Source organism: Schistocerca americana, chromosome 3 (genome assembly GCF_021461395.2).
Source record: "Schistocerca americana isolate TAMUIC-IGC-003095 chromosome 3, iqSchAmer2.1, whole genome shotgun sequence".
In the NCBI taxonomy this organism is placed as follows: Eukaryota; Metazoa; Arthropoda; class Insecta; order Orthoptera; family Acrididae; genus Schistocerca; species Schistocerca americana.
In genome coordinates, this window is record NC_060121.1 from 962,173,154 (window position 1) to 962,317,332 (window position 144,179).

Consider the following 144,179-nt stretch of genomic DNA (forward strand, 5'->3'; position numbering starts at 1 on the left):
CCGCGCGATCGCTACGGTCGCAGTTTCGAATCCTGCCTCGGGCATGGATGTGTGTGATGTCCTTAGGTTAGTTAGATTTAACTAGTTCTAAGTTCTAGGGGACTGATGACCTCAGAAGTTAATTCCCATAGTGCTCAGAGCCATTTGAACCGTTGTGCAGTACCTATAATCTCGGAGAAATTCAAGGTGATAAAGTGTCCATTTGTAACCTCCCCCCGTTAGTTATCGACCTTAATGACAGTGAAAAATTAAACCGCGTGTACCTAATGGAAATTTGGGAAAAACAATCGTCACCGAAGTTAATCTGTCGGTAAAGAGAGAGGAACGGTTACATCTAAATGAAAGAAAAAATGTCAATTAAATTGGTGGAAATTAATTGTGAAAAAGGGTAACGTTAAGACAGAAAGTAAATGTGCGGTCGTTACGTTAACAATCAGCTGGCGTTTAATTAGATATTTGAGATTTGGGGAAAATTACGGTCGCCAGTCCTATAGACAAATACTATAATAACTGAAAAAGAAAGGTTAATGCACCTATAATTAGCACTAAAAGCGTGGCAACTCTAGGTTGACAGGTGTTGTGTGAAAACCGAATGTTTGTCAGAAGTAATAAATTTCGCTACGCTCTGTCTTGACTTAGCAAAAGAATTAATAAAACCGGAAAATTGAAAGTTAATTTAGTGACTGAAATTAATTGTGAACTTTGTTTCTGAAGCACTACGAAATTAAATAAAATAAGGTTAGTCTTGTGTTACCTCAACAATCGTCAAAAGCAACTTGAGTCTACGTAATTTAGAAATAAGAGATTTAACTTTGAACTTAAGTTAAATGATTTTAAACAATTAACAATAGTAGAATTTAGTACGTACCAAGCTGAGCTGCAGTCACAGGTAAGCTAAAATATCGTAACAAAACTCGCACTATTAATTTGTGCTTGTGTATTCTAAATATAGTTCTGTTTGGTTATTGTAGCTAGCTATGAATACTTTAACTGAACTTTGAAATTAAAGCAGTGAAATGGAATGATATTACTTTAACGCTGGCGTTTGAATTTCAATGACACTCGGGTTCATTCTGAAAAGGAAGGGACCCTCCTTGGTAATGCAATTGGGACAATGAGCAACAAAGGTTCATGCTAAGTTGCCATATTTTAGTGACGCAAATGGAACAGTTTCAAAAGCTGAGGTCTGCCACATAGTTCAAAAACTTTCCGTGCTACCAGTCTTCTTTGTTGGTTGATTGGAGGTTTGAAGTCGTCGATCGAGGAGGTGGCGACAATCACTCATTGTCGACCGTCGCTGTTGCAGAAGCTGGATGTTGGCGCGCCTACTTCTCGACACGGTCACCTGGCGAAATGGGCTCTTGATTTGTGCCAGCTAATGTTTCCCGTCCGCAACACCGTGCCAGAAACTATCATAGCAAGTCGAGCGCAATTACATGCTGCCAAACCCCGAAAGCGCGGCAATTCGCAGGAGCCTTACTCAACGCACCTGCTCCACAGCCCTACTCCCGCCAGATTATGCTCTGCCCGCGCTCCACGCGGCAGATATAACACTATCCAAGATCCTAAACACTTTGGTTCTCCACACGACCTATCGATGTAATCGTTCGATAGCATAGCTTTCCCTAGGCAAGACCCAGCGTAAAAGTACAAATAATATTTACAAAACAAACCAATTATACATCGACATAAATGCATATATATATATATATATATATATATATATATATATATATATACAAATTGTAAAACAATTATACAATATATAAAGACACAGAAACATCTCATCTTTAGGTAACAAAATAAGGAAAAAATTTATAGTACAATAGATGGAAATAGGAGGATATGCATTTCTGGCGTTACACATTCACCTTCTGAATGGGTTTTCGCAGCTGAAAGAACATTGAGTCAGTTATGTGATTGCATTGCAGTCTTCATAGAACTCTTTACATCCGTCTGAATAGTGAGAATTCATCAGATGTGAAAGTAACTTCGTGGGTACCCCAAGGATGTGTTATATGGCTTAGTGTTCACGGTATACTCTATATATGCGGAAGTTCCACGAAACTGTTCGCTTGCTATGAAGTTGCACTTTTTGATTCCAAAAACGAGAAAACTTTATCGAAATAGGAAGGCATGAAGAAAAGCGTTGCTCTGGTCAAGAGTCGGCATTTGGTCCTAACGTAATCAGCACATAAATAGGCGGAAAGGCTGAATACTGTTTAATTTCACCGCTGACGTTGATATGTTCGAGAAGTATTCCACATCCAATTTAAACTGCTTGGTAATTTTTATTAATTTATTTAGCATTGCTTACACTCTTCACCCTCATCACATATAACCCAGTGCTTGGAAGTATTCCTTCATAAACAAAAGAAGTTGTAAGTAGCAGTAATTTGACAATAATTTTGTGTTGTATTGAACTGGGGACCTAGAAACGACGGAGAGGCTTCGTCCCCGCCGTAGCCCGCAGTGGTACACAACACACACCGAACCCAGGGTTACCAGGGTTACTGTGCGGTTCGTCCCCCCCCCCCCCCCCCCCTGGGGATGTCTTACACTAGACAAGTGTAACCCCAATGTTTGCGTGGTAGATTTAATGATGACGTACGCGTATGTGGAGAAATTGTTTGTGCAGCAGTCACCGGCATCAACCAACAAGCAAGACTGGAAGCACGTAAAGTTCTCGAACTGTATGGCAGGCCTCAGCTTTCCAAACTGTTCCATTTTCATCACTAAAATACGGCAACTTAGCATGAACCTTTGTTGCTCATTGTCCCAATTCCATTACCAAGGAGGGTCCCTTCCTTTTCAGAATGAACCCGAGTGTCGTTGAAATTCAAACGCCAGCATTAAAGTAATATCATTCCATTTCATTGCTTTAATTTCAGAGTTCAGTTAAAGTATTCATAGTTAGCTACAATAACCAAACAGAACTATATTTAGATTACACAAGCACAAATTAAGAGTGCGAGTTTTGTTACCATATTTTAGCTTACCTGTGACTGCAGCTCAGCTTGGTACGTACTAAATTCTACTATTGTTAATTGTTCAAAATCATTTAATTCAAGTTCAAAGTTAAATCTCTTATTTCTAAATTACGTAGACTCAAGTTGCTTTTGAGACGATTGTTGAGGTAACACAAGACTAACCTTATTTTATTTAATTTCGTAGTGCTTCAGAAACAAAGTTCACAATTAATTTCAGTCACTAAATTAACTTTCAATTTTCCGGTTTTATCAATTCTTTTGCTAAGTCAAGACAGAGCGTAGCGAAATTTATTACTTCTGACAAACATTCGGTTTTCACACAACACCTGTCAACCTACAGTTGCCACGCTTTTAGTGCTAATTATAGGTGCATTAACCTTTCTTTTTCAGTTATTATAGTATTTGTCCATAGGACTGGCGACCGTAATTTTCCCCAAATCTCAAATATCAAATTAAACGCCAGCTGATTGTTAACGTAACGACCGCACATTTACTTTCTGTATTAACGTTACCCTTTTTCACAATTAATTTCCACCAATTTAATTGACATTTTTTCTTTCATTGTTTGTGCAGCAGTCACCGGCATAGTGTAACTCAGGCGGAATAAGGGGAACCAGCCCGCATTCGCCGAGGCAGATGGAAAACCGGGTTAAAAACCATCCACAGACTGGCCAGCACACCAGACCTCGACACTAATCCACCGGGCGGATTCGTGCCGGGGACTGGCACACCTTCCCACCCGGAAAGCAATGCGTTAGACCGCACGGCTAACCGGGCGGGCTGACAGTAACTTACTAGCAATTTTATTTGTAGTACCTACGCTGGCGTTCCAAGACATTATGACCACCTGCTTAACTGTATGCACCTCTGCAACACAATAAAGCAGTGATTCTGCATGGTATGGATTCGACGAGTTCAAATGGTTCAAGTGGCTCTGAGCACTATGGGACTTAACATCTTAGGTCATCAGTCCCCTAGAACTTAGAACTACTTAAACCTAACTAACCTAAGGACATGACACACATCCGAGGCATGATTCGAACCTGCGTCCGTAGCAGTCCCGCGGTTCCGGACTGAAGCGCCTGAACCGCACGGCCACCGCGGCCGGCGGTTCGACGAGTCCTTGGAAGTTTTCAGGAGGTCTGCGGTATCAGATGTCTATGCACAGCTCATGCACCTCCCATAAGTTGGAGTCTGGTTGTTTTTGGGCATGAAGCTGGCGCTTGATAGCACCATACACATCTTCCCTGGAGTTCAGATCAGGAGAATTTGGGCCACGCTTTCAACGTGCGTTCGCTATCATCCTTCTCAAATTACTGCAGCACGATTCTGACCTTGATGCACTGATGATTATCCTGCTGGAAGATGCCATCGCCGCTGAGGAAGACATCAAGCACAATGGGATGCTGGTGGTCTGCAATAATGTTCACGAAGTTCACATGCTGCTTTCGATAACACACACAGATCCTTTGGAAGCTCAGGCAGATGTCCTCTATAGCATACCGCCGTCCTCACCAGCCGGTATGCATAGAGAGAGGAACAACTCCACCCATCATTACTGCCGAAAACGTTATGATGTGAGCAGGATGTAAGAGTCAGATATTTCACACAGTTGTTGGATGTGGATGCATACACTTCAGGCACACGTCATGAATGTTCTTTCATCGTGTGTCTTCTATAGTTGTGTCCCATACAAAAAGATATCACATGGTCGTGGTTCCGTTGATATCATTCTGCTTGACTGCAATGAGTTTGCTACGCAAAGGCTGCTTAGCTATTGGCAACGTGTATAAAAACGATTGTTAGGAATGCTATGATACTTTATACTCGACATATGAACTAACCTTGCAGAGCGTGTACCGCTAGTAATCACAAATTCCAAAATAATAAGACACTACTGAAACAGAATAAAACACACTCCCACGTTCTCCCCTTCTGTTTCCACCGGCCTGTATCCGATGGAGTGATGCATGTTTCGAGAAGCTGTTCGCCTGGCTGGCAGTGTTTCAGGACATGACGATCGACCTCGTGTAACGAGAAACGTCATTCATCCGAGCGGGCGAGATGTTTCCACTGACTCACAGTACAATCTCGGTGATCCCAAGTTCGCTGCAAATTGTAACTGACGATGTGGTTGAGTCAATGTTCATCGCCATGTTCAACAATGTGCGCTGAACGGGTTGCTCCCAAACACTCGTGCCTGCACCAGCATTGTAACATCTCGTCAAATCTGCCTCAAAACGACGCCTACCATGCGTGCTTTAAAGACATGGCAGGTCTCTGGCCTTCACGACAACAGGACGCAAGCAGCTTACCACCTTCCTCGTCTTCGAGATGCTTGTTCCCATACGCCTGGCCATAATAATCTACCTTTGTGAAAGTTAGTATATTTCCTATTTTCGGTCCGTATTTTCGTCTGAATGAGTCCCCATTCGCCTGTGTTCCGCTTACATACTCTCCCTACGACAGTACTGCGTCAGCTGTGCGGGGTAGCTGAGCGGTCTTAGGCGCCTTGCCACGGTTTGCTCGACTGCCCCCGTCGGAGGGTCGAGCCCTCCCTCGGGCATGGATGTGTGTGTTGTCCTTAGTGTAAAAAAATGGCTCTGAGCACTATGGGACTCAACATCTTAGGTCATAAGTCCCCTAGAACTTAGAACTACTTAAACCTAACTAACCTAAGGACATCACACACACCCATGCCCGAGGCAGGATTCGAACCTGCGACGTCCTTAGTGTAAGTTAGTTTAAGTTAGATTAAGTAGTGTGTAAACCTCAGCACCGATGACCATAGCAGTTTAGTCCTATAGGGACTTACCACAAATTTTCATTTCCAACACTGCGTCACGTGCCCAAAATGCCATGGGGTTGCATTCATTGTAGCAATGAGCAGTAGTCACGATATTTGTTTCATCAGTGTGTAATAAGTAGCGAAATACAATTAACCCACTCTATAAATAACCGAAATATAGGACCCCAACCAAAACCTTCAGTTTGTAGTCGTATGCACACTCATATTCTCCACAGTAGCAGCATATGGTTTACCACCAATTCCAGATTTTAGCCACTGGAGAACCCCTGGGTTAACCGACGTCAGTTCATCCTCGAGCCTCATTAGCGGAATTGGTACAACTATGAATGATACTAAAATTGCTTATGTCAGCCCGAATGAATCTCACAATGGCAGGTATGGCAAGCAAATTCTCTACAGCTGGAGGGTCAGAAAAGTTAACTTTTTTTTTCAGCAGTGTTTGCTGCATATTAACGGTGATACACAGCAGTAAGAATATGTTTACTGATGAAAAGTTCGCTGGTACGCACCACGTATATCGGTTCACTGAATGCAATGGAAGAACGGCACAGAGACCCTATTCCCAGCTATTCCCGCAGCTACGATAAACACATCGCAGTACTTCACCACCTGCGCTTCTGTGTTTCTTCTAGAGAGCACATGCTCACTATAAATGTTAAAGCTGTCCCTGCCGGCAAATTTGACCACGGACAGGACCCCATTATTGCTGCATCATCACTAACGACGACATAAAGCACCTACAGACCACATTTGGCTTGTTATGCTGTAGAGATGGGCAAACTGAAACACGTAACTGTTTCGAAACAAATGAAACAGTACAATGTAATGTTTCGATACGCTGTTTCGAAACAGTGAAACAGTTTGTTTTTTGTAATCTAATAACCCTACACATTTTATCATCTTGAATGTCTACTGTATAAGTATGTCCATATAAACACAAATAAGGTGCGAGAGCGCTAATCATATCGCAGAAAGTATGAAACTATCACTTAGGTGTCTTGGCAGTTTCGTATTTCCTGCAGCAAATGCCCTGCTTTCGTGTCGTGTGACTTTCATACTTTTCAATTGGCTGAGGACAGCCGTAGCTGAAGATAGAAGAACCATCACGAACGGCACTGGAGGTGGAAGCAAACTGCAGAAACAACGAATGTGCTACTGGGATTCCCACATTCCGTTAGTATGGGTAATATACCCATCCTGCTAATTTCCATGCACACAAAGGGAATCATTGTGGATAATAGGCACAGTGACTATAGACTCACAAATAACGCCAAATAATTCGAATAAATAACAAAATATAACAGAAAAAAATTTTGTCTCTCAAGGTGTTTCGAACCGTTACTATACATTCACCATGCTTCCCAGCCCTTCCCGTTCACCATTACACTATCAGTGATATGTGAAACAGAATGCTTCCAATTATACCTACATCAAATTTATGTATATGTCTAATAACTCACTCTACGCCTTTTTTTATTCAAAATGTAGTAGGATTACTTGCGCTTCTTAATATGATTATTGCACATGAACAGAGAAGCATATGTTATAAAAAAGTGTAATTTAACTAAATGATTTTCACATATTTATTATTTTGAATGTGAATAGTATGCGTCGCTTTATTGTTTTGTTAGTGTTTACAAAGCAGATGTTACGCCATTTCGGAATAGAACAATCAGCTAGAAACGGAGCTTTATTTTCGGATATCTTAAGCTTCATGCTATTTCTTGTCAAAAAGATTTCGACACTCTTGAAAGTGTTTCATGAAGTGGTATGTTGTGTTTCAGTACCTGTGCCGAGCCAGAATCTCGTCCGACACAGAGCGGAATGAAACATCCCTGTTTCGATACAATTAGTCCGTTCCCCAAGCACAGGTGGACTGAAACAGCCTCATTTTGAAACAACGATACAGTTTCTGTGTCTGGCTCGAGATCGAATCTGGTCTAGTTATCCGAGACAGGGGAGGAATGAAACACCACTGTTTCGAAACAGTGAACCACAGCCGTTCCGAAACACTGAAACAGTTCCACGTATCGATACACTGTATCGAAACATAGAAATAGTGGCCAAGTCTATTATGCAGATATTTTCAGTGCAATACAGATATAAAAATTAACTGAAGTTGCAACACCAAGAAGGAGTTCTGTGACATAAACTAAAGTCCGTAGGCATGTTTATACATCCGAAAGATAATATCTCTTCAAATTTCGCGCCAGTCGCGTGACATTGGCGTTAGTAGGGTCAGTGTTTGAATGTAAATTAGATTTGCCTTAAATACACACTGTCACGGTCGAGGGTGTTACTTACCTTTGAGATTGGACATGGTGTGTTGATGTCAGCTAGGAAAGCCTTCAAGGCGACAAAGACGCCATTGTGAACGTAAAAGCTGCTATTCCCGTATTGGTGCATTTCCTGACGTGAGCGTGAATTATAAACGACAGCTGTCAAATCACGTAGGGACTGTTTACCCAGTAATAAAAGTTTTTGATATTGTATTGCTACGAGTCGTAGTATTAAGAGACACTGGTTATACTCAAAAGTGGGTAGATGTACGGTGAACCCCTCCGCCAGTGTTCATGCAATTATTAACAGTATTGTGTGTGATTCACGAAATTTTGTCACTTTTTCTAATTCCTTTCAGATATTGTCTTAGATGTTCAAAAAATGGCTCTGAGCACTATGGGACTTAATATCTGAGGTCATCAGTCCCCTAGAACTTAGAACTACTTAAACCTAACTAACCTAAGGACATCACAGGATTCGAACCTGCGACCGTATCGGTCGCACGGCTCCAGACTGAAGCGCCTAGAACCGCTCGGCCACACTGGCCGGCTGTCTTAGATGTCTTTGAAGTTTCAGAGAATCTATACACGAGTTTAAATTAATGTCAGCAGAACTTTCGCGCACACTGGATGCAAAAGTAGACGCGAAATTATACCAACACAACAGTCAAATTGACGAACGTTTTAATCACCACCTACAAAACAGTGAAACGCGTTACCGTAAATTCATACAGGAACAAAATAAAATAAAACGACGAGTCATAGAAACAATTACTGCACAGAGACAGGAAGATAAACGTAAATTGTTTACGAAAGCAAAAACATACGTAGACAACAATATTGCTACAGTATCAGACGAAATTAATACAATCAAACAGTTGAACACCGAATTGCGTGATGAAATTTCCGATCTTAAATCAAAAACAGATACACACACAGCAGACTTTCAGGCAGTGACCGACAGACTTGAACAATTAGAATTAATACAGGATCCCGATGCCATCAAAGCAGACGTTAGAAAATTGAACGAAACCACACGTAAAATACAAAAACATATTAATGCTTGTGACACTAAAAACGATGATCAGGTAAAAATACTGACTGAAAAATATGATGAATTGGCCAGTTGTATTGAAGTTATTGAATGTAATAATGACAGCAAATCAGACGATACTTCACCGATTTCGTTTAATCAAACACCTGAATTCCAAAATTTACAGCAGACGATCAGTGAGATAGATTCGTCCAATAATACACTCCTGGAAATTGAAATAAGAACACCGTGAATTCATTGTCCCAGGAAGGGGAAACTTCATTGACACATTCCTGGGGTCTGATACATCACATGATCACACTGACAGAACCACAGGCACATAGACACAGGCAACAGAGCATGCACAATGTCGGCACTAGTGCAGTGTATATCCACCTTTCGCAGCAATGCAGGCTGCTATTCTCCCATGGAGACGATCGTAGAGATGCTGGATGTAGTCCTGTGGATCGGCTTGCCATGCCATTTCCACCTGGCGCCTCAGTTGGACCAGCGTTCGTACTGGACGTGCAGACCGCGTGAGACGACGCTTCATCCAGTCCCAAACATGCTCAATGGGGGACAGATCCAGAGATCTTGCTGGCCAGGGTAGTTGACTTACACCCTCTAGAGCACGTTGGGTGGCACGGGATACATGCGGACGTGCATTGTCCTGTTGGAACAGCAAGTTCCCTTGCCGGTCTAGGAATGGTAGAACGATGGGTTCGATGACGGTTTGGATGTACCGTGCACTATTCAGTGTCCCCCCGACGATCACCAGTGGTGTACGGCCAGTGTAGGAGATCGCTCCCCACACCATGATGCCGGGTGTTGGCCCTGTGTGCCTCGGTCGTATGCAGTCCTGATTGTGGCGCTCACCTGCACGGCGCCAAACACGCATACGACCATCATTGGCACCAAGGCAGAAGCGACTCTCATCGCTGAAGACGACACGTCTCCATTCGTCCCTCCATTCACGCCTGTCGCGACACCACTGGAGGCGGGCTGCACGGTGTTGGGGCGTGAGCGGAAGACGGCCTAACGGTGTGCGGGACCGTAGCCCAGCTTCATGGAGACGGTTGCGAATGGTCCTCGCCGATACCCCAGGAGCAACAGTGTCCCTAATTTGCTGGGAAGTGGCGGTGCGGTCCCCTACGGCACTGCGTAGGATCGTACGATCTTGGCGTGCATCCGTGCGTCGCTGCGGTCCGGTCCCAGGTCGACGGGCACGTGCACCTTCCGCCGACCACTGGCGACAACATCGATGTACTGTGGAGACCTCACGCCCCACGTGTTGAGCAATTCGGCGGTACGTCCACCCGGCCTCCCGCATGCCCACTATACGCCCTCGCTCAAAGTCCGTCAACTGCACATACGGTTCACGTCCACGCTGTCGCGGCATGCTACCAGTGTTAAAGACTGCGATGGAGCTCCGTATGCCACGGCAAACTGGCTGACACTGACGGCGGCGGTGCACAAATGCTGCGCAGCTAGCGCCATTCGACGGCCAACACCGCGGTTCCTGGTGTGTCCGCTGTGCCGTGCGTGTGATTATTGCTTGTACAGCCCTCTCGCAGTGTCCGGAGCAAGTATGGTGGGTCTGACACACCGGTGTCAATGTGTTCTTTTTTCCATTTCCAGGAGTGTATATTCACATGAATACTTACTGATGATTATCGTATTTTTTCTTGGCAAGTGCCCGGCAAGGTAAGGTTAGCAGGTCGCTTTTCTTGTCGTTACACATCAGACTGTGCACATTTTCCATTTTTCACGTATGTATGATTTTTTTCCTGTTTTGTTTGTATGCACTATGAAATATTTAAGATTTAACAAACACCAGTTGACTTTAACATTTTGCCTTATGATATCTCAACATCGTGACTACTTTTCTTTTTTTTTTTTTTTGCTGCTACATTGTGATACTCTGTGTACATTTTTGCCTCTGAACACTGTCTATGTTTTTGATATATTACGTTTTCTGTCATGCTATGCTGTATGCTCAATTATGTTACTATAGACCAGTTTTTATTTAATGGGTATATGATTTAAATGCAAGACATCATTTTCAGAGAGAAATAACGTGTAAAAGAAATAAATTAAACAGAAATGGGAATTTCAGCTTCAGAATGAATGAAAGAAGGTGCAATACCTCGTCACGAAGAGTAAATGGATCAGAATTAACAAGCATTAACAAGAATATACTATACACATCGTATGATAGCAGTCTTAACTAATTTTTTCTTTCAGAATACGAGGCGATTGATGCAGGCTGTCAGACAGAACTACACATCTTAGTTTTAATGATGAAATATGCTAGAAATAAGGAATAGTTGTATAATGAATAATGAAGTGACGTTTTTGCAGATGATAATGAATGATGATGAATAGTGATGAAGAGTATGCTACTATGGATAACGAAGTTTTTCTTTGCAGGTGATGATGGCAATGATAATGAAGTTTTTCTTTGCAGATGAAAATAAGATGAAGTTTATATATTTACTGTTAGTTAAGAAATGCTATGTAGTTATTTAAGTATTTGTTGCAGTTCGTTTTGACAGTATGTCTTATGTCGCATGGTATGATGACTGAAGGTTTTGGAAAGGACAGCTAGAGAACATATATATTTTATACACATTTCATTACCTGTTAATTCGAAGTTCACTACTTTTCAGCATAATATGCGTTTCTTCTTTCAGTTTAATAATCCATTTTGTATTTTTTGCAGGAGAAATTATTCACGAAATTAATATGCTATAAGCAGTTAACCATTAAACCTGTTCTAGTACTTGCATTTTTTCTTACCCATTTGTGTGTGTCATTCATGAATGTGATCACATATACTCTATTTGTTTCATAACCTTGCTACAGCTGACTCATGACGAATGACGTTACACATCTTAATTTGCAGCAATAACTCAAAAGCAAATATTGTTCTGCCCCAGTAATTAATTATTGATCTCAACGCAATGCATTACTAGCACAAAAAATGTATTACCAGTACCAAATAATGCTACCAGTTTAATGCTATCTTACCCCTAATGAGATAACCCTCTACATCCTTACATTTGTCCTCTAGCCATCCCTGCTTACCCATTTTGCACTTCCTGTCGATCTTGTTTTTGGGACGTTTGTATTCCTTTTTGCCTGCTTCATTTACTGCATTTTTATATTTTCTCCTTTCATTAATTAAATTCAGTATTTCTTCTGTTACACAAAGATTTCTACTAGCCCTCGACTTTTTACCTACTGTGTCCTCTGCTGCCTTCACTACTTCATCTCTCAAAGCTACCCATTCTTCTTCTACTGTATTTCTTTCCCCCATTCCTGTCAATTGTTCCCTTATGCTCTCCCTGAAACTCTGTACAACCTCTGGTTCTTTCAGTTTATCCAGGTCCCATGTCCTTAAATTCCCGCCTTTTTGCAGTTTCTTAAGTTTTAATCTACAGTTCATAACCAATAGATTGTGATCGGAGTCCACATCTGCTCCTGGAAATGTCTTACAATTTAGAACCTGGTTCCTAAATCTCTGTCTTACCATTATGTAATCTATCTGAAACCTGTCAGTATCTCCAGGCTTCTTCCATGTATACAACCTTCTTTTATGATTCTTGAACCAAGTGTTAGCTATGATTAAGTTGTGCTCTGTGCAAAATTCTACCAGGCGGCTTCCTGTTTCATTTCTTAGCCCCAATCCATATTCACCTACTACGTTTCCTTCTCTCCCTTTTCCTACTACCGAATTCCAGTCACCCATGACTATTAAATTTTCGTCTTCACTATCTGAATAATTTCTTTTATTTCATCATACATTTCTTCAATTACTTCGTTATCTGCAGAGCTAGTTGGCATATAAACTTGTACTACTGTAGTAGGCCTGGGCTTCGTGTCTATCTTGGCCACAATAATGCGTTCACTATGCTGTTTGTAGTAGCTTACCCGCACTCCTATTATTTTATTCATTATTAAACCGACTCCTGCATTACCCCTATTTGATTTTGTATTTATAATCCTGTATGCACCTGACCAGAAGTCTTGTTCCTGCTGCTCTAGATTACTGTCTCTTTTTACAGACGATACCCTCTTTCCCTTCAGTAACAATCGGCAACTACACACATCAAAAACAGTTTTGCATCACCTCGGTTCCTAGAGTTCCGGAAGCTGTACAGAATATTGGAATAGAGATCAACATAAACATCATTTCCGCCATTTTTATTGCTAATGAAAACAACAAATTGCATATTGTACCACTATACAGCGAAACCTTCAGAGGTGGTGGTCCAGATTGCCGTACATACCGGTATCTCTAGTACCCAGTAACACCATCTTGCACTGATGTTTGCCGGTATTCGTCGTGGCATACTATCCACAAGTTCATCAAGGCACTGTCGGTCCAGATTGTCCCACTCCTCAACTGCGATTAGGCGTAGATCCCTCAAAGCGGTTGGTGGGCCACGTCGTTCATAAACAGCCCTATTCAATCCAACCCAGGCGTGTTCATACGGTTCATGTCTGGAGAACATGCTGGCCACCCTAGTCGAGTGATGTCGTTATCCTGAAGTAAGTCATTCACAAGATGTGCACGATGGGGGCGTGAATTGTCGTCCATGAAGACGAATGCCTCGCCTATATGCTGCCGATATGGTTGTACTATCGGTAGGAGGATGGCATTCACGTATCGTACAGCCGTTACGGCGCCTTCCATGACCACCAGCGGCGAACGTCGGCCCCACATAATGCCACCCCAAAACTTTGTAAGTAGGCTGTTTACGTTTTCTTATTGGCAACGTTACATAGCGCTCTGTATGAAAATCACTGGCTGTGCTGTGTGCAGTCTGTGGCTAGTTTGCATTGTTGTCTGCCATTGTAGTGTTGGGCAGCGGCAGCTGAATGTGAACAGCGCGTAGCGTTGCACAGTTGGAGGTGAGCCGCCAGCAGTGGTGGATGTGGGGAGAGAAATGGCGAAGATTTGAAATTTGTAAGACTGGATGGCATGAACTGCCATATATATTACGATTATTAAGGTAAATACATTGTTTGTTCTCTATTAAAATCTTTCATTTGCTAACTATGCCTATCAGTAGTTAGTGCCTTCAGTAGTTTGAATCTTTTATTTAGCTGGCAGTAGTGGCGCTCGCTGTATTGCAGTAGTTCGAGTAACGAAGATTTTTGGTGAGGTAAGTGATTTGTGAAAGGTATAGGTTAATGTTAGTCAGGACCATTCTTTTGTAGGGATTTCTGAAAGTCAGATTGCATTGCGCTAAAAATATTGTGTGTCAGTTTAAGCATAGTCTTGTATAATTGTTCAAAGGGGACGTTTCATATGTCGACCCTTAGCCAAGAATACCTCACTGGAATCTTCTGATTTTTTTTCTTGTAGTTTGTGTAATTAGTGTAGCTATTGTTTATTGCTAGCGCGTAATTGTAGAGAGAATCTCCTTTGTAGTTGCAGTCTTTCATTGTTGTACTGTAAAACAGTTGTGGCATGTATGTAGATTTGCACCAAGTATTTCGCAGCTGCGCTTGCAATTAACTACATATTATTTTCAGTGCTATGTTAATGTGTTCTCTTATTTTTGCTCTTCAAATTGTGCTTTTCTGTGTTATCGTGTGAAATATTGTGACAATAATGGCGTGTGAAAAACGTAACACCAGGCTTCAAAGTAAACTGAGAAATAATAGTGACGACGAGCGTAGCTTATCAGCACCACTGTGTAATGAATTAACAGACGTTCAAAGTAGTAATTTGGTAATTGTGCATAGGGAAATGGAGCGGGCGGCAGATAATGGTGTAGAAAGTGAAACAGGTAGTGAACAGGGAAGCATTATCGATCGATCGGTCGGCAACAGCTCGCCTCAGGAATCCGAAATGACAGGACACAATTTCGCAAATACTGTAGATTCAGGTTTTGGGTCCTCACCGTTTTCTCAAATAAGTCAAGACACATTTTCTGCTTGTCAAAATGTGAATGATGCCGGTGCAAATTCACTGCCGAAAAGCACTGAGGAACATGTTTCAGACACCAGTGCACTGTTATTACAGTTAATGCAACAAATGGGACAAAGGCTTCAAAGGTTAGACACAATGGAGCAACACCAGAGACGAACACAGCAACAGTTAGACACAATGGAACAAAAGCTTCAAAAGTTAGACACAGTGGAACAAAATCTTAAAAAGTTAGACACAGTGGAACAAAATCTTAAAAAGTTAGACACAATGGAACAAAATCTTCAAAAGTTAGACACCACACTTGAACAAACACGTGAAGATTTAACTACTGAGTTACATAACATCGAATCGAAATGTCAAAAAGTCTGTAATGACGTAAAAACACAAATTTGTGAGCATTTCCAACCTATTTTTTCGCGTCATGAAAATGCATTACAGAATCACGAAGCAGCCATAAAAGAACTGCAAACTATTGTTCATGAAAATCACGACACCTTGCAAGCTAAAATTGACTCAGTTGCATCTACCGATTCGGTTACGCAATTTGCAAAAACTCAAGAAAACTTAAAGGACACAGTAGATACGATTTCAACACAAATGGACACTCTGAAACTTGGTTCAGAAAAACACACTGAGGAAATAAGTACACTATCGGAGAAAGTTGCCGAACTTTCGGATCAGTTCACTAACTTATCTGCAAAGGTAGATGATGATCTGAATGACACAAGACCTGTAGCCATCACTGACACAGAAGAATACGAACAAATTAAGAAATTCAAACAAAATCAGAATCAAATTAATACGCAATACAAAAGAGAAATCCGGGAAGTACAAGATCAGTTGGCACAAGTAATACAAAAATTTCATATTTCAGAGGACACTCGCGCTCCAACACGGGAAGAGGAACTTAGAAATACGGAAAAGCCACAAAATAATAACACAGGGCATTTCGGAAATTATGAAAGAAATTGGCAAGGTGCACCGAATTTTGAGATGGAACCGCCGACACGACGTAACAATGACCGATATGCGACTCGCCGACATGATGATTTTGACTATAAGCTGTTCGTTACTACACGTAAATTTAAAGCATTTAAGAATTCTGGCAACGACATTCATCCACAAGCGTGGCTCCATCAATTCTCTCATTGTTTTCCTCCCGACTGGTCATTGGACCACAGGTTAGAATTTATGTGTGGCTACTTGGAGAATGAACCAGCTGTAAGAATGCAATCGGTCATTCACGATTGTCACAGTGAAGGAGATTTTTATCATGCCTTCCTCTCAGCATATTGGTCTCTAGCTACACAAGACCGAGTAAAACATAGCATCATGATGATGAAACACTTTGAACAATCTGAATTTTCCAGTCTTGTCAAATATTTTGAAGACATGTTGAATAAGAATCAATATCTTTCAAACCCATAGAGCCATTCAGAACTCATCCGCATTTGCTTAATGAAATTGCCTGAACATTTAAGAAATATTATTTTGGCAGGGCGTTGCAAAGACGACATTGAAGCTTTTCAGGGACTGATACAAGAATTAGAAATTGACACACAGTCGCAGGATGCGAAAACAGGAAAACAATCACTACAGGTCACATCCGTCACAATTCCGCGACGAAAGAAATAATAACTGGACACGACAAGGCTATTCTCACAACACAAATTGTGACCAAAACAGACACCACCTGTATGACAACCGTTGGCAGAATAATAGTTACAGAGAAAGATCGCGTTTCCATAGTAATGAATGTGTCAGAGACAACCATAGAAACAGACAATATGGGAACCAAAATAATTATTATCAAGGGAGACAGAAGAACTTCAGACGCAACGGTCCACCACGCAGTTACGATTCCGGGAGAAATTCTCCACCACATGACCGACAAACAAGAAACTATGTCAACTACTGACATAACGACAGACCTGAATTTCATCAGAACAGGCAGGATTTAAACAGGGCTGGGCCCTCTGGGCAAGGAGAATTTGTAGAAGTTAGGTCTCCTAATCCCAGTAACGACGCGCGCCAACAAAGAAACAGACAATGACTCGCACCGCAGGCAGCCACGTGCGCCCGTTGGCTCAGGGAAAAATAACATAGACGCTAACCTTGAGAAAAATTCCAGTATCCTTTACCGACGTATACCACATGATAATTGCGTTAAAGTTGAAACTCTGCGTACTAGGAAGAGCAAAGGGTTACACCACATTTCACATGTAAAACCGTTTATTGAAAGATAATCTGCTTTTTAACTTTGTCTTTGCCATATATCTTTTCACTTTACATTGCTAGTAGGCTTTGTCAGACTTAGAATCTGTTAATATGCAACAATGTTTGAAGTTAAATATCCAGTCAAGAACCAAGAGAACTTATTTCAACAGAAATTATGAATGCATTGTTATAGTGAACAGACGCACAATGTTGTTATTTGTACATTCTTGCTTGTTAGTTGCACGATTACGTAACGACTATAAGGCTCACATACTTAGAACATTTACCAGTACTGCTAATGAGATTTTGATGCAACATTTTGGTTTACTTGAAAATACATTCTGGATTTAAAGTACTTTCTGTGAAATACCAGATGACACAGTGGTTAGTTTATGTGACAGCTACACGATTTTATCACGACACTACTAATGAGTGACAATTTACAATGTTGCTTTTGCGGTGTATCTGTTTTATATCTGCACAGTTTTTCTGAATTCTTCTGTAAAGTAAAACATGTTTTAGTAGTAACTTTTGTGCTATACCTACAAGGAGACAGCCTTTTCCGTAGGACAACAATACGTTACAGCACAGTACTTTCCGCATCACGGCAATAAGCGTAATAACTAAGATATCTATACGCAAAGCATTTCACTTTTGTGTATCATGAGGTAAGTACATTGACTTCTGCAGAACTTAGCTTTCGGAGGACGATACCTACAACACTTCCACAGAGATTATCTTACAACAAGATGCACAGTTTACCGCTACAGTACACGTATTTGAGTGATTAATTTTGTACTTAAAACATTTATTTTTAAAGATATTTGAAGTACAATGCTACAAAGGTTTTCCGTGATACATTTCATTCAATTGCTGTAATCTGTAACACCTGAGGGTATAATTACATTAATCCTCAGGGGGGTACACGCTTACTTTGTGTATCATGTGTTTGACAAGCACAAGGAGCCCCAGCTAATATGGTATTTGCTTACACAACTTTACACATCGGTACCATATTTCTCTAACACATAAAATTCACAGCTATCTGATCATTTAACTGAGAGACACAAACATTTTTTACTATGTCAGTGACACATGTTTACACAATTACACAGTTGGATAACTTCACCCTTACGAAATTGTATTTTGTCTGTACTTTGTGAACTGTTCATATTTTTTCGGAACCATTCTGATACTATGAGAGCTTTGAATGATGTATTTGGTATGGGATCATGATTTTTAAAGTACGTTTGAGGTAGATGACACTTTTGAAATGAGCAGAGAATTTTTTGTAGGTTTTAAAATATTCAGAAAGCAACGACGATTTTGAGATGTGATTGATCTGTTATAAAGTTATTATTATGATGACGATGTGTATTATGCTGTTGAGGTATGTTTATGATCAATGAGATGATGCTATATGAGGAATTTGATTATGCTACGTATTTATTATGATGAAATATTGAAGAATGTCTATGAATATGTATATGTGTAATAAGGTAAGGAATAATGAATAGTGGTTAGGGACTCTGACTTGTGAAGAAGTATGTTGGAAACCAAGAATCAAACTTTAAAGAGTTATGAAATGTGTGTAAATGCGTGAATGTATCACAATGCCAGCGAAAATTTTTTGGACACTGTTATATTCATAAGATTTTGTTTCTACACATTTGCAACGCAAATTCTCAACCCGTGAAATTTTGTATATGAGACTGCCACTGTAGTGCAAACTGGTGTTGTAAAAAATTCGGTAAGAAAGTTAAGTGACCCCCTTCACATAATGCGTCATGGGCACCCAGCTGTGCGACAGACACCTGGGAAAAAAAAGCCATTAGTGTGTGCCTTTCAGAGGCTCAGGTGGAGAAAAAAAGGAAGCCATTATCCTCGCTATTGACATTTCTTTGTAGAAAGCATCCTAAATACAACACGCTCAAACTTGAAAATATATGATTACACTGTGGAGCTATTAATTTATGATATTTACTAAAATGCCTAATGAAGTGATGGGAAACATTTTACATCTATTGTCTTTCTAGTTGAGAGATTGCTCATTTTGTTTAATATCTAGTTTCTAGCTGCACTGCAGCATTGTTTGAAATAAAATTTCATAGATGTACTAATATAGATATTTTATGCCTACATATCCAGTTAATAATCACTTTATGATGTACTTTCTTAGAAAAGAGAGCACAAATAGACATTCCCCTTCATAGGAACTGCATAAATAATTTTTTAAACGATTTGGTAACTTGTCTGCTACAGTAACTTATTGTGATGCATCATTCTAGTATTAAGATGTGACATAGGTATTAGACATGGCCATTTTTAGTGTAATATTTTTTTCTGCTTGAGCTTTGTCATGTTTAGGTATAAGTTATTTCATTTGCTGCTGCTGTTTGCCAGGCATAGTGCTACTAAATTTCACTTTGTATTACTCTGTTAAGCTAGTTTTACTACTGATTTATTTTTCTTGTTGCTGCACATTGGCTCATATTAGTTGTAATATTGCATTGCTTGGTAATTTAGATTTACTGTAGCGTGCTTTGCAATTTTCCATTTTTTTTGTCATTGCTGTTTGTGTTAATTGTTTTGTGCTGCTGCATTGCCTCGTCCCTTAGTATATATATCTGAGCTCAGTAGATTTAAGTTAGCTTAAGAGGGGGTAGACTATATAAGGAACTGACTATGGAGAATAGGGAAAGAATGCATTGAGAAGTTATATAAAAAAGATTTGGGCAAAAATGAGTATTGTACAATGAGAAATAATCATTTTGAAAGAAATATGAATAGAATACAGAAAGGAGGTATAGATTGGACTTTTTGGGAATAATGATGAATGAAGGGAGATCTCCAAGAAGTAAAGAAAGTTTTGTTTGCAAAATACTGCAGTAAAACAAACCCTGTCCTTTCCTTTTGTATCATTCCGCTATATGTTTGTGTACCCTTGTGTATTTGCGTTCTTCCTGTCTTTATGTGTTTATCTGATGAGAGTTATGTTGTAGAATTTTTCTGATAATATGTTATTTACTTTGTAAAGATGTTTAGACATTATTTATTCTGTTTTGTTTTAATGCTCATGTGTGAAGTTGATGTTTCAAAAGATATTCTGATCTTTTATGTATGTACTCGTGTCATAATTCCTGTAACACTGATGTATATGTTATTTTGATTCTTTTGTAAAGCCTGCATTACTGCAAATATTATCTGTATTGTAATTTTCTTTAATGATGTATTTTGTACCTTTGTTATTGTATTCTTATGTTATAAAATTATAATTGACACCAGTTCATCAAATTAAGTAACTTGTAAGTTACATTTCATTGCATATGCTTCTGTTGGTCATAGTATATGGACAATATGTGAGACGTAGGGACTGTTAGTGTTTGCACGTGTGTTAATAATTCAGCAAGGGACTGGACAACAGCATTGCTGGTTCTAAGGACAATTCCAGAAACTTTGTGAGTGCACAAGTGGTGGTTATGGACTTGCTATATTATCCGCAAGACTCTTCAATGGTGATTGTGCAACTGCACAGTCACAACAGATGGCTGCTGGCCATCTTTACAAGGACTACAGTGGGTCTGCATCTTTGATGACCCACCAGTGCCATTATTTCTACAAGGACTACAGTGGGTCTACACCTTTGCTGACTCACTAGTACCATTATTTCTACAAGGACTGCAGTGGGTCTGCACCTCTGGTGGCCCACCAATACCGTAATCTCTACCAGGACTACAGTGCGTCTGCTCTGTGTTGACCTACCTACCAATATTCTTCAAAACTTCGACTGACTCTGCTGTGGGTTTGCTCTGTTGTGGCCCATTACCTGTCTGCATGTCAAGAGTCAGCACTGTCTTTCCATTGGAAGGACAACACTACTTCTTCAAGACTGCATGGAAATCCACTACTTCCGTGTGCATTGTCTTTTACTGCTCATACTTTGAGAAAAGAAACGGCAGTTTTACTGTGATGAATGATCAGGACTGTCTTTATGGACTGTGAAAAAATTTTAGCTTTTGACCAACATTGTATTAATAAGTGTGTGCATTTGATATCTTTCTTACTGTAATTATGAAAAATTTTTCAAATCTGTATTGGCCACTGCCCAAAACAATTTGTAAAATTTTTTGTGGGGAGCATGGGGGCTATGTAAGTAGGCTGTTTATGTTTTCTTATTGGCAACGTTACGTAGCGCTCTGTATGAAAATCACTGGCTGTGCTGTGTGCAGTCTGTGGCTAGTTTGCATTGTTGTCTGCCATTGTAGTGTTGGGCAGCGGCAGCTGGATGTTAACAGCGCGTAGCGTTGCACAGTTGGGGGTGAGCCGTCAGCAGTGGTGGATGTGGGAAGAGAAATGGCGGAGATTTGAAATTTGTAAGACTGGATGGCATGAACTGCCATATATATTACGATTATTAAGGTAAATACATTGTTCGTTCTCTATTAATATCTTTCATTTGCTAACTATGCCTATCAGTAGTTAGTGCCCTCAGTAGTTTGAATCTTTTATTTAGCTGGCGGTAGTGGGGCTCGCTGTATTACAGTAGTTCGAGTAACGAAGATTTTTGGTGCGGTAAGTGATTTGTGAAAGGTATAGGTTAATGTTAGTCAGGGCCATACTTTTGTAGGGATTTCTGAAAGTCAGATCGCGTTGCGCTAAAAATATTGTGTGTCAGTAGGACAGTCATGTATAATTTTTCTAAGGGGACGTTTCAGCTTTAGGGAACCTCCACCTTTCTGCACTCGCTGGACAGTGTGTCGAAGGAGTTCAGCTTGACCGGGGTGCCTCCAAACATGTCTCCGACGAATGACTGGTTGAAGGCATATGCGACGCTCATCGGCGAAGAGAACGTGATACCAATCCTGAGCAGTCCATTCGGCATGTTGTTGGGCCCATCTGCACCGCGCTTCATAGTGTCATGGTTACAAAGATGGACCTCGCCATGGACGTCAGGAGTGAAGTTGTGCATCATGCAGCCTGTTGTGCACAGTTTGAGTCGTAACACGACGTCCTGTGGCTGCACGAAAAGCGTTATTCAACATGCTGGCGTTGCTGTCAGAGTTCCTCCGAGCCATAATCCGTACGTAGCGGTCATCCACTGCAGTAGTAGCCGTTGGGCGCCTGAACGAGGCCTGTCATCGACAGTTCCTGTCTCTCTGTATCTCCTCCATGTCCGAACTTTGCATTGCTTTGGTTCATTCCGAGACGCCTGGACACTTCCCTTGTTGAGAGCCCTTCCTGGTACAAAGTAACAATGCGGACGCAATCGAACCGCGATATTGACCGTCTAGGCATGGTATAAATACAGACAACACGAGCCATGTACTTCCTTCCTCGTGGAATGACTGGAACTGATCGGCTCTCGGACCCCCTCCATCTAATAGGCACTGCTCATGCATGGTTTTTTACATCTTTGGGCGGGTTTAGGGACATCTCTGTACAGTTAAAGGGACTGCGTCTGTAATACAATATCCACAGTCAACGTGTAACTTCAGGAGTTCTGGGAACCGAAGTGATGCAAAACTTTTTTTGATGTGTGTAATAACATTGTTCACCAGTATGAAGAACAGCTTTCTATCCTTTTGTGCTATCAGATAGCCAGACGTACCAAAAGATGTTCATTCATATTGTGTCCCATAGCAAACTTCCGCCCTTCATTATAATCTGAAAACTCCATTTTGCCGAAAATTGACACTATGAGACTCTGTCTCTGTAAAAATACAGGCTACTCGCACGATAAAGTAAGAACAGCAACAGGCCAGTGTTAGCAATACTAGGTATTTTGAACAAATAGTGCCGCTACCATTATTCATCAGACGGCTGTTTCGCTGAATGGCAGGCAAGATTTAATACTTTCCTGACCTTTGAAGACACAGTGTAGAGCACCACATACACACCTAAATATTTCGGCCACATGGAGATATACTAAGACGACGATGTACAAAGACAAAAATGTGCAAAAGACTTTATCTGCCAAGAGTTACAGTATGTACATAGATTGAAACGCATCGGTCAAGTGGTGGACTAATACATCTCAGATATCATTGCTTTCGATTCAGTTTATCGAAATCCGTGTCATATTTCCGCCGACTGATGTATATCTGGTGCTAACAACATGGGTAATATCGGTGATTGCAGTAACCTAGCCGATAACACATGTCTTAATTTCCCTCTACCTCTACAGTTTACTGCATGGCCTGCATCTGTTGTACTGTATGAATCTGACGATCTTGGGTAGGGCCTCAAGGGAGGAGGGGGCACAGACCGCTGGCGGCCATTCTGTGGAAATCCCCAGGGAGAACAGGCGGCTTCTAAAGCTGTCGGCACGCGGACCGTGCTTTCGAAGGCCAAGGTTGAGCGCGCTGAATTCAACTTGCCGCTGAACGCTCAGAAACGGTGTAACTGTGCCTCGGTACGTGTGTCTCAAAGCGGTATGCGCGATCGCACCGCACTCCAGCGGCAGTTGTCGGCAGTATCTGGCTCGCAAATCACACTGTCATGAAATGGACGGACATAAAATTCCAACGTTGGCTCAATTAAAATGCAAATTTCCTCCCCTGTCCATATGTTACTTGTTGTGTCTAGACAAGACAGCCTAGACACAAGCCGAAAGGCACGCGCCTAAACTCACGCAGGCTGTCGTGAGGTCTGAAACAGGATACGTAATGAATGCTATAAAGAAAAGTACGTAGCTTCTGGAATACTTAACTTTAATCCATAATTGTATAACATCGCTCTTCTACAGATAAAATCTACATTTCAATATACTTCGTGATGGCGCCTTGCTAGGTCGTAGCAAATGACTTAGCTGAAGGCTATGCTAACTATCGTCTCGGCAAATGAGAGCGTGATTGTCAGTGAACCATGGCTAGCAACGTCGGCTGTACAACTGGGGCGAGTGCCAGTATGTCTCTCTAGACCTGCCGTGTGGTGGCGCTCGCTCTGCTATCACTGACAGTGGCGACACGCGGGTCCGGCGTATACTAATGGACCGCGGCCGATTTAAAGGCTACCACCTAGCAAGTGTGGTGTCTGGCGGTACACCACATTACCCATGTTGTTCGGTGTGTAATTCACATAAATAAAAACTTCAATATCCACGAACATGTTGTAAGGCAAAAAGGAAAGTACCACGTCCAGCCAATAAGGACATCAGCTTATAAAAGTGCCGTTAGCAATAGTGCGATACAAATTTACAGTAGTTGTCCTCATTAGATAAACGTAATTTCGTCACTATCACTTTTCAGTAAAACTTTAAGGTCATTTCTACTTAATCACTGTTCCTGTTCACTTTAAAACAAGAGAGAGCAAAATTACTGTAATTCGTGCAAGCCGTCTTGTAGATTATTCGATCGAACAAACTCACTGCTCAGAAAGAGCGCATTTATATGTACTTAACAACGAGTGTTATAGAATATACTTTCTTCAACTAATAGGAAAGTAGGAGAACCGGGTAGATAACACGAAGGTTAGTGAAAACAGTTTTTGGATCCACTGAGACACAAACAAGGAGCACATAGCCTGCTACCTTATACTTCTGCGATTGTACTCACTGTGCTACGCCGACAGTGAAAGATTTGAGATCATCCTTTGAATCCAACATTTCCTGAAAGCTTTAATTGTGGCTACGTTATTAACTATCATTTAGCTGTAACAAATTATACCAAGAACAATGCGTTTGTGATGGATCCTCAGTGTCATTTCCGTGAAATGTCATTATTTCTACATCTACATCCATACTCCGCAAGCCACCTGACGGTGTGTGGCGGAGGGAACCTTGAGTACGTCTATCGGTTCTCCCTTCTATTCCAGTCTCGTATTGTTCGTGGAAAGAAAGATTGTCAGTATGCCTCTGTGTGGGTCTAATCTCTCTGATTTTATCCTCATGGTCTCTTCGCGAGATATACGTAGGAGGGAGCAATATACTGCTTGACTCCTCGGTGAAGGTATGTTGTCAAAACGTCAACAAAAGCCCGTACCGAGCTACTAAGCGTCTCTCTTGCAGAGCCTTCCACTGGACTAACTCAGTAACGCTTTCGCGATTAGTAAATGATCCTGTAACGAAGCGCGCTGCTCTCCGTTGGATCTTCTCTATCTCTTCCATCACCCCATCTGGTACGGATCCCACACTGGTGAGCAATATTCCAGCAGTGGGCGAACAAGTGTACTGTAACTTACTTTATTTGTGTTTGGCCTGCATTTTCTTAGGTTTCTTCCAATTTATATCAGTCTGGCATCTGCTTTACCGACGATTAATTTTATATGGACGTTCCGTTTTAAACCACTCCTAATGCCTACTCACAGATTATGTATGGAATTAAATGCTTCCAGTTGCTGACCTGCTAATTGTAGCTAAATGATAAAGGATCTTTCTATCTATGTATTCGCAGCACCTTACACTTGTCTACATTGAGATTCAATTGACATTCCCTGCACCATGCGTCAATTCCTTGCAGATCCTCCTGCATTTCAGTACAATTTTCCATTGTTACAACCTCGCGATATACTACAGCATCATCCGTAAAAAGCCTCAGTGAACGTCCGATGTTATCTCCAAGGTTCATAGTGCATAAGTTATAATGATTCTTTAAACACCAATATGAAGTTCCCTGTCAATGTATTCCAACAAATCATACAATTAACAACGGGATTTTGGGAGATCCTCGTTTTGGCTGGTGCTTAGAAACGTGATACATACATATGGGGCCGGCCGAAGTGGCCGAGCGGTTCTAGGCGCTACAGTCTGGTGCTACAGTCTGGCGCTACAGTCTGGCGCTACAGTCATGCCTCTGGCATGGGTGTGTGTGATGTCGTTAGGTTAGTTAGGTTTAAGTAGTTCTAATTCTAGGGGACTGATGACCTCATAAGTTAAGTCCCATAGTGCTCAGAGCCACTTGTTCATGTGACCTGGGTGGTGCTCTTCCATCTCACTGTTCTACGTTCAAACGCACGTTCAAATTATCTGACATTTGACATATTGCTCTGCAGGTTCGGAAAGACTCCTCAAAGTGCCTTTTCGACGCTATGACGTCAGATACTCGGCACCCTCAACGCTCAACGTTCGAACGCACGGTCCGTGTGCCGAGGGCTCTAGAACCAGGCCGTCAGGTTGTAGGCTCCCTGTAAAATATTGTCTCTATGAGAGAAGACGGGATACATAGATTCCGAAAACTTTCTCCTCATGAAACATGTAAGGTACTCAGCTGCTGAGCAAATCTGTTAGTTGGCCCTCTGTTGCGCGTGCGAACCGTGTCGTGAAATAAAACTTCAAACTGCATGAAGTGCAAAATTTGAAGTAAAGAAAATGAATCCAATTAAATGTCAAAGGAAGACGCGGCGAGGTAGGAGTACGCTAAATGCAACAGGGAATAACAATATTAATCTGCTAATAGTAAACTGCAGGAGCGTCTATAGAAAGATCCCAGAACTGCTCTCATTAATAAACGGTCACAATGCCACATTGTACTAGGGACAGAAAGTTGGCTGAAACCAGATGTAAACAGTAATGAAATTCTAAACTTAGATTGGAATGTATACCGCAGAGACAGGCTTGACAGTGAAGGGCGAGGCGTGTTTATAGCGATAAGAAGTTCAATAATATCGAAGGAAATTGACGGAGATCCGAAATGTGAAATGATTTGGGTGAAGGTCACGGTTAAAGCAGGCTCAGATATGGTAATTGGATGTCTCTATAGGCCCCCTGGCTCAGCAGCTGTTGTCGCTCAGCACCTAGATTATAATTTGGAAAATATTTCGGGTAGATTTCCCCACCATGTTATAGTTCTGGGTGGAGATTTTAATTTGCCGGATATAGATTGGGAGACTCAAACGTTCATAACGGGTGGCAGGGACAAGGAATCCAGTGAAATTTTTTAAGTGCTTTATCTGAAAACTACCTTGAGCAGTTAAACAGAGAACCGACTCGTGGCGATGACATATTAGACCTTCTGGTGACAAACAGACCCGAACTATTTGAAACAGTTACCGCAGAACAGGGAATCAGCGATCATAAAGTGGTTACTGCATCGACGATTTCAGCTGTAAATAGAAATATTAAAAAAGTTAGGAAGATTTTTCTGTTTAGCAAAAGTGACAAAAAGCAGATTTCAGAGTACCTGACGGCTCAACACAAAAGTTTTGTCTCAAGTACAGATAGTGTTGAGGATCAGTGGACAACGTTCAAAACCATCGTACAATATGTGTTAGATGAGCATGTGCCAAGCAAGATCGTAAGAGATGGAAAAGAGCCACCGTGGTACAACAACTGAGTTAGAAAACAGTTGCGAAAGCAAAGGGAATTTCACAGCAAACATAAACATAGCCAAAGCCTTGCAGACAAACAAAAATTACGCGAAGCGAAATGTAATGTGAGGAGGGCTATGCGAGAGGCGTTCAATGAATTCGAAAGTAAAGTTCTTTGTACTGAGTTGGCAGAAAATCCTAATAAATTCTGGTCTTATGTCAAAGCGGTAGGTGACAAAATGGTAGATATCGAAATAGACGACAGAGGGATAGAGAAACAATTAAAATCGCTCAAAATAGGAAAGGCCGCTGGACCTGATGGGATACCAGTTCGATTTCACACAGAGTACGCGAAAGAACTTGCCCCCCTTCTTGCAGCGGTGTACCGTAGGTCTCTAGAAGAGCGTAGCGTTCCAAAGGATTGAAAAAGGGCACACGTCATCCCCATTTTCAAGAAAGGACGTCGAACAGACGTGCAGAACTATAGACCTATATCTCTAACGTCGATCAGTTGTAGAATTTTGGAACACGTATTATGTTCGAGCATAATGACTTTTCTGGAGACTACAAATCTACTCTGTAGGAATCAACATGGGTTTTGAAAAAGACGATCGTGTGAAACCCATCTCGCGCTATTCGTCTACGAGACTCAGAGGGTTTAGTGGTTAATAAAAAAGAAAAGGAGAAGAAAAGAAAAGGTTGAAAATGTGGGAAGAAATCGTGAATAAAAAGGGGTTTTTTAAAATCGTTAATGACCGTGAAAAAGGGAAAGAATGAAATTCAAGTCGGACTTCGTATTACAGAAAAGTTATCGGACTTCGTGATTCGGAAAATCTATTGTTGGGATGGTCCTTGTGGCGTTTCTGAGCAATAGTCAAACCAATTTTCACTACAAAAATTATTTGAAAGAGAACAGAGAATAACAACATGTGATTAACAGGGGGAAATGGCGTAGATAAGAGTTCATTCTCTACCATGTTAACATGTCTTCTCTCGTGCGGCGTCCAGGTCTTGTTCTCCAAACATTTCCTGTTTCATTTCTGCGCGAAAAGTCGTAGCTGCTCCGAAATTTTGCAGTCGTCCAGGAATCACTAATTTATACAAATCAGAACCATCTTGGTATTGAATGCAATTTATTTCACGTTGCTACTTCCATCCTTAGAATTTCATACCAACTTCCACAATACGTCTGCACATCAATGAGTTTTTTCGTCTTAATCCGACCACGACTAGCTAATAAGTAAGTTAAGCTTCCGCTCTCAAAGACAAAAGTGAGTAGTAAAACAGAAAGAGTTACAATTTTAGTACCTTCATTTTCTTATATATTTTCTCTGTCGTCGAGCGCTCGTACAGCTGTGACGGTATAATTTATATCTGAGGGAACGAGTGTAGCGCGGCGAAATTCAAAGTCCCGCTACATCGTCCCCTCGACTGTCACGCTAAAACTTTTAGCGTGGCAGCCTAGCAAACAATATAATAGATATACCTAAATGTCAATATATACATATTTTCATAGGAAGGGCCACGCGCATTCGTAGGGGATAATCTTTGTCAATGCTTACTTTCTAAACCTATATACTAAATACAATTGTTACTGTTTTGATCCTTTTTACAAAATTAATATACATATACTTACATAGAGTTAGTTTGAGCAAGCTGCTCGCCAGCGCAGTTAATGTTGTGTGCTTCCAGTGTTGGTTTCCCAATGCATCTCTGGCAGCACGTAGTCTTTGCGTATGCGCAATAGCATCACTGAATTTCGCGTGTGGCAGTTTCAAAATCGCTGTGTTATGACAGTCTCGCACAGTATTCACTTTCTCATAGTGTTCATTACAAGTTATTATTCCAGCATAAATGGCATGTTAAGTCCGGTGACACCATAAGATTGAGCGTGTGCGTGATCTGAAGCAATGTCCATGTCTTCTGTTACGACACAACGCTCCAGTTCCTTGTGCGTTTTCATGACTATTGTTCTCGAGGCATATGTGGTCGATGTAGTTTTAGGCTCCACATCGCCTACGACAGGTGCTGAGTTTTTTGTCTCCAAAGCATCTGAAGTCCGGCCAGGAACAACGGCGTTGAAGTTCGCAAAAGGTAGGTGTTTCATCACGTTGTTTACACTCGTCAACAAACGTTCATTTGCAGTGTGAGAATCCTCATTATCGTCGAAGTAAATTGCACTTTATATCGGTTTACAAACAATTATCTGGTTTATGCACCGTAAGTTTCGCTAATAACAGAAATTTCGTCTTTATAACGTTCACAGTTTAACACAGTTTGCAACACTTTTTGCCATATTTACATTTTAACAAAGTTCACTGTGTTCCAGCATGTTTACATCGTTAATTATGAAAGCTTACTCTTCGTGATCACATTTCAAAATATGTTAACAATATGCAAAGTTTTAACACATGTACAAATACATATAAATTTACAAGAATATGCATGTGAAATATTTACACTAAAAATTATACTAAGTCCCATTGGCTTTCTTTTATTGGGGTTTATGGTCGTTTTGAGTTTCTTTATTCAGGTTTGGGCGTGCCAAGGGATATCAGACTTAATATTTAAAGCACGGGCTTTCCTTCATTTATAATTCATTTCTTTCTTTTGATTCCATATCTGGCTAGTGGTTGACCAGGCTTGCAATGCCATCAATAATCCCTTTTCAAAATATTTAATTTTCTTCATGTCTTTTTATTCATACCTGAAAATTTACTGTCACACAACACACTCTTACATTCCATAAACGAATAGTACCCAGCTGCAGGGGGTGGTAGGTTCAAATGGTTCAAATTGCTCTGAGCACTATGGGACTCAACTGCTGTGGTCATAAGTCCGCTAGAACGTAGAACTACTGAAACCTAACTAACCTAAGGACATCACACACATCCATGCCCGAGGCAGGATTCGAACCTGCGACCGTAGTGGTCGTGCGGTTCCAGACTGTAGCGCCTTTAACCGCTCGGCCACTCCGGCCGGCAGGGGGTGGTAGGATAATGGAGAAAGAAAGAAAGATAGAATGGAAGAAACTGTTCACTACCTATAAACTACCAAATCCTACAGCTACTACATAAAAAGAGTACATAATACATTATAACATTTGCATCACCTTCAAGGAGTGTGTGAAAGGACGTGCCTATAATTTACCAAATCATGAGTAAATGTAAGTGTCCTTACGTCAAGTCTGTGTAGTGTAACACTATGACAGATTCTCAGTTTGTGTTCTGACTGTTCATATGACTAAGCGTATTATACCTTAACAAATCCTTGCATGAGTAAATCACATATCTGCTCAGTACTTCCTCGGTATCTCCGCTTCTTGTGGATATCGTCTACACAAAAGGAAAATGTATCTCACAGAGATTGTCTCTCTCATAATGTGTATTATACAATAACGTACCAAATTTCCTCTCACGAGTTCAACCATGAACTTCCTTCTACTTTAGTGAATGTTAAACATGTATGTGTGTGTATATATATAATTTCCTTCCATAAAACGTAAATAAAGAACATAGTATTATAATTGACAATAAAATATCTCTTTCTCAGCGTCCGTTGCTCGACGTTGGTTGCACAGGTGGTCACTGCTCGTTTGCACTTACCTTGCATTACCTGAAAAGTCAAATGTTGTCTTCAAAGTAGGTGTAATTTTGTCATCTGTTCGCTTAAGTGAGGGTGTTGTACGGGTCGCAAAACGGCCTTAATAACTCTCCTATCTTTTGCTTCCTCAGTGTTATCTGTCATGTGTAAGTATAATAAAGGTTAACATGGCACTATTTCACTTGCGTAAAAAATTTTTTTTATACAAATGTATTCACATGAGGGCTGTGTAAAAACTATATTTCAACTTAAGTTCCCTAAAATATCATTCTCCTGTCTGAACACGCACTATAAGTGTTTTCTTCCACACAGTGGCTTAACAAAACTTAACGAAATGTTACTAAGTTACAATTCTGAAATAAATTAAAGCTAATGTGTTTCCAAGTTACATTCTTATTACACTTCTTTCAACAGCTGTAATCATCATTATGTTCACTCTGCTTTTCTTGCATTCGTTCATTTTCAAGGGCACTGAAAATAGATACACATTTAACGCCTTGTACTCACGTGTTCTAACTCATCACAAATGTTTTCTTTCAAACTGAAATTCTTATGTAATCTTAAAGATGTAGACTGTTTACTCACTTCTCTATGTAGCACAATATTACCAAAACATTCTCACTCATTCCCTACTCACATATTTCTCTTATTCATCATAATATATATGTATATATATATGTAGACCTATTTATATCCTTATACACTAAACATATTCCTCATCAAACATTAATGTATCATATACGTGAAACCATCTGGAGCTTTCATTTTTATAAAACTCCATTAATATCTTCCTCAAATAATCTCTTGTCTCCATCAACTACTTCACAGTAACTTACCCTCTTATATTAACCTAAATATTAACTCATTCTTATATCCTCATTCATTCTGCTACATACCTATGTCATTACTGATCTCAATAGCTATTATCTCCTGTCATTAGAGTGCCTTGAAATAACTAACTAGTTGTTGATTCCCCTTATAATTTACAATTAACAAGAAATGTAACCTGCGTAGACCTCATTCCTATATGAATATCTTTTCTTATTCAGTAAGTGTACTTACCTGGGTTTACATTCTCTTCATAATTATGTGTACGAGTGTAAGTGCAGTATATATTTTCCATAAATTAACGTTTGTGTTCTTAGGCTGTATAACTTAATGTTTGTGTATTCAATACAAATATTTACGATCTCGTTTTCACAGCGACCGGCTCATGTTCAAATTAGTTGTCATTATATTATGTTGTTTTAGTGCACAAAGGGTTTCAAATGTCTGTGGGGATGCAGCCCCCTCGGCTTGTGAGATAACAGGTATTCTATGGAGTAACAACCTGGGTGAGGTATGCTTGTTATTCTGAAAGGACCTGAATATAATTGCTGCCATTTTCTGTTCAGTTGTTTTAATTTTGTAGACTTGGGATGTGAACGCAAAAGAACAAGGTCATCAGCCTGATAGGTCTGTGTATTTGTAACATGTTTTTCATACTTCTCTTTCCTGATCTTGGCTTTATTGCACAATGCAGTATATGCCTGTCTTACTTTCTCTTCCAAAGGTGTATGTGTCGTGAATGCGGTTATCTTTGGAATGGGCATAGCCCACTTGTTCTGGTCAGGTTTGTTTAATAATAATTCCTGTGGTGGGTATCCTGTTGAGCCATGAGGCAAATTGTTTACTATCTGCTCAAAGGGTGCTAAAAATTCGATCCACTTCGTGTGTTTGCAAGGTGAATGTATTCTCATGAATTGACCAAACTCTCTAAAAATCCTTTCTACTGGGTTCCCTTCCAGGTGAAATGCTGATGTAGGAATATGTTTGATGTCATGTGTGGCAACAAAAGATTTCCATTTTCTTCCCGTAAAATAGGGTGCGTTATCCGTGATAGTGCTGTGGGGTTTGCCAAACCTTGCAAAGTAGCTGTTAGTCAAATGTCTAGCAATAGCAGATGCGTTGACAGTGCGGATAGCGTACAATTTTAAGTATTTTGAGACGACATCAAGTACAGCAACGATGTATTTCACACATACACGAGCTCTGGGATAAGGTCTTGCGATATCCAATGATACTAATTTCAAAGGTCGGGTTGGTACAATACGATGTAATTCATTCAAAGATGATCGGTTGGAAAATTTTGCTTTTTGGCAGATGATGCATTTACGAACAATTTGCAACACTCTCCGACGCAAATTGGGAAAATAACAATACTGTACTATTTTATCAGTGCATTTGGTGACTCTGTAATGTCCCCAAGTTTTGTGTGTTAACAGAATAAAATCGTCAACATGTGCGTCTGGTAGACAAACACACCAATGGTGCGAGTCTGGGGTATGCCTATGAAAAAGTACATTTTTGTGTATTGTGTAATATTTTTGCAAGTGTGAAGAAGGATCTGTACATAATTTCTTTTTGATGTTTGACCGCCTGGGATCGCTGTCCTGAAGTGAAGCAAAGTTCTTGCACATATTGCGGTAGTATGGGGCGTACGTACCATATACATAGTAAGATGTTAAAGTCTGATGTTTCCACGGAAAGTTCCGAAAAATCCTGTATGCCTTGCGGCAAACGGGACAGGGCATCGGCTACTACGTTTGATTCACCTTTAATGTAAATAGTTTCGAAGCTGTACTCTTGGAGTGAAAGGCACCACCGGGTGAGTCGTGAATGAAGCAATTTGCATGACTGCGAGAAAGAAAGGGCTTGGTGGTCTGTGTAGATGCGAGTATGTTTACCCCAAAGAAAGTAGCGATACTTACGGAATGCCCAAATAATGGCAAGGGCCTCCCTCTCCGTCACCGAGTACGACCTCTCGCATTCAGTGAGCGTGCGGCTCGCAAAACTGATTGGTTTGATGACAGATTGTCTTGATTCGTATTGAATCTGAAATAGAAAAGCTTCAAGGCCGTGTGATGACGAATCCGTGGCTAGACAAAAGTCTGACGTTATGTCAGGGTGGCGGAGGAGGGGTGCGTTCACCAATGCTTCTTTAATAGCCTGAAAATCAGCTTGGCAAAACTCTGTCCCTCTCCAAATTGCGTTCTTTTTCAGTAGAGTTAGCAGGTGAGATCTGTTCAGAAGCTGTTGTGAAACAAACTTCCGAAAGAAAGAAGATAATCCTACGAACGCTTTCAACCGTTTGCGGTTTTGTGGAGGAGGGAAATTACGAATAGCATCAATCTTCTTAGAATCGGGACGAATGCCTTCCGGCGAGACAATATGGCCTAAAAACTTGATTTCACGCCTTCCTACTTTGGACTTCGAAAGATTTACTGTGACTCCAGCTTGTGAAAATTTAAATAAAATTTGCTGTAACAGATCAATATGTTCCTCCCACGTATTTGTTGCAACGACAATGTCATCGACGTACACCGTGACGCGTGAAAACAAACACGGGCCGAGAACGGCGTCAAGCGCCTCGGTGAACAAGTCCGCGCTTACGCGCAAACCAAAAGCCAACACACAAAACTGATAACTGAGTCCTTCACAAAAGAAAGCAGTGTATTAACGACTGTCCTAGTGAAGGGACACCTGCCAGTACGATAAGCGGAGGCCAATATTACACTCCTGGAAATGGAAAAAAGAACACATTGACACCGGTGTGTCAGACCCACCATACTTGCTCCGGACACTGCGAGAGGGCTGTACAAGCAATGATCACACGCACGGCACAGCGGACACACCAGGAACCGCGGTGTTGGCCATCGAATGGCGCTAGCTGCGCAGCATTTGTGCACCGCCGCCGTCAGTGTCAGCCAGTTTGCCGTGGCATACGGAGCTCCACCGCAGTCTTTAACACTGGTAGCATGCCGCGACAGCGTGGACGTGAACCGTATGTGCAGTTGACGGACTTTGAGCGAGGGCGTATAGTGGGCATGCGGGAGGCCGGGTGGACGTACCGCCGAATTGCTCAACACGTGGGGCGTGAGGTCTCCACAGTACATCGATGTTGTCGCCAGTGGTCGGCGGAAGGTGCACGTGCCCGTCGACCTGGGACCGGACCGCAGCGACGCACGGATGCACGCCAAGACCGTAGGATCCTACGCAGTGCCGTAGGGGACCGCACCGCCACTTCCCAGCAAATTAGGCACACTGTTGCTCCTGGGGTATCGGCGAGGACCATTCGCAACCGTCTCCATGAAGCTGGGCTACGGTCCCGCACACCGTTAGGCCGTCTTCCGCTCACGCCCCAACATTGTGCAGCCCACCTCCAGTGGTGTCGCGACAGGCGTGAATGGAGGGACGAATGGAGACGTGTCGTCTTCAGCGATGAGAGTCGCTTCTGCCTTGGTGCCAATGATGGTCGTATGCGTGTTTGGCGCCGTGCAGGTGAGCGCCACAATCAGGACTGCATACGACCGAGGCACACAGGGCCAACACCCGGCATCGTGGTGTGGGGAGCGATCTCCTACACTGGCCGTACACCACTGGTGATCGTCGAGGGGACACTGAATAGTGCACGGTACATCCAAACCGTCATCGAACCCATCGTTCTACCATTCCTAGACCGGCAAGGGAACTTGCTGTTCCAACAGGACAATGCACGTCCGCATGTATCCCGTGCCACCCAACGTGCTCTAGAAGGTGTAAGTCAACTACCCTGGCCAGCAAGATCTCCGGATCTGTCCCCCATTGAGCATGTTTGGGACTGGATGAAGCGTCGTCTCACGCGGTCTGCACGTCCAGCACGAACGCTGGTCCAACTGAGGCGCCAGGTGGAAATGGCATGGCAAGCCGTTCCACAGGACTACATCCAGCATCTCTACGATCGTCTCCATGGGAGAATAGCAGCCTGCATTGCTGCGAAAGGTGGATATACACTGTACTAGTGCCGACATTGTGCATGCTCTGTTGCCTGTGTCTATGTGCCTGTGGTTCTGTCAGTGTGATCATGTGATGTATCTGACCCCAGGAATGTGTCAATAAAGTTTCCCCTTCCAGGGACAATGAATTCACGGTGTTCTTATTTCAATTTCCAGGAGTGTAGTTAGGTATTGTATATTATAAAATTTTAGAAACTGTTCGTCGAAGTTGACGGGTCTTGTGTTAACAGGTACAATAATTTTGTTGATTTCACGTGCGTCTAGCACCAATCTGACATTGCCATCTTGCTTGCCTACCACCAGGATAGGACTGCAATAAGGGGAATGTGATTTTTCTATGACACCCCAGGTCAACATACGCTCGATTTCACGTAAAACTGCAGGTTTCTTCGCCTATGGAATATTATAATGTGCCCTACAATAAGTCTTGTGTGCCTTAACATCCATTTTGTAGCTATGACCTCTGATTACACCAGGCCTCTCACTGAAAACTTGTGCATAATCACATAATAATTTGTACAATTCTTCTTGCTGTTGTTTCGTTAAATAGTCAGATTCGACACATTTCTGATAAAATAAATCCTGCTCAATTTCCTGATAGTCTGAATCTTCAAGTGTTAAATTACATACACTAACTATGGTAGGATATACCATTTGAAACTGACTTACTTCGTAATGTTTTTGTCGTGGTTCAATCGTCTTGTTAAGTTCAATATTGATTAGTTGTTCTCCTACAGATAATTGACATATGCCATTACTTAAATCTATGATTGCTTTGTGTTCATTTAAGAAATCCATCCCTAGGATTCAGTGTACAATAAGCTTGTTTACAATCAGAAAATTACACTTGAACTGTGTATTGGAAAACGTGACGTTAAATAGGGCTTGCATGCGTATGTTCTTAGATTCAGTACCTGTGGCAGTAACCACGTGGCAATTCTGTACGGATAAAGTAGGTATGTTTATAATTTGTTTCAATTCATTATAGAATTATTACATAAGAAATTACATAAGAAAGGAGAAAAATCAAATCCAGACAACTATAGAGGAATTTCCCTTTTGGACTGCACATATAAGATCATATCAAGAATACTATACAACAGCAGTAAAGATCAACTAGAACTGGAACTGGGAGAATATCAAGGAGGATTTAGATCCTGCAGAAGCTGCCCAGAACAGATAATCACCTTGAAGTTAGTTATGGATGTCTACAAAAGAAGTCAAAAACAACTAGTCATAACCTTTGTAGATTTCAAAAAGGCATATGATTGCATCCATAGATCTTCAATGATGAAAATATTAAGGAATTTTGGACTTCATCCTAAATTAATAAAAATGATACAGTTAACCTTAACAAACACCAAATCCAAAGTAAAATTTAGAGGAGAAATATCTGAACCATTTACGATTAAAACAGGGTTGAGACAGGGAGATTGTTTATCACCATTGCTATTCAATTGTGCTCTTGAATATGTAATGAGAGAATGGTACAAGGAAAATCCTATGAATATTAAAATTGGAACTAAGAAAGATAAAATAAACCTAAATTGCTTGGGATTTGCTGATGACCTAGCATTACTAGCTAATAATATTCAGGAAGCCACGAAACAAATAACAAGTTTACAAAATATAGCACAAAAATTAGGACTCCAGATATCATTTGAAAAGACTGAAATAATGGTAACGGATCCACTTGTAATAGATCACATCACAGTGAACAATAGGGAAATTAAAATAGTGAAACAATTTAAATACCTGGGTGAAATTATAACACATAAATTGGACGAGAAACCTGCATGGCCAGCAAGAACTAATAAAATGATAAAAGCTCAAAAACTAACATGGTCTACGTACAATAAAAAATGTCTATCAATCAAAACAAAATTAAAACATTACAAGACTGTGGTTCAACCAGAGGTTACATACGGAAGTGAAACTCTTTTTAAAGTCACCCAGAAAAACAGAATTGACAAAATTTTAAAAGTAGAGAGAAGAATTGCTAGAACATGCATAAATAAGAAATATCAAAAAGCTGGGCAATGGCGGATAGTTCCAAATGAAGTGGTATACAGAGAACTGGAGCCCATCACTGATACTATAGGAAAGAAAAGGATCTCTTTTTGTGGTCACATTCTGAGGACACCAGAAACCAGATTATCAAGGAAAATTATTGAGAAACTCTGGAATTTGAAACAACAAGGAGGATGGCTTAAGGAAATAAGAGAGGATATGGAAGAACTGGAAATAACTCTGGATGATTTGCAGAACAAAACGCCAAATTTAAAGAAGTTGAGGGACACAGAAATAAGATTTAAACCAAAAATTGACAAACGACATACAATGAGAAGGGTATTTACAGATAAGGAACGACGAAAAGCATCGGAACGAATGAAGAGATACTGGGCCACTCGGAAGGGGAAAATACCAAAGAAGAGGACCAGAAATGATTGACTGAAGTGGTCCAATGAGGCCGTAAAAGCAGAAGAAGAAGAAGAACGCGGGTTGTACATCATAATCGTTAAACTTAACCCATGCCGTAGCTTGTATGAATTCTTCAACACAGCTGTCTGATTTAATGTTTTTCTCGTCGGTTAATTACTGTTCTCCTGTCATTTTGTCCTCGTACCTGAGGAAACAAACCGTCTCAGCCGTTGCGCACTTACAACATCTCACGACCGAAGCACGAGCGCTTAGCTCGGTCGTCGACTGTTTTCCGTCGTCTGCTGTGTTTGGCTGGGTTCATTGACCAGCTCCACTATGTTTACATTCCGGCCGGTTGTCGCCCACGTTATCAGCTGATGGCGCACAGCAATTATTATTGCTACTTCGTGGCGGGGAGTGTATAACTGTACTGGGAAACGGCGGCGGATTCCGTGGAGGGTTATGATTTGTCATGTGCGAATTTTGTGTTCCATATATCCTGTCGGTGATTGTTGGGACTGATGCTGTTTCGGTGGTAATTATGTATGTTATATGGCATGTTTCTGTCAAAGTAGCCCGGGTTGTACCGGTTATTCTCACGTTTCGTATTGCGGTTGTTGTTGTACTGTCTGTGATTTTCATTTTGCTTGTAGTTACCATTTTAATATGGGTGATAATTATTGTTATTATTATTCCACGAATTTCTGCGGTTGTTCCTACCGTCATACACGTTTCCATTTGAATATGTTTCGCGCGCAGGCGTCGTATTGTGTCGCGGCGCGGACGGATGGTTCCACCAACCACCGTCACTACGGTTCCTTTGGGTGCTGATTTTGGTTACTAATATGAGTAAAATTTAAATGGCGTGAATCGCCTCTGTAAACTACGTCCATTTGATCTAAGAAGTTTAAGAAAGTCTTAACATCATTCTCCGGTACGTCTATTAATCTGTCTCGGTATGGAAAGGGTAAGTGGCTCTTTAAAGTGTCAATTATCGCTGGCAAGTCAACTGGTTTGGACCATTAGAGTGTCTTGTCTAGATATCTCTCAAAGTATTGTCTTAATGTCTCTTTTTTAGGGTCATAGATCTCGGGGTTGCACACTTCTCTCCTTAGACTCTGTTGCTCATTCTCGAACCAGAATTCGTCCAAGAAGGCTTGTTCGAACTGTTCAAACGTAAGGCACCGCCGTTTCATAGCGGCACCCCACTTAGCTGCTCGTCCTCTCATGAGATTGGTGACGTATCTGATTTTATCAACTTCTAACCAACTACGTGGAAAAACACCGTCAAATGATCTAATAAATACAATAGGGTGGACTTTGTGCTCGTCCTCACTGGAAAATGTCTGGAAATACCCATGCCTTATAAACGTGTCTCATTTCCTAACCTAATTCCCTCAGCATCACCTGATTTAATTCGACTACATTCCATTATCCTCGTTTTGCTTTTGTTGATGTTTATCTTATACACTCCTTTCAAGACACTGTCCATACCGTTCAACTGTTCTCTCAAGTCCTTTGCTGTCTCTGACAGATTTACAATGTCATCGGCAAACCTCAAAGTATTTATTTCTTCTCCATGGATTTTAATACTTACCCCGAATTTTTCTTTCGTTTCCTTTACTGTTCTATCAATATACAGATTGAATAACATCGGGGACGGGCTACAACCCTGTCTCACTCCCTTCCCAATCGCTGCTTCCCTTTCATGCCCCTCGACTCTTATAAGTGCCATGTGGTTTCTGTACAAATTGTAAATAGCCTTTCGCTCCCTGTATTTTACCCCTGCCACCTTAAGATTTTGATAGAGAGTATTCCAGTCAGCATTGCCAAAAGCTTTCTCTAAGTCTACAAATGCTAGAAACGTAGGTTTGTCTTTACTTAATCTATTTTCTACGATAAGTCGTAGGGTCAGTATTGCCTCACGTGTTCCAATGTTTCTACGGAATTCAAACTGATCTTCCCCTAGGTCGACTTCTACCACTTTTTCCAATCGTCTGTAAAGAATTCGTGTTAGTATTTTGCAGCCATGGCTTATTAAACTGATAGTTCGGTAATTTTCACATCTGTCTACACCTGCTTTCTTTGGGATTGGAATTATTATATTCTTCTTGAAGTCTGAGGGTATTTCGCCTGTCTCATACATCATGCTCACCAGATGGTCGAATTTTGTCAGGGATGGCTATCCCAAGGCTGTCACTAGTTCTAATGGAATGTTGTCTTCATCCGGGGCCTTGTTTCGACTCAGGACTTTCAGTGCTCTGTCAAACTCTTCACGCAGTATCATATCTCCCATTTCATCTTCATCCACATCCTCTTCCATTTTCATAATATTGTCCTCAAGTACATCGCCCTTCTATGGACCCTCTATATACTCCTTCCACCTTTCAGCTTTCCCTTCTTTGCTTAGAACTGGGTTTCCATCTGCTTGATATTCACATAAGTCTTTGTCCTTTCTCCAAAGGTCTCTTTAATTTTCCTGTAGGCAGTATCTATCTCAACCCTTGTGAGGTAAGTCATTTTTTGAAACGTTTGTATTCCTTTTTGCCTACTTCATTTACTGCATTTTTATATTTTCTCCTTCCATCAATTACATTCAATATATCTTCTGTTACTCAAGGATTTCTACTAGCCCTCGTCTTTTTACCTACCTGATCCTCTGCTGCCTTCATTACTTCATCCCTCAGAGCTACCCATTCTTCTTCTACTGTATTTCTTTCCCCTATTCCTGTCAATTTTTCCCTGATGCTCTCCCTAAAACTCTGTACAACCTCTCGTTTGGTCAGTTTATCCAAGTCCCATCTCCTTAAATTCCCATCTTTTTGCAGTTTCTTCAGTTTTAATCTACAGTTCATAACCAATAGATTGTGGTCAGAGTTCACATCTGCCCCTAAAAAATGTCTTTCAGTGTAAAACCTGGTTCCTAAATCTCTGTCTTACCATTATATAATCTATCTGATACCTTCTATCATCTCCAGGCTTCTTCCATGTATACAACCTTCTTTCATGATTCTTGAACCAAGTTTTAGCTATGATTAAGTTATGCTCTGTGCAAAATTCTATCAGGGGGCTTCCTCTTTCATTTCTTACCCCCAATCCATATTCACCTACTACGTTTCCTTCTCTTCCTTTTCCTACTATCGAATCTGTCACCCAGGACTATTAAATTTTTGTCTCCCTTCAATATACGAACGATTTCTTTTATCGCATCATACATTTCATCAATTTCTTCGCCATCTGCAGAGCTAGTTGGCATATAAACTTGTACTACTGTAGTAGGCGTGAGCTTCATGTCTATCAGGTCCACAATAATGCGTTCACTATGCTGTTTGTAGTAGCTTACCCACACTTCTATTCTTTTATAGCATTATTAAACCCACTCCTACATTACTCCTATTTCATTTTGTATTTATAACCTTGTATTCACCTGACCAAAAGTCTTGTTCCACCTGCCACCGAACTGCACTAATTCCTACTATATCTTACTTTAACCTATCCATTTCCCTTTTTAAATTTTCTAACCTGCCTTCCCGATGAAGGGATTTGACATTCCACACTCCGATCTGTAGAACACCAGTTTTCTTTCTCCTGATAACGACGTTCTCTTGAGTAGTCCCCACCCAGAGGTCCGAATGGGGGACTATTTTATCTCTGAAATATTTTACCCAAGAGGACGCCATCATCATTTAACCATATAGTGTAGCTGCATGCCCTCGGGAAAAGTTACGGCTGTAGATTCCCCTTGCTTTCAGCTGTTCGCAGTACCAACACAGCAATACCGTTTTGGTTAGTGTTACAAGGCCAGTTCAATCAATCATCCAGACTATTGCCCCTGCAACTACTGAAAAGGCTTTTGCCCCTCTTCAGGAACCACACGTTTGTCTGGCCTCTCAACAGATACCCATCCATTGTGGTTGCACCTACGGTACGGCTATCTGTATCGCTGAGGGACGCAAGCCTCCCCATAAACGGCAAGGTCCATTGTTCATGGGGGAGGGGGGGCGGATTTGAAGATTAAGATTTTTTAAAAGATGTTTGTTTACAACTATGTATAAGCTGGTTCATACCTAGGGACTTGCATTGTATGAAATTAAAAGCAACGGTACTACCCATTTGCAACAGAAGTGAGTTGGCGCGTGCCAAAATATTGTTGGCATGCGCTAAAAGGTGGAATAGGAGACAGTCGGCAGCTGGCTACTGGACAGTTTTGGTCCGAGCAGCAGTAGAGTGAACTGCGCAGGTGCCGGGTGAGGCTTCCAGTACCTGGAATAATATAGAAGGGCCTCGGATGTGTGTACGGATATAAAATGTGCTCTATTAATGGAATAAGCTCTAATGTTGGAAATGTCATCGCCAGGAAGAAGATAATAGAGCCAATTACCTCCAAAGGAGAGACCAGTAGCCTTTATGTACTCGCCACCGATATTGCGCAATCACTTTGGCAGTTATAAGAGGTCAGAATGTTGTCAAAGTATGAACCAATACATTTAAGTGTTATTTAATTTGCAATAATCAGGCAAATTACGTGAACCTTGTGTCCGATCCCTGATTCGGTTCCTCTCATGATACCTCTTAGGATCCACTCCACACGAATATTGACATCCGAGTATCCTGTGCATTAAAAAGAAGTTGAAAATAAATGATTGTTTCTTTGCATAATTATGAATGCAAAAAGATATCAAGAGATACTGTGCTTTCAATTGAAGTTAAGGGAGGAAGTTAGTGTAGCATTCATGAAAACCTCCATTGTGAATGATTTGCTTTATTTCAAAGTGTTTGTACTTTAAAATATTAACTGCATTAAATTCTGTTAGTGAAAATTACTGCTTATGTTAATGGTAATAAGACAGCATGTCGTTTTGAAGTTAGTTCGGGTGTACATGCACTTGAAGTCATACTTAAAATTATACAGAGAAAATTGCCAGCATTAACTGTTTTAAAAGCCATGCAAGATGAATGAAATTAGTGAAAGAATAATACCAAAATTGGCATCTTGTAAATTGTCTCAGAAAAGTGCGTTAGTTTGCTGTATGGTAATGGACAGCTTGAGAGCCCCCACCAACAAGTTTGCTTATTGCAGATACAGTTACTGCATTTGCTCTTATCCATTAAAAATACAAACTATATTACTTCTTAATGAGTGTAAAAATCCTATTGTAAGGGACTTTTAATTATATTTATACTATTTGGGAAGTAACTATTGAAATAGGACTAAGTCCATAGCCATTTCTGGTTTAGTACTGACTTCCATAACTTTTGGTTATCACATAATTCATATATAACAATGTCATTACTATGGAGAAGAAATAAGCCGTTAACGGTTTCCGTGAGAACTTCCATATGTTATTTATAATTGCTAGCATCCCTGTACCAATTGTCTGATTATGGGAGAGTTCATTTGCACTTCTTTTGGGAAGAAGTAATAGTAGCTTTCCTTTATCATAACTCTATACAGATTAAATGAAAGTAATGTTTAACATTACTTTGCCTAATTATGCTGGCGACCGTTTTTTATTTCATTTAAGCAAACTTGGTTACTTAAAACATTTTCCTAATTTCAATCTTTAGCTTCCTGGTTTCTTCTGTAGCACTATATTCATGTTCGATAAGCCAAATCCATTAGGTAATTCACGGTCAATTTACAAAAATCCCCCCAGAGGGTAATATTAACTGCGTCGCAATACCACAATTGGTGGTACACTGTGTGTTAATATAACACGCAACGCAGTATAATGTTATATCTGGCTTTTCCAGTGACAGGACTAAATGTTCTGCTGGGCAGTTAATGATAACGTTCTTATCATTATTTCCGCCTGTACTTCTGCTCCAAGGATAAGAATATGCTATAAAATCTGTAAACTTGTTTATGCCACTCGTAAAAGTTTCTAACCAGCAGTAATCATTCGCAACAGAGCGTCTTTTTATTAATATCATACAAGTAGAGACATTTTCTTGTCTTTATTTTTTTTTCTTCCGCTTGTAAAATCTGAAACTACGGAAACGTGACCAGTGAAAGCAAGACAAGACTGGCAGTTACCACTCACACGAGTACTTCTTGGAACTTGTTGAGAAACGCTGCCTTCTGAACGCCAAACTCTGCGTGATGCTCTAAGACTTGGGCTTCCGTTAAGGGAACAGAGTGAAAACAATCCTGGAGATTACGCAGCAACCAGTCTTGCAAAGGATATTAATCCAAAAGTGCTTAAACACTGTAATGCAGCAAATTGCTGTTTCGTGGTGCTAGTTTTCAATTTGAGAGTCACAGTTCTGTAGAAGATAAAAGAAATTTGGGAGAGAGCAAATAACTATCGTTCTAGGAAAACTGTAAATGAAAGAGGCTTTCATAGCAACGTTAGACAAGCTCTTTGAAATCCTCAATAGCAAGTGTGAGATTAAACTATGTTCAGAATTTGCGAGCCCATGTCCAGGCGATGCTGACTGTAAACATGAAGTGTACATCTCCTGCTCTGTTTTTAAAAAATCTGAAGATTTCTGTCAAAGAACTAGAGTTTAATAAAGGTTAAAGAGAGAAGGGTGGATTTGTTGGACAATCCATTTGTATTACCAGATCTGTCTGAGCAAAGAATACAGTTTAAAAAGCAGAGGAGGTAGGCAGATGAGTTAAGAAGAATTTCTGAATACAGACGGAGAAGGAAGGAAGAGTTAACATTAGAATCTAATGAAATTCTTTTCTCCGAAGAAGATGAAGAGACAACTTCTGTTAAAGATGAAGACTCTGAAGATCCTTTGCAGATATCGTATGATGAGTCTACGTACCTTCTACGTCAAGTACAAGTTAGTATAAGACATTCTAAATGTGCAGTGTCGCAGCGCAAAGTATTAGCTACGGTTTCGGTCTATGTGCTACAGCTGCCATTACAACAGCTGCACATTTGTATGCTGGATTAATTACTGAAGGAGACAGAAGACTTGTCGTTGATCAGAATAAAGTGAAAAGGGCCGAAGAAACAGTCATGAGATCACTTGATGAATAATTTCATGTTCGATGCAGGATAGGCAAGATTGAATGTATCTTCTTTCACGTATGGCAAGATTCCATTTAAGTTCTGTTACAAACAGACAACTCAAGTCATCAGTTGTGAAAGAAGAGTATTACATTATTTGCAGTCAACCGTACTGAAGTTGTGTTTGACATTTAACTCCAGAGAAAGAACTGACGAAAAGTAAACCTGCTGAAATTATTGTTAACCCTCTTTTGGATTTTTAAAAGAAAACCACCGTTGATATAAGTTTACTGGCTATTGGTGGTGACTCAACGAATTTCAGCACTTGTTGGGAAGGAGGAGTCATTCATTGGATTGATACAAAACTGAATCGTAAACTCATATGGTTTATTTGTGCTTTTCAAACCAATGAGCTGCCTTTGAGCTGCGTGCTCGAACAGTTGTCTGGGAGAGCTTTGTTTAACAACAAGTGGAGTAGTATGGTTGGCAACATGCTTGATAGTGCAACAGAGCTTGAGATCAAACCCTCATTTGTCAAAGTATCCTTTCCAGTGTCTTTGGTTCCATTGGGTGACACTGTTGTCAAAGATCTCTCTACAGATCAGGCTTATGGTTACGGGATAACTCAGACTGTAAGGGCAAGTGCACTTACAACTGATCTGACATTATTAGAAATTGGTCATGTAATCCACTCTTAGTAGCAAACAACTGCCAATAAGATTTGTCGCCTATAGGTTTCAGTTCATGACCTTAAAGGCAACAACTTGAAGACATTACAACTGCTTGCAAAATACGTTGTTGGCGGTTACTATTCCTGCTGGGTGAGAAGCTGCTAAAATCTCCAAAGATATTTTTTTGCCAACAATCCTAGATTAATCGCGGCTCGAATTTAGTGACATGGAGCTTCAGACACTTTTATGCTCGGAAGAGTAAGAAGAAAGGAAAGTAGTGGTCCAGAACATAATTGAGATGAAGAATGAAGACGATAATATACCAGGAGACCTATCTGCTCATCCTTGGAAAATACCTGCAGTAAATCCAAGTGCAATTTCGCTTTTGGAACTGATAAACTGCTCTGAAAACGTTTTTAAGAAGATCCACTTACTTGTAAACTCAAACTGGCACACATAAGAAAATTTGTTCAAGGGCCAATGCAAATTCCGAAGTCGCCATGCCATGGAGGGTCGATAGAGAGGTGTTTGAAAGAAGTGACAGGGTTTTCTGACAAAGTGTACGGTCATAAGAAACGAGAAGGATACATTAGAGGATAGGAAGCAAGAAGAAGAATGATGTCTAGGAATGAATCGGTGCAAGATTTGATAAATATTGTTGGGTGAAGCTTTTTACGTTTTTTTCAATGTGTTTTCAGTGTTTGTTTGAGTTCATTAAACCAGTTTTAGAGCAAATTTTGGTGGAATTTATATTAATTTATGCCCTTTTGTTGGAAATTTCAATATATTTTGTACTTTAGCAGAAATTTACTGAGCTAAATATTTATCTGCAAAGAAAATCCTTTTCAATTACGATATTACACATCAAAAGGCATATTTTTGGACACTCTCATTCACAAAAATCACAAAATTGGCGTTGTCTAAAGGGTGAGGTTCACATGTGAAACACACCACCTATAGTATTAACATTGCTACCTAGTCAAGGAGCGACCTGTCACTGTCACTAACAAAGCATTTTTCGACACTAACTCGTATCGCTTCATCAACAGAATACTGATATCGCAATTAATCAAGCTATCAAAGTAACTCATTCTTTTTTTGCATTTCTGTCATATTTGATGGGTGCTTCATATTTCACCAGAACCACCCAGAAGAAAATTCACCCTTCATATGACAGCTTTTATTTACTGTTATACGTTATCGATTTTTCAAGTGGAAATAATTTCTGCAACACACTATTGATAAACCGTATGGCCATTTGTAATTTTCAGCTATTCAATTAGAGTGATATATACAAACATATAAGCTCATGTATTTACACAGTTACATTTACAAGGTAATTGTAGTACACTGGGGCGCATTGTACATATTTAGATCTTATAGTATGTGTTAATACTGGTCATTTATAAAATAGAATTACAAAAGAACACAATTAACCATTGTTTACGTTTTAACGTACTTACAAAATTCTATCCGTTTGACACATCAGAAACTGATTGTGGCAGGAAGAAACGAGCATGCATTACGTGATGATTTTGCATACGTTAAATAATAATGTAGACACTCACATCGAGTAGGAGCACAATTTGTCTTCACGAAGTGCAAAACGTATTGCTTTAGATCCATAGCATTTTGAACAATAGTACTCAAAGAGAACAGGCAGTACAGTACAATACAAAAGGAACCGTTTACTATACACGCTGTAATAAAATTGCTGTATCTGGTTGTCCACTGCGAATTGAGCGTATATTTTCTTGAAATTTTATTTTTATTCATTGAAAAAGGTCCGTTTCTTCCCATAATATCCGGCCGGCATGGAATGTGCTGTTTATGATGTCATACAATCGTATATTTGCATCAACGTTTTTAGTACCTGGGAAAAAGTTGTGACCGAATTATCACAATATCTCTACGCGAAAAGAAAATATTTTGTTTAATCTAACAACCTGTTTTTTTAATTGTACATATGACGTAGATCTCTATTATCAGAAGAAAGTCATAGGAGCTAAATGAAGAGAATCAGGGGTGAACAGTGATCTTAAAAAGGAAATAACGATAAGGAAGTTGTTATTTGGCGGAAACCAGAGCGCAGAATTCCAGACGTCAACGTTTCCATTTAAATTTCTCGTTGTTTGAATCTAAATAACGGGCGATACTGAAAGTTTTTGCACTGCTGGTGCAGGACCGTTAATGAGAAATGTAGAAACGATGTTGTAGAGTATCCTTGGTGATGTGTAAAATGTAGTAGTCTTTCGTCATTGCTATCTAAGTTTCTTGTTCTTTACATGCTAACTTCGGCCAGTACAAGTATCTCTTGCATTGGTAGCATAAGACAAAACAGTTGTTCTAAATTCTCCATACTGGAGTACAGAATGTGTCATTTTGACACTGGAAGTTAACTGCTAGCGATACACGGAAGACATTCCACAGCCATAAAATATATTTGCAGAGTTGAATGGCTATAGCTTAGCATCCCGATGACACCTTTGGAGAAGGAGTTCTGAGTGTGGGAGAAAGGAACTGGTCGTGGCGCTGATGAGGGGATCTTTCTCAAAGTCAATTGAAGTCATCTCGGTTCCAAGCGAATGTAATTAGACAGCTACGTAGCGTCACGTTCTGTCGTAAATGTCGACTTCAACTGTTCACACTTTGAACTATCTCCCTCTGAGCCACTACACGTATAGATCACGTCTAATAATGAAACAGACGGTGCATTTTCTGTGTTCTTACTTCTGAAATAATTCCCTAGTAACAGCGTTGCATGCTTCTTCTTCCTCTTCTTGAGGTGCTCCATCGAAGTATTGGCAACTCTGGACATACTATCACAAGAAGAAGCCACTGTCTATTAACACTTCCACATATCGAAACAGCTCCCGGCACAGAATATCCCACAGCAGAGTTCTCTAACTACCGATCGCTGGCAGCACAGGTCCGACGGGCGCGCCCTTCTCCTCGCCGAGCATCTCTTGTATTTCTTCAAGAGTCTTCCCCTTCGTCTCCGGCACCACAAAGTAGACGTAAATCGTTACGAGTAGTGCGCATCCCGCGAACACGAAGAAGGGACCGCCGTTTCCCACTGCGAGGGCGATGTCTTCGTAGAACCTGGTGACTATGAAGGACATGAACCAAGACACGCATGCGGCCATCGGCATCGCCACGATCTTCACGTTGGGTGGGAAGACTTCGCCAGATACCGTGAATGGTAGGCAGCCGTAACCTGAAACGAAGACACCAAACTCTACATACATTGTGACAATACAGATTTTCATCTACAGCAAACTTAAGATAAATTGATCCGAGCTGTATACTGTGTGAGTCACCTAACGTTACCGCTGGATTTATTTCGTAAACCACATCAAATACTGACGAACCGATTCCACAGACCGAACGTGAGGAGAGGGGCTAGTGTAATTGTTTAATACAAACCATACAAAGTGCACGGAAGTATGTTTTTTAACACAAACCTACGTTTTTTTAAATGGAACCACGTTAGTTTTGTTAGCACATCTGAACATGTAAACAAATACGTAATCAGTGCCGTTTGTTGCATTGTAAAATGTTAATTACATCCGGAGATACTGTAACCTAAAGTTGACGCTTGAAACCTCCGGCGTTCATTTGCGTGTTGTAACAAACACGGGCCACGGTCGGCGAGCAGCATCTGCAGGGACATGTTTACGATGACGACCGTGTTTACGAGTGTGGCTGTAGTGCACTGTTGTGGTTTGGTCTAGCTGTCGCAGTGTCCGCATGTAGCGCTTGCTGCTATTGTTATTCTGCATTCGTCTCCGCACGCAGACCAACTGTAGTACACCGTGTTACCAGACGTCTGTGATAGTGTAGTGTTGTAGGAACTGTGACCATGGTGTATTCGAACTCTGAAAAGGCGGAGATGATACTCATCTATGGCAAGTGTCGACGAAATGCAGCTGAAGCCTGCAGGGTGTATGCAGAACGGTACCCGGACAGAGAGCATCCAACGTGCCGCACATTGCAAAACATCTACCGCCAACTGTATGCAACAGGTACGGTCGTAGCACGCAAACGGGTCCGTAACAGGCCCGTCACAGGAGAAGCGGGTGCAGTTGGTGTGCTAGCTGCTGTTGCCATGAACCCACACATGAGTACACGGGACATTGCGAGAGCCGGCGTACTGAGTCAAAGTAGTGTCATGCGCATACTGCATCGTCACCGCTTTCACACGTTTCATGTGTCGCTACATCAGCAATTACACGGTGATGACTTTAATCATCGAGTGCAATTCTGTCAATGGGCATTAACAGAGAATGCGTTGCAGTTCTACCTGTTTACCGATGAAGCGGGTTTCACGAACCACGGGGCAATGAATCTACGGAACATGCATTACTGGTCCGTGGACAATCCTCGCTGGCTCAGACAGGTAGAGCGACAGCGACCGTGGACTGTAAATGTATGGTGCGGAATCATTGGCGACCACCTCATTAGTCCTCACTTCATTGCAGGAGCCCAAACAGCTGCAACATACATCGCGTTTCTACAGAATGATCTGCCAACGTTGCTCGAAAATGTCCCACTGGAAACGCGTCGACGTATGTGTTATCAGCATGATGGTGCACCTGCACATTCCGCAATTAACACTAGGCTGACCCTTGACAGGATGTTCGACGGGCGTTTCATAGGACGTGGAGGACGCATAAATTGGCCAGCCCGTTCTCCTGATCTTACACCTCTGGACTTCTTTCTGTGGGGCACGTTAAAGGAGAATGTGTACCGTCATGTGCCTACAACCTCAGAGGATATGAAACAACGTATTGTGGCAGCTTGCGGCGACATTATACCAGATGTACTGCGGCGTGTACGACATTGATTACGCCAGAGATTGCAATTGTGTACAGCAAATGATGGCCACCACATTGAACATCTATTGGCCTGACATGTCGGGACACACTCTATTCCACTCCGTAATTGAAAACGGAAACCACGTGTGTACGTGTACCTCACCCCTCATGGTAATGTACATGTGCGTCAGTGAAAAAGACCAATAAAAAGGTGTTAGCATGTGGACGTAATGTGCTGTTCCAGTCTCTTCTGTACCTAAGGTCCATCACCGTTCCCTTTGGATCCCTACGTAATTCGGTGCTCTCCGATACACACGATCGAACAGCGGAGGAGTGGTACTCAAGCGTCAACTTTAGGTTACAGTATTTCCGGATGTAATTAACATTTTACAATGCAACAAACGGCACTGATTACGTATTTGTTTATATGTTCAGATGTGCTAACAAAACTAACGGGGTTCCATTTAAAAAACGTAGGATTGTGTTAAAAAACATACTTCCATGCATTTTTTTATGGTTTGTATTAACCAATTACACTAGCCCCTCTCCTCACGTTCGGTCTCTGGAATCGATTCGTCAGTATTTGATGTGGTTTACGAAATATATCCAGCGGTAATGTTAGGTGACTCACCCTGTATATAGGGCGAGCCAGAACTCTACCGACAAACTTACATAGATGATAGTATGCACCAAAACACGAAACAATATCCAAGAGGCGTGTTTTTTTAAGTAAGTACCGTTTTGAAATTAAAGAAAGACGTGCTAAGATATCTCAATAATTTTATTTTTACATGAAAGCCTGTACCTTAATCTACTTTTCTACATAATTTCCGTCAATATTGAGGCACTTGTCATAACGTTGTACCAGTTTTTGCATACCCTCGTCATAAAAGTCTGCCGCCTGACCTGTTAACCACTGCATCACCACTGTTTTGACTTCGTCATAGTCTTGAAGACACTGACTGTCCAGGTGTTTCTTCGAGTGCAGGAACAGATGGTAGTCACTGGGCGCAAGATCGGGGCTGTACGGAGGATGATCTAGAGTTTCCCATCGAAGAGATGTGATGAGATCTTTGGCCTGATTCGCCACATGCGGCCGGGCATTGTCTTGCAGCAAAACGGCGCCCTAGCTCAACTTCCAAGGACTGTTGCTTTGGTTCTGGTGTGACGTAGGCCACGCATGTTTCTTCGCCAGTAACAATTTGGCTCAAGAAATCATCACCGTCGTTGTGGTACCGCTCAAGGAAAGTCAATGCATTGTTTAAACGTTTGGTTTTGTGCACATCCGTCAACGTTTTCGGTACCCAACGCACGCACAATTTTCGGTAATTCAAGTGCTCGGTCACAATGCCATACAAAACACTACGAGAAACATTAGGAAAGCCATCCCGCAAGGAAGAAATCGTAAAGCGTCTGTTTCCTCTCACCTTATTGTCCACTTTCTGCACCAAACTTTCATTAACGACCGAAGGACGCCCACTCCGTTTTTCATCATGCACATTTGTGCGGCCATCTTTAAATGCTCTCACCCACTTTCTTACCATTCCACAACTCATAACGTTTTCTCCGTAAACTGCACAGATCTCACGATTAATATCGATCGCTTTTAGGTCTTTAGCACTAAGAAATCCTATAACAGCCCGTACTTCACCGTCGGCGGGACTCCCGATTATCGGAGGCAGCTTAAACACTCAGTACACAACGTAAACAAGGAAGAATCAGACTGTAATGGCGTCAGTGTGTAGATTAAGGTACAGGATTTCACGTAAAAATAAAATTATTGAGATATCTTAGCACATCTTTTTTTTTAATTTCAGAACGGTACTTACTTAAAAAAACACGCCTCGTAGTAAACATGGGATCTAACATGCTTACGCTAAGAGCTTTGAGCACTTTTTAATCTTCAAAACTGTGTAACACGTCTCTTCTGTTGCAAGCTCTTTGCTTTCCTTACTTTGGGAAGATGTAGTGCGTACCAACCAGAAAAAGACATAAACAATAAGAAGCAGCAGAAATGAGAATAGCAAGAAGCTTAATATCAAAACGCGATCACAGAGTAGGCGAAGTTAAGGAATTGTACGAACTTGGAAGCAAAATATCCCATAACGGACGAAACAAGAAGGCCATAAAAACAGTCTAGCACCATCAAAGATAGAATTCCTGACCAAAAGAAATTTACTGGTATCAAACATAGGCCTTAATCTTAGGAAGAAATTTCTGAGCATGAACGTTTCGAGCGCAGCACTGAATGGTAGTAAATCATGAACAGTGGGAAATTATAGGATAATTAAACTGTAATGGTTTCGGTTGTGATGTTACAGAATAATTTTGAAAATCAGGTGGCCTGATAAGATAAAGAATGAAGAGGTTCTCCCCAGAATTCGCGAAGAAGAGAACATATGAGAATCAAAACAGGATGATAGGACATGTGTTAAAATCTCAGCGAACATCCTGCATGGTACTAGAGGGAGCTGTAGGGGGTAAAAACTGCATGAAAAGGCTAGTGCAGGATAGCGATTTGTGGCGGCCCGTGTGAAATCAGTCAAAATACCGGTGCAAACAAGGGTGTGGACAAAAATAAGGAAAAAATGTCCAGTCAATATGGGCTCTAAAATGCTTCTCTTGAGATCTATGACCACTTGTTTAGTAGAAGAGATGTGTTTCCTGGCGGCGAAGACGAAAAAGCTTTCATAGCCCTTAATGTACATACTGTAGAACCCATGTTTACAGGAATTGTTTTTTGTCCGTACTACCTGCTTCGAAAGTTTTTGGTGGAATCCCGGTTCACCTTTTAGACAAACGGTCCTTATAAGACGTGTCAAATATTCCTACAGAAGCTAGTATTGATCAGACACTGAAGGAAAGTTCCTACAGTTACTGGTACGGAAACCAATACCTGATGAGACATGGACCGTTGAAGACGTGCAGTTCCCAGCCTCCATTTTATTTATAGATGAGGCATGACCCATAAAACATGACCTAGTGAATTACCATAATACGTCTGCGTAGGCAGATGCAAATCCTCGAGCAATCATGGCGGTGAACCATCAGGGTCGCTTCAGTATCAGTGTATGTGCAGGAACTGTCACTGACAGACTTACGGGGCCTTACACTTTACCAAACAGGTTGACAGATGTCGAGTATCACCGATTTCTGCTCAATAAATTATCACTTCCAATGGAGAATGATACCGTTATAGAAAGACGGCTGTGGTTCTCGCACTACAGGGTAGGTCGATGAGGTCCTGTACCATACACTCACCATTCACCGGAATTGAACCCGTGGGATTTCTGGCTGTGGGGACATATAAAGGCATTGGCGTATGCCCAACCAATCGACAATATGCAGACGTTATAGGAGCGTGTGACCAAAGCGTGTGTGTGGTCTTCAGTCCAGAGACTCGTTTGATGCAGCTCTCCATGCTACTCTCTATTCTGTGCAGAGCTTCTTCATCTCCCAGTACCTACTGCAATCTACATCCTTCTGAATCTGTTTATTGTAGTCATCTCTTGGTCTCCCTCTACGATTTTTACCCTCCACGCTGCCCTCCAATACTAAATTGGAGACCCCTTGATGCGTCAGAACATGTCCTACCAACCGGTCCCTTTTACTAGTCAAGTTGTGCCACAAACTCCTCTTCTCCCCGATTCTATTCAATAGCTCCTGATTAGTTATGTGATCTACCCATCTAATCTTCCGCATTTTTCTGTAGCACCACATTTCGAAAGCTTCTATTCTCTTCTTGTCTTAACTATTTATCGTCAACGTTTCACTTCCATACATCGCTACACTCCATACAAATACTTTTAGAAACGACTTCCTGACACTGCCGATGTTAATAAATTTCTCTTTTTCAGAAACGCTTTCCTTGCCATTGCCAATCTACATTTTATATCTTCTCTACTTCGACCACCATCAGTGATTTTGCTCCCCAAATAGCAAAACTCATTTACTACTTTAAGTGTTTCGTTTCCTAATCTAATTCCCTCAGCATCACCCGACTTAATTCGACTACATTCCACTATCCTCGTTTTGCTTTTGTTGAGGTTCATCTTATATCCTCCTTTCAAGACACTGTCCATTCGGTTCAGCTACTCTTCCAGGTCCTTTGCTGTCTCTGACAAAATTACAATGTCCCCGGCGAACCTCAAAGTTTTTATTTCTTCTCCATCGATTTTAATTCCTACTCCGAAATTTTCTTTTGTTTCCATTACTGCTTGCTCAATATACATATTGAATAGCAACGGGGAGAGGCTACAACCCTGCCTCACTCCCTTCCCAACCACTGTTTCACTTTCATGCCCCTCGACTCATAACTGCCATCTGGTTTCTGTACAAGTTGTAAATAGCCTTTTGCTCCCTGTATTTGACCCGTGCCACCTTCAGAATTTGAAAGAGAGTATTCCAGTCAACATTGTCAAAAGCTTTCTCTATGTCTACAAATGCTAGAAACGTAGCTTTGCCTTTCCTTAATCTATTTTCTAAGATAAGTCGTAGGGTCAGTTTTGCCTCAGTATTGTTCCAACATTCCCATGCGTTCACAATGCTGTTTGTAGTAGCTTACCCGCATTCCTATTTTCCTATTCATTATTAAACCTACTCCTGCATTACCCCTATTTGATTTTGTATTTATAGCCCTGTATTCACCTGACCAGAAGTCTTGTTCCTCCTACCACCGAACTTCAGTAATTCCCACTATATCTAACTTTAACCTATCCATTTCCATTTTTATATTTTCTAACCTACCGGTTGTAGTTTCCCCTTGCTTTCAGCCGTTCGCAGTACCAGCACAGCAAGGCTTTTTTGGTTAGTGTTACAAGACCAGATCAGTCAGTCATCGAGACTGTTGCCCCTGCAACTACTGGAAAGGCTGCTGCCCTTCTTGCCCTTCTTCAGGAACTACACGTTTGTCTGGCCTCTCAACAGATACCCCTCCATTGTGGATGTGCCTACGATACGGCTATCTGTATCGCTGAGGCACACAAGCCTCCCCACCAAAGACAAGGTCCGTGGTTCATGGGGGGAAGGTGGCCAATGCATGTGACGAAATTCGAACAGAACCTGTTGTTTCCGAAAGAGAGCATGATTCACTGCCAAGAAAGGCTGAAGGATGTGTCAGAATGCATGGTAATGAAATGCTGCAAGGCCTATAGTGTCTATTTCCATGCAATAAGCCAATGGGAATGAAAGGACAAACTGACCCATATCTGAACAGCTATTGGTTTCTATGCATACTTCTATAGGGACACTAGATGAGTGACTAGCATTGCCTGGAAATGTATTTATTCCTGTCTTCTATAAATCCAATTCCTCCCTTCCCTTCCACTGTCCATCTCCTCCTCCCTATCTTAATCTGTTTCTCTCCCCTCCTCTCTATCTGCTTCTCTACCTTCTGTCCATCTGCTCGTTCCCCTTTTGTCCATCTCCTACTCCCCCTTCTAAGTTAATCTTCTCTCCCTCTACTTCCTCCTCACCCCGTCTAAGTCTTTCCCCTGATCCCCTCTATCTTAATTTACCTCCTCCTCCCACAATCTCTGTCCATCATCTTCTCCCCCTCTTCCTGTTCCTCTCCCCCTACTCCTCTCACTGTCCAGCTCCTCCTACTCATGTCTCTGTCCATCTCTTTCTCTTTTCTTTTTCCATCCATTTCCTTCTCTCCCTCCTCTCTGTCCATCTTCTCCTCTTTCCTCTCTCTGTCCATCTACTCCTCCTCACTCTGACCATACCCTCTTTTCCCCTCTGTCCATCTCCTTCTCTCCCCTCTCTCTTTCCTTCCAGTCCCTTCTCTCTCCACATTAGGAGGTGCTGGTTCTTACTCCCCCAGTGTTTCTTTCCAGATAGCAAGTAATATCGGCTTGTTTAGTTGAAATTGGTCCACGGGTTTAAGAGGAGTTTCTACCCACAAATATTTCACACATTCTACACACATTTGTGTACAGATTTGACCTACATATCTAGCGGATTGCGCCCTGAAGTTTCGTATCCACACAGCTCGCTGTTTATGACGTCATGTCTCCTGAACAATGTGTTGTACATAATTTTAAAGGTACATTCAGTGGTATACGTGAACACTGCAAAATGTGTTACGAATACAGCTCGTAATAAAGAAGGAAGAAATTAAAACCTCATGCCTGATATGGCAATTTTATTGTATGAACAGTGAAAATATAGTAAACCACAAGCCTTTTTTCTTTGATCATTCACGTAAACATGTCATTATTAAAAACCTAACACTAAACTGACTCTGACTCTCCTTCTTTTCAGTACGCAGCACCGAGCGAAGTGGCACAGTTGTTAACGCACTGACTCGCGCACGACCGTCCAATCCCGAGTCCGCCCATCCTGATTTCGGTTTTCCGTGATTTCCCTAAACCGCTCCAGGCAAATGCCGGAATGGTTCTTTTGAAACGGCACGGCTGGCTTCTTTCCCCATCCTTCCCTAATCCGATGGGACCGATGACCTCTCTGTTTGGTCCCCACCCCCAAATCAACTAACCAACCTAAGTAGCATTGTACCCACCTTCAAAAACAATAACCGAAAAATAATGATGATACAGTTTTTAATCAAGGACTGTCTTTACGTAAACGACGTATTTTTTTTTAAAATTACTACAGTACTGTGCTTTATGCACCTGTATTGTAAATAAGAGAAGTAATTGCAATAATTATTGTTCCACTAACTTACATTCTCCATGCACGATTAGAATTTCTACCCTCTCTTCGTTGATGTACGGTGGATTCACAAAATCCTTTGACTGACGACGCGGTTGACTGAATGAGTAGTGTGCAATTTCCTTTCGTTTCCATTTATTTGCTTTCAACTCCAGGATGTGCACATTATGATACATTTTTGAACAGGTGTTGAGGAGCGGAAGTGGATTACCAAATAAAAATGTGGGGTGCTATTTAAAAAGGACGTACTGCTAGTCATTACTTCGTAATTAAGTTACAAGGGTGATAGTGTTGGTTTATTTCCATCTGATTGCTATAAGACTGCTCGTTGGCTGCATGCTGGTTTTTAGTTTACATTGTTACTATTGAACCTGTGTGACCATCTACTCGCATTACCTTGGAGAATTATACTCGACTTTGCGTCCTGGCTGCTAATATACCAGGCACATAAGAAATGGTGTCTATATTATGACCTTCATTTGATTAACTAGGTAAACAAATTAATTATTTTAGAAATGTGCGCAACGGAAACTGGTGCGTGTTTCTCTAAGATAACACGTGATGTGGTGGTTGAACTCAAAGCCGCCACTCTAGTAGCTGGTAGCCTATCTAAATTCAAATTGCAGATTATTTCTATGTTTCATTAAATTTAGAAGATCGAACTGAAAAGGCTTGCCAGGTTTAATTGAAGGTGACTGGGGGAATATTTCTTAATTGAAATGCAGACTCTCATTTAATACATTTATTTTCTACTCTGATGAAAATATTTTAGAACAACACACATTAGAATTTCTCCTCAGTTACAAAACTTATGTTTGAATGAGCGTTAAATCTCTCATGGGTAGAACAATGACAAAAGGAAAACACTACACGAATAATTTCATCATGGTCTCACAACACAAAAAAATACATAAGTGGGCCACACCGTTTTTAGCGGTATAATCGTCATTCATTCCTTGAAACTCACGTTTCATCATGCATCAATTACACAATAGAAATTTAAGGTAAGCCACTGCTGAAGGTAGAAAACCTCAACCAAAGAAAAGATTTGGGCAAAACGTTACTAAAAATTTGGTACATTTTACAATAATTTATACGCCGCTGTCTGTTTCAATTGAAAGCACTATGCAATGAACACAGTTAAATTCAGTTTTAGCATGGTAAGGGGTGGTATCTATTGTTCTATGCCTGCTACGGGCCATGTGGTCGAACATCAACTACAGTAAAATGCTAAAAACACACACACTTTTCAATCAAAATTCATAATAAGGCATGCAAATTCAGTTTTAAAATGTATCAGCAAGAAATCGTGCAAGCAGAAACGCAATTATCAGGCAGATGCACGGTACTGTTTATGCACTGGATTCACTTTCCCACGCCGCGAACGTAAGAAAGAATTAGAATTTATTCTGGTTTAAGCACCGAATGCTGTTAGGTGAACTGATTAATTTGCTTTCAGTGCTGAAAACTTCACTGTAGCAACGACTGTTGAGCTCTAAAGCGTGTGCTACGCTGAGGGCGCAAACACGTGGTCGATCATATGAGATCAAAGGAACTACCTCAAATACATAAAATATTTAGGTAAAAGCACAGTAGCACACTAATAACGGTTAAATATGTCACTGAAAACAACTGTAGGCATACTGAAACTCGAGAATTGACCACATTATAGGACTTTGTACTATTGGCGCCAAAATGAAGTGCGAACTAAACTCACAAAGAAAGTACCAAAAATAATTGAATTTCGCGACAGAAATTTCTCGATCTAACATCTGATACGCAATCTGCACTCATTGAGTTAAAAGTGAATCTTTCAACTCAGGAAATAGCTACATGAACTCATGGTTCTTGTTGCATGGCTCACTGCCACAAAGCAAAATTTTACAAACACGTTTCTGAGAAAACTATTCCAAATAAATTAAAGCCGTAACCTCTACCGATGAAGATATGTTGAATGCGTACTATGGGTATACCCTTTCGTGAAATTTTAGCCATATTACCTCATTTTTATCTCACCAAATCTGCGACTGCTGTGCTCCCGCGTCCGCTCCGTCTCATGGCTGACCCCACAGTGCTCTCCAAGCGCCGAAATCCGACCAACGTTCCTCTTCAAACGCGGTGGTGGGAAGACTCACCCCATCCCCGCACCAACCTTGTAACCTGCCCTCGTGCCTGTTTTCATCTTTGCTTGCTGCTCTGGCCTACCTGCCGTCATTCTTGTAATGTTGGCAATGACTGCTATTCCCTTAATCTGTTCCCTTTGGTCCATGCTCCCGCTACATTCATCCCCATGCACACTCATACAGGATGGAACAAGGAGTATACATATAAACGGCGTGTGACCTCTTTGTGAAAAGATGAAAAGAAATAAACGAATGCGTCAAATATTCCTTTCACCCACCGAAATATTGAAGCTGCTAGCAATCAAAGAAAAACTTATATCTCGATATAGAAAACATAATTACTTCGTACTGTAAGCTGAGGCAAAACGAAAGTAACGCCTCATGATGACTAAGTAATATTTGCACTATAGATCCATTTTTTACTTTACTTCTAGACAAATGTTATTTTGGTGGTCAAGATAAATAGTACACTCTGTATAAGTTAATGCTGATACCAGTGAATGAGACTGGTATTGCTGATGAGCAAGCAAGAAGCTCACCTGGTGTATAGACGATAATATAGAAGATTAGGGCTGTGACGGGAATCCATCCGATACTCTCCACATCCTGCTTTGCGTCGCTCAAAACGAAGAATACGCCCAAAGGAATCTGCAACACAAAGATTTGACAAATCTGTGCCATAAAGGCGACCACGGTGAATGATTTGAGTGGTCACAGATGAAGGAACTGTAATGCAGAGAAAACTAGACTCCAGTATTCCTTCATTATTATTTATTAATGATCATATTCGTTGCAAGTCAACCAAGTAGCTACGTAATCCTCTTGTTTTTGTCTGAACCAGGATTCTGAAGATAGCTAACACAGAAATGCGTAGCAATGGGTCAATAAATGAAAGAATATTGGATTCTACTTCCCTCTGCATTACGATTCCTTCATCTGCGACCAATTAATCAAATTGAAAATCACGTAAATTAAGGATTTTTCTGCACAGAAGATAACTGGAAACACATTGGACTTTGAACGATAAAGGATTGTAAAATGATATTTATTATTGAATGTGATCTACTTTCTGCCCAGTACAATTTATACAATAATTGTTTAGCTGTCGTTAATTAAGCTAACGATTTCGAGACTATAATCAACTCACAAGTCCTTACAGTTGTCCAAATAAGTCGACAATGGAATCGCACACATAGAAGATCCACAGTACAAACCAACTTATGACCAATTTAGCGGCGTTTCCTGTTCACAGGATACGGGGTGTCTCCAATAGCAAACATCGATAATGTTTCATAGACATTTTGTGACAATGAGAGACAATTTTGGTGAAGTAGGCAACGCGCAAAACATACTTAACTTTTTAATTTATACTGATATTTTATTTCATGAGAGCGTATGTTCCATTAACGATGCACTACCGCTAATAATGTAGAACGTTCAAAGCGGCAGTGGAAGTAAGAACTGAAGAGGTGTTTAATGAAGGAAGACGGTAGGTGAGTGGGCCAAAAAATGCAATTTTTAGCTAATAATTTTTCTGTATTCTCCGATCCTTTCATCTTGTTTTAGCAGTTCTTTGACGTCGACAGAACGTCGAGGGTTAGTCTTTAGATTTTAATTGTCCCCTCGAACACATGAAGTTCTGTAATTAACTTTTAGTTTGTTAGCAGGTACATGTATGCAGCTATGGTATACACTGAAATCTCCTAGCCACAGTACTTTACCATGCCTCAAGACGAGCCAAACAAAATTACTAAAGCCATTGATAACGTGTAGTATCGTCCGGCAACCCGTGTTCGTTAGCAGCGAAAATACTGCAGTTCTGTCACGCCATGAAATGAATTCGCAGGTGCGAATACGAACAACCACCAGCTGTGTAAGGGAATGACAACAATGAAAATCTGTCCCGGATTGGGACTCAAAACCGGATTTCCCGCTTTACGTGAGCAGTTGCGTTAACCACTTTGAAAGAACAGATGGCATCTTCGTATCGTTAAGGCTAACCGGCTCATGACTTCCTTCGATGCGGATGCGCACGAATTGCCTGAAGTCTTACGGGACTCGGTGGATTTTCTGCGCGAGGATTGGATACAATGGCAGGGGCACTAAGAATGCAGTGTGTCGACTATAAGTTGAGAATGTGGGTCTCACGGGGAAAGTGCCAGGGATAAGTCCCTGCAGTCGCACTATCTTCTGTGCCTTGGGTGGCTCAGATGGATAGAGCGTCTGCCATGTAAGCAGGAGATTTTTTATTTGCTTATTTACATGTCAAGTTCCGTAGGACCAAATTGAGGAGCAAATCTCCAGGGTCGTGGAACGTGTCAGTACATGAAATTACAACATAAAAGTAATAACAGTTAAAAATAAATGTTCATGAACCTGAAAAAATTCCGTCCATAAGTTTAAGTACACGCTATCAGCAATACAATAAGAATCAGCTAAATTTTTCAAGGAACTCCTCGACAGAATAGAAGGAGTGATCCATGAGGAAATTATTCAGTTTCGATTTGAAAGCGCGTGGATTACTGCAAAGATTTTTGAATTCGAGTGGCAGCTTATTGAAAATGGATGCAGTAGTATACTGCACACCTTTTTGCACAAGAGTTAAGGAAGTCCGATGCAAATGCAGGTTTGATTTCTGCCGAGTATTAACCGAGTGAAAGCTGCTTACTCTTGGGAATAAACTAATATTGGTAACAGGAAACGACAATAAGGAATATACATATTGAGACGCCAATGTCAAAATACCCAGACGCGTGAACAGAGGTCGACAAGAGGTTCGTGAACTCTCTTAAGGCCCGAACCGCCTGTTTCTGAGCCAAAAATATCCCTTTAGAATGGGAAGCGTTACCCCAAAATATAATACTATACGACATAAGCGAATGACAATAAGCAAAGTAGACTAATTTTCGTGTAGAAGTATGACTCACTTTCGATACCGTTCGAATAGTAAAAATGGCAGTATTAAGTCTTTGAACAAGATCCTGAAAGTGGACTTTCCACGACAGCTTACTATCTATCTGAACAACAAGAAATTTGAACTGTTCAGTTTCACTAACCACATGCCTGTTCTGTGAAATTAAAACGTCAGGTTTTGTAGAATTGTGTTAGAAACTGTAAAAACTGGGTCTTACTGTGATTTAACGTTAGTTTATTTTCTACAAGCCATGAACTGAGGTCATGTACTGCACTATTTGAAACCAAGCTAATGTTGCACACAACATCCTTTACTACCAAGCTAGTGTCATCAGCAAACAGAAATATTTTATAGTTACCTGTAATACTAGAGGGTAGAGGGCATATCATTTACATAAATAAGGAACAGGAGTGGCCCCAACACTGATCCCTGGGGGACCCCCCACTTGACAGTATCCCACTCAGATCCCACATCACAGCCTTTATCAACATTGTGAATAATGATCTTTTGCTGCCTGTTTGAGTTTGATAAAGTAAGAGGTGAACCAATTGTGAGCTACTCCCCGTATTCCGTAATGGTCCAACTTCTAGAGCAATATTTTGTGATCAACACAATCAAATGCCTTAGTTAAATCAAAAAATACACCAAGCGTTCGGAACTTTTCGTTTAACCCATCCAGTACCTCACAGAGAAAAGAGAATATAGCATTTTCAGTTGTTAAACGACTTCTAAAGCCAAACTGTACATTTGATAGCAAATTGTATGATATAAAATGATCAATTAACCTTACATACACAGCCTTTTCAATAACTTTTGCAAACACTGATGCCATAGAAATAGGTCTAAAATTATCTACATTATCCCTTTCTTCCTTTTTATAAAGCCGCTTTAATACTGAGAACTTTAATCGCTCAGGAAAGTGACCATTCCTAAAGGAAAAATTACCATTATGGCTAAATACAGGGCTAACATGTGCAGCACAGTACTTTAATATTCTGCTATACACTCCATAATAACCATGAGAGTCCTTAGTCTTCAGTGATTTAATTATTGACTCAATCTCCCTCTTGTCTGTATCGTGAACTCTCACCACTTATTGCCCTAACCGCCCGTTTCTGAACCAAAAATATCCTACCTCGGAAAGGCATTTGCAAGAAAGTTATATGATTTCCTGTAGAAACTAAACTTTTATTTAATTCACCAGCAATGCTCAGAAAATGATTGTTAAATACTGAACACATATCTAATTTAACAGTAACAGAAATAGTTTTACTGCGAACTGACTTCATATCGTCGACCTTGTGCTGCTGACCAGACACTTCCTTCACAATTGACCATATGGTTTTAATTTTATCCTGTGAATTAGCTATTCTATTTGCGTACCACGTACTCTTTGCCTTCCTAATAACATTTTGAAGCACCTTACAATACTGTTTGTAATGGGCTACTGTAACTTGATTGTGACTACTTCTAAAATTTTGATATAATTCCCGCTTTGTTCTACATGACATCCTTATCCCACTAGTCAGCCACCCGGGCTGCCCATTACTCCTAGTACCCCGTTTAGAATGTTCTAATGGAAAGCAACTCTCAAAAAGCATGAGAAATGTGTTAAGGAAAGCATTGTATTTATCATCTATGTTATCGGCACTAGAAACACCCTGCCACTCTTGTTCCTTGACAAGTTTTAAAAAACTCTCTATTGCTGTTGGATAACTTTCCTACATAGTTTGTAATTAAATATGACATTGGTTTGAGTACAAAAGCCTTTTAGTGTTAAAATTTGTGCAGCATGGTCTGAAAGGCCATTCACGCTTCTACTAACAGAATGCCCATCTAGTAATGCAGAATGAATAAAAATATTGTCTATGGCTGTGCTACTGTTCCCCTGCACCCTAGTTGGAAAAAACACAGTTTGTGTCAGATCATATGAATTTAGGAGATCAACCAACATCCTTTTTCTTTCACAATCACATATAAAATTAATATTGAAGTCACCACTTATAACTAGTTTCTGGTACTTCCTACAAAGTGAATCAAGAACCCTCTCTAGCTTGAGCAGAAATGCTCTGAAGTCGGAGTTAGGGGACCTGTAAACAACAACAATTAGAAGTTTAGTTTCACTAAATTCAACTAACGCTGCACAACGTTCAAATATCTATTCAGTGCAGTGCGGTGATACGTCTATGGACTCGAATGGAATACTGTTTTTTACGTACAGAGCCACTCCCCCACCGCGCAAGGAACTCCTTGAGAAACAGCCAGCTAATCTGTAGCCTGGTAAAGGAAGCTTCTGAATTGTCAAATTATTTAAGTGCTGGTCTGATATACCAATAATTTCATAGTCAACATCTAAAAGCAGTTCACTAACTTTATCTCTAAAACCTCTTATATTTTGATGAAATACGGTAATTCCTTCTCTTCTCGGAAACATTACAAGGTCACTGCCTGGTATCGGCGGGTAAACAAAATATTGCGTCTCTGTGTTGTTAAGAAGAGCGATGCAGTGTTCTTCCAGACGTGCACGTTTGTCCGAAGGTCCGAAGGAACAGGTTGTGACACAGGAACGACGACGTATTGAAGTTTGGTTCTGGCCTTGTCGGGTGCACGGATGGGCGATGCGGTTAAAGCGACTGCTCGCGAAAAGCGGGAAATGAATGATCGAATCCCGATCCAGAAAAGATTTTTCATTGTCTTCATTCCCTTAAACAGGTGCTGGTTTTTCTTGTTCACAACTGCGAGTACACTTGATGTATTTCATAACGACCGTAGTCGCCGCATTGTCTGTTCTTTCGAACATGCATGCAAGTCCGAAGGAACATTGCATAGTTTTTCTTAACGACACAGGCACTGCAATATTGTGTTTGTCAGGTCTACCTACTTGACTTCTTTAGACGTCTGGATTGCCCTTGTGGCAAGATGTTTTGCAGTAGCGGTAATACAAATCATGGCATTTGGGGGAGGGGGGAGGAGTGATGTGTTGTGTGTTGCCTGCGAGAATTAGTGAACGTATGAAAAATAGGTGCCAGGTTTTCTAGGTTGACTACTGAATTAAGTCAGGATACCACAAGGCAACTTGCGCTTGAACAGGTGTTTATACACTACTATTTGGATCGACACTGGTTGGTTCCCTTAATCCTCACTAAGATGCAGCTAAGGGCTCTCCTCCACTCTCTTACTAAAGTCAGCTTTCGCACCCATCAGTGCATCAGACAACAAGAGCGCAGCACAGTTTACATGAAGAACTGAATACGGGATAACGTCGTGCAACGTGTGTGCCGCATTTGTTGAATACTGATCAAATTCAAACGCTCTGACCGATAGGTGGAATGTTTTGAAATGAATCCTATTGTGTTTTGTGTGCCGATTTGCAGTTGGGGATGAGACATGTCTTCACCACTAACCACAAGAGATGAAACAGTAATCAAAGCACTGAAGAAAATTCGTGGTCCTGAACTAAAAGTTTAAGTTCCCTTCATTTGCCAGAGAGGATGGCAAGATTTTCCCACTGGCTAGTAGGAAAGGTGTAAATCAATGACAGGCGAATATTATGTAGGTGTTTTATATCAAACAGATGAAGAAAATACTCGAAAAGAGGCTATGATTGCTAAACCAAACCAGACGTGTTTCAGCAGTCCAATGCAGTACAACGATATACTGTGCTCTTGTCTTCGGCAGTTCTTTGACAATGCGTAAACAGAGTGATCTCAAGAAACTATTTCTGGAACAAATAAATCCAAACAAATTTTGGCTGCTAAACATTTTAGTCCAATTTACATGTTGTAATTTTCGAAAACAAATGTGCTGCCCTTTCTGCACCGAAGTTGAGGCGTGTAATTTACACATTGAAAATAAGTGTCGCAAAAACAAAAAAAACTAATTCAAAAATGACAGTATTTTTGAACATGGAAAACAATGGATTACCTGCCCTTGTAAAGGCCGAGCAGTAACTCCAGATCTACATCCACATCTACAGTTCCCAAGTTACCTTAAGGTGTGTGGCGCAGTGTGCCTCGGACCCCATGGACCCCATTGCCCCCCCCCCCCCTCTCCCTGTCACACTGATAAATGCCACGTGGGAAGAGCAACTGTCCATAAGCCTTCGCATGATTTGTAATTTCTCTGATTTTGCAGTCTTCGTCATTTAGATAGATTAATGTGGGAGGAAGCAATAAGTTGCCTGACTGTTCAGGGAACGTACACCCTCCAGCAAACGTCGTCATGATTCAGAAACACTACCTTGTAACATCTGTAGCCGTTGTTTGACAAGCGACTCTGAGAAAATCCTTATCTCACAAAATAGACTTTGCTGCAACGTGCAGCTCATCTTTCTTGTCTCTTTCTCCCATTTTGTGTATGTGCGTGTGAGTGAGTTTCGGCGGGGAGGGCGATGCGTTTACCTCCCGTTTTGCTGTCCTGTTGCAATGTCTTCGTCTCAGCGCAGCTCTTAATCGAACGTCCTCAATTACGAGGGTCACTCCAAAAGAAATGCACACTATTTTTGTAAAATTACAGTTTTCATTCTCCATGTGTGAAAGTTTTACAGTGTGTAGATACATCCTTCCCGCTTGTTTTCAAACTTAGTTCAACCTGTTCCCGTGAGTGGCGCCGTCACAGCACGTCTTCTACATCTACATCTACATCTACATCCATACTCCGCAAGCCACCTGACGGCGTGTGGCGGAGGGTACCTTGAGTACCTCTATCGGTTCTCCCTTCTATTCCAGTCTCGTATTGCTCGTGGAAAGAAGGATAGTCGGTATGCCTCTGTGTGGGCTCTCTGATTTTATCCTCATGGTCTCTTCGCGAGATATACGTAGGAGGGAGCAATATACTGCTTGACTCTTCGGTGAAGGTATGTTCTCGAAACTTTGACAAAAGCCCGTACCGAGCTACTGAGCGTCTCTCCTGCAGAGTCTTCCACTGGAGTTTATCTATCATCTCCGTAACGCTTTCGGGATTACTAAATGATCCTGTAACGAAGCGCGCTGCTCTCCGTTGGATCTTCTCTATCTCTTCTAACAACCCTATCTGGTACGGATCCCACACTGCTGAGCAGTATTCAAACAGTGGGCGAACAAGCGTACTGTAACCTACTTCCTTTGTTTTCGGATTGCATTTCCTTAGGATTCTTCGAATGAATCTCAGTCTGGCATCTGCTTTACCGACGATCAACATTATATGACCATTCCATTTTAAATCACTCCTAATGCGTACTCCCAGATAATTTATGGAATTAACTGCTTCCAGTTGCTAACCTGCTATTTTGTAGCTAAATGATAAAGGATCTATCTTTCTGTGTATTCGCAGCACATTACACTTGTCTACATTGAGATTCAATTGCCATTCCCTGCACCATGCGTCAATTCGCTGCAGATCCTCCTGCATTTCAGTACAATTTTCCATTGTTACAACCTCTCGATACACCACAGCATCATCTGCAAAAATCCTCAGTGAACTTCCGATGTCATCTACCAGGTCATTTATGTATATTGTGAATAGCAACGGTCCTATGACACTCCGCTGCGGCACACCTGAAATCACTCTTACTTCGGAAGACTTCTCTCCATTGAGAATGACATGCTGCGTCCTGTTATCTAGGAACTCCTCAATCCAATCACATAATTGGTCTGATAGTCCATATGCTCTTACTTTGTTCATTAAACGACTGTGGGGAACAGTATCGAACGCCTTGCGGAAGTCAAGAAACACGGCATCAACCTGGGAACCCGTGTCTATGGCCCTCTGAGTCTCGTGGACGAATAGCGCGAGCTGGGTTTGACATGACCGTCTTTTTCGAAACCCATGCTGATTCCTACAGAGTAGATTTCTAGTCTCCAGAAAAGTCATTATACTCGAACACAATACGTGTTCCAAAATTCTACAACTGATCGACGTTAGAGATATAGGTCTATAGTTCTGTATATCTGTTCGACGTCCCTTCTTGAAAACGGGGATGACCTGTGCCCTTTTCCAATCGTTTGGAACGCTACGCTCCTCTAGAGACCTACGGTACACCGCTGCAAGAAGGGGGGCAAGTTCCTTCGCGTACTCTGTGTAAAATCGAACTGGTATCCCATCAGGTCCAGAGGCCATTCCTCTTTTGAACGATTTTAATTGTTTCTCTATCCCTCTGTCGTCTATTTCGATATCTACCATTTTGTCATCTGTGCGACAATCTAGAGAAGGAACTACAGTGCAGTCTTCCTCTGTGAAACCACTTTGGAAAAAGACATTTAGTATTTCGGCCTTTAGTCTGTCATCCTCTGTTTCAGTTCCATTTTGGTCACAGAGTGTCTGGACATTTTGTTTTGCTCCACCTACCGCTTTGACATAAGACCAAAATTTCTTAGGATTTTCTGCAAGTCTGTACATAGAACTTTACTTTCGAATTCATTGAACGCCTCTCGCATAGCCCTCCTCACATTACATTTCGCTTCGCGTAATTTTTGTTTGTCTGCAAGGCTTTGGCTATGTTTATGTTTGCTGTGAAGTTCCCTTTGCTTCCACAGCAGTTTTCTAACTCGGTTGTTGTACCACGGTGGCTCTTTTCCATCTCTTACGATCTTGCTTGGCACATACTCATCTAACGCATAATGTACGATGGTTTTGAACTTTGTCCACTGATCCTCAACACTATCTGTACTTGAGACAAAACTTTTGTGTTGAGCCAACAGGTACTCTGAAATCTGCTTTTTGTCACTTTTGCTAAACAGAAAAATCTTCCTACCTTTTTTTAATATTTCTATTTACGGCTGAAATCATCGATGCCGTAACCGCTTTATGATCGCTGATTCCCTGTTCTGCGTTAACTGCTTCAAATAGTTCGGGTCTGTTTGTCACCAGAAGGTCTAATATGTTATCGCCACGAGTCGGTTCTCTGTTTAACTGCTCAAGGTAGTTTTCAGATAAGGCACTTAAAAAAATTCACTGGATTCTTTGTCCCTGCCACCCGTTACGAACGTTTGAGTCTCCCAGTCTATATCCGGCAAATTAAAATCTCCACCCAGAACTATAACATGGTGGGGAAATCTACTCGAAATATTTTCCAAATTATCTTTCAGGTGCTGAGCCACAACAGCTGCTGAGCCAGGGGGCCTATAGTGACATCCAGTTACCATATCTGAGCCTGCTTTAACCGTGACCTTCACCCAAATCATTTCACATTTCGGATCTCCATCAATTTCCTTCGATACTACTGCACTTCTTATCGCTATAAACACGCCTCCCCCTTCACTGTCCAGCCTGTCTCTGCGGTATACATTCCGATCTGAGTTAGGATTTCATTACTGTTTACGTCTGGTTTCAGCCAACTTTCTGTCCCTAGTACTATATGGGCGTTGTGACCGTTTATTAATGAGAGCAGTTCTGGGACCTTTCTATAGACGCTCTTGCAGTTTACTATTAGCACATTAATATTGTTATTCCCTGTTGCATTTTGCCTACTCCTACCTTGCCGCGTCTCAGGAGGCGTCTTGTCGGGCCTAGGGAGGGAATTCTCTAACCTAAAAAACCCCCATGTGCACCCTACACGTACTCCGCTACCCTTGTAGCCGCTTCCGGCGTGTAGTGCACGCCTGACCTATTCAGGGGGACCCTACATTTCTCCACCCGATAGCGGAGGTCGAGAAATTTGCACCCCAGATCTCCGCAGAATCGTCTGAGCCTGTGGTTTAAGCCTTCCACTCGGCTCCAAACCAGAGGACCGCGATCGGTTGTGGGAACGATACAAGATGGCTGTCATAGAATTCCTGTGCTGTGAAAACGAGGCAGTGGGAAACATCCACAAGAGATTGAAAAAGGTGTATGGAGATGCTGCTGTCGATCGCAGTACAGTTAGTCGGTGGGCAAGCACGTTACGTGATGAAAGCGGGCACGGCAATATTCAGGATTTTCCTCGCAGCGGCAGGCCTCGTACTGTACACACTCCAGACAATGTGCAGAGAGTTAACGAATTGGTGACTGCTGGCAGACGCATCAAAGTGAACGAATTGTTACGCTACGTTGGGATAGGGTAAGGAAGTGTTTGCAGAATACTGAAAGTGTTGGCGTTAAAAAAGGTTTGTGCCAGGTGGGTTCCCTGTGGCTCACAAAGAAACAGTGGCTCTCTGAAACACCCACCTTACAGTCCTGACCTGGCTCTATGTGACTATCATCTCTTTTGGAAGCTGAAAGACAAGGTTTGAAGATGATGACTCCCTTATGCACGCTGCCAAACAGTGGCTCCAACAGGTTGGTCCAGAATTTTACCATGCAGGTATACAGGCGCTGGTTCCAAGATGGCGTAAAGCAGTTGAGAGGGATGGAAATTAAAAGGATGTATCTACACACTGTAAAGCTTTCAGACATGTAGAATAAAAGATGGATTTAAAAAAAAATAGTGTCCATTTCTTTTGGAGTGACCCTTGTAGTTATGGATATATTCCTTATCAGTGTTTTCCACATCCGTCTCTAGCATTCTGTGGCCTGCAGCTGATAGGAATGACGCGTTTCAGGCTCGCAGGTAGTATTAGGCTATTAATTAATGTTTTGTCTACTACATGGTCCTTTCGTCAGCCCAGATACGGTATTCAATGCCAGTTGTAATGGTTTTCATTGTTTACGTTGGTAATGATATCAATATTTTTGACAGTCAATATCCTAAAGAGTAAATAGCCTTTCGAATTGGTTTGGATCTTCTTCATGATTTGCTCTAGTGGTGAATTTTGAAATTTGTGCTAAGTTCCTATGGGACCAAACTGCTGCAGTGATCGGTCCCTAGGCTTACACACTACTTAAACTAACTTAGGCTAAGGACAACACACAGACCCATCCCCGAGGGAGGACTCGAACCTCCGACGGGGGGAGCCGCACAAACCATGGCAATGCTCCTTAGACCGCACGGCTACCCAACGCGGCAATTGCTTTTGGAAGCACTTCTGTATTTACCTAGACAACCGGTACACTAGTCCACAATTGGTTGACACACTAACGAGTGAGAACACCGTCGCTGTCCGCACAATGCGGTGAAACAGAAAGGAGTTGTCGGACTTTCTGCAAATGAACACGCGAGGAAGGGTATATACGTAACGGGCTAGGGGAACAAGCAGATAGTGATGAAACTGGAGCGCAAGGGAGACGTCGTGACTGTCAGTACGTTCTTGACGAAACTTTTCAAGAAGTAAACTGAAAGAATGGCGTCTTGCAAAAGTGCAAGTGTTGTCTTGTATTACGAAACTATGGGAGACATAGATAAGATCGATTTCTTGTTGAAAACGGAGCGAATTGCCGGAAGTAGACTTAAAAATGCATGCTGCGGTGAGTACATTCCATAGAGAAAAAATGGCGGCATAAAAAGCTGTTTGGAATTCATAATAACCCTCGGGCAACAGCTGGCCGTATGCTCTCTGCAAAAGGTGTCCTCAATTGGACGCAAACATCGAACGCCAGAAGCGACTAGACTTACAGCCAATTATTTTCCAGAATTTTTGCCAAGGACTCCGACGAGAAGACCAACAAGGGTATACAGAGTATTTCACACAGAAAACGACCTGTAATTCTGTGAAAATAAAATTTCATTATCTTCTTTAATCTATCCTATTCGCTATTAATCCACGTTAGCTTTCGTGCATAAGCTCAAATCAACAACAAAAAATTTAGCAAGTGAGTAGGCAGGTGACACGGTTGCGACCGTCAGCGCTAGGAAAATGATCCACTGAGGAAGAGGAATGTGCACGAAAACTACTCTACTGGCCATTAAAATTGCTACACCACGAAGATGACGTGCTACAGACACGAAATTTAACCGACAGGAAGAAGATGCTGTGATTAGCAAATAATCAGCTTTTCAGAGCATTCACACAAGGTTGGCGCCGGTGGCGGCACCTACAACGTGCTGACATGAGGAAAGTTTCCAACCCATTTCTCATACACAAACAGCAGTTGACCGGCGTTGCCTGGTGAAACGTTGTGATGCCTTGTGTAAGGAGGAGAAACGCGTACCATCACGTTTCCGACTTTCATAAAGGTCGGATTATACCCTATCGCGATTGCGGTTAATCGTATCGCGACATTGCTGCTCTCGTTCGTCGAGATCCAATGACTGTTAGCACAATATGGAATCGGTGGGCTCAGGAGGGTAATATGGAACGCCGTGCTGGATCCCGACGGCCTCGTGTCACTAGCAGTCGAGATGACAGGCATCTTATCCGCATGGCTGTAACGGATCGTGCAGCCACGTCTCGATCCCTGAGTCAACAGATGGAGACGTTTGCAAGACAACAACCATCTGCACGAACAGTTCGACGACGTTTGCAGCAGCATGGACTATCAACTCGGAGACCATGGCTGCGGTTACCCTTGACGCTGCATCACAGACAGGAGCGCCTGCGATGGTGTACTCAACGACGAACCTGGGTGCACGAATGACAAAACGTCATTTTTTCGGATGAATCCAGGTTCTGTTTACAGCATCATGATGGTCGCATCCGTGGTTGGCGACATCGCGGTGAACGCACATTGGAAGCGTGTATTCGTCATCGCCATACTGGCGTATCACCCGGCGTGATGGTATGGGGTGCCATTGGTTACACGTCTCGGTCACCTCTTGTTCGCATTGACTGCACTTTGAACAGTGGACGTTACATTTCAGATGTGTTACGACCCGTGGCTCTACCCTACATCCGAGACATTCGAAACCCTACATTTCAGCAGGATAATGCACGACCACATGTTGCAGGTCCTGTACGGGCCTTTCTGGATACAGAAAATGTTCGACTGCTGCCCTGGCCAGCACATTCTCCAGATGTCTCACCAATTGAAAACGTCTGGTCAATGGTGGCCGAGCAACTGGCTCGTCACAATGCGCCAGTCACTACTCTCGTTGAACTGTGGTATCTTGTTGAAGCTGCATGGTGTAATGGTTCTTTATTTACGTGACCATTACGGCACTCCAACTCCAGGTCTTGATACCAGTAATATCGTACTACTTTTCTGCGAAGTAACAGAGATATTTTTGTGACAATATTCACATTTGGTTTTATTAACGTATAGGTACTCCGATGTATCGATATATTACAGTGATATGGTTCTTTTGTGTGTTCATTTCTGTGAGACTATCATAATCTTCGACCTACTTGTAACCGTTTTGGCGCGAAAGCGCACAGAACAGTCTTTGTTCCACTTTGGAAAAGTTAAGTTGTTATTTCGCTTTGTAAAAGAACAGTCAAGTCTTGTGTTTGGTTAAAGTGGAAATTAAATATATGAAGATTGATACAAAACTGTTTTCTTGAGTGATGTCACAATTAAGAAGAAGTATATGTGAATTGACAACAAGTTTAATAAAAAATGTAGATCGTGAACGCCAAGTCAAAAATTATTTCTACCATACCATTGTTCTGATCTGGGATTGTTTGATCATTAAGAATTTTCTGAAAAATGCATTTGTTAGGTCTTCAAATACTGCTAAAATACAGATCTGGACCTTCTAGCAGTCAAAGTGGGATCACCCTAGAATCAACAAGACGAGCCATAACAACTTCGACGAAATCTACGTGGGAATCCATTCAAGATAAGTGCCAAAATTAATGACTTTATTACAGTGACTTCATTATTTCCATTCTGATGGTACCATCCACAGTCAATAACTTCGTTGCTTGTCCGATAAAGCGAACATATGCTGCGTGAGCAACATTATTAACCTGATTTCTAACCTACTTTGCAAGTGGTGGTATTGTTAGAATGTTCAGCTGCACCTGTACACGCCATCCAAGCTCTGTTTGACTCAATGCCCAGGCGTATCAAGGCCGTTTTTACGCCCAGAGGTGGTTGTTCTGGGTACTGATGTCTCACGATCTATGGATCCAAATTGCGTGAAAATGTAATCACATGTCAGATCTAGAATAATATATTTGTCCAATGAATACCCGTTTATCATCTGCATTTCTTCTTGGTGTAGCAATTTTAATGGCCAGTAGTGTACTTACGCATTGGGGTAATCCTGCCTCATATGGCTTCCAGAGCAACAATGGGGAATCAGCCGAACGACTATTTGGTGAGTCTGGCTAAAACGAGACAATGGGCTGATAGGGGAATATCGGCCACTCACCAGCGCCAGACACATGCCGGTAGAAGAGAAGAGCAGCAGCCGCCTGCGTCCCACCCGGTCCACCAGGAAGGGAGCGAAGCACGACTCCACGAGCATGGTGCCGTTGATGATCATGGGCGCCACGATGTCGCTGACGGAACCACCTGCCGCGATGAAGATGCTCTGGCTGTAGAAGAGCACGGCGTTGATGCCCTGGATCTGCTCGGAGCACACCACGCCCAGAGAGATGGCCAGCGCGCGGCGGCAGCGGCGCGACCGGAACAGGTCCAGCACCGAGGGCTCGTTCAGCCTGGACTCCTCCACGGCTTTCTGCAAAGGAGCCGCATTTCGTCTCTTTAAAAGCAATAGCCCTGAGGGCAAACAGAACGACAACGATAAGCCATCACTGTTAATAATACACAAAGAAACATACACCTAAGACCTATAGAAAGGTCCCAGAACTCCTCTCATTAATAAACGGTCACAATGCCCACATAGTACTAGGGACAGAAAGTTGGCTGAAACCAGATGTAAACAGTAATGATATTCTAAACTGAGACTGGAATGTACACCGCAGAACCAGGCTGGACAGTAAAGGAGGAGGCGTGTTTATAGCGATAAGAAGTTCAATAGTATCGAAGGAAATTGACGGAGATCCGAAATGTGAAATGATTTTGGTGAAGGTCACGGTTAACGCAGGCTCAGACATGGTAATTGGATGTCTCTATAGGCCCCCTAGCTCAGCAGCTGTTGTGGATGAGCACCTGAAGGATAATTTGGAAAATATTTCGAGTAGATTTCCCCACCATGTTATAGTTCGGGGTGGAGATTTTATAATTTGCCGGATATAGACTCGGAGACTCAAACGTTCATAACGGGTGGCAGGGACAAAGAATCCAGTGAAATTTTTTAAGTGCTTTATCTGAAAACTACCTTGAGCAGTTAAACAGAGAACCGACTCGTGGCGATAACATATTAGACCTTCTGATGACAAACAGACCCGAACTATTTGAAGCAGTTAACGCAGAACAGGGAATCAGCGATCATAAAGCGGTTACTGCATCGATGATTTCAGCCGTAAATAGAAATATTAAAAAAGGTAGGAAGATTTTTCTGTTTAGCAAAAGTGACAAAAAGCAGATTTCAGAGTACCTGACGGCTCAACACAAAAGTTTTGTCTAAAGTACAGATAGTGTTGAGGATCAGTGGACAAAATTCAAAACCATCGTACAATATGTGTTAGATGAGTATGTGCCAAGCAAGATTGTAAGAGATGGAAAATAGCCACCGTGGTACAACAACCGAGTTAGAAAACTGCTGCGGAAGCAAAGGGAACTTCACAGCAAACATAAACATAAACGCTTTGCAGACAAACAAAAATTACGCGAAGCGAAATGTAATGTGAGGAGGGCCATGCGAGAGGCGTTCAATGAATTCGAAAGTAAAGTTCTGTGTACTGACTTGGCAGAAAATCCTAAGAAATTTTGGTCTTATGTCAAAGCCGTAGGTGGATCAAAACAAAATGTCCAGACACTCTGTGACCAAAATGGTACTGAAACAGAGAATGACAGACTAAAGGCCGAAATACTAAATGTCTTTTTCCAAAGCTGTTTCACAGAAGAAGACTGCACTGTAGTACCTTCTCTAGATTGTCGCACAGATGACAAAATGGTATATATCGAAATGGACGACAGAGGGATAGAGAAACAATTAAAATCGCTCAAAAGAGGAAAGGCCGCTGGACCTGATGGGATACCAGTTCGATTTTACACAGAGTACGCGAAGGAACTTGCCCCCGTTCTTGCAGCGGTGTACCGTAGGTCTCTAGAAGAGCGTAGCGTTCCAAAGGATTGGAGAAGGGCACAGGTCATCCCCGTTGTCAACAAGGGACGTCAAACAGATGTGCAGAACTATAGACCTATATCAGTTGTAGAATTTGGAACACGTACTCGTATTATGTTCGAGTATAAAGACTTTTCTGGAAACTAGAAATCTACTCTGTAGGAATCAGCATGGGTTTCGAAAAAGACGGTCGTGTGAAACCCAGCTCGCGCTATTCGTCCACGAGACTCAGGTAGATGCCGTGTTTCTTGACTTCCGTAAGGCGTTCGATACAGTTCCCCACAGTCGTTTAATGAACAAAGTAAGAGCACATAGACTATCAGACAAATTGTGTGATTGGATTGAAGAGTTCCTAGATAACAGAACGCAGCATGTCATTCTCAATGAAGAGAAGTCTTCCGAAGTAAGAGTGATTTCAGGTGTACCGCAGGGGAGTGTCGTAGGACCGTTGCTATTCACAATATACATAAATGACCTTGTGGATGACATCGGAAGTTCACTGAGGCTTTTTGCGGATGCTGTGGTATATAGAGAGGTTGTAACAATGGAAAATTGTACTGAAATGCAGGAGGATCTGCAGCGAATTGACGCATGGTGCAGGGAATGGCAATTGAATCTCAATGTAGACAAGTGTAATGTGCTGCGAATACACAGGAAGATAGATCCTTTATCATTTAGCTACAAAATAGCGGGTCAGCAACTGGAAGCAGTTAATTCCATAAATTATCTGGGAGTACGCATTAGGAGTGATTTAAAATGGAATGATCATATAAAGTTGATCGTCGATAAAGCAGATGCCAGACTGAGATTCATTGGAAGAATCCGAAGGGAATGCAATCCGAAAACAAAGGAAGTAAGTTACAGTACGCTTGTTCGCCCACTGCTCGAATACTGCTCAGCAGTGTGGGATCCGTACCAGATAGGGTTGTTAGAAGAGATAGAGAAGATCCAACGGAGAGCAGCGCGCTTCGTTACAGGATCATTTAGTAATCCCGAAAGCGTTACGGAGATGATAGATAAACTCCAGTGGAAGACTCTGCAGGAGAGACGCTCAGTAGCTCGGTACGGGCTTTTGTTAACGTTTCGAGAACATACCTTCACCGAGGAGTCAAGCAGTATATTGCTCCCTCCTACGTATATCTCGCGAAGAGACCATGAGGATAAAATCAGTAAGATTAGAGCCCACACAGAGGCATAACGACAATCCTTCTTTCCACGAACAATACGAGACTGGAATAGACGGGAGAACCGATAGAGGTACTCAAGGTACCCTCCGCCACACACCGTCAGGTGGCTTGCGGATTATGGATGTAGATGTAGATGTAGAAAACATAATGACTATGTGCTTCATAGTCTGTTGGTTCGCCTTTGGAATGCAATACAGCATCGATTCTGTAAGTACTTCTGTAAGTTTATGGAGGTGTTACAATGGATTTGCAACAACACAGGCAGTGGAGTGGTGGTGGCCAATGAGTGTCAGGATGCTAATGTATTTTAGCATTCATAGACAATTTTTTAACGTCTCTTCCACTGATTACGTCTACATCTATATGGCTTCTCTGCAAATCACACTTAAGTGACTGGCCGAGGGTTCATTGAACCACCTTCATACTAATTCTCTATTATTCCACTCTCGAACAGGCTGAGGAAAAAACGAACATCTATATCCTTCCGTGTGAGCTCTGGTTTCCCCTATTTTATTAAGATGTTCATTTCTCCCTATGTAGGTCCACGTCAACAAAATACAGGGTGTATGAAAACGAATTATCCGATTTGGCACGTCTATAGTTATGAAACTAATAAACATACATAATGAACTTTGTTTTTTGATGAATGGGGCCCACAGTGCTGTAGGCATGTCTTGAGTTACAGCTTTCACAGCTACTGTTATGCAATCTCCCAGTTCATTTACGCTTCTTGATAATGGAGACACATAAACAGAGTCTTTAAAACCACCACAAGAAATAATCACATACAGTCAGGTACGGTGACGTTGGAGACCAGTAATGTAAGACTGAATGATTTGGTCCAGCATGACAGATCCACGATTCAGTAATCCTTTGATTTAAAAATCCCCACACTTCCAGATACCAGTGAGGCGGTGCCCCATCCTGTTGGCAAATGAAGTCATTCGAATCAGTCTCCAGCTGTGGGAAAATAAAGTTCTCAAGACCATCGAGGTATGAGCTTCGTACAATAGCGTTCTCAGGTAAGAAAAATAAACCATACACCTTTTACTGTGAAACTGCAGGAAACTCATTAAATTTTGGAGAGTCCCTATCATCTTGTACAACTTCATGTGGTTGTTCTACATGGATACTCTGCAAATCACATTTAAGTGCCTGGCATATTCTCATATTATGACGGTTCACTTTTCCATTTAAGTGGAATGTTGCTTCGTCACTAAACACTAAGTGTGGAAGAAAACTGTCATCCCCCATCTTGTCAAGAACGAAATTATAGAACTCCACAGGTTGTTGTTTGTCACTTTCACGAAGAGCTTGCAATAGCTGAATTTTGTATAGTTTTATGTTATAATGTGGACGCAACACACGCCAGCCGGACATCTGGGGCATGCTGAGCTGTCGAGTTACACTGCGAACGGATTTCTGCTCAGATTGTCTCCTAACTCGTTTATATACACTCATGGAAATTGAAATAAGAACACCGTGAATTCATTGTCCCAGGAAGGGGAAACTTTATTCACACATTCCTGGGGTCAGATACATCACATGATCACACTGACAGAACCACAGGCACATAGACACAGGCAACAGAGCATGCACAATGTCGGCACTAGTACAGTGTATATCCACCTTTCGCAGCAATGCAGGCTGCTATTCTCCCATGGAGACGATCGTAGAGATGCTGGATGTAGTCCTGTGGAACGGCTTGCCATGCCATTTCCACCTGGCGCCTCAGTTGGACCAGCGTTCGTGCTGGACGTGCAGACCGCGTGAGACGACGCTTCATCCAGTCCAAAACATGCTCAATGGGGGACAGATCCGGAGATCTTGCTGGCCAGGGTAGTTGACTTACACCTTCTAGAGCACGTTGGGTGGCACGGGATACATGCGGACGTGCATTGTCCTGTTGGAACAGCAAGTTCCCTTGCCGGTCTAGGAATGGTAGAACGATGGGTTCGATGACGGTTTGGATGTACCGTGCACTATTCAGTGTCCCCTCGACGATCACTAGTGGTGTACGGCCAGTGTAGGAGATCGCTCCCCACACCATGATGCCGGCTGTTGGCCCTGTGTGCCTCGGTCGTATGCAGTCCTGATTGTGGCGCTCACCTGCACGGCGCCATACACGCATACGACCATCATTGGCACCAAAGCAGAAGCGACTCTCATCGCTGAAGACGACACGTCTCCATTCGTCCCTCCATTCACGCCTGTCGCGACACCACTGCACGATGTTGGGGCGTGAGCGGAAGACGGCCTAACGGTGTGCGGGACCGTAGCCCAGCTTCATGGAGACGGTTGCGAATGGTCCTCGCCGATACCCCAGGAGCAACAGTGTCCCTAATTTGCTGGGAAGTGGCGGTGCGGTCCCCTACGGCACTGCGTAGGATCCTACGGTCTTGGCGTGCATCCGTGCGTCGCTGCGGTCCGGTCCCAGGTCGACGGGCACGTGCACCTTCCGCCGACCACTGGCGACAACATCGATGTACTGTGGAGATCTCACGCCCCACGTGTTGAGCAATTCGGCGGTACGTCCACCCGGCCTCCCGCATGCCCACTATACGCCCTCGCTCAAAGTCCGTCAACTGCACATACGGTTCACGTCCACGCTGTCGCGGCATGCTACCAGTGTTAAAGACTGCGATGGAGCTCCGTATGCCACGGCAAACTGGCTGACACTGACGGCGGCGGTGCACAAATGCTGCGCAGCTAGCGCCATTCGACGGCCAACACCGCGGTTCCTGGTGTGTCCGCTGTGCCGTGCGTGTGATCATTGCTTGTACAGCCCTCTCGCAATGTCCGGAGCAAGTATGGTGGGTCTGACACACCGATGTCAATGTGTTCTTTCTTCCATTTCCAGGAGTGTAGATAAGGAAAAGCAGAGGGCCTATGACACTACCTTGGGAAATGCCAGAAATCACTTATGTTTTACTCGATGCCTTTCCGTCAATTACTACAAAAACCACGAACGTTGTTGCATAACTGAAAGGATATTCCATTAGCACGCAATTGGATTACAGGTATTGTGATGACAGGTATTGTGTCAAAAGCCTTCTGGAAATCTAGAAAGACGCAATCGATTTGAAATCCCACGTCAATAGCACTCAACACTTCATGTGATTAAAGAGCTACTTGTGTTGCACAAGATTGATGTTTTCTAAAGCCGCGTCAAGTAATGTGTCAATAGTCAGTTCCCTTCGAAGAAGTTCATAATTTTCGAGCAGAATATATGTTCCAATATCCTACTGCATGTCGACTTTAATGATGTTGGCCTGTAATTTAGCGAATTGCTCCTACTGTCTGTCTTGAATATTGCTATGACTTGTGCAACTTTCCACTCTTTGGGTACGCGTTTTTGGTCGAGCGATCGGTGGTATGTGATTGTTAAGTATGAAGCTATTGCATCAACATACTCTGAGAGGAATCTAGATGGTAATACTTGCTTTTATTAAGTGATTTAAGTTGTTTCATTACTCCGAAGATATCTAATTCTAAACTAGTCATGCTGGCAGCTGTTCTTGATTCGAATTCTGGAATATTTATTTCGTCTTCTTTGGTCAAGGAATTTCGGAAGGCTGTGTTTAGTAACTCTGCTTTAGCGGCACTGTCATTGCTATCGCGCAGAGGAGGCAGTGACTGCGTCTTGCCGCTAGCATACTTTACATACGATCAAAATCTGTTTGTATTTTCTGCCCGGTTTCGAGACAAAAGTTTCGTTGTGGAAACTGTATAAACATCTCGCATGGAAATTCGCGCTAAATTTCGAGCTTTTGTAAAAGATTCCCAATATTAATTGAAACTCCAAAGAAGTTACTAAAATTATCACAGTAATCATAAAAACCTTAACTGGTTGTCATCTAGTAATTTCCAAGAACAGTAGTACAAAATCTTTCGTGAGTGAAATACCCAGTCTCATAGGTCAAATAATACTAGAATTAAATCATTGTACCAACTTATATTACAAAAGTTCATAATCCACAACTGAATTGTGGGTCAAATTTCTCGAAATCCTCAAAAGAAAAAAATGTATGCAGTCAGACAATAACTTAAAATCCTAAATACTGCCTTCACCCATAAAACTGAAATTTCACAGAACAAATTATTTCCAAGAAGAAAATGCGTAAACCAGGTACATACTGAGAATTTACTGGACAGAATAATTCTTACCTTTATTTACAGCCTTTTCATTGTACATACAAATATCAAGTAGCATATGGTGAGATGTCACCCAAGAGACTCATAAAAGAAAAACGTAAAAAGCTAAACTCAAGTTTGCCACAAAATTTTCTCAAACACACAAGCTGTAACAAAAGCGTCCAATGCGAGCCACATAACTCTGTTAGTATTAGCGCTCAGACTCAAAATAAAACGTGTACAGGCTTCAATCAAATACCGTCAGACTCCAAGAGAAAGCCTAAATAGCACTAAATGATTTTTTAGCGACTATATAGAGTAGGGTAATAAACTGCACCCTGCTGCACTCTGCATTGTTATGGTTCAAATGGCTCTCAGCACCATGGGACTTAACATCTGAGGTCATCAGTCCCCTAGACTTAGAACTACTTAAACCTAACTAACCTAAGGACATCACACACATCTATGCCCGAGGCAGGATTCGAACCTGGGACCAAAGCAGCAGCGCGTTTTCGGCTTGAAGCGCCTAGAACCGCTCGGCCACACAGACTGGCTGCATTGTTATTAAACAACATCTTGTATAACCAAGAACCGGCCAACCCCTCCCAATGGTGGTATATGTGGAAATGATGCAGTTAAATAGATATGCAAATTAATTAAATTGACATGTAACTTAATTACATTAGTTATGAAAATTAATTAAATTCATAAATGGAGGAAAATTCGAAAATGGTAGGAATTTCAAAAATTGTTAGGAATTTCAAATTGTAGTCCTGGTTCACAATACCACCACCAGAGGCTGCTGTCAGACTCTCCCCTCTCCCATTTCCCCTCTCCCCTCCTCCCACTCCTTCTCCTCCACTTGTGAATCGGTGGGAAAAAACAAAGGAAGGAAGGAAGTTTGGGTTTAACATACCATCGACGTAGAGATAGTTAGAGATGGGGTGGGTAAAAGTCTCCATCTGTGTTGAGCTGCGAAAGAGGATGGACGTTAAGTCTTTAGTTTATTATTCGTGTGATATGTTCAGTGGATGAGATGTTGGTGTCAGACAAGGAACAATTGAACAGCTATATTAGCCATAATCATGCAGCTGAAGACTGCGTCCATACCTCCCTGCATCACGCTTGGAAACTGCGGATAATGGATGAGCAATAAGAAGAAGAATACATTTCATCAAAAAGTGATGAAATGTGTCCAAATTTCACAGCATGTTAATACTCTGCATCTGATGTGTCGAGTAGTGTGGTTTTGTTGAATTTCCCCATACAATCCAGATCCTCATGAGGGAATATCCCCTTTCTGATCGTTCTCAACACCGGAATTAGCCAAATGCTCAATGATAAAGTGAGCACTATACTCATTGAGATCGTGGAAAGAGACATGCATGTGTCATGCAACTGAAACTTCAAGTTGCGCATATTATGGGCAGCACCAGGGAACTTCCCAGTGAGGTGCAATGATCACTATGAGAAGTTTCCGCTTTTCCGCTTTCCAGTATAACAGCTGCCCACAGATATGACAGTCAACAGCCGTATTGAACAAATCATTGTTCTCCTTTGACTTCGTTATGGGAATATTGGTGCTGAAAAGCTGATCAACTTCCCATGAAAGTTTCTCGAGCTCAAAGAGCAACCAAATCGCAGGATCATCCCTGATATATAATTTTGGACAGTTTAGACTTGAATCACATGAACGTTGAACTTGGTACACAGCCACATTTTTCTGTGAAGGTTGTATGTGAGGCTGTAGGGTCGCCTTCACAGCGTGTCACAGGAGCGAGGTGGCATTCAAAATCAGCATAAACTACAAAGGGGCATCGATCATGCTGATAGGAATTCTTCAACTTGAAGAGCCTGTTTTCCTTGATAGGCATTATAACACATATTGGTTTCCTTGTTGAACAATCAATTTGATGGTTTGCTAAAAACTAGCTTGTGGAAAAGTAATTCAGACATCTTAAGCAAATATGGTCCCTCCCCCCCCCCCCCCTTGAACCATGGACCTTGCCGTTGGTGGGGAGTATTCCGTGCCTCAGCAGTACAGATAGCTGTACCATAGGTGCAACCACAATGGAGGGGTGGCTGTTGAAAGGCCTGACAAATGTGTGTTTCCTGAAGAGGGGCAGCAGCCTTTTCAATAGATGCAGGGGCAACATTCTGGATGATTGACCGATCTGCCCTTGTAACATTAACCAAAACGGCCTTGCTGCGCTGATACTGCAAACGGCTGAAAGCAAGGGGAAAATACAGCCAAAATATTTCCCGAGGGCATGCAGCTTTACTGTATGGTTAAATGATGATGGCGTCCTCTTGGGTAAAATATTCCAGATGTAAAATAGTCCCTCATTTGGATCTCCAGGCGGGAACTACTCAAGAGGACGTCGTTATCAGGAGAAAGGAAACTGGCGTTCTAGGGATCGGAGCATGGAATGTCAGATCCCTTAATCGTGCAGGTAGGTTAGAAAACTTAAAAAGGGAAATGGATAGGTTAAAGTTAGATATAGTGGGAATCAGTGAAGTTCAGTGGCAGGAGGAACAAGACTTCTGGTCAGGTGAATACAGGGTTATAAATACAAAATCAAATAGGGGTAATGCAGGAGTAGGTTTAATAATGAATAAAAAAATAGGAATGTGGGTAAGGTACTACAAACAGCATAGTGAACGCAATATTGTGGCCAATATCTATAAGAAGCCCATGTGTACCACAGTAGTACAAGTTTATATGCCAACTAGCTCCACAGATGATGAAGAGATTGATGAAATGTATGATGAGATAAAAGAAATTATTCAGATAGTGAAGGGAGATGAAAATTTAATAGTCATGGGAGACTGAAATTCGTTAGCAGGAAAAGGATGAAAAGGAAAGTAGTAGATGAATATGGAGTGGGGGTAAGGAATGAAAGAGGAAGCCGCCTGGTAGAATTTTGCATGGAGCGTAATTTAATCTTAGCTAACACTTGGTTCAAGAATCATGAAAGAAGGATGTATACATGGAAGAAGCCTGGAGATGCTGGAAGGTTTCAGACAGATTATATAATGGTAAGACAAAGATTTAGGAACCAGGATTTAAATTGAAAGACATTTCCAGGGGCAGATGTGGACTCTGACCACAATCTATTGGTTATGAACTGTAGATTAAAACTGAAGAAACTGCAAAAAGGTGGGAATTTAAGGAGATGAGACCTGGATAAACTGATAGAACCAGAGGTTGTAGAGCGTTTCAGGGAGAGCATTAGGGAACGATTGACAAGAATGGGGCAAAGAAATACAGTAGAAAAAGAATGGGTAGCTTTCAGAGATGAAATAGTGAAGGCAGCTGAGGATCAAGTAGGTAAAAAGACGAGGACTAACAGAAATACTTATGTAACAGAAGAGGTATTGAATTTAATTGATGAAAGGAGAAACTATACAGGGTGGTCCATTGATAGTGACAGGGCCAAATATCTCACGAAATAAGCATCAAACGAAAAAACTACAAAGATCGAAACTCGTCTAGCTTGAAGGGGGAAACAAGATGGCGCTATGGTTGGCCCGCTAGATGGTGTGAGGGTACTGGTGCGTAGTATCTGTTAGTGGTTGTTCTTTGGAGGGCGACAATGCCCAGTGGCGCAGAGAGTCGCAAGCAGAGGCGGTTGTTGAGGGGCTGTGGAAAGTGTAGGCTTCGTGAGCCAAAGGCGGTTGCGTAGCGAAGGATTTATCTCTATGTTTAATAGTAGTGGCACACAGTTTGAATAATAGTGTGTTTATGTTTGTGCAGTGTGATAAAGGAAATAAATTAAATTTTACCAGTTCTTAATGCGTCTCCGTCAGTTAGTACCACAACATTGCATTTAACAACGAACGAAGTCTCGATATACACGGTCAGCTAAAACAAGAGGGATGTAACATAATAAACATTAATTAACCCATATAATCTCCAAAGACGACGGGAGCTTATATTTGGCGACGCATGTGTCGGACGTCGATTCCTTCGCAATCTTCGGATCGTCGGAGAAGATGGGCATAACAAACGGTGAGTGAAGCAGCTAATTGCGACCGCGGTGCTTCGTGTCTAATTGTTTTCCACGTTGCACAGGAGAAATTAGGAAAGGACCTCTGAACTATGTTAAAGACTGTGATATTTATAATATGATTTTTAAACTAAGTGTTGGGACTAATCATTAATGGACAGTGATTTTTGTGAACAATGTTAAAATGGCGGACAAAACGCGAAACAACAGTGAAGTTATTAATGAGGAGGGACAAGTTAATGCTTTAGTCAATGTAGAATGCGAGTTTGGACTTGAGAATACCACACTTAACGTAATGGAAGATAGTGGTGTAGTTAGTTTCGATTCAACGACACCTAGTTCAACACCAGTGAGTAGTCAACAAACGGGAACGAGTGTTAGCACTAACGATTTGATAACGCAGATGTTGAGAGAAATCAAAGAGGAAAGTAGGAACGCCAATGAAGAAATAATGCAATGGTTAACTTGCGAACTGAGCTCATTAATTCACTTAATCAGAAACATAAGGAGCTCCAAAAATAATGTGATACCAAACATGAAGAACTTGAAAATAAAATGCAAGGTCTTAACACAAAAGTTAATGAACAAGGTAAACAATCGAGCTCAACTAGTTAATAAAGTTCAAGAAACAGTTAAGGCTCAAAACGATGAATTTTTAAAATTAAGAGTACATGTAAAGACAACAAAGAAACAATTTTTAAGTTAGTTCAAGGCATACAGACGCAATGTACTGAACTGAGTACCGGAGTAGGCGAAATTCGCCAAAAGGTAATGTCATCCGAAAATGGTTTGAACAATGTCAATAAAGACCTTATACGTCGGGAAATCAGTGCAGCGTTACGCGAAGTTGATAACAGTATGGTTAACGTACATCAAGTTATTGTAGATAATGGATTGAGCGTACGCAATTTTCAAGATTACGATCCGAAACAAGGTATCCATGCAGTTGCCTTTATTAAGCAATTTAAACACGCGTCTCCAAGACATTATACGGAACGTGCGAAAATTGATACTTGCATTAGCCACATGAAAGGCGAAGCACATATCTGGGGCATCAGTGTTTCAGAAAATTATCACAGTACAAAGAAATTGAATCTGCATTCTTGAGTAAATTTTGGTCGCGAGAAAAACAATGGGATGTAAAACCAAAGATTCTTACACCGCCGAACTACGCAAGACATTCTGGAACAATGCGCGAATATATGCAGTAATTTTGAAACGACAATGCCTATCTTGATGATCCGGGCAAGGAAGAGGCACAAGAGAAACTGCGGGACGACGACAGATTTTTTGCACGCGTTCTATTTAGCGCCGAAACGTCATTCACCAACAGCGGTAACGTAAATAGGCATAATATGCACTATTGGGCAACAGAATATCCACGATGGCTGCGACAAGTGGAACATCAGCGACCTTGGGGGGTTAATGTATGGTGCGGCATTATGGGAGGAAGGATAATTGGCCCCCATTTTATCGATGGCAATCTAAATGGTGCAATGTATGCTGATTTCCTACATAATGTTATACCGATGTTACTACAATATGTTTCACTGCATGACAGAATGGCGATGTACTTCCAACATGATGGATGTCCGGCACATAGCTCGCGTGTGGTTGAAGCAGTATTGAATAGCACATTTCATGACAGGTGGATTGGTCGTCGAAGCACCATACCATAGCCCGCACGTTTACCGGATTTGACATCCCCGGATTTCTTTCTGTGGAGAAATTAGAAGGATATTTGTTATCGTGATCCACCGACAACGCCTGACAACATGGATCAGCGCATTGTCAATGCATGTTCGAACATTACGGAAGGCGAACTACTCGCTGTTGAGAGAAATGTCGTTACACGTTTTGCCAAATGCATTGAGATTGACGGACATCTTTTTGAGCATTTATTGCATTAATTTAGTATCTACAGGTAATCACGCTGTAACAGCATGCGTTCTCAGAAATGATAAGTTCACAAAGGTACATGTACCACGTTGGAACAACCGAAATAAAATGTTCAAACGTACCTACGTTCTGCAGTTTAATTTAACAAACGTACCTGTTACCAACTGTTCATCTAAAATTGTGAGCCATATGTTTGTGACTATTTCAGTGCCATCTATCACAAAGCGAAAATAGTGGTCCAACTAAAACATTCATATTTCTTTATGTACAACACGAATATGTAATAAAAAATGGGGGTTCCTATTTAAAAAAAAACGCAGTAGATATCCATTTGACCTATGGCAGCGCCATCTAACGGGCCAACCATAGCGCCATCTGGTTTCATCCTTCAAGCTAGACGAGTTTCGTTTTTTGCAGTTTTATCGTTTGACGCTTATTTCGTGAGATATTTGGCCCGGTCACGATCAATGGACCACCCTGTATAGAAGGTCTATACAGGGGCGATGTTTTTGAGGACAATATTATGGAAATGGAAGAGGATGTAGATGAAGATTAAATGGGAGATATGATAGTGCGTGAAGAGTTTGACAGAACACTGAAAGACCTAAGTCGAAACGAGGCCCCAGGAATAGGCAACATTCCATTAGAAGTACTGACAGCCTTGGGACAACCAGCCCTGACAAAACTCTACCATCTGGTGAGAAAGATGTATGAAACAGGCGAAATACACTTAGACTTCAAGAAGAATATAATAATTCCAATACCAAAGAAAGCAGGTGTTGACAGATGTGAAAATTACAGAAATATCAGTTTCATAAGCCACGGCTGCAAAATACTAACACGAATTCTGTACAGTCGAATGGAAAAACTGGTAGAAGCCGACTTCGAGGAAGATCAGTTTGGATTCCGTAGAAATATTGGAGCACGTGAGGCAATACTGACCCTGCGACGTACCTTAGATGATAGATTAAGGAAGGACAAAACTACGTTTCTAGCATTTGTAGACTTAGAGAAAGCTTTTGACAATGTTGACAGGAATACCCTCTTTCAAATTCTGGAGGTGGCAGGGATAAAATACAGGGAGCGAAAGGCTATTTACAATTTGTACTGAAACCAGATTGCAGTTATTACAGTCGAGGGGCATAAAAGGGAAGCAGTGTTTGGGGGTGGAGTGAGATATGGTTGTAGCCTATGCCAGATGTTATTCAATTTGTATAATGAGCTAGCAGTAAAGGAAACAAAAGAAAAATTTGGAGTAGGAATTAAAATCCATGGAGAAGAAATAAAATCTTTTAGGTTCACCGATTATACTGTAATTCTGTCAGACACAGCAAAGAACCTGGAAGAGCAGCTGAACGGAATGGACAGTGTCGTGAAAGGAGGATATAAGATGAACATCAACAAAAGCAAAACGAGGACATTGGAATGTAGTCGAATCAAATCGGGTGATGCTGAGGGAATTAGATTGGGAAATGAGACGCTTAAAGTAGTACATGAGTTTTGCTATTTGGGGAGCAAAATAACTGATGATGGTCGAAATAGAGAGGATATAAAATGTAGACTGGCAGTTTCAAGAAAAGCGTTTCTGAAGAAGAGAAATTTGTTAACATCGAGTATAGATTTAAGTGTCAGGAAGTCGTTTCTGAAAGTATTTGTTTGGAGTGTAGCCATATATGGGTGTGAAACGTGGACGATAAATAGTTTGGACAAGAAGAGAATAGAAGCTTTCGAAACGTGGTGCTACAGAAGATTGCTGAAGATTAGATGGGTAGATCACATAACTAATGAGAAGGTATTAGATGCAACTGGGGAGAGCCGCACGGGATTAGCCGAGCGGTCTTAGGCGCTGCAGTCATAGACTGTGTGGCTGGTACTGGCGGAGGTTCGAGTCCTCCCTCGGGCTTGGGTGTGTGTGTTTGTCGTTAGGATAATTTAGGTTAAGTAGTGTGTAAGCTTAGGGACTGATGACCTTAGCAGTTAAGTCCCATAAGATTTCACATTCATTTGAACATTTTTTTTGAACATTTGAACATTTTTGATTTTGGGGAGAAGTGAAATTTGTGGCACAACTTGAGTAGAAGAAGGGATCGGTTAGTAGGACATATTCTGAGGCATCAAGGCTCACCTGTTTAGTATTTTAGGGCAGCATGGAGGGTAAAAATCATAGAGGGAGATCAAGAGATGAATACACTAAACAGATTCAGAACGATGTAGATTGCAGTAGGTACAGGGAGATGAAGAAAGTTGCACAGGGTAGAGTAGCATGGAGAGCTGCATCAAACCAGTCTCTGGACTGAAGAGCACCACAACAACAACATTGGCAATAGTGTAGCACATTAACATAAGTATTCTGAAACAGTTGTCCAACCACTGTATTTTCTTGAAGATGTCTGGGCAGGAGATTCAGAACTAATATCAAAATAATATGGTTCTCGCAGAATGCTTCTGTAATCTATAAATATTATCCTTTTAAGCTTAGTTTCCCGAAAAATGGTTCTGTAATTCATTATTGAATTGAAATGTGCGGAATATATTAGTTACTTCTTTTTTAAGTAACCTGTGTCTATCATCAGTACTGCAAATACTGCTGAACTGAAAGCCTCATTAAATCTTGTGCGTGTGTTTCCAGTGAAGGTTGTGATGCATCTTTAATGACCAAAAATTACGACCCTTTCTTGTATTTCATTGTCTGAGTTGCTGTTTTATTACTATCAGCTCTGAACCTGCTACATCTACCTTTCTAGAATATTTTATGTTCCATATGATGTGTTCTGGTTTACACAATCGAAAGTAAAAGAATTACAGAGAGATAGAGAGGAAATTTGCAGAGGTGTATTAATCAGAGAGACGATTTTTACTGATTATGATGATGTAGATGTGGAACTATTGTATATAATAGTATTTGGAACTGTTTACCAACTGAACCAGCAAATGGCAGTGTGCAATTCCTTATTTGATATGTCAGTTGATACAGAATAATGAATTTGTTACATTTCATGCGACATGGAGGGAAATTTGTTAAGATTTTGCTGTAACATTATGTTGTATAGGGACAATTTTTCAGTGTCACTGCAAAATGTAGTACAACTGGTTGCAGTTTCACTGTAACGTGAAGGATAATTTGTGGATAACAACTGCAATGTGGAAGGCTGTTTAATATAATTTTGCTGTAACAGTCATCAGTTTGCTACATGGAGTGTAATTTGTTGCATTTTCGCTATCACATCGTTTTGTTACAACCTTGCAGTAACATGTGTCAATTTTTTGCATGGGGGCAATTTCTTACAGTTTTACTGAAGACAGTTTGTTACAGTTTCACTGAAGACAATTTGTTACAGTTTCACTAAAGACAATTTGTTACAGTTTTGTTATAATATAGGTCACTTTGATATATGGGGGGCAACTGGTTAAAGTATCATGAAGAGCAGTTTGTGGGCAGTTTGTTACAGTTTTGCTGCCACATGGACAAATTGCTTAGAATTTTAAAGGTGAGTCACATGCCCTTTATTTCGTGAACCGTTACACGTATCGAAACGCGGTTTTCGGCAAAAGTTTGAGCGTCGAGGGGTACTTATATTTAAATGTTTTTAGCGCTGTAATCAAATGAGATACTGAAGTACGAACGTTTTTTTAAATGGAAGAGTTTACATTTTATAACTGCATTTGATAGCCTTTGACAAGACAACTATGGTGACATAGTGTTTGTTAATGTTGACGTTGAAACCTGTCTTTAAAAAATTCGAGAAATGTCTTAGAATGCGAGTGCACAGTGGCCAGAAACATTATTTGCTGTGCAAACACCGCCAAACAGGCGTCTCGAACCAGGCTGCGTAGTCGTATACCGTAAGGTAGGCCTGCACTACGAGGATAAAGCTTTATTTCCCCCTGAACCCTTGAACCAGATTACGACCTAGGTGCAGGTTCACCTACGAATGTTGTATATGGAAATATGACATAGGCTACAATCTAGAGTATTAAAAAGGCCTTAGGAAAACTATTTCACATTTATGTATCCTCCCAGATTTACATGAGGTGAAACAGAGAAATGAACTTTTTATTCTTCAAAAATAAAGAGGTCTTATACGCTGCAAAAAGCAACTACTTTACTAAATATCTAAACGTTAGAAGGAAAATTTGACCTATCTTTTCCTTTATGTGCTTCTTAGAGGTAAAGTACGTACTGTCAGAGAACTGTCTCTACCTGCACTGCTTTAAACTATATCATGTGGGATACATTCATTGAACTACAGATTTTATTAAAAATACTGTGGTGATCACTCGTAAACCGCAAAATAAATATTCCTCTTAACGAAATATCGTTTCATGTTGAACATAAACACGTAATGACAGTGTTACCAGCTATTTGCAAAACACGCTGTCGACTTTTTGACACTGCAATGCAATTTCGTACACACGTAAGTGAAATTAATAACAACGATTTGGTAACCACCCAAATCAGTCAAGGCACGTTTGCAGTAGCTGTTCGAAAGAACGATGAACATATGTAATTACAGTGGATGATATAGTAGAGCATGCACTGTCGATTCGACGACTCATATCGTCTGATGCAGATTGGTCTTCGTCATAGACTGCGTCTTTGAGGGCTCCCCAAAGAAAGAAATCAAGCGGAGTCATATCGGAAGACCTCGCAGGCCATTTGACAAAAGCATTTCGTCCTTTCGAACACCCAGGAAAGTTCTCATTCACTATTTTCTTTGCAACACGGGACGAGTGAGCTGGGCAACCGTCGCGTGTAACCATATACACTGCCGAATGTACAGCCGTACCTCTTCTGGAGGAACAGACAGAAGGTTTGTCAGAAATTGTGCATACGTAAGTCTATTTAGAACGCCTTAGATAGTGTAAGGTCCCACAATGAAATTTCCTATGATCTACATCTACATCTACGTGATTACTCTGCTATTCACAATAAAGTGCCTGGCAGAAGGTTCGAGCTGTCTCTCCACCGTTCCACTCTCGAACGGCACGCGGGAAAAACGAGCACTTTAATTTTTCTGTGCTAGCCCTGATTTCTCTTATTTTATTGTGATGATCATTTCTCCTTATGTAGGTGGGTACCACCAAAATGTTTTCGCAACCGGAGGAGACAACATGTGATTGAAATTTCATGAGAAGATCCCGTCACAACGAAAAATGCCTTTGTTTTAATGATTGATACTCCAATTCACGTATCATGTCTGTGACTCTATCTCCCCTATTTCGCGATAATACAAAACGATCTGCCCATCTTTGTACTTTTTCAATGTCATCCATCAATCCCACCTGATACGGATCCCGCACCGCACAGCGATACTCCAGAATAGGGCGGACAAGCGTGGTGTAAACAGTCTCTTTAGTAGACCTGTTGCACCATCTAAGTGTTCTGCCAGTGAATCGCAGTCTTTGGTTTGCTCTACCCACACTATTATCAATGTGATCGTTCCAATTTAGGTTATTTGCAATTGTAATCCCTAAGTATTTAGCTGAATTTACAGCCTTCAGATTTGTGTGACCTATTGCGTAATCGAAATTTAGCTGATTTCTTTTAGTACTCATGTGAATAGCTTCACACTTTTCTTTATACAGGGCCAATTGCCACTTTTCGCACCATGCAGATATCTTATCTAAATCATTTTACAAGTCGTTTTGGTCATCTGATGACTTTACAAAACGGTAAATGACAGCATCTTCTGCAAACAATCTAAGACGGCTACTCAGATTGTCTCCTATGTCGTTAATACAGATCAGGAACAAAAGAGAGCCTATTACACTTTCTTGGGGAACGCCGGATATTACTTCCGTTTTACTCGATGACTTTCCGTCTATTACTACGAACTGTGACCTTTCTGACAGGAAATCACGAATTCAGTCGCACAACTGAGGCGATACTCCGTAGGCATGCAGTTTGGTTAGAAGACGCTTGTGAGGAACGGTGTCGAAAGCCTTCTGTAAATCTCAAAATATGGAATCAATTTCATATCCCCTGTCGATAGCACTCATTACTTCGTGAGTATAAAGAGCTAGTTGTGTTCCACAAGAATGATATTTTCTGAATCCGTGGTGACTATGTGTCAATAAATCGTTTTCTTCGAGGTACTTCATAATGTTCGAATACAGTACATGTTCCAAAACACTACTGCAAACCGACGTTAGTGATATAGGCCTGTTATTCAGCGGATTACTCCTATTTTCCTTTTTGGGTGTTGGTGTTACTTGAGCAATTTTCCAGTCTTTAGGTACGGATCTTTCTGTGAGCGAGTGGTTGTATATAATTGCTAAATATGGAGCTATTTTATCAGCATACTCTGAGAGGAATCTGACTGGTATACAACCTGGACCGGAGGCCTTGCCTTTATTAAGTGATTTAAGTGCTTTGTTACGCCGTGGATATCTATTTCTATGTTTCTCATCTTGGCAGTTGTTGTTGATTGGAATTCAGGAATATTTACTTCGTCTTCTTTGGTGAAGGAGTTTCGGAAAACCGTTTTTAATAATTCTGCTTTAGCGGCACTGTCATCAGTGACTTCACCGTTGTTATCGCGCAGTATTGATTGTGTCTTGCCACTGGTGTGCTTTATGTATGACCAGAATCTCTTTGGGTTTTATGCCAGATTATGAGACAGAATTTCGTGTGGAAATTATTAAAAGCATCTCGCATTGAAGTACGCGCCATATTTCGAACTTCTCTAAAACTTTGCCAATCTTGGGGATTTTGCATTCTTTTAAATTTGGCATGCTTTTTTAGTTGCTTCTGCAACAACGATCTGACCCATTTTGTGTACCATGGGGGATCAGTACCATCACTTATTAATTTATGCGGTATATGTCTCTCAATTTCTGTTGATACTATCTCTTTGAAAACATTCCACAAATTTCCTACACTTACATGATCACATCGGAAGGAGTGAAGACTGTCCCTTAAAAAGGCGTTAAGAGCATTTTTATCAGATATACTTTGCGTTCATTTTTGATGGTTGTAGGTATTACGGTGTTCAGCTCAGCAGAAACTGCCTTGTGGTGGCTAATCCCTGTATTCATCACGATACTATTTCTCCAGGATTGTTGTTGTTGTTGTGGTCTTCAGTCCTCAGACTGGTTTGACGCAGCTCTCCATGCTACTCTATCCTGTGCAAGCTTCTTTATCTCCCAGTACCTACTGCAACCTACATCCTCCTGTATTTGTCTAGTGTATTCATCTCTTGGTCTCCCTCTCCGATTTTTACCCTCCACGCTGCCCTCCAATACTAAATTGGTGATCCCTTGATGCCTCAGAGCATGTCCTACCAACCGATCCCTTCTTCTAGTCAAGTTGTGCCACAAGCTCCGCTTCTCCCCAATTCCACTCAATACCTCCTCATTAGTTATGTGATCTACCCATCTAATCTTCAGCATTCTTCTGTAGCACCACATTTCGAAAGATTCTATTCTCTTCTTGTCTAAACTATTTATCGTCCATGTTTCACTTCCATACATGGTACACTCCATACAAATACTTTCAGAAACGACTTCCTAACACTTAAATCTATACTCCATGTTTGCAAATTTCTCTTCTTCAGAAACGCTTTCCTTGCCACTGCCGGTCTACATTTTATATCCTCTCTACTTCGACCATCATCAGTTATTTTGCTCCCCAAATAGCAAACCTCTTTTACTACTTTAAGTGTCTCATTTCCTAATCTAATTCTCTCGGCATCACCCAACTTAAATCGATTACATTCCATTATCCTCGTTATGCTTTTGTTGATATTCATCTTATATCCTCCTTTCAAGACACTATCCATTCCGTTCAACTGCTCTTCTAAGTTCTTTGCTGTCTCTGACAGAAGTACAATGTCATCGGCGAACCTCATAGTTTTTATTTCTTCTCCATGGATTTTAATACCTACTCCGAATTTTTCTTTTGTTTCCTTCACTGCTTGCTCAATATACAGATTGAATAGCATCGGGGAGAGGCTACAACCCCGTCTCACTCCTTTCCCAACCGCTGCTTCCCTTGCATGTACCTCAACTCTTATAACTGCCATCTGGGTTCTATACAAATTGTAAATAGCCTTACGCTCCCTGTATTTTACCCCTGCCACCTTCAGAATTTGATAGAGAGTATTCCAGTCAACATTGTCAAAAGCTTTCTCTAAGTCTACAAATGCTGGAAAAGTAGGTTTGCCTTTCCTTAATCTTTGTTCTAAGATACGTCGTAGGGTCAGTATTGCCTCACATGTTCCAATATTTCTGCGGAACCTAAACTGATCTTCCCCGAGGTCGGCTTCTACCAGTTTTTCCATTCGTCTGTAAAGAATTCGTGTTAGTATTTTGCAGCAGTGGCTCATGAAACTGATATTTCGGTAAATTTCACATCTGTCAACACCTACTTTCTTTGGGATTGGAATTATTATATTCTTCTTGAAGTCTGAGAGTATTTCGCCTGTTTCATACATCTTGCTCAAAAGATGGTAGAGATTTGTCAGGACTGTCTCTCCCAAGGCCGTCAGTAGTTCCAATGGAATGTTGTCTACTCCCGGGGCCTTGTTTCGACTCAGGTCTTTCAGTGCTCTGTCAAACTCTTCACGCAGTATCGTATCTCCCATTTCATCTTCATCTACATCCTCTTCCATTTCCATAATATTGTCCTCAAGTACATCGCCCTTGTATAGACCCTCTGTATACTCCTTCTACCTTTCTGCTTTCCTTTCTTTGCTTAGTACTGGGTTCCCATCTGAGCTCTTGATATTCATACAAGTGGTTCTCTTTTCTCCAAAGGTCTCTTTAATATTCCTGTAGGCAGTATCTATCTTACCCCTAGTGAGATAAGCCTCTACGTCCTTACATTTCTCCTCTAGCCATCCCTGCTTAGCCATTTTGCACTTTCTGTCGATCTCATTTTTGAGACGTTTGTATTTCTTTTTGCCTGCTTCATTTACTGCATTTTTGTATTTTCTCCTTTCATCAATTAAATTCAATATTTCTTCTGTTACCCAAGGATTTCTCCTAACCCTCGTCTTTTTACCTACTTGATCCTCTGCTGCCTTTACTACTTCATCCCTCAAAGCTACTCATTCTTCTTCTACTATATTTCTTTCCCCCAATCCTGTCAATTGTTCCCTTATGCTCTCCCTGAAACTCTGTACAACCTCTGGTTTAGTCAGTTTATCCAGGTCCCATCTCCTCAAATTCCCACCTTTTTGCTGTTTCTTCAGTTTTAATCTACAGTTCATAACCAATAGATTGTGGTCAGAGTCCACATCAGCCCCTGGAAATGTCTTACAATTTAAAACCTGGTTCCTAAATCTCTGTCTTACCATTATATAATCTATCTGATACCTTTTAGTATCTCCAGGCTTCTTCCATGTATACAACCTTCTTTTATGATTCTTGAACCAAGTGTTAGCTTTGATTAAGTTGTGCTCTATGTAAATTTCTACCAGGTGGCTTCCTCTTTCATTTCTTAACCCCAATCCATATTCACCTACTACCTTTCCTTCTCTCCCTTTTCCTACTACCGAATTCCAGTCACCCATGACTATTAAATTTTCGTCTCCCTTCACTATATGAATAATTTCTTTTATTTCATCACACATTTCTTCAATGTCTTCGCCATCTGCAGAGCTAGTTGGCATATAAACTTGTACCACTGTAGTAGGCGTGGGCTTCGTGTCTGTCTTGGCCACAATAAGGCGTTCACTATGCTGTTTGTAGTAGCTTACCCGCACTCCTATTTTTTTATTCATTCTCCAGGATTATTTGCTGCTAAAAGGTCAAGTATGCTTTCGCAACCATTTATGCTTCGAGTGGGCTCATGAACTAATCAATTGTTCAAAAAAGTTTTCTGAGAAAGCATTCAGTACAATTTAGAATGACGTTTTATGCCTGCCGCCGGCTTTAAACGTATAATTTTTCCAGCTTATCGAGGGTAAATTGAAGTCACCACCGACTATAATTGTATGAGTGGGGTACTTATTTGAAATGAGACTCAAGTTTTCTTTGAACTGTTCAGCAACTATATCTTCTGAGTCGGGTGGTCGGTAAAACGATCCAATTAATAGTTCAGTCCGATTATCAGGTATAACCTCTACCCATACTATTTCACACGAACTATCTACTTAAATTTCTCTGCAATGGAAACTACCTCTGACAGCAATAAATACTCCACCACCAACTGTATTTAATCTATGCTTTCTGAACACTGTTAGATCATGTGAAAAAATTTCGGCTGAACTTATTTCCGGCTTTATCCTCTCTCTGTACCTACAATTATTTGAGCTTCAGTGCTTTCTATTAGGGGTTGGAGCTCTGGTTCTTTCCCAGCACAGCTACGACAATTTACAACTACAATACCAATCGTTTCTACAACTGTTTTACCTGCCCACTTTTAGCTGGGCCCCTTCTGTGGTTCCCTGTTGCACCATACGTTCATGCTCCACGGCCGTTGGTGTTGCACCTGACGAAACCAGTGTGGATTTTCGGCTGTTCAATAGTGCATGTTATCCAAATTTACATTAGGGTCGTTTGTAAACATTTCTTCATCGGTAAAGAGCAAACGTTGGAAAAAACGTAGCGCTGTCTCTCAGCTGCTGAAGAGCGAACCGACAAAATTCTGTACGATGTTCGAAATCACCGTTGTCGAGTGCCCAGTGTAGTGGTAGATGATAGGGATGGAAATTTTGTCGGTGCAACATGCGAATGAGAGTCGTCTGCCGGATTCCACATTCCTTAGCAATCTGTCTCGTACCACTGTGCAGGTCAATTAGCGTCGTAGCCAGAACAGCTTCTTCGTGTTCTCTGTCAGTTGCACTCTTCTTTCTTGTCCTCTTTTTGAAGTTCAAGCAGTCTATCCGTACCGCGTTTTAATAACTCGTGCAATTGCCTGGAGCATCGGACACTGGCGATCCAGGTAGGTAGCCCCACACCGCTGTACTATTTTTACGGTATTTTTTTTACATTCACCACATAAAAGTAGCATATCCATCGTCTCCTCATTGGTATATTTGTCTGCAAGCAACGAATATCGAAACAATAATGAATGGCCTGCTGTGCAGACAAGTAAACAGACAAATGTGTTGACATTTTGACACAGCGTAGCACGGGCACCCTTAATTCCGATTATGGCCACCGTTCTCTCACATTCTAGGACATTTCTCGAAATTTTTTACTACATTTTTCAACGTGAACATAAACAAACGCTATACCACTTACTTGTCTTTAAAGAAAAAGATTACAAATATTAGCAAAAAAAGAGAAGCAGACCCCCCTCAAAAGCTATCGAACGCGGTTATAAAAATTATACGGTGTCATTTAAAAATGTATTTGCTTCAATATCTCCGTTGGTACCAGCGCTAAAAACATTAAATAAACAAAAAAAAAAAAACAGGTGACCCTCCACTCTCTAACATTTGTCAAAAACCGCATTTCGATATGTGTAACCGTTCACGAAATAAAAGGGGTGTTACGTCTTACGTAACTCACCCTGTATAGGGATGAAGTGTCCTCCTCTATGTAAAAGCAGAAGATGACAGCGGTTTGAACTGCAAGATAATGTCAAAACCCTTGAGTCGCGTCATTATAATGTTTGACTGACTTGGTTATCAGGTGAGTTTTTGGTGTACGAATAACATTGTTTGTTTTGATAATTCATGGTGAACTTCAGGCTGTAAGCTATATCAGCAGCGTTTTGCAGACAATTTTTATGTATTTAGATGTACCGAGACCGAGATATGGTCATCGACTAACCTATAATTTAATTAGGTAGTGCTAATTAACATTGTGTGCATTTTAATAAATTATTGAGATGGTTCTTATGCAGAAATATTCAATTTTGAAGCCCATTGTGCTTACAAAGTATGTCTTATATTTTGCTGCAATGTTAGAATTTTTCGAGTTTTGTAATTGCACCTATGTACAACCTGCATGTGTTTTGATAAATAATTTTATTTTCGAAATATCAACTTTGTCATTATCTTTGCTTATCATTCATCTTTGGTCATGTTGTCTGTAAACAAAGTAAAGATTCTCCTTTTACATTGCTGTTTAAGTGATGTATCACAATACAACCACCTTCTTCATTCCTTTGTAAAATGGCGTTTGTTTGAGTATAGTGTTATTTTGTGGTTGAGTATAAGAAATAGAATTTTAGAGAGCCACAGTTCCAATTGGTAAATATTGCACCAGTTTGTTTTGTACTTAACCTCTGTTATGTGTAGTTCAGTTGTAATATAAGGCGTCTGTTATGTTTTCTAGTGATGCGCTATTTTTGGCCCCATAAAATGGTGGCGAAACATTACTGAAAACCTTTAGTGATGACACTACGTTCTATGACAAAACATCAAATTGAAATATCACGACTCTTTGCATATTTACAGTTGTAGCACTTGTAGATGTTGACATATTTAAATTGAGGGTGCATTCTACCCAATACCAAAAGTAGGCCTAATTATTTACAGTCTTCCACTAATTTAGAATGACTATTTGTTTGCCTTCCCCTAATTCAGAATGACTATTTGTTTGCCTAGTATTTTAGCTAACATGATGATGTCAAGGATGATTACATGATGTGCAAATGATAACCTTCAAGGTCAATGATTGTTGGAGGTCATTTCTGATCCAGACATACCTACTCACTTGGGTTATAGCATATGGAGATCACACCATTATTCGAATTTCTGAGGACAATTGTATCTAGAGTGGACCTACGTTAACTTCAAGACCATGCTTCAACGTAGATGAACCACTGCACAGGAAGATCACAAATGTCCGATGAATGGGCATTAGCTGTATGGGACAATGGACGGTCCCCTGTCAGTCAGGTTGACGTCCATTTGATTATGGGACATCATTAACCCATTTCTACCAGGACTCTGTGGAGAAAAATGCGAAGGCTTTAGTAGTTGACGACTGACATCAAATTCAGCCCCTTCCCATAACTTTTCATCACTGGAAGTATTCTGCAGAGCTGCCCTCTCAAATATGGACTGACCTTCATCTGACGCAGTTCCGACATGACGTCGCGGTCTGTGTCCCGCAGCCAGCGCAGCGACTTCTCCGCGGCGGCGTCCTTTCCCACAGCCAGCAGGTAGTAGGGCGACTCGGGCATCCAGGCGAAGCACGCCACGGCCACCAGCGGCGTCACCATCCCAATGATCGCCAGTGTTGTGTACGAGACGAACGGGCCCACGCAGTAGTCGATCATGAAGCCGGTCGTCATCGAGACCTGGATCAGCGAGGAGAGCGCGCCTCTGACGTCTGCCTGCCAACGGAAATTACACAATACAGCACTACAGCATTCGAATCCACATTTGAAATGAAACTAATAAAAAAAGTAAAAATCATGGCTAATGACAATACTGAACCCCACACAGTATGTTTCCAAATGCAGTCTTCAACATCTACATGATGTAGAACCGTGTTGATGTTGAACCGTGCATTTACAAACTTGCATGTGGTAGGTGTGCTTCATCCTTCTACAAAAGCAGTTACGAAGAATGTATGGTTTCTTTACTGCATACAGTTCTTGGTAAATCGAACTTTGCAAGCCATGCCATTGAAAACTGTTACATAGTAAACGACATCGATGAAACACTGGAGATTCTCCTCGCTGCAGACATGTTAAATAATCAGGGATATGACAGGAAGCAAAAAAGTCCAGTAAGCACGGTTCTGAACAGCAGGCCTTAAGAGCTAAGAGCATTTTTTCATCTTTGGTACTATTAAGCAAATCTTTTCTGTTGCAAGCTCTTTGCTTTCCATATTTTGGAGATGGTAGAATGGACCAAAACAAATAAAATGACTAGTAAACATAACTTCTAAACTGCCTATTTTAAGAGCTATGAGCTATGAGCACTTCATCCTCGCTTCTGTGAAATAAATATCTTCTGCTGAGCTCTTAAGATGTGCATTTTTGGACTCAAGTCTACTAGACCTTTTTTTTTGTTTTCGTCTGTGCAACCTCCTACCAAACTACTGAAAGCACAGAGTTAGCAGTAGAAGAGATTTGTTTCACAGTATTAAAAATGAAGAAGTGCTCGTAGTTTTTAAGTTATCCATTGTAGATTAGATTAGATTAGATTTACTTTCATTCCAATTGATTCGTAGTGATGAGGTCCTCCAGGATGTGGAACATGTCACAAAAACAAAAATACATGACAAATATTTACAACTCAAACAAATAATCTAATGTACCAATCCACAGGTCCTAAGTGGAATGATCGTCATTTTTTAATGAAAACTATATGAAAGAATCATTTTACAAATACTAATGCACTGAATTTAAAATAAAATTTTTTAATATTTATTTATAAGGTAATAAACGTGTAATACAACTACTATAATACTTATTTACAATGACCACCTTACTGCACTGAAATGATGCAGAAGTTAGATTGTACTCACACACACACACAAACACACACACACTTATTTACAATGAACACATTGCTGCACTGAAATTGAGCAGAAGTTATTGTACTTAAATATACATACACACAAATCAGTTGGTTCTACAGAGAAATTCATCAATGGAGTAGAAGGAGTTGGCCACCAATAAATCCTTTATTCTTCTCTTAAACTGAATTTCGTTGATTGTTAAGCTTTTTATGGCTGCTGGTAAGTTATTGAAAATGCGTGTTCCTGAATAATGCACACCTTTTTGTACAAGACTAAGTGACATTAAATCCTTGTGAAGATTATTCTTATTTCAAGTATTGATTCCATGAATTGAGCTGTTGGTTTGAAAAAGTGATATATTTTTAATGACAAATTTAATTGAAAAAAATAATTTGTTGGGAAGCAGTAGTTAGTATCCCTAGTTTCCTAAACAGGCTTCTTCAGGATGTTCTTGAGTTCACACCACATATAACGCTTACTGCACGTTTTTGTGCCCTGAAAACTTTAGCCTGGCTTGATGAATTACCCCAAAAAATAATTCCATATGACATTATGGAATGAAAGTAAGCAGAGTATCCCAGTTTTTTCGTTTTTATATCCCCTATGTCTGACACAATTCGCATTCCAAATAGAGATTTGTTAAGAGGCTTCAGCAGTTCTGTTTTGTGCTTTTCACAGTTGAATTTATCATCAAGCTGTAATCCCAAGAATTTAACAGCGTCCACTTCTTCTATGTGCTTGTCATCATATGTCAGCCATATACTCCTGGGACTTCCCCTTACAAGTTCTGAACTGCATGTAGTGTGTTTTTTTTTTTCAAAGTTTAGTGGTAAGGAATTGGCTAGGAACCAGTGATTAATGTCCACAAATATTTTATAGCTAATCTTTCTAAGACTACACTTGATTTGCTATTTATTGCAATGTTTGTATCATCGGCAAACAAAACGAACTAGGCATCTGGTAATGTTACTGATGAAAGGTCATTGAAATACACAAGAAAAAGTAAGAGCTCTAAAATGGAACCTTGTGGGACCCCACATGTAATTAGTTCCCAGTTGGATGATGCCTGATAGCTTGATACATGTCTCTTTCCTAATAACACCATTCGTTTCCTGCCAGAGATATAAGATTTGAACCATTTTGCAACATTTCCTGTTACACTATAATATTCTAATTTACTTAAAAGAATATTGTGATTTACACAGTCAAATGCCTTTGACAGATCACAAAATATACCAGTTGCCTGCAATTTTTTATCTAATGAATTAAGCACATTTACACTTAAGTGTAGATAGCCTTCTCAATATCAGAACCCTTTAGAAATCCGAACTGTGACGTTGACAGTATGTTATTTGAGATGTTGTTGTTGTGGTCTTCAGTCCTGAGACTGGTTTGATGCAGCTCTCCATGCTACTTTGAGATAAGATGGTTATAAAGCCGATTGTACATTACTTTTTCTAAAATTTTTGAGAATGCTGGCAAAAGTGAAATTGGATGGAACTTTGATGCTATTTCTTTATCTCCCTTCTTAAACAGTGGCTTGACTTCAGCACATTTTAACCATTCAGGAAATATTCCACTCATAAATGATTGGTTACACAGATAGCTTAATATGTTACTTAACTCAGAATCACATTCTTTAATTAGCTTTGTTGATATTTCATTAATCCCCCTAGACGTTTTTGATTTTAAAGATTTTATGATGGACATTATTTCTTCTGGGGTAGCGCGGGTCAAATTCATATTATGGAAGTTACTTGAAATGTCTGGTCCTGAGGTACTCCTTAGCAGCATCTACAGAACCTGGCAACTCCATCTTTTCAGTAACAGTTATGAAATGTTCGTTAAAAATTTCTGCAGCACTTTATACATCTGTCAGCAATGTATCATTTAAAATAATACTATTTGTGCCTCTTCATATCTGGTGCTACCAGTCTCCTCCTTCACTAGATCCCATATTGTCTTTATTTTGTTACCTGATATGACTCTCTTTTCCTTGTAATATATTTGCTTTGATCTCCGTATTAAGTCTTTAACATTTTGCAGTATTTCTTTTAATGTGCTATAGCATCAACGTTGGGACTGTTTCGAATTGACAGATACAGTTTTCTTTTTATTTTACAACATACCCCTATTCCTTGAGTAATCCATGGCTTCTTTGTAGACTTTGCTCTAACCTTGGTAAGAACCCATGTTTATTAGAAATTTTTGCTTCAAATGGTCTTTCCTGTCACAACCCTGAATTTTGACCATTCCTCCTGGGAAAATCTGTATACAAAAACAGTCTAACCTCAATCTTAATAATAATAAAATCAGTAACCCTTTATAATACTATACTCAACAACTTTACCATTCTCTATAACAGAATTAGTATAATTTATTAATACAGGATGATTAACAACTTCATCCTGATGGATCAACCTGCATCACAAATTCTCAGCCCCTATATATTAGGTTAGAAGAATCTAGATTTCCTTATGTGTCTTCGATAACTTTAATTTTTAACTTCGTATTTTTGTTTGATGTATTAAATTGCATGAACATTTAGAGATTATAAATTTGCACCCCTCCCCTCCGTTAACCTAGTCTTGCTCCTCAGCTTGTAAAGCTATTATCGATATTACCTTTATTGGTCTGGTCTAACTTCTTTGTCTATTTTTACGTAAAGTGACTTCTATATAACTATGCTCTTTGAAATACCATCCGTGAAAATGTTTCATTCACTATTTGTGATAATTTATGTAATTGTAATTACTCTATGGATGTAATGTCAAAAGTAATGTGTTGTAAAAGAATGTAAAGTTAAAACTTTAATTGTAATTTTGGTTTATGCATAGGGACACCAGGTTTGAATTCATGAAAAGCTCGGTGGGAAGTCCTTCCGCAACGGAAGTGGCTAGGCAGGAATAGAAAAAGTGTATCTGGCGGTCAAACTGCGAAACTCCTTTGTGGCATGAGTCAGACAGGCTTGCAGCCAAAGGGTGGGCATCTTGTGCACCGAAAGAGGCGAGAACAACTGGAAGATTAAATAATATAGACTCAGAAGCGGAAGTAATTTGGCTTACTTTTCATGGTGTACTTTGGTTAGCCCTGTACTATGAAAATCCGACGCTAAAAAGAGAATTGTCTGAGCTTGTTACACAGGAAGAACCATGGATACCTTTTTTCGTCTTTTTTTGAGTAGCACAGGAGATCGACGCTGCCACCAGCTTCATCTGAAATTATCAACTGTGTAATGCATACTTGCATGGATCAGTTATATGGTTTCATTTTCATTAACAGTTCTGGGTTCTGTAAACTTTGTGCCGAGCCACCATGTTTTATCACTAGTCATTTACCTGGAGAGGGTCCTATCCCAAGTGCTACGACAAAATCTAAGTATCCTATTTTATTGAACTGAAAAGCCATTATCTTCCTTAATGAAAGTAAATAAAATTGGTGAATTTGTGAAGTACATAATTATTTAGTGAGCCTAAGTTTTGAAATACTGCATGTAGTTTTCATAAAGGGATAGTTATTATTTCATCAAAGTACAATTACTAAGAGCGGATTTAAAGTATTTAATTCAAAGATATTTTTATTGCAATAATAACATGTACAGCGTCATGTGTTACGTTGTTAACAGTGTTTCCTGTGTTGTGTTGTGACTGAAGTTCTCAGCCTCGATCTGATTCCATCGATAGATAAGTTTTAGATTTCACATTACAACAACAGTAATCAAGTATAAGCAATTGGCTAGAAACATTCAAACTACGCTAAATCCAGGTTTCACATGTTACACTTGAGCTAAATAATATCAGGAAGTGAATATTCCTTGAGAATGCAAATAATGATCAGTACAAAAGATACAATTACTTCATAACTATTTCAATAGTAGTAATTTCCTGTAGTTAAACTGACAAAAGAACCTCTTCTCCTAGTCAGTACTGCTCCACCGTTAGTAAGCATTTACCTATAAATATCATTGTCTTCCTACTGTAATGCACATATAGTGTTACTAAGAGCCAGTTGATGCCTAAACGTATTACTACTCATCCTGTGTAGTTAAAGTCAAATCACCGGTGTATAACTTGCTTAATTGTGCTACTATCTTCCATCTTACCAGAAAACACAAGTTCAATATCTAGTAAATTCAACCACAATAGGTAACTTTCTTTATAGACCATGTTAGTACTTGGTGCAACTTTGCCTAATTAGGATGGCGACCTTTACCTTTTGCGTAATTACAGTTTATTTTATTAGTAATAGAAACTTGGTTCGATTCCCATTTGTTTTTGCTGTTGTTTCCTCTCAACAGCAATCTTTCCAGAGTCGAAAAACAGTCCAATACCTTTCCAATGCGCATAGTCACAATCAAAAAAATAAAAATTCTTTCACAGGAGTAACATTATCAGTATATTACTAATCTGATAGTATGCAGTAGTCTTATAACCTCCCCTTCCCCACCCAACAATCCACTCACTCCTCCCTCTCCTCTCTCCTCCCACTTCCACCCCTCCTCTCCTTCTGTCTTCCCTCCCCTTCCCTTTCCTCCCCACTTCGCTTGTCCTCTCCCTTCCCTACCATTCCCTTCCACTCCTCTCAACTGTATCCCTTCTCCTTATCTCTCCTCTCCTTCCTTTCCTCTCTTTCCTTCCCCTTATTCTCCCCACTGTCGGCTTTCCTCCTCCCCACACGTTACCTCCTCCCTTCCCCTACGTGTTACATCTTACTGCATACGCACAGCGTTAGTTTTACTTAGTATGCAAATATGACATTAAACTGAATAACTTTGTAAACTTTGCCAGAAAGCGAAATTTCAATTTAAGGCTGGTCAACATTTTTGCTGTAACCCTTTTCTGTTACTAAAGTAATCTCCATGGACAAACAGATTCATACATGATGCTCCTGTGCTGTGTTAGTCTACTTGTCATTGGAACGCTTGTCATGGCGGTTAGAAGTGACTGTACGTGAGGTGACGTGTTCAAACTAAAGAACTGTGTTTACTATGCCCAATATGCTTCTTGGTGCGAACCAACAAATCTTGCTTCGTATTGCTATTTTTGTACCTGCCTACCTTAAGGAAAGGAGTCAACACTTAGAGAAAGAGGAATATTCAATATACTGACATCCCATCTGTCATTCATCCTGTGTTCATGGAGAAGGATTGCCACTTCCAGTTTCCCCACGTGTACCACCATCAAGCAGTGATAGCGATAATGCTGAACCAACACATACAGCCGAAAAAGTGCAGTCGACTGCCAATGATACTGACCCTAAATTTAGCCCAATGACGTCATTTGGGGATCCACACAAACTGACATGGTGTGAACTTAGCGATCTGATAAGGGATTAGATCCCGTACTCTTTCTTTCCTTCACGACTGCAGCAGTGGAATCTCTCCACTGACACAGTATGTGATTCTGTGTTTCGGGAGTCGCATGTGCTGCCTTAACTAAAGAAAGTTACACCAAGTTGAAATACACTGATCAGGCAGAACATCATGGCCACCGACCTATTATCGATACAAACCTATCCAGGCGTAAGCCTGCACGGCTGGGTGGTAACGCGCTTGCCTCCAATTCAAGCTGGCCCGGGTTCGATTCCCGACCGGGTTGGAGATTTTCTCCTCTCGGAGACTCGGTGTTGTGTTGTCCTCATCGTCATTTCATCCTCATCACCGGCGCGCAAGTCGCCCAATGTGGCGTCGACTGAAATAAGACTTGCGCTTGGCGGCCGAACCTCCCCGAATAGGGGCCTCCCGGCCAACGATGCCATATGCTCATTTAATTTCACCTATCCAGGCGATAGCAGTGTCACCTGGCAAGGAATAGCTGATATTCGGACACACACATGGTGCATATAGTATCAGTGAGTGTGCTGTCCGTGCGAAGAATGGCGAAGGGGTACTATCTATCAGAGTTTGACTGAGGACAGATTCTGATGACATGGAGGCTCAGCAGAAGCAGTTTGAAAACTGCACGAATTGTCGGGTGGTCGAGGAGCGCTGTGGAGTATGTCTTCAGTGCATGGCGAAGCGAAGGTGAAAGGACATACAAATGTGTTAGGGTTGGCCGGCCACCCTTCATTTCAGATGTCGGACGTTGTAAGCTGGGCACAGTGGTAAAACAGGACAGGCAGCGAACTGTGGTGGAACTAACATCAGACTTTAATGCTGGATGGCGTATAAGTGTGTCTGAACACACAGTGCACTGAACACTCCTAATAATAATCCTCCGCAGCTCATTACCCATGTATGTGGCAGTGTTAACGCCATGACATTGAAAACTATGACTCTAATGGGTACGTCACCATCGGCACTGGAATCTGACACAGTGGCAGAGTGAATACCGATACCTTCTTCATCATACTGATGGGAGGGCGCGAATTCGTCGTCTTCCAGGGCAACAGCTCCTTGGCACCCGTACCGTGGGACAGAGACCAGCTGGTGGCAGCTCCGTTATGCTCTGGGAAACATTCACGTGGGCGTCCGTGGCTCCAGTGGAGCTCATGCAATGCATCATGATGGCCAAAGAGAATCGTACTGTACACTGGGTGCAGGCCATGTGCACCCCCTCATGACGGTCATGTTTCCCAGTGGCATTTTTCAACATGAGAATGTGGCATGTCACATGGCCAGGAGTTTGATGGATTGGTTTGAGGAGCACAGTGGCGAGTACAGTGATATTGCAATGTCTAGAAGCCCTCGGGAACAGCCAAGTGCAAGCACGAAAACGGGAGAGGAGCGACATGTACCTGAGCGATCTCCCCCACGTAGGTCGGCATGGCGGCGAAGATGAGTCCGACGCCGAGGCCGGACACGAAGCGCACGACGCACAGCCAGACGGGTTCGTACTCGCAGAAGATGAGTGCCACCCAGCTGAGCACGATGGGCGCGGCGCCCAGCATGACGGTGGCCTTGCGGCCCAGCTTGTCGGACAGCCAGCCGCCCAGCCAGGGGCCCACGGCGGCGCCCAGCGACGGCAGAGACCCCGCCCACGACCCCTGCGAGGGGGTCAGGCTCATCTTGGGCAGCGCCGGCGACGACCACGCCATTACGATGCCGCCCGCCAGCATCGCCAGGTCGCCTGTCGGCAGCCATCAAAACTCTGCGAAACACCGTCATCCCTAAGACAGCTTACACATCCCTCTGTCGCATCTCTCCTCCAAGTCTCCCTGTCGACAACTAAATACTACAGACCTTAAAACGAAAGAGATGGAGCAGTGGTTAGCACACTGGACTCGCCTTCGGAAAGACGACGGTTCAAACCCGCGGCCGGCCATGCTGATTTAGGTTTTTCGTAATTTCCCTAAATCGCAAATGCTGGGATGGTTCCTTTGAAAGGGCACCGCCAATTTCCTTCCCCATCCTTCCCTAATCCGATGGGACAGATAACGTCGCTGTTTGGTTCCATCCCCCAAATCAACCAACCAACCAACCAACCAATTAACCAACAGACCTTAAGCATGGAGACGAATTGCATATCACTGTACTGAAGTAGGAAGAATTCTTGTCTATGGTAACTGTTTTCTTCCATTACCTCTTGGCAAAATAACTCTACAATTACAAATGAAAAGGACTATTGTGGATGTTCTACAGTTTTAATATAATCATACACTGCTGGCTTTTGCTGCTGGTATTTGCGTCCTTCAATTGGCTACGAACCACTTATTAATGTCAATAAAAATTTGATTAGCTGCCCTTTCTACATTTATATTTGATTTGCTATTTATTGCAATGTTTGTATCATCTGCAAATAAGACAGTAATGTAACAGATGACAGGTCATTAATATACAGAAGAAAAAGTAGTGGACCTAGTATGGAACCTTGGGGAACACCACATCTAATTTCTTCCCAGTCAGATAATGTCTGATTGCCTACTGCTGAAGTGCCCTGTAAGAGTAAATAGTCTTCTCAATATCAGTACCCTTAAGAAACCCAGACTGTGACTTTGACACTACGTTATTTTCACTAAGGTGCTTAAGTAGACTCATGAAAATAACCTTTTCAAAGATTTTTGAAAAATCTGGCAAAAGTGAGAGCGCTCAGTAATTTGACGGCATTTATTTGTCCCCTTTCTTCTGGAGAGGTACAACTTCGGCATATTTAAGCTAGTCAGGGAATGTTCGTGTGATACGTGATAAGTAACCTAACTGTATACCATATTGTTTTTACTTCATTGCTGGATGTATTTATCTTCTTCTCCTAACACATGTCTGGATAACCTTCTTCGATATTTTGTAGTAATTTTTGTAATGAGCTATAATGCTAGTATCAAATATGTCCCTACACATTAGATAGAGTTTCCCTTATGTCTCACATGATGTCTTTATCCCTTGGGTGATCCATGGTTTCTTATTAGACTTCTGCTTAATTTGAGTTACCTTCAGGGGAAAACAATTTTCAAATAAGGTGCTAACTTTTTTAATGAATGTTTTGTATTTTCCATTTGTGTCTTGGATGCTGTAAACATCCATCCAATTAATTTCTTTGAGCAATCTCCTCAATTTCTCAGTTTTGACTGTTTTATTGGCCTTCTGTACTCAGTTCTGATAGATGTTTTACCTTGACACTTTTCAAAATTTAATGTTAGGTGTTGCATGTCATGGTCAGATAGCCCATTTACTACTGGTTTTGTAATGTGGCTTAGTTGCCTAGAATTGTCTACAAAGATATTATCAGTGGCTGTCTTAGAACATTTGTGCACCCTAGTTGGGAAATTTACAGTAGAAATTAAATTTAATGACAATGTAACTGATTTCAGTAACTGTTCACTGACAGTGTTTTCAGGACATCTATATTAAAATCACCAGCAACCACTAGTTATTTGTGGTTTTTTTTAAATTTTAGATGAGATAATAAATCTTGAAGGCGGTTTATAAACAGGTTGAAATTTCCTGAAGGTGCTCTGTATATGGCTACTATTATAAAGGACCTATTATGAAATTCTATTTCTGTTGCACATGCTGCTAAGTGCTGCTCTAAGCAAAATTTATTAATGTCAATGTTCATAAATTTAAAACTGTTTTTAACAAATATGGCAACTCATCCTTTCTCCATATCTTCTCTACAGAAGTAAGAGGCTACCTTAAATTCTGTAAGGTTAAACACATCTATACCCGTGGTCACATGATGTTCAGAGAGGCAGATTATACCAACTGGGTTCGATGACTCTAATTCGTCAATGCACATAAGTAGTTCATTAATTTTACTTTGAAGCCCTCGAATATTTTGATGGACTAAAGATAGTTGGCATTTCACATTCACCAAGATGAAATCGGGTGAAAATAAAATTGTAAGACGTCATGGTCTCCTGACCTTCATTGCTCACATATCCGCCCTCACAATCATATTCCGCACGTCAAGAGGCTTCATTTGAACCCAAACTCGATAAGATAAAGTCAATGTTGTATGAATTCATGTAAACGATATGCAAATAGCTAATAAATCGCAAGTGCACTCCGTGGTTGAAATACTCGAGGCTGACGTACACACATACATTCCAGACACGATGCTCATAGGAGCTTTTAGTTCGAGAGAGGCAACTGCATGCCAGGAGGCCAGTCCCAACCCACCTACGTCAGCCGGTGGCCGCCCGTGGAGTGGACAGCGTTCACCTGAGGGAAAGGAGGAACGACCCCGTGTTCGGCTTAAAAGCAAATTCCGCTACATTGTGTGGGAGCGGCCAGCCTATGTATTCTTTACACATAGGACACAGTTTCAGAGATTTTCACAGGGAGACAGCAAACGCCAAACGCCGATACTACAGATTTCCGGATTGGTCACCTTAAACGAAACATCATTCTCCCATTTTAGAAGAGCAATTCTCATTGGCAGACGATATTTCTGACGCCTTGAGCTGAAGGAGTAATGGAAGAGACCAAAAGATATACCCCTTCACGTCTGGCGTGGAGAGGCGCCGTTCCATTGTCGCTGTTGGAGCGAGGAACAAGTCTCTCCTCAGTACTTCACTGGGAGAGCACTTCTGTCGAGAGCGAATCGAAGTGCAACTCTCTATATTGAGTCCTTGCGATTAAGCGTTGTTCACTGTGTTGGCCGACACTTATTGTGCGGTGTGAATGGACAGAGTTATAGTTAAACGCCTGCGAGCAAATATTTGAGTGGCATCGCGGTGGACTGGTTATCTCACCAGTGTACTACGCCAATAGTTAGACTAGGGGCGAATAGGAATCCTTGACTTTATCAAGGCGTAGGGATAGCTTGATCGGCGAAGGTCAATCCAGATAGAACGAGAGTTATCTTATTTGTCAGCAGCGAGCGGCGCAGACAGCAGTCATTGCAGCTTACGGTGCACTACAGCCATTGTGCACTACAGCCATTGCGAGCCCCATATTTCCTCCACAACAGTACACTTCATTGCATTTCACAGGCGACAGCCTCGACTGTACCTAGCAACATTCTAAAGGATGGTTATTCAAGTTGAGTAGGCGCGCCTCTCAGGCATTCTGCCAAGTCAACAACCATCTTAAACTTAATATAGAAATTTCATTAGTGAATCCTATCCTTGAGAGGTAACTTCACTTTCTGAAAAAAAAATAGTATATAATTTGTTCAATTTTTGGTATTTTAAACATAGCTGCGCTGCAGCAATGGTTCCACGTAAAACAGACTAAGAACAGCCGACCAATTGCAAAGGATAAAGTAATCTTTACCTAGGTTTCAATAGATATAAATCTATCTTCTTCAGAAGACACCTGGGGACAATGAACATCGTAATATATATTAAGGTATGAAACATGAGTCAAGAATAAAGTTTGACATATATTAGGAAAATATTGTAATATTGTAATACAATATTTTCCTAATATATGTCAAACTTTATTCTTGACTCATGTTTCATACCTTAATATATATTACGATGTTCATTGTCCCCAGGTGTCTTCTGAAGAAGATAGATTTATATCTATTGAAACCTAGGTAAAGATTACTTTATCCTTTGCAATTGGTCGGCTGTTCTTAGTCTGTTTTGATTTGTTCAATTCATAACTAAAAGTGCCATTGTGATTTCTCAGAAGTTTTGCAAAATAAATAATAACTTTCGTTAGTTTCATGTTTTTCTTACACTAACTAGCACTACTCCAGTACCCAAGTATCCCACTAGTTATGTAAGAAATTTTGTGAATTTTTGTGTCATTTCCTTACAGCCGACGACTCCAGAAGATATTTATTGCTGAAAGTTTTTCAGGCAATTCTCTTTAGAACGTTAGGAGCGTCTGTCTGACTTCTGTAGTAGTGTGGGGGTGGAAATTGCATCTTGCAGGAGCCACAGGGTAAAGGGTACATCTCAGATTAATCCGTTGCACAGAATATCAGAATCTCAGATCAACCCCATGCTCACAAAATTTCTGCTGATTCCTGTAAATTTTTAACCAACAGCTGTGTTTGCTGATCCAACGTGAAGGATTATGCTATTGATTTCTTTCTCAAACTGAAGGTTTGTTTCAATCTTTACTTCTCTCAGAACTTGACTTCGTTCTGTCCTACCTATCGGATAAAAGGTGCTGCTCCAACACCTATGACCAATGTTATATTACCACTCATGGTAGTGTCTCTCCCCCTTACATTTCCTGCTATTAGCCCAGCCAGTTTACCCTTCCCTTTCCTGTTGAGGTGTAGGCCATGTCTAGTATAATCTCACCTACTGAGAGAATCAAAAGGAACCAAACCAATATGTGACCCCACACCCAACTCAAGTAGCCATTCCAACTACAAATTAACTCTCCTGATTGAAGAGTTCAAATGAGGTCGGTCATGGCGTTTCAGAACAGAGAAACTCAAACTGGTCCTGCAAAAGTTGGCGTCTCAGAACAGACACAAGCTCAAACTGGTCCTGTAAAAGTTGGCCTACACCTCTGGCATGTGAACTACCTAACAACAAAACTTTCTTTCTCTTTGCTGAATTCCCTACATTCTTATTCAATATTCTACTGAAAGTTTGTTGTGCCCTCTCTACACCTACCTCTGTCTGAGGCTCATCAGTTTCTAACTTAAGCAACAGGTCAAACTTATTCTTCGCATTCACCACAAAGCTGTTGTCAAAGTTATAGGTCTGTTCCTCCTCTTACCTGTTGCCACTTCCCACCTTTCATTACCCTTCTCCCTCCTTAACCTGTTCAGATCTTCCCTAGCCCGCTATGACTGTGCCTGAGGGACAGCAATTTTGCCCTCCTGTTCCACTATTTTCCTAGCTCTACTACATATCCTACAGAACCACTGATGAGTCTGATTCACTTCCCCATTTCCCACGCCGCTACAGTCACCCCAATGGAAAAAATTACTGCGGCCGTCACACCAAACCCCGGAGCTAACAATTCTATGGCTCGTCAGGCACTTTTCACTCATGGCAAAAATCTTACTTCAGCGAGAATAAGTCAAATTAAATTACTGAAAAACAAGAAAACACTTTTACGAAAGATTAGGTCTAGTCTCAATCGTATGTAAACAAACTTACTTTAGTGACAATAAGTTAGATTACCGAAAAAAAAGAAAAACACGTTTACAAAAGAAGGCCTAGTCGCAACTGTATGTAAACAAAGCTGTTACCGTATGTGCAAATTTTCCAGATACTGGAACTTAAAATTTACGCTGTGTTTCGCAAAACAAGAGTTAAACAACAAAGGGATACGCTTTTCTTAACTTTCTGGAACGGAACAGAAGAATTAGATGAGATTCTATAAGTTTTCTGGGCAAAAATGTATGCAAGAATACGATCGTAACCCTTCTTTATGTTCCTTTCACATTTTCTGGAATAATACGTAAAGAGAAGTGAAACCTTTAATAGTTAGCTTGAAAAACACACTAATACACGTATTAAACTAGTTTCCTGAACTAAACTGAGTTTTATTGCAGTCTAAATCACTTATCTGTACGGCAGGACTAAACTCACGCGTCTCGCCTGGTGGAGGGCTACAAACAGAGTAAATGCCTCTTCGACACCGCAGTAGTAAATAAATTTTAAATGCTAAAGTTAAACAATAAAAAATATAAAGGGAACAAACCAGAAAAACATTGAAGACTAAACCTCTAAAAAACTTCAATTAATACTCACATTTTTCCAATGCTTCTTATGCTGTGTTCAATCCTATTTCTCCATTTGACATGTATCTGTTTATTTTTATTGTTTTTGTCGATGTACTATAAAGGGTGATTCAAAAAGAATACCACAACTTTAGGAATTTAAAACTCTGCAACGACAAAAGGCAGAGCTAAGCACTATCTGTCGGCGAATTAAGGGAGCTATAAAGTTTCATTTAGTTGTACATTTGTTCGCTTGAGGCGCTGTTGACTAGGCGTCAGCGTCAGTTGATGCTAAGATGGCGACCACTCAACAGAAAGCTTTTTGTGTTATTGAGTACGGCAGAAGTGAATCGACGACAGTTGTTCAGCGTGCATTTCGAACGAAGTATGGTGTTAAACCTCCTGATAGGTTGTGTATAAACGTTGGTATAAACAGTTTACAGAGAATGGGTGTTTGTGCAAAGGGAAAAGTTCTGGACGGCCGAGAACGAGTGATGAAAATGTAGCACGCATCCAGCAAGCATTTGTTCGCAGCCCAGGAAAATCAACTCGCAGAGCTAGCAGAGAGCTGCAAATTCCACAATCAACTGTATGGAGAGTCCTACGAAAAAGGTTAGTTATGAGACCTGAACGTCAACTACCCGAGGCGATGGATCGGCCGCCAGGCAGCCCGTGACAGAGCACTTCAGAGAGCTGCAAATTCCACAATCAACTGCATGGAGAGTCCTACGAAAAAGGTTAGTTATGAGACCTGAACGTCAACTACCCGAGGCGATGGATCGGCCGCCAGGCAGCCCGTGACAGAGCACTTCATCACTGGCCTCCAAGAAGCCCTGATCTTACTCCCTGCGATTTTTTCTTATGGGGATATGTTAAGGATATGGTGTTTCGGCCACCTCTCCCAGCCACCATTGATGATTTGAAACGAGAAATAACAGCAGCTATCCAAACTGTTACGCCTGATATGCTACAGAGAGTGTGGAACAAGTTGGAGTATCGGGTTGATATTGCTCGAGTGTCTGGAGGGGGCCATATTTAACATCTCTGAACTTGTTTTTGAGTGAAAAAAAAACCTTTTGAAATACTCTTTGTAATGATGTATAACAGAAGGTTATATTATGTTTCTTTCATTAAATACACATTTTTAAAGTTGTGGTATTCTTTTTGAATCACCCTGTATATATATTCTGTGGTTTTATATGTACAGCTTCCTTACAGTAAGGACATTTATATACCACTGACATATAATTTCCCTCATATATTGCCTTTTACAATAATCATTTCTATCTTTTACTCTCTTTCTGCCTCATCTTCCACATGTATCACCTCCTCAAGCTAGTCTTCAATACTCCTTGTATTTTATTAGTTTTATTTTATTGTGCTTGTTATGCTAGTTTAAAATTCAAATTGTTAATTGCATTGTTTTAACATATGCATACTATTTGATATAAAACCTGGCCACTATCCAGCTGCCAATGAAACTAAGTTGGAATCCTTCACTTAAGGCGCCAATAAAATGGGCCACCCCTCAGAATTCGAAGTTCAGCCATCTGCATGATCTGGAAACACTGTAGTATGCAGAAGTTTCTGAAGGAAGTGTTGTCTTCCATTCGAGCTGTTGCAGTTCTGTATGTGCTCTTGGTCAAGTGGTGAATGCCATACAATTCAAACACAAAACGTGAGTTCTAGTCCACTCCTTCATTTATTTTTTAAAACACATTTCGGCTTTCTATTAAATCTATTAGTCTGATAGAACCTCAACGATAATTTGCTTCATTTTCTAACCCAACAATAATAACAAAAACTTCTGGAAACAATTTTGCCAAAGATCTCGTGGATGTATCAAGATCAGAACAGTTCAAGCTCGAGATTTTTCTCGCCCAACAACTGACATTGCCATCAGCCGCCTGACGCCAGCCGCCGACCGGTTAGGTCATCACGGCGTGGCGCATCTCTCACACGTTTCTACTCATGCATTGGTACCTGGTAGGTATAAGCCTGTTTGTTGTTGTAGTTTCATTTTCTGCATGAAGTAACTTCGGTACACTGAGTGAACAATATGCAGTAACATAACACATTTCGGTTGTTACAAGTGTATTTATCAAACATCATTTTCTTATTTGCAGCACTAGTTTTATCTTGCAGTTGTATATTGGATTTTGTGTACTTGAATTTTATGATAGATATTTAAACGTTGTAAAATGGATTCTATAATATAAAAAGGTCTAACATTTGCAATTTATTGTTTGCTTTGGTTTTAATATGGGGATGAAAGCAGCAGAGGCAGCCCTCAACAACTGTATCGTGCGTGGAACATTATCAAGAAAGATCGGTCTTGCATTAATGATTTTTCACATTCAGGAAATCTTGATAATTAACCTATGTGAAGAACTACGACCATTTACCTTCATAAAGAGTTTGAATTCAACAGGCAAGGTTCAGTAGTCGGATACTGGAGTACTACATGCTGTAATTCAAAGCAATAAAAATCAAATTTGTGACTATTACTGCATTTTTCTTGTGTGGCATGCGCTCATTAAGCACACCTGTGTAATATTGCTATTGAGTGATGATGATTTTATGTTGACTACTTAAGAAGAAATTAATGGCTGAGCCCTAACAAAATGCATATATTCTAGCAAAGCTCAGTGTGAACAGATATTTTTTTGAGTTTGGTGGCCAAAAAGTGTGTTGTGCAGTGTAAACTTCTCCCTGGGTGTGTCTCCATCTGCAAATGGGATTTGTTGTCAACAACTGCGGCACTTTCTGGCTGCAGTGTAATAAAAACGACCACCAAAAGTGCATCAAGTGTTGCTATTACAGGACAATGACCTCTGCTGATTTCATAGATCAAACTAGTCAGGAGTTTGTTTGGGAAGTCGCGCCTCAAACACTTAATTTTCTGATGAGATACCCCCAAATATTGACCTTTCCCTCTTGTTATAGAAGGACTGTCGTGAAAATTTTATTTCCGGGCGAGAATGCACTTCAAACGTGGCTTGACGACATATTTAACTCATAGTCCTGGAATTGAAAAACTACATGAGCATCCTCAGACTATTTAAGATAAAGTGAAAGAATATATTGTTTATCATTTATTTTTATGTTTATTGTAGTAGTCAATGAAACAATAGAATAACGCTATTAAACCATGCACTACATTAATACTAATGAATTACAACTTACCATGTTAGCTTGCACTGAAAGTCTATTTTAATAAAACTTGTAGAATCTGTAGGCCAAGCATGCCTACGTCAGCACGAATTAGTATTATATTTTGCATGGTCTGTATTTAGATGCTGTCCTTTGTCATATTAAAGTATTGTGGAAATGTGGTATTTGTATTAGAGGAATTAAGAGACATTGTTAATAAATTATTCAGTGCTAAAATTTGATAAATAAAGTTGTATAATCACAAAAACCATCTATTATGTCATCGTGAAGAGAAAAAGGCACTACTACATATTCAGTATCATAAGTATCATATTTGGGCCTTACCTAAGGGATACTGACAGTAGCAATAAAATATGATGGAGAAATCTTAAGATCTCCTTATTCAATTTCGATCTGACTGCTTGTACCGAATAGGTAAAAAGATAGCCCCAATGATATTGGAGCCGAGAATCAGTGCAACCTTCACTTTACAATGTGTGCCCATTGCCTTAGAGCTAGCAAATACCCGCAGCATTTGTCTCTCCCTCATTGCCCCAGTGGTGGCAGGGACAGCTAAATCACAATATAAAAACAAGACTAGTTGTACCTTCCATGTATAACGACATAGCTTGACTCAAAACCATAAACTGAAAACTTGATATCACAGAATAATTCTGTGCCAGGAAGGACGTAACTTGATGGTCACACAGCTTCCAAATCTATTTTGTGTTGTTACGAAGTTTCAATTATATTACCAGCAGCAAGAATACATTTCAAAGCCGATGTGTTTCTTAAAGGGGCTCAGAAGTGAGTACTGGTGCAGCTTGTATCTTAAAGACACAGCCCTTGAGATTCAGAATACCAGAAGTATAAGCCAGTGAGATTTATTCCTTTTTCTACAATTAGGTTTAAGGACTAGGGCATAGTTGCTAATAATACTCACAACTATCAGCTAAAATATTAAAAATAAGTAAATGTGACAAGTATTTTTGTTTCTCTGTCTTAAGTGTACTGGAAATGGAAAAGCTCATTTAAATTTTTGGAGCATCTCCAGTTGCACTATGAACACTAAGATTAGGCAACACATTTTTTAATAATTACAGACTTAGAAATCATTTGTCTTAAGAATGTTGCTGTTAGTATTATCCCCAAAACAGAAGAACACAAATGAAAAGACAGTAACACAGCATTGCTTGCAAAATGTGAATTTCAACAGAGAAATTTCATAACCCATAAATAATGTAAAGTTTCAAATCAAGAAAGTCTACTGTACAAACAAACCATAAGGAATGACAATCTTAATACTGTTGTGGTAGTCATACCACTGATTACTTGGGTACAAAAACCACCACTCTCATCCAGTGTTCCTAACTGCAGTCTAGAAGAGATTACTAATATTTAATATTAGATCACATTCTTTGGTAAGACCAGATGAATAATTTGAAAGGTATGTGCTAAGGTCTGATCAGGGTAGCTCCAGAATATAGTCGGTAGTTGCCAACCGCAAGTTGGAACAAGTATAATATCTTTGAGTAGCAGGTTCTTTGATGGTTAAGAGAGCCGGGCGCGCGCAGTAAAAAACCGAGGGGTCGCAGGTAGGTGCCCAGAGAAAGCACACGTGTGCAGACAGCTTTAAGGCAGGAGTCACAACTAGGTGCCCAGAGGAAGCAGACGTGTGGTGACAGCTGTAAGGTAGGTCGCGCTCACTGCCCCAGACCAAACCTTAGCACGTAAATGAGAGAAGATATATAATGATTTCAAATTGGTTTTGTTAGATAATATTCAGAGTTAGGATTTGTATGCCCAAGGTTTGACACAGTAAGCGTTTGGTAAAATTTTTGTAAGAATGTTTCATGCTACGGTAGATTTTGTGTATAACTTAAAATTTTAACAATATATATATTGAGATCAAAAATGTGTTTCTAACAGCCTGAATCATAATCCAAATCCTTTGCTTAAATTGAATATGAAAATGAGTAGTAGAGTAAAGTTACCCACCAATGAAAGAACCAAGTAAACATCAGGGCCAAAAGTTAATTTTCCAGTACCATCTTAATGCCATTGCACAAATGGCATTATTCTCTTAAATTTTATTGCTGAGTCAAATACATGTGGCATTTCTGGCAAAATGGAGGAGTGCAAGAAACAAGTTCACAGATGCAGTCAGATGCAGGTTTGCTGAATAATTAATTTAGAACAATCTTATCAATGATACTTTCAAATTCACACACAGGGTGCCATTTAAAAAAGTCATAACACTGTTCATATCTTTCTAAAAAAAACAAAGCTGCAACAAAGGCATTCATGCTGATTGATGTCCCCCTGCTGGCTAAAGAACATTTGCTTGAAACATTTTGTAAATTGCATCTGGACAAACAGTTATTTGGGATGGTCAAGATAAATGGGACACCTTACACACAGGGTGTCTCTGAAATGAATACAAAATATGAAAGAAAATGAGAGGAGAGGGCTTATAGAGTGGTTCGTACCAAGCATATATTTTCATAGCAGCGTATGTCCACATCCCTTATCATATGGCGCCAGGCGTCATTGAACAGCGTCACACAACGTGCCATTCGAGCCAACATGGTTGGGTTGTAAGTTTGCAGGGCAACGATTTCAATGTATTTGTGGCATCAAAGTAAATGAGAAGTCGGGGTGATGTTTTATAATCTTTATTTGCAAACTCTGTGATATTGATAGTTGCAGATATTCCAGTCGGGACAATATATCAGATTTTCCGCCTCTTATTGGGACGTGAACGCATTGCTTTTGGCTGTGCGAATGCGTGCTTGATAGATGTGCATAGAGGGCAGCACCTTTCCTCGCTGTGGAGTCTGGTTCACCCCGTGTCAGTTTATCGTCAAACAGGGACACTGTTGTGTATGTTACTGTGTTGAGCGGACAGGAACTGGAGCGCTATTTACGGAGGAAAGGCCAGACGAGGACTGATCTAACAGGGCGGCGGATGTAAATGCTCACGGCACCCAATGTTTTTACTTTTAGCGGTTTCCGAATCGCCGAATGCCAGACCCACACACATTTACTGTCATCCACCGGTCCCTACGATAGACCAATTCACCTAAGGTATTTTCTCGTAATAGCACATGTGTGCCTTACGTCGAAACCGGTATATTCATTTTGTGTTACAGTTGCGAAGGCCTGACAGACGCGGTCAACACACAGTGCCCGTACATCCGGGCTTGAAGAGTAGGCGTTAGCACCGGTGGAAAACATACCGTCAACCAGCTCGCAGCATTTTTGTTGTGTACGTAGTTCCGCGTAGTCAGCGGGTACACAACTTTCCCACTAGAGCGCGCCCCGCTAAGCACAACAGCGCAGGCGCAGCGCTCGTCCGTCTCCGCACTACGAGATGGTGCTGTCTTAGAGACGGACCAAATTCTGCTTCCGCCGATCTGCGTATTAATATGTAACACAGCCAATGAGATTGCTGCTAACGTAGAACCTTTTCTCCTCGCGGATCACACTTGCGCAGTGATACCTGAACGCTCGAGGTATTATAACGAGTGTACAGACCTCCGATTAGTCAGTCTGCATCAGTCTGCATTAGTCTGTAGTCAAGTTTCAGCCTGCGCCTAATAAGATTATCATATTCCTGTCCAAAGCCACGAAGAGAAATGTATTGACACTTTGTCAAGTATCAGAGATATGTGAGATTAAGATTAACGTACCAAGACCAAAGGAACTTCAGATTGTCAATTGTAAACAGCATCCAGAATCAAGTTAAGTAATTTCTATGCTTTTTATTATTTTAATAAATGTGCGTGAAAATTAATCAAGTTCTTTTTAAAGTTGGTCACTGTCAATCTGCTACTCTAAGCGCGCAAGTGGCATTTCTATCGTCTGACCTAACGGCAGAAGATAAACACGCCACGATAAGGCCACGAGACATATTGCTGACACTCGCCTACTCAGCTAGACCGACAAGTCAAATAATCTGATGGTGTGTGTACTGAAGGTCTTGCAGTACGCACACCACAATTTTGCACGGGAAATGAGAGTAAGCCATTTCACTATTTGATGTGTGTGGCACGAAGATGATTTGCACCACTGTCGCCTTCAGAAGGTTCACGCCCTTAACCTAGACGATTTTCCACGTCGAATTGAATACTGCCAGTGGTTTTTGTAAAGGTGTGTCATTCAACCAGACTTTCCGAACTGTGCAATTTCTACGGGTGAGGCATCATTTACAAGAGAGGGTATGTTCAACAGCCACAGGCAACATGTGCAGGCGGGGGAAAATCCGCACGCCGCCCTTGCTCATGGTCACCAAGATTGCTTCACTGTCAACATTTGGGCCAGCTTGGTAGGCGATAATCTGGTCGATCCAATCATGTTCCCCCGGTGACTGAACCGTCCGTTAGACAACTCTTTACGGTAGCCTTTCAACAAAAAATGGTTCAAATGGCTCTGAGCACTATGGGACTTAACATCTGAGGTCATCAGTCCCCTAGACTTAGAACTACTTAAACCTAACTAACCTAAGGACATCACACACATCCATGCCCGAGGTAGGATTCGAACCCGCGGCCGTAGCAGCAGCGCGGTTCAGGACTGAAGCGCCTAGAACCACTCGGCCACAACGGCCGGCGCCTTTTAACAGTCGTCCATCATGTCCTACCAACCGCTGCTGGTCATCTCACTTGTGATTCTAACAGCTCGCTCCAACTGACCCTGTCCCGTTCTTCTCTCGTCTTCAAATAAATATTTAAACTTTTTTATGAGAAACTGTGTCAGAGCTGTTGTAACAAGCTGCACTCAGCCTGCGACAGGGAATGTGGTAGCAGCACAACGGTCCACCTGCACACTTCGCACACGCAGTGTCAATGCATTTGGATGAAACCTTTGGTGAGGAATGGACAAGGCGCGGTGGGTGGGTGGCATGACCTGCACGTTTCCCAGACTTTCTTCTGAGATCACCTGAAATCTGTTGTCTATGAATCACCCATAGACTCCTGAAGAGCTGATGGTGCGCATTGTGGCAGCCTCCAAGGCAGTTTCCACTATGCCAGGAGTGTTTGAAAGAGTGCGATAGTCACTCCAGAGCCGTAGGACGGCGTGCATTCAAGCAGGAGGGCGTAATTTTTATAGCACTTGTCGTAACTGTTTCCAAATGAAGATTATAAAACTTCACCCCGATTTCTCATTTACCATGATGCCACACATACGCTGGAAACGTTGCCCTGATGACCTGTCACCACGAGGGCTCGGATGGCCTGTTGTGCGCCTACAAACTAAGAGCATATGGACTATCAGACCAATTGTGTGATTGGATTGAAGAGTTCCTAGATAACAGAACGCAGCATGTCATTCTCAATGGAGAGAAGTCTTCCGAAGTAAGAGTGATTCCAGGTGTGCCGCAGGGCAGTGTCATAGGACCGTTGCTATTCACAATATACATAAATGACCTTGTGGATGACATCGGAAGTTCACTGAGGCTTTGGCAGATGATGCTGTGGTGTATCGAGAGGTTGTAACAATGGAAAATTGTACTAAAATGCAGGAGGATCTGCAGCGAATTGACGCATGGTGCAGGGAATGACAATTGAATCTCAATGTAGACAAGTGTAATGTGCTGCGAATACATAGAAAGATAAATCCCCTATCATTTAGCTACAAAATAGCAGGTCAGCAACTGGAAGCAGTTAATTCCATAAATTATCTGGGAGTAAGCATTAGGAGTGATTTAAAATGGAATGATCATATAAAGTTGATCGTCGGTAAAGCAGATGCCAGACTGAGATTCATTGGAAGAATCCTAAGGGAATGCAATCCGAAAACAAATGAAGTAAGTTACAGTACGCTTGTTCGCCCACTGCTCGAATACTGCTCAGCAGTGTGGGATCCGTGCCAGATAGGGTTGTTAGAAGAGATAGATAAGATCCAACGGAGAGCAGCGCGCTTCGTTACAGGATCATTTAGTAATCGCGAAAGCGTTACGGAGATGATAGATAAACTCCAGTGGAATACTCTGCAGGAGAGACGCTCAGTAGCTCGGTACGGGCCTTTGTTGAAGTTTCGAGAACATACCTTCACCGAAGAGTCAAGCAGTATATTGCTCCCTCCTACGTATATCTCGCCAAGAGACCATGAGGATAAAATCAGAGAGATTAGAGCCCACACAGAGGCATACCGACAATCCTTCTTTCCACGAACAAGACGAGACTGGAATAGAAGGGAGAGCCGATAAAGGTACTCAAGGTACCCTCCGCCACACACCGTCAGGTGGCTTGCGGAGTATGGACGTAGATTTAGATGTAGATGTAGACGCTGTTCAACGACGCCCAGCGCCGTACGCTAAGGGTCGCAGACTCGGGTTGCTTCGTGAAATATGTTTGTTATGACCCATTCTAGCAACCCTCTCATTTTCTACATTCATTTCAGATACACTACACGTCTTGTTCCGCAGTACCAAATTGAGGAGCAAATCTCCAAGCTCATGGAACGGGTCAGTACATGAAATTACAATATAAAAGTAATAACAGATCAAATAAAATGTTTATGAACCCAACATGTTCAAGTCATAACATAGGAATCATATTAATTTTTCAAGGAATTCCTCGACAGGACAGAAAGAGTGACCCATAAGGAAATTCTTCAGTTTCGATTTGAAAGCGCGTGGATTATTGGTAAAATTTTTGAATACTTGTTGTAGCTTATTGAAAATGGATGCAGCAGTATACTACACACCTTTCCACACAAGAGTTAAGTAAGTGCGATCCAAACGCAGATTGGATTTCTGCCTAGTATTAACTGAGTGAATTGACAATAAGCTAATATTGTTAACAAGAAACGATAATATATACAGGGTGAGTCGCGTAAGACGTAACAGCCCCTTTATTCCGGAGGTGATTGCACGTATCGGCATGCCGTTTTCGGTGAAACAAAGCGCACTACGGGGCCCATACGTTGGTACATGCACAATAATCACAACGTTTATATTGACCGAGATAACGAGGCAAGTACATGTTTTTTTAAATGGGACGCTGTACTTTTTTTACCATCATTCGAACGCTCTGGAAAAGACGCATATAGTGATGTAACGCATGTTACTATTGTGATTCAAACAGGGTGGAAGAGGATTTACCTTCGTAGCGTAGGCCGTGCATGCTGCGTAGAACACGGCAACTCGGCCTGCAGGTCGCTCGAGGTGTGTTTACAGTCTGCAGCCGCTTCCGACCGCCTCGACCTTCAATCGTACAATATTTCCCAGCGTCTTTTAAGCCAAGTTTGAATCACAATAGCAACGTGCGTTACATCACTATACACGTCTTTTCCAGAGCGTTCTATTGATGGTAAAAAAAAGTATAGCGTCCCGTTAAAAAAACATGTACTTTCCTCATTATCTCGGTCAATATAAACGTTGTGATTATTGTGCATGTACCAAAGTATGTGCCCCATAGTCGGCTATGATTCGCCGAACACCGCTTGTCGATACGTGCAATCGCCAACGGAATAAAGGGGGTGTTACGTCTTACGCGACTCATCCAAATTATAATACCATATGTCATAATCAAATGAAAATAAGCAATTTCGGCTAATTTTCGTGCCGAACGATCACTTACTCCAGATACCGTTCGAGTAGTAAATATGGCAGCATTAAGTGTTTGAACAAGATCCTGAATGTGGACTTTCCACGACAGTTTACTATCTGAACGCCTAGAAATTTTAGCTGTTCAGTTTCACTTCTCATTTGCCTATTCTATGAGATTAAAAAGTCAGGTTTTGTTGAATTGTGCGTTAGAAACTATAAAAACTGAGTCTTACTGTGATTTAGCATTAGTTTATTTTCGAAACCTTTTGTTTAATACATCCAGTACCTCAAGGAGAAAAGAGTATATCGCATTTTCAGTTGTTCTAAAGCCGAACTGTACATTTGATAGTAAATTATGTGATATAAAAGTATCAATTATGCATACATACACAGCATTTTCAACAACTTGAGCAAACACTGATAGCATAGAAGTAGATCTAAAATTGTCTATATTTTCCCTTTCTCTCTTTTCATAAAGCGGCTTTACTACTGAGTACTTTAATCGTTCAGGAAACAGACCATTCATAAAGTAAAAGTTACAAATATGGGTAAATACAGGGCTAACATGTGCAGCACAGTACTTTAATATTCTATGCACTCCATCATATCCATGAGAATCCTTAGTCTTCAGTGATTTAATTATTTACTCAGTCTGCCCCTTGTCAGTATCACAGAGGAGTATTTCAGGTATCAGTCTCGAAAACGCATTTTCCAAGACAGTTATGTAATTATCTGTAGAAACCAACTTTTTATTTAGTTCACCGGGAATGCTCAGAAAATGATTGTTAAATACTGTACATATATCTGACTTATCAGTAACAGACATATTTTTACTGCAAACTGACTTTATATCGTCGACCTTGTGCTGCTGACCAGACACTTCCTTCACAACTGACCATATGGCTTTAATTTTATCCTGCGAATTAACTATTCTATTTGCGTACCACACACACTTTGCCTTCCTAATAATATTTTTAAGCTCTTTACAATAATGTCTGTAATGGGCTGCTGTAGCTTGATTGTGACTACTGACATTTTGATATAATTCTCGCTTTGTTCTACATGATATCCTTATCCCATTAGCAACTCTCAAAGAGCATGAGAAACATGTCAAGGAAAGCATTATATTTGTCATCTATGTTATCGACAATACAAACATCCCGCCACTCTTCTTCCTTAACTAGGTTTATAAAACACTCTATTGCAGTTACATTATCTTTCCTACGTAGCTTGTAATTGTATGCAACATTTGTTTGAATACAAAAGCCTTGTAGTATTAAAATTTGTGCATCATTGTCTGAAAGGGCATTCATCCTTTTACTTCCAGAACGCCCATCTAGCAATGAATAAAAATATTTTCTATGGTTGTGCTACTCTTCCTCTGCACCCTGGTTGGGAAAAACACTGTCTGAATGAGATCTTATGGGTCTAGAAGATATACCAACGTCCTTTTTCTTGCACAATCACATACAAAATTAATATTGAAGTCACCACATATAGCTAATTTTTAGTACTTCCTATAAAGAGAACCAAGAACTCTCTCTAGCTTGAGCAGAAATGCTCTGTATTCGGAGTTTACTTTCACAAAATTAATAACTGCCCTGCACAACATTCATATACCTGTCCAGTGCAGAGTCGTAATACGTCTACGGACTCAAATGGAATACTGTTTTTCACGTACATGGCCACTACCCCATTCCGCAAAGAACTCCGTGAAAAACAGCCAGCTAATCTGTATCCTGGTCAAGAAAGCCTCTGAACTGTCAAATAATTTAAGTGGTTCTCCGATACATCTATAATGTCAGACTCTAAATCTATAAGCAATTCACTAACTTTATTTCTAATACCTCTTATATCTTGATGAAATATGCTTATTCCTTCTCTGCTTGTATACCCGACCTCGTCTGAAGGTGATTCCATTGTTAGAGGGACTTCCTTTAGGCAGGTGTACCTATCAGCTGACTTCAATGTAAAAAGGTGCAGCTCTAACACCAACTACTATAGGAATTTTTCTAAGAATGATCCCACCACCACCCACTACGCTGTCACCTATAAGCTTCGCCAGCCTCCCCTTGCCATATCCACTGAAGTGCAGGCCACGCCTAGCGAAACCCGATCTACTGATAGACTCAACTGCCACCACTGCATTGTGAGCCATGCCCTCTGCCATCAGTGTCTTCTCCAGCCCTCTGTTAACATCCCTAACAGAAGCAATAAAATGAGGCCAACCATGACACTGATAGGGTTGCACGAAGTGCAGTTTGAGTAGCTATATTTACCAGGTCACCACCTACATCATATTTCCCGTCCCTATAAAGACTATTCCTTGCTCCACCCAAAGTAGCTACCAGATGCTCTTTAATAAAATTCCTGCATAAGAAAGCTTTTGACAATGTTGACTGGAATACTCTCTTTCAAATTCTAAAGGTGGCAGGGGTAAAATACAGGGAGCGAAAGGCTATTTACAATTTGTACAGAAAGCAGATGGCAGCTATAAGAGTCGAGGGACATGAAAGGGAAACAGCGGTTGGGAAGGGAGTGAGACAGGGTTGTAGCCTCTCCCCGATGTTATTCAATCTGTATATTGAGCAAGCAGTGAAGGAAACAAAAGAAAAATTCGGAGTAGGTATTAAAATCCATGGAGAAGAAATAAAAACTTTGACATTGTAATTCTGTCAGAGACAGCAAAGGACTTGGAAGAGCAGTTGAACGGAATGGACAGTGTCTTGAAAGGAGGATATAAGATGAACATCAACAAAAGCAAAACGAGGATAATGGAATGTAGTCGAATTAAGTCTGGTGATGCTGAGGGAATTAGATTAGGAAATGAGACACTTAAAGTAGTAAAGGAGTTTTGCTATTTGGGGAGCAAAATAACTGATGATGGTCGAAGTAGAGAGGATATAAAAGGTAGACTGGCAATGGCAAGAAAAGCGTTTCTGAAGAAGAGAAATTTGTTAACATCGAGTATAGATTTAAATGTCAGGAAGTCGTTTCTGAAAGTATTTGTATGGAGTGTAGCCATGTATTGAAGTGAAACATGGACGATAAATAGTTTAGACAAGAAGAGAATAGAAGCTTTCGAAATGTGGTGCTACAGAAGAATGCTGAAGATTAGATGGGTAGATCACATAACTAATGAGGAGGTATTGAATAGAATTGGGGAGAAGAGGAGTTTGTGGCACAACTTGACAAGAAGAAGGGACCAGTTGGTAGGAAATGTTCTGAGGCATCAAGGGATCACAAATTTAGCATTGGAGGGCAGCGTGGAGGGTAAAAATCATAGAGGGCGACCAAGAGATGAATACACTAAGCAAATTCAGAAGGACGTAGGTTGCAGCAAGTACTGGGAGATGAAGAAGCTTGCACAGGATAGAGTAGCATGGAGAGCTGCATCAAACCAGTCTCAGGACTGAAGACCACAACAACAACATAAGGCCCCTACGCTGTCTCTCATCTGAGCCAAACCTGCATTAGGCTTCACAATGCTGGTGACCCAGTACTCATTCCCCAACACTTCCTGCACCCTGCAACTGCTGGCCCACACCTCTACCGTGCGAACTACTTAGCAGCAGAACCTTCTTCTTTCTGTTAGAATTTGCAACTGACTTAGGCCTCCTAACAGATGAGAACTGCTGCAAGCAGCTGCAAGAGGCTCCTCTCCACTCAGATCTGACGGTTGGTCGAATCTATTGCATTCACGCAAAGTACGGCGGTCTAAACATCCCCTCCTCCTAGCTGCCTTCTTACCAACTGGCAGATCCCATGTCTCAGCATCCTTCATCCTCCTCAATCTACCTAGTTCCTCCTTTCGTCTTGTAACTGCACCTAAGGGGCACAGATCTTACGCTCCTGCTCCTCTGTCAACTTATTTCTGCTACAGATTCTGCATTCCAAGGAGAGGATCTCGCTATAATGCCCACTGGCTTCGCCACTGCATTTCCCCAATGAAAATACTTTGATCAAATCCCCTACCGTAACCCACTACTCACAAACCTACGACAAAGCCCACACTTCTCACTCATGATAAATTGTTAACAGTTATTGAAAAAACTAAACGTCTACATTACCTAAGTTCAAGCAGTAAAACTATTTAAAGAACTAACAATTGTGGTCAGGAAATTCTCTCTCTACTAAGAAAACAACACATTTTATTAATACCACTAAACTACAACTAATACCAATACCACCAAAACTTCACACAATTTAGTAGCTAAAACCAAAAATTCAAGCGGCCACTGAAACACTCAATGAAATTAAAACAGTGAATGACAATTTTACTGAAATATCTCACAAAACACAGTAAGAAACGTTAGCTGAAAACTACAGCACGAAATTTATTAAACGACTTCAACGCACAGACAACTCTAAAAAACACAGTGAGCGAACGTTTCCAGAAATTATTAAATCGCTATTTCGCCAGAAACAGCACGAGACACCGTTGAAAACTACTAAATTTAAAAACTTTATAACAGTGCACTAAAAACTTTGTCAGCACTTAAGAACCGCTGCAGCTGCAACTGCACGCAGCGAAATGTAAACACAATACTAATAATTGGATCAACGATTAAAAACTACTAAATTTAGTATATATACGAGGGCGGTTCAGAAAGCAACCTCCGATTGGTCACAGTGCGGGTTGTGGGGGGAGTAGCGACGCCATCTGTGGGTTCACGCACTCAACAGGTCAGTCGGCATCAAGCCATGGTCGAGTGAACGTCGTACCTGCGCTAGTTTAGTTTTTGTGGCAGTTTGAAATGTGTGCTGCAATAGAAAACCCCGCCAAATGTGAAGTACGTGCTGTCATAAGGTTTTTTACAGCCAGAGGATATTCTGCAGCAGCTATTCATCGTGAGCTTTGTGCCGTGTATGGACCAAGAGTTATGAGTGAAGGAGTTGTCCGTGAATGGGTACGTTTATTTAAAAGTGGACGAGAAAACGTTCATGATGAAGAGAGGAGTGGTAGACCATCATTGGTGACTGACGAACTCGTTCAGACAGTTGATGCAAAAGTTCGTGAAAATCGACGTTTCTCAATGTCGGAGTTGTCTACTGGTTTTCCACAGATTTCTAAGACTCCCTTGTACGAGATAGTGACAGCAAGATTGGGTTACCGTAAGTTCTGTGCACGATGGGTGCCCAAAATTCTTACCGACCACCACAAACCTCAAAGAATGGCCTCTGCATTAGACTTCCTGTCACGTTATGAGGACGAAGAAGAACCATTGTTAAACAGAATCGTGACCGGTGACGAAACCTGGATTAAGTACGTGAACCCTGAGACAAAAGAACAATCAAAGATATGGGCACATTCAAATTCGCCTACCAAACCAAGAAAAGCCTCGCAAGATTTTTCTGCCAGAAAACTGATGGCAACGGTGTTTTGGGATGCCAAAGGGGTGTTGTTGGTTGAATTCATGGAACGTGGTACGACCATTAATCAAGACGTGTACTGTGAAACAATAAAAAAGTTACGACGGGCTATACAGAACAAACGCCGTGGTATGCTGACTTCCGGTATCATTTTTTTGCACGATAACGCCCGTCCTCACTATGCTCGCAGAACAACGGCGCTTCTTGAGTCCTTCAAGTGGGACGTTATCAACCATCCACCTTACAGCCCAGACCTGGCGCCAAATGATTATCACCTCTTCATGCATTTGAAGAAATGGCTCGGGTCACAGCGGTTTGATGACGACGAAGAGCTCAAAGATGCGGTCACAGGCTGGCTCCAGGCACAAGCGGGTGATTTTTATGCAGAAGGAATTTCAAAGCTTGTGAAGAGATACGATAAGTGCCTCAATCGCTATGGAGACTATGTAGAAAAATAGTGCAAAGATGTAGTTGTAAGATGTATATATTAAAATATTTTTATTTAACTTGGTGTATTTTTTTAAATCAACCGGAGGTTACTTTCTGAATGGCCCTCGTATATATATATATATATACAGGGTGAGTCACCTAACGTTACCGCTGGATATATTTCGTAAACCACATCAAATACTGACGAACCGATTCGACAGACTGAACGTGAGGAGAGGGGCTAGTGTAATTGTTTAATACAAACCATACAAAAATGATGCACGGAAGTATATTTTTTAACTCAAACCTACGTTTTTTTAAATGGAACCACGTTAGTTTTGTTAGCACATCTGAACATATAAACAAATACGTAATCAGTGCCGTTTGTTGCATTGTAAAATGTTAATTACGTCCGGAGATATTGTAACCAAAAGTTGACGCTTGAAACCTCCGACGTTCAGTTGCGTGTTGTAACAAACACAGGCCACGGTCGGCGAGCAGTGTCATGTGCATACTGCATCGTCACCGCTTTCACCCGTTTCATGTGTCGATACATCAGCAATTACATGGTGATGACTTTAATCATCGAGTGCAATTCTGTCAATGGGCATTAACAGAGAATGCGTTGCAGTTCTACCTGTTTACCGATGAAGCGGGTTTCACAAACCACGTGGCAGTGAATCTACGGAACATGCATTACTGGTCCGTGGACAATCCTCGCTGGCTCAGACAGGTAGAGAGACAGCGTCCGTGGACTGTAAATGTATGGTGCGGAATCATTGGCGACCACCTCATTGGTCCTCACTTCATTGCAGGGGCCCAAACAGCTGCAACATACATCGCGTTTCTACAGAATGATCTGCCAACGTTGCTCGAAAATGTCCCACTGGAAACGCGTCGACGTATGTGGTATCAGCATGATGGTGTACCTCCACATTCCGCAATTAACACTAGGCTGACCATTGACAGGATGTTCGACAGGCGTTTCATAGGACGTGGAGGACGCATAAATTGGCCAGCCCATTCTCCTGATCTTACACCTCTGGACTTCTTTCTGTGGGGTACGTTAAAGGAGAATGTGTACCGTGATGTGCCTACAACCCCAGGGGATATGAAACAACGTATTGTGGCAGCCTGCGGCGACATTACACCAGATGTACTGCGGCGTGTACGACATTCATTACGCCAGAGACTGCAATTGTGTGCAGCAAATGATGGCTACCACATTGAACATCTATTGTCCTGACATGTCGGGACACACTCTATTCCACTCCATAATTGAAAACGGAAACCACGTGTGTACGTGTAACTCACCCCTCATGGTAATGTACATGTGCGTCAGTGAAAAAGACCAATAAAAAGGTGTTCGCATGTGGACGTAATGTGCTGTTCCAGTCTCTTCTGTACCTAAGGTCCATCACCGTTCCCTTTGGATCCCTACGTAATTCGGTGCTCTCCGATACACACAATCGAACAGCGGAGGAATGGTACTCAAGTGTCAACTTTAGGTTACAATATCTCCGGATGTAATTAACATTTTACAATGCAACAAACGGCACTGATTACGTATTTGTTTATATGTTCAGATGTGCTAACAAAACTAACGGGGTTCCATTTTAAAAAAAACGTAGGTTTGTGTTAAAAAACATACTTCCGTGCATTTTTTTATAGTTTGTATTAACCAATTACACTAGCCCCTCTCCTCACGTTCGGTCTGTGGAATCGATTCGTCAGTATTTGATGTGGTTTACGAAATATATCCAGCGGTAATGTTAGGTGACTCACCCTGTATATATATATATATATATATATATATATATATATATATATATATATATATATAGGGTGACAATTATTCAACTATATGAAAAAAGCATAAATTAGTTACAAACTACGGCGTGCACACGCTTTCAAGATGTAAACGTCGCTACAGATATTCGTATATAGGTTATGACATCTTCGATACGCCTGCCATCATTGGCGATGATGTGACCCGCTGAAGTGTCGGAATGTCGATGCTGTTGATGACCTTCTGAATGGCTGTTTTCAGCTCAGCAATGGTTTTGGGTTTATTGCTGTACATCTTGTCTTTAACAGAATCCCACAAAATGCAGTCCCACGTGTTCAGATCCGGAGAATATGACGACCAATCGAGACCCATGCCAGCGGCCTCTGGGTACCCCAGAGCCAAAATGCGGTCCCCAAGTTTCTCCTCCAGGACATCGAACACTCTCCTGCTTCGATGGAATGGAGCTCCGCCTTGACTGAACCACGTCTTGTCGAAATCAGGGTTACTTCGGATAATGGGAAGAAATCATCTTCCAAAACCTTCACGTACCGTTCGGTAGCTACCGTGCCATCAAGGAATATCGCACCGATTATTCCGTGAATGGACATTGCACACGACACAGTCACCCATTAAAGGTGAAGAGACTTCTCGGTCGCGAAATGCGCGGATTCTCAGTCTCCCAAATGCGCCAATTTTTCTTATTGACGAACCTATCCAAATAAAAGTGAGCTTCATCGCTAAACCGAACAGTACTAATTCCCGTCGTGCCCCGCGAGCAGCTGTGACGTTTGAACGTCCTAATGCAAGCCCTTCAGAAGTTATGACGACTTTATTTCATATAGTTCTATAAATGGCTCTCTCTCTCACACACACACATCTCTTAAACTGGTGGGGCGGGAAGTGTCTTTAAACAGTTTTTAGAGAGATGCCAAGTGGTACTTCAGACAGAATCGATGTTCTGGTAGATTGTGTAGGACACCAATACTTTTAATTTCTGTGAATACATCCAGTTGTAGGTTGTAAACAATGAATAAACGTGTCAAATGTCAGTTGTTACTGTGAGGATCTTTTGAAATGTTTTTGTTAAGTAAGTGTTAGGCTATGAAGAAACGTTTTGACTTCTTCAAATTTACGTGACATAGTTGGAAACACCTGTTAGCACAAATGAACTCCAGAACCAAATGCATGGAATTGACTGCAGATTTTAAAATTCGTTACGCGACATTGGCAAGTTCATTCCCCAGTGAGGAAACCACAAAGACAAAGATGCGGGGTGGTAGTTTTGATTCTTCTCCCCTAATTTGGCCAATTTCCCTATTTTTAAAATTTTTGTTTTTAGTTCTACGCAATCGCGCAGGTCTTTCCACATAATTACAACAATTTCACGTTCACATCTTTTGTTGATCGGGTTTGATTCATGAGTAGGATAATTTGAAAGTATTTAAGGCAATTCTGTAAAGAGCGCATATAGGCGTGGCTGTACATTTCTTTCCAAGACCGGTCAGCTGAAATCCTCATAACTTTGTGTCGACTCACTACGTCTACGTCGCGATCATAAAGCGGTTACTGCATCGATGATTTCAGCCGTAAATAGAAATATTAAAAAAAGTAGGAAGATTTTTCTTTTTAGCAAAACTGACAAAAAGCAAGATTTCAGAGTACCTGGCGTCTCAACACAAAAGTTTTGTATCAAGTACAGATAGTGTTGAGGATCAGTTCAAAATCAGCGTACAATATGCATTAGATGAGTATGTGCCAAGTAAGATCGTAAGACATGGAAAAGAGCCACCGTGGTACGACAACCGAGTTAGAAAACTGCTGTGGAAGCAAAGGGAACTTCACAGCAAACATAAACATAGCCAAAGCCTTGTAGACAAACAAAAATTACGCGAAGCGAAATGTAGTGTGAGGAGGGCTATGCGAGGGGCGTTCAATGAATTCGAAAGTAAAGTTCTATGTACTGACTTGGTAGAAAATCCTAAGAAATTTTGGTCTTATGTCAAAGCGGTAGGTGGATCAAAACAAAATGTCCAGACACTCTGTGACCAAAATGGTACTGAAACAGAGGATGACAGACTAAAGGCCGAAATACTAAATGTCTTTTTCCAAAGCTGTTTCACAGAGGAAGACTGCACTGTAGTTCCTTCTCTAGATTGTCGCACAGATAACAAAATGATAGATATCGAAATAGACGACAGGAGGATAGAGAAACAATTAAAATCGCTCAAAAGAGGAAAGGCCGCTGGACCTGATGGGATACCAGTCCGATTTTACACAGAGTACGCGAAGGAACTTGCCCCCCTTCTTGCAGCGGTGTACCGTAGGTCTCTAGAAGAGCGTAGTGTTCCAAAGGATTGGAAAAGGGCACAGGTCATCCCCGTTTACAAGAAGGGACGTCGAACAGATGTGCAGAACTATAGACCTATATCTCTAACGTCGATCAGTTGTAGAATTTTGTAACACGTATTATGTTTGAGTATAATGACTTTTCTGGAGACAAGAAATCTACTCTGTAGGAATCAGCATGGGTTTCGAAAAAGACGATCGTGTGAAACCCCTGCTCGCGCTATTCGTCCACGAGACTCAGAGGGCCATAGACACGAGTTCACAGGTAGATGTCGTGTTTCTTGACATTCGATACAGTTCCCCACAGTCGTTTAATGAACAAAGTAAGGGCATATGGACTATCAGACCAATTGTGTGATTGGATTGAAGAGTTCCTAGATAACAGAACGCAGCATGTCATTCTCAATGGAGAGAAGTCTTGCGAAGTAAGAGTGATTTCAGGTGTGCCGCAGGGGAGTGTCGTATGACCGTTGCTATTCACAATATACATAAATGACCTTGTGGATGACATCGGAAGTTCACTGAGGCTTTTTGCGGATGATGCTGTGGTATAACGAGAGGTTGTAACGATGGAAAATTGTACTGAAATGCAGGAGGATCTGCAGCGAATTGACGCATGGTGCAGGGAATGGCAGTTGAATCTCAATGTAGACAAGTGTAATGTGCTGCGAATACATAGAAAGAACGATCCCATATCGTTTTGCTACAATATAGCAGGTCAGCAACTAGAAGCAGTTAATTCCATAAATTATCTGGGAGTACGCATTAGAAGTGATTTAAAATGGAATGATCATACAAAGCTGATCGTCGGTAAAGGAGATGCCGCACTGAGATTCATTGGAAGAATCCTACGGAAATGCAATCCGAAAACAAAGGAAATAGGTTAGAGTACGCTTGTTCGCCCACTGCTTGAATACTGCTCAGCAGTGTGGGATCCATACCAGATAGGGTTGATAGGAAGAGATAGAGAAGATCCAATGGACAGCAGCGCGCTTCGTTACAGGATCATTTAGTAATCGCGAAAGCGTTACGGAGATGATAGATAAACTCCAGTGGAAGACTCTGCAGGAGAGACGCTCAGTAGCTCGGTACGGGCTTTTGTTGAAGCTTCGTGAACATACCTACACCGAGGAGTCAAGCAGTATACTGCTCCCTCCTACGTATATCTCGCGAAGAGACCATGAGGATAAAATCAGAGAGATTAGATCCCACACAGAGGCATACCGACAATCCTTCTTTCCACGAACAATTCGAGACTGGAATAGAAGGGAGAACCGATAGAGGTACTCAAGGTACCCTCCGCCACACATCATCAGGTGGCTTGCGCAGTATGGCTGTAAATGTAGATGTAGATATTGAGGTGTGTGAGAGCTATGCTCAGCGGATAACAGCGGATAAAATCTTTCTTAGGGTAAGGCACAATAGGACACACAGACCTATATACGCAGCAGCGATCACAGTTCAGCTTCACCATCACGTGACACACGACTCGAGCAACAGATGTGATTTGTTCATTCTTTGATTATCTGAGTGGTGTAGCAGCACTGGGCAGAAGAAATGCCAGGCCCAACAGCATCCTCTGACATCATCGACTGTACCTCAGCACGACAGTCACAGCTCTTACAAATTTTTGTAGTTTTGTCTTTCCGATCTATGTACTGCCCTAAGAACAGGAGGATTAATGGGTGAAATACCTTGCACAGTCCTTAGGAGATGTGTTTGTATGTTTTATATGCTTTAGTAACACTTATTACAGAAGGGACCTTTCCCTCTCACGAGCAAGTGCTCCACCGACTGAGCTATGCAGGCTGGCCTCACGACCCACCCTCGCAGCTTCACGAAGGGCAAAAGTTCCAGGTTCGAGAATCAGTCTGGCACACAGTTTTAAGTGGCCAGGAAGATTCAGTTCAGCGTACCCTCCGCTGCAGAGTGAAAGTTTATTCTGGAAACAATACTCCAGGCTGTGGTCAAGCTGTCTTTTCTTTCTTCGAGGGACACTGGTCCCGCAAGGTATGCACTAGAACTTCTGTGCAGTTTGGAAAGTAGCGGACGAGGCACTGTCGGAAGTAAAGCTGCGACCACGTGTTGTAATTCGTGTAAATGGTGCTTCGGTAGCTCAGTCGGTAGAGCAGTTTTTTTTTTTTTTTTTTTTTTTTTTTTAAGGAAAGGACGCAGGATCGAGTCCTGGTACAACGCACAGTTTTAAGCTTCAACGAAGTTTCAAATTAGCACACAATCCGCTCTAGAGCGAAAAATTTTTCCGGAAACTTACTATAGCTTTTGAAACCTTAAACCTTAGCCTTGGGACGTTTTCTGTAAAGAGATGTCGGCTAGGGGTGAGGAACAGGGAAGTGACGTCGGCAATGGAGAGGCGACATGGCGTCTGTTCCACTTAACACCACAGTTCGTGACCAGTTAAGGTCAAAGGTCAAAATAGGTGAAGAAGCCCTCTTTCTCCTAATGAAGTGCTCGACGGTGCATCTGCTACAGTTCTGTTGGCGTTATCGAAGCTAGAACTCCACTTACTTTTCAAAATGAAGCATAGTCACTTATCGGATTTGCAGCAATCGTATCTGTTCAGTTCGAGTGTTTATTTCCGGGTGAGTGGGGAAGGCCTCGCTTACTCAGCAGTGTGACACGTTGACGTTTTCAAGTGACAGACTATCGAGGAGCTATCAGCAGTTCAATCACAGACGGAGATTGCTTATGCAATAGGTCACTATCAAAGTGTGAATTACGAACTCACATCAGTTTACAAATGACCAGAACCTCAACGAGGTCATCCGTGTGAACGGCAGTGAGATACGATTGATAGCAGGCGTCGTGAAGCAGAGATACGAGTATTATCTCTAATAATCCACGAGAACAGCTGAAAGACTGCAAGCAATATGCGTCAGCTTTTGTGGGCAACCAGTGGATGCAAAATACCGAGATCCTAAATACGTCACCCTGCGCTGTGGTGCAGTGGCAACACATTGGACCCGTACTCGGGGGGACGACAATTTAAATGCTCGTCCAACCATCGAGTTTTAAGTTTCCCGTGATTTTCCAAAATCACTTAAGGTAAAAGCCGGGATGGCTTCTTTGAGAAGGGACAGTCGATTTCTTTCAGAGCCTTTCCCAGAGTTTGCTCCCTCTTTAATGGCCTCACCGTCGACTTATGTTAAACCTTAATCTGCTTCCGTTCTTAATTATGTCGATGGAATAGTCTGAAGGAGATCAAAGGCTGTAAACGTAATCGAGTCACGGAATGAGTGTGGAAAAGCTCAGTGAACTTAAAAATGGAGAAAATACACAGACTTTTTTTTCAGCAATCCAGTGCGAACTATTGTACTGCTTCTATACAGGGTGTTACAAAAAGGTACGGCCAAACTTTCAGGAAACATTCCTCACACACAAAGAAAGAAAAGATGTTGTGTGGACATGTGTCCGGAAACGCTTAATTTCCATGTTAGAGCTCATTTTAGTTTCGTCAGTATGTACTGTACTTCCTCGATTCACCGCCAGTTGGCCCAAATGAAGGAAAGTAATGTTGACTTCGGTGCTTGTGTTGACATGCGACTCATTGCTCTACAGTACTAGCATCAAGCACATCAGTACGTGGCATCAACAGGTTAGTGTTCATCACGAACGTGGTTTTTCAGTCAGTGCAATGTTTACAAATTCGGAGTTGGCAGATGCCCATTTGATGTATGGATTAGCACGGGGCAATAGCCGTGCTGCGGTACGTTTGTATCGAGACAGATATCCAGAACGAAGGTGTCCCGACAGGAAGACGTTCGAAGCAATTTGATCGGTGTCTTAGGGAGCACGGAACATTCCAGCCTATGACTCGCGACTGCGGAAGACCTAGAACGACGAGGACACCTGCAATGGACGAGGCAATTCTTCGTGCAGTTGACGATAACCCTAATATCAGCGTCAGAGAAGTTGCTGCTGTACAAGGCAACGTTGACCACGTCACTGTATGGAGAGTGCTACTGGAGAACCAGTTGCTTCCCTATCATGTATAGCGTGTGCAGGCACTATCAGCAGGTGATTGGCCTCCACGGGTACACTTCTGCGAATGGTTCATCCAACAATGTGTCAATCCTCATTTCAGTGCAAATGTTCTCTTTACGGATGAGGCTTCATTCCAACGTGATCAAATTGTAAATTTTCACTATCAAGATGTGTGGGCTAACGAGAATCCGCACGCAATTGTGCAATCGCGTCATCAACACAGATTTTCTGTGAACGTTTGGGCAGGCATTCTTGGTGATGTCTTGATTGGGCCCCATGTTTTTCCACCTACGCTCAATGGAGCACGTTATCATGATTTCATACGGGATACTCTACCTGTGCTGATAGAACATGTGCCTTTACAAGTACGACACAACATGTGGTTCATGCACGATGGAGCTCCTGCACATTTCAGTCCAAGTGTTCGTACGCCTCTCTACAACAGAGTCGGTGACCGATGGATTGGTAGAGGCGGACCAATTCCGTGGCCTCCACGCTCTCCTGACCTCAACCCTCTTGACTTTCATTTATGGGGGCACTTGAAAGCTCTTGTCTACGCAACCCCGGTACCAAATGTAGAGACTTCGTGCTCGTATTGTGTACGGCTGTGATACAATACGCCATTCTCCAGGGCTGCACCACCGCATCAGGGATTCCATGCGACGGAGGATGGATGCATGTATCCTCGCTAACGGAGGACATTTTGAACATTTCCTATAACAAAGTGTTTGAAGTCACGCTGGTACGTTTTGTTGCTGTGTGTTTCCATTCCATGATTAATGTGATTTGAAGAGAAGTAATAAAATGAGCTCTAACATGGAAAGTAAGTGTTTCCGGACACATGTCCACATAACATATTTTCTTTCTTTGTGTGTGAGGAAAGTTCGGCCGTACCTTTTTGTAACACCCTGTATAGGGATAAGATAAAATGGAAAACAATCTTTCATTCTGCATGGGTTTTGAATTCCTATGAATTTTTTTGACAAGAGCAGAGTTTGAAATCAGAGCAGTCACAGACTGGAGCCGTCTCTAATGACCTCGTTGTCGACGGGACGTTAAACACTAACCACCACCACAGACTGGATACATCATTTCGAGAAGACAGCTAAAGCGGTCTCACCTTTTCAAAAATGGCGTATTTTGCTGTGGCAGTACCTTCTCATGAAATTTTAGTCACCAACTTTCTCCTCAGAGAGCAAAAATATTTTGTTGGCTCTCATCTACAGAGGGAGAAATAACCATCATAATATTATAAGAGAAGTAAGAGCTGGCACGAAAATATTTAAGTGATCTTTTCCCTGTACGCTGTTTGAGAGTGGAACAGTAGAGAAGCAGCTTAAAGGTGGTTTTATGAACACTTAGGCAGGCACTTACGTGTGAATTGTAGAGTAATCAAGAAGATGTAGATACAGATAGAGAGAGATAACAAACTTTCAGAAAAACATCAGCCACACAATTGCGGAGATAACAAGAGCCGACAAGTGCGAGAATTATCGCACAATCAGCTTAAAGCTGCTGCATCCAAGTTGCTGATAAGACGAGTAGACAGAAGAATGGAAAATAAAATTGAGGATCACTTAGATGACGATCAGTTTGGCTTTAGGAAAGGTAAAGGCACCAGAGATGTTCTGACGTTGCGATTGATAATGGAAGAAAGACGGAAGAAAAATCAAGACACGTTCATAGTATCTGTCGACCTGGAAAACCGTTCGACAATGTCAAGTGCTGCAAGACGTTAAAAATCTGAGAAAAACAGGGGTAAGCTACAGGGAAAAGCGAGTAATATACAATATGTACAAGAACAAAGAGCGAATAATGAGGTTGGAAGAGCAAGAACGAAGTGCTCAGATTGAAAAGAGTGTAAGACAGGGATGTGGTCTTTTGCCGCTACGTTCAACTTACACATCGAAGAAGCGATGACGGAAATGAAAGGAAGCTCCAACAGTGGAAATAAAATTCAGTGCGAAAGGATATCAATGATATGTTCCACTGGTGACGTTGATATCTTAAGTGGAAAATGAATTGCAATAACTGCTGAATGGAATGAACAGCTTAAGGAGTACAGAATGTGGATGGAAACCGAATCGCAGAAACATGAAAGTAATGGTAAGTAGCTGAAATGAGAACAGCGAGAACCTTAACATCAGACTTGCGGATCACGTAGTAGACGAAGTTAAGGAATTCTGCTACCTCAGCAGCAAAATAACCCATGATGGACGGAGCAAGGAGGACATAAAAAGCAGACAAGCACTGGCAATAAGGTCATTCCTGGCTAAAAGCGAAGAGAAGTCCGCTAATGTCAAACATACGACTTAATTTGAGAAAGAAATTTCTGAGAATGTATGTTTGGAGTAGAGCATTTTATGGTAGTGAAATATGGGCTGTGGGAAAACCGGAACAGAAGAGAATAGAAGCCTTTTTGAATGTGGTGCTACTGGAGAATGTTGAAACTTAGGTGGACTGATAAGGTAAGGAATGAGGAGGTTTTCCGCAGAATTGGCGAGGAAAAAAATATGTGGAAAACTCTGACAAGAAAAAAGGATAGAACGATAGGACATACGTTAAGACATCAGCGAATAATCTCCATGGTACTAGAGGGAGTTGTACATGGTAAAAAAACTGTAGAGGAAGAGAGAGCTTGGAACACATCCAGGAAATAAGTGAGGACGTAGGTTGCAAATGCTACCCTGAGATGAAAAGGTTATCACAGGAGAGAATTTCGTGGCGGGCAGCATCAAACCAGTCAAAAGAGTAATGACGTCACCCTCCCCACGCCCCACACCTCCCAAAAAAGAAGAAAAACGACATGGCTATTGTGGCTGTGTGTACTAGTTCTTCCTTTATAAAGGCAGCCTCATTAGTAGACAACACACACGTTTGTAAGGGTATTCACAAGTTTGTGTAAATACCATTAACAGAATTCCGCACGCTGGGGAAAGTACACTACTGGCCATTAAAATTGCTACACCACGTAGATGACGTGCTACAGATGCGAAATTTAACCGACAGGAAGAAGATGCTGTGATATGCAAATGATTAGCTTTTCAGAGCATTCACACAAGGTTGGCGCCGGTGGCGACACCTACAACATGCTGATATGAGGAAAGTTTCCAACCCATTTCTCATACACAAACAGCAGTTGACCGGCGTTCCCTGGTGAAACGTTGTTGTGACGCCTCGTGTAAGGAGTAGAAATGCTTACCATCACGTTTCCGACTTTGATAAAGGTCAGATTGTAGCCTATCGCGATTGCGGTTTATCGTATCGTGACATTGCTGCTCGCGTTGATCGAGATCCAATGACTGTTAGCAGAATATGGAATCGGTGGGTTCAGGAGGGTAATACGGAACGCAGTGCTGGATCCCAACGACCTCGTATCACAAGCAGTCGAGATGACAGGCATCTTATCCGCATGGCTGTAACGGATCGTGCAGCCACGTCTCGATCCCTGAGTCAACAGATGACGTTTGCAAGACAACAACCATCTGCAACAAAATGTTTGACGACGTTTGCAGCAGTATGGACTATCAGCTCGGAGACAGGAGCGCCTGTGATGGTGTACTCGACGACGAACCTGGGTGCACGAATGGCTGCCGCGTTGCAAAACTTTGTCGCCTGCACAACGCGCCGGCCACGTGTGGTGCGGTAGAGTTAGCCAACTCGTCGAGAACATTCTAATAAACACAACGCCGCGTAACCGGCGGATTCAGCAGCGGTCTGCACTATTTAAGGTGGGCCTCGGCATGGGTTCAACCGATTGGGCGTTCGGTCGCTGCTACGTCGTCGTCATCTGTGACGCTGTCCCCGAGGACCGGCCGGCGGGGAGCATATAGCCCGCTGCTGCACCGGCGACTCCCGGCGTCGTCACGAGCCGCAGCGTCTGCAGGAGGCAGGCAAGCAGGGCCGAGCCTCGTGCCGCTAACCTCCTACCGCCTGCGCAGCCGCTGACCAAGCACGGCGTCACATCCCCCGGGCTGCGTGCATCAGCACATCTCCACCACGACACGAGCAGTGGGGCTGAGCTACCGGAGAATGTATTCGGAGAACCAACAATAAAGAGGAAGGTTGCTAAAAACAGTCACCTTCTTCTACCCAGCCACGCCCTACAACCTCGACCAGGTTGCCCGCTCCGGTCAGCCTATTACAAGTGGCGTCAGTTGGGCAATCTGCGCATCACACACTCCTGTTACCGTTGGGGACAATAGTGGTCTTCTCTCTGGATTTGGAGGAAATTGTGGCTGGTAATCGACGAGGGAATTAGATCAGGAAACGAGACACTTAAAGTAGTAAAGGAGTTTTGCTACTTGGGGCCAAAATAACTGATGATGGTCGAAGTAGAGAGGATATAAAATGTAGACTGGCAATGGCAAGGAAAGCGTTTCTGAAGAAGAGAAATTTGTTAACTTGGAGTATAGATTTAAGCGTCAGGAAGTCGTTTCTGAAAGTGTTTCTATGGAGTGTAGCCATATGGAAGTGAAACGTGGACGATA

The 144,179-nt window shown here is 41.4% G+C and overlaps 1 protein-coding gene across 1 annotated transcript; it reads right to left on the bottom strand.

Annotated features, from left to right (window-relative positions):
- Window positions 1-48,758: 48,758 nt before the first annotated feature.
- LOC124606892 (facilitated trehalose transporter Tret1-like) lies at window positions 48,759-109,017 on the bottom strand. The gene is made up of 5 exons (XM_047138989.1): window positions 108,759-109,017; window positions 100,618-100,887; window positions 74,600-74,908; window positions 60,140-60,248; window positions 48,759-49,205 (listed from the first exon to the last, which is right to left on the bottom strand). Exons 1-5 carry the CDS (start codon window positions 108,909-108,911, stop codon window positions 48,892-48,894), a joined length of 1,155 nt encoding a protein of 384 aa, XP_046994945.1. The 5' UTR covers window positions 108,912-109,017; the 3' UTR covers window positions 48,759-48,891.
- Between the last annotated feature and the right edge of the window lie 35,162 nt (window positions 109,018-144,179).

Coding starts and splice junctions, on each gene's coding strand:
- LOC124606892 (XM_047138989.1), bottom strand. CDS start 108,911: ATGCTGGGCGCCGCGCCCATCGTGCTCAGCTGGGTGGCACTCATCTTC. Junction 100,888..108,758: donor ACGTGGGGGAGATCGCTCAG/GTACATGTCGCT, acceptor TTCCGTTGGCAG/GCAGACGTCAGAGGCGCGCT. Junction 74,909..100,617: donor CGGAACTGCGTCAGATGAAG/GTCAGTCCATAT, acceptor GCTCCTTTGCAG/AAAGCCGTGGAGGAGTCCAG.